General features: G+C 33.9%; 12 protein-coding genes and 2 long non-coding RNA genes across 27 annotated transcripts; 5 read left to right on the forward strand and 9 right to left on the reverse strand.

The window, feature by feature from the left end:
- Positions 1-18,981: 18,981 nt before the first annotated feature.
- On the reverse strand, positions 18,982-19,935 carry LOC123197934. The gene is made up of 2 exons (XR_006497944.1): positions 19,503-19,935; positions 18,982-19,414 (listed from the first exon to the last, which is right to left on the reverse strand). It is a non-coding gene; the product is annotated as an uncharacterized LOC123197934 (long non-coding RNA).
- Positions 19,936-21,694: 1,759 nt separating this feature from the next.
- LOC123197933 (putative pentatricopeptide repeat-containing protein At1g56570) lies at positions 21,695-27,236 on the reverse strand. 5 transcript variants are annotated; one of them, XM_044612462.1, is made up of 5 exons: positions 27,074-27,205; positions 24,061-24,189; positions 23,108-23,953; positions 22,943-23,017; positions 21,695-22,855 (listed from the first exon to the last, which is right to left on the reverse strand). In XM_044612462.1, the coding sequence occupies exons 2-5, from the start codon at positions 24,136-24,138 to the stop codon at positions 21,734-21,736; spliced, it is 2,121 nt and encodes a 706-aa protein (XP_044468397.1). In that variant the 5' UTR covers positions 24,139-24,189; positions 27,074-27,205; the 3' UTR covers positions 21,695-21,733. The 5 variants fall into 5 exon arrangements, with proteins under 5 accessions (XP_044468397.1, XP_044468396.1, XP_044468395.1 ...); XM_044612461.1 differs by having other exon boundaries at positions 21,695-23,017; XM_044612460.1 differs by having other exon boundaries at positions 22,943-23,953.
- Positions 27,237-27,880: 644 nt separating this feature from the next.
- LOC123197935 lies at positions 27,881-33,413 on the reverse strand. Its single transcript, XR_006497945.1, has 3 exons — positions 32,931-33,413; positions 32,684-32,842; positions 27,881-32,599 (listed from the first exon to the last, which is right to left on the reverse strand). It is a non-coding gene; the product is annotated as an uncharacterized LOC123197935 (long non-coding RNA).
- Positions 33,414-33,595: 182 nt separating this feature from the next.
- LOC123198388 (transcription elongation factor TFIIS-like) lies at positions 33,596-35,063 on the reverse strand. Its single transcript, XM_044613089.1, has one exon. The coding sequence runs from the start codon at positions 34,697-34,699 to the stop codon at positions 33,728-33,730; it is 972 nt and encodes a 323-aa protein (XP_044469024.1). The 5' UTR covers positions 34,700-35,063; the 3' UTR covers positions 33,596-33,727.
- A 2,901-nt stretch (positions 35,064-37,964) lies between these two features.
- On the reverse strand, positions 37,965-40,358 carry LOC123198082 (putative pentatricopeptide repeat-containing protein At3g15130). The gene is made up of 5 exons (XM_044612664.1): positions 40,075-40,358; positions 39,660-39,942; positions 39,297-39,572; positions 38,924-39,114; positions 37,965-38,190 (listed from the first exon to the last, which is right to left on the reverse strand). Exons 1-5 carry the CDS (start codon positions 40,356-40,358, stop codon positions 37,965-37,967), a joined length of 1,260 nt encoding a protein of 419 aa, XP_044468599.1.
- A 2,170-nt stretch (positions 40,359-42,528) lies between these two features.
- Positions 42,529-45,947, reverse strand: LOC123197571 (ubiquinol-cytochrome-c reductase complex assembly factor 1-like). The gene is made up of 7 exons (XM_044611892.1): positions 45,524-45,947; positions 45,237-45,450; positions 44,797-44,963; positions 44,064-44,188; positions 43,759-43,819; positions 43,232-43,280; positions 42,529-42,950 (listed from the first exon to the last, which is right to left on the reverse strand). Exons 1-7 carry the CDS (start codon positions 45,671-45,673, stop codon positions 42,874-42,876), a joined length of 843 nt encoding a protein of 280 aa, XP_044467827.1. The 5' UTR covers positions 45,674-45,947; the 3' UTR covers positions 42,529-42,873.
- Positions 45,948-46,842: 895 nt separating this feature from the next.
- LOC123197847 (uncharacterized protein At3g06530-like) lies at positions 46,843-67,913 on the reverse strand. The gene is made up of 39 exons (XM_044612297.1): positions 67,622-67,913; positions 66,955-67,168; positions 66,751-66,846; positions 66,539-66,656; positions 66,284-66,457; positions 65,795-65,965; positions 65,167-65,222; positions 63,999-64,088; positions 63,769-63,911; positions 63,438-63,520; positions 63,235-63,363; positions 63,078-63,152; positions 61,300-61,468; positions 60,633-60,769; positions 60,430-60,522; positions 59,445-59,625; positions 59,142-59,239; positions 58,869-59,021; positions 58,631-58,787; positions 57,310-57,443; positions 57,050-57,131; positions 56,800-56,962; positions 56,216-56,291; positions 55,886-56,059; positions 55,730-55,798; positions 55,526-55,630; positions 54,930-55,019; positions 54,203-54,414; positions 53,889-54,090; positions 53,586-53,768; positions 53,189-53,284; positions 53,030-53,097; positions 52,609-52,954; positions 51,157-51,372; positions 50,202-50,870; positions 49,681-50,090; positions 48,994-49,252; positions 47,840-48,010; positions 46,843-47,364 (listed from the first exon to the last, which is right to left on the reverse strand). The coding sequence occupies exons 1-39, from the start codon at positions 67,779-67,781 to the stop codon at positions 47,134-47,136; spliced, it is 6,453 nt and encodes a 2,150-aa protein (XP_044468232.1). The 5' UTR covers positions 67,782-67,913; the 3' UTR covers positions 46,843-47,133.
- A 5,538-nt stretch (positions 67,914-73,451) lies between these two features.
- Positions 73,452-77,213, forward strand: LOC123197311 (WD repeat-containing protein WRAP73-like). Of its 3 annotated transcripts, none has more exons than XM_044611548.1 (6): positions 73,452-73,733; positions 74,350-74,838; positions 75,390-75,611; positions 75,705-75,777; positions 76,170-76,280; positions 76,522-77,213. In XM_044611548.1, exons 1-6 carry the CDS (start codon positions 73,617-73,619, stop codon positions 76,887-76,889), a joined length of 1,380 nt encoding a protein of 459 aa, XP_044467483.1. In that variant the 5' UTR covers positions 73,452-73,616; the 3' UTR covers positions 76,890-77,213. The 3 variants fall into 3 exon arrangements, with proteins under 3 accessions (XP_044467483.1, XP_044467484.1, XP_044467485.1); XM_044611549.1 differs by having other exon boundaries at positions 76,173-76,280; XM_044611550.1 differs by having other exon boundaries at positions 73,595-73,733; positions 74,439-74,838.
- Positions 77,214-79,519: 2,306 nt separating this feature from the next.
- On the forward strand, positions 79,520-81,283 carry LOC123197599 (berberine bridge enzyme-like 15). The gene has a single exon (XM_044611924.1). It carries the CDS (start codon positions 79,538-79,540, stop codon positions 81,149-81,151), a length of 1,614 nt encoding a protein of 537 aa, XP_044467859.1. The 5' UTR covers positions 79,520-79,537; the 3' UTR covers positions 81,152-81,283.
- Positions 81,284-86,141: 4,858 nt separating this feature from the next.
- On the forward strand, positions 86,142-87,901 carry LOC123198345 (berberine bridge enzyme-like 13). Its single transcript, XM_044613037.1, has one exon. The coding sequence runs from the start codon at positions 86,163-86,165 to the stop codon at positions 87,765-87,767; it is 1,605 nt and encodes a 534-aa protein (XP_044468972.1). The 5' UTR covers positions 86,142-86,162; the 3' UTR covers positions 87,768-87,901.
- A 7,315-nt stretch (positions 87,902-95,216) lies between these two features.
- Positions 95,217-99,233, forward strand: LOC123197422 (lipid droplet phospholipase 1-like). 8 transcript variants are annotated; one of them, XR_006497872.1, is made up of 12 exons: positions 95,217-95,327; positions 95,405-95,659; positions 95,827-95,894; positions 96,300-96,370; positions 96,502-96,744; positions 97,028-97,191; positions 97,273-97,328; positions 97,428-97,480; positions 97,574-97,685; positions 98,397-98,579; positions 98,756-98,883; positions 98,966-99,233. XR_006497872.1 is itself a non-coding variant. In XM_044611729.1 (11 exons), exons 1-10 carry the CDS (start codon positions 95,523-95,525, stop codon positions 98,825-98,827), a joined length of 1,074 nt encoding a protein of 357 aa, XP_044467664.1. In that variant the 5' UTR covers positions 95,334-95,522; the 3' UTR covers positions 98,828-98,873; positions 98,960-99,233. The 8 variants fall into 8 exon arrangements, 3 of the variants coding, with proteins under 3 accessions (XP_044467664.1, XP_044467663.1, XP_044467665.1); XM_044611729.1 differs by lacking the exon at positions 95,217-95,327 and having other exon boundaries at positions 95,334-95,659; positions 98,397-98,494; positions 98,756-98,873; positions 98,960-99,233; XM_044611728.1 differs by lacking the exon at positions 95,217-95,327 and having other exon boundaries at positions 95,334-95,659; positions 98,397-98,494; positions 98,756-98,873.
- Positions 99,234-104,241: 5,008 nt separating this feature from the next.
- Positions 104,242-106,877, forward strand: LOC123198083 (ATP-dependent 6-phosphofructokinase 4, chloroplastic-like). Its single transcript, XM_044612665.1, has 4 exons — positions 104,242-104,347; positions 105,224-105,378; positions 105,554-105,680; positions 106,792-106,877. The coding sequence occupies exons 1-4, from the start codon at positions 104,242-104,244 to the stop codon at positions 106,875-106,877; spliced, it is 474 nt and encodes a 157-aa protein (XP_044468600.1).
- Positions 106,878-108,370: 1,493 nt separating this feature from the next.
- Positions 108,371-109,318, reverse strand: LOC123197691 (ethylene-responsive transcription factor ERF106-like). The gene has a single exon (XM_044612026.1). It carries the CDS (start codon positions 109,224-109,226, stop codon positions 108,663-108,665), a length of 564 nt encoding a protein of 187 aa, XP_044467961.1. The 5' UTR covers positions 109,227-109,318; the 3' UTR covers positions 108,371-108,662.
- A 6,131-nt stretch (positions 109,319-115,449) lies between these two features.
- Positions 115,450-118,339, reverse strand: LOC123198235 (putative laccase-9). The gene is made up of 7 exons (XM_044612904.1): positions 118,212-118,339; positions 117,974-118,125; positions 117,561-117,805; positions 117,331-117,453; positions 116,633-117,239; positions 116,195-116,547; positions 115,450-115,863 (listed from the first exon to the last, which is right to left on the reverse strand). Exons 1-7 carry the CDS (start codon positions 118,302-118,304, stop codon positions 115,730-115,732), a joined length of 1,707 nt encoding a protein of 568 aa, XP_044468839.1. The 5' UTR covers positions 118,305-118,339; the 3' UTR covers positions 115,450-115,729.
- Between the last annotated feature and the right edge of the window lie 9,171 nt (positions 118,340-127,510).

Here is a 127,510-nt window from a genome sequence, read left to right on the forward strand (position 1 = left end):
GAGAACAGGTACCGTCACCATTGCCCCCTTAAGTCTTTCGAATGCCGCCTATGCTTCATCAGTCCATCTGAATGCATTTTTCTTCAGTAAATTGGTTAACGGTTCTGTAATTTTTCCGTATCCCCGAACAAACCTTCGATAATAGCCCGTGAGTCCCAAGAAGCCTCTCAAGTCCCTGATATCGCGGGGTACAAGCCAATTTTGCATAGCTTCCAATTTCTGAGGTCAGCTTCCACCCCTCTCCTTGAAACAAGATGGCCTAAATAGCCTATTTTCGTCCTTCCGAATTGGCACTTCTTTTTGTTGATCACCAGTTGGTTATGTCTCAGCAGCTGCAGTACCATTCGTAGATGTCGTAAATGGTCCTCGGCTCCCCTACTGTAGATCAGAATGTCATCAAAGAAGACTAACACGAACTTCCGCAGAAAGGGGCGGAAAATGTCGTTCATTAGGCTCTGAAAAGTGGCTGGCGCATTCGACAGACCAAACGGCATTACAAGGAACTCGTAGTGTCCGTCGTGCGTTCGGAAGACTGTCTTCTCCACGTCGGCTTCCCGAACTCTAATTTGATGATAACCCGAACGTAAATCTAGTTTGTTGAAAATCTCAGCCCCTTCTAATTCGTCAAGGAGTTCATCGATCGCTGGAATGGGGAATTTGTCGGGTATGGTCGCACGGTTCAGGGCCCTATAGTCGACACAAAACCTCCAGCTCCAATCTTTCTTTCTAACCAGCAGCACTGGACTTGAGTACGGACTCACGCTGGATCGAATAATCCCTGCTATGAGCATTTCTTGAACAATTCTCTCCACTTCAGTTTTCTGAAAATGAGGATGTCGGTACGGCCTTAAATTTGGGGGTTGGATCCCTTCCACTAATCGGATGGCATGGTCTCTCTCCCGTTTTGGTGGCAACCCGTAAGGTTCTACAAATAAATCTTCAAATTCTTCTAGCAACGGTGTGATTTCTGCTGGTATAAATTCGTCATCCCCTCCAGAAGTCCCTCCATCATCACTTACCCTCAGAGTAAAACCCATGCCTCCCTGTGTCATTGACTTCAGCAAGGACTCCACCGTTGTTTCAAGTCTAGTTAATGAGGTGTCCCCCTTTAGCTCCACTTTCTCCCCTTCTCACTTGAAGCGCATGGTTTGCTTTCCCCAGTTCGTCTTCACCATCCCTAGCTGGCGTAACCATTCCATACCCAATATTATGTCTACTCCGCCCAATTTGAAAGGAAGGAAGTCCTAAATAAATTTTACCCCTTGTACCCATATCTCGACCCCCCTGCATTTTTCGTCTCCTCTAACCTTCCTGCTATCTCCCAACAACACAGCGAAGGTGGCTGGCTGGACCGGAATCCGTAGCTCGGTGACTAGCCGATCAGCGATGAAGTTGTGCGTCGCCCCACTATCCAGCAAGATCAATACCTGTTTTCCTCCCAGGAGTCCGACGAACTTCATTGTCCTCGGTGAGTCGATCCCCACCACTGAACTAGAATTGAGATTTGCCTCTATCTCTCCAGCCTCTTCTTCATCTTCCTTTTCTTCCGCTTCATCGTCCTCCACGGCGTCTTGTTCGCAAGAGATCATGATTCGCAGCTGTCGGAATCGACATCTGTGCCCTGGCATATATTTCTCGTCGCATCGGAAGCATAATTTCTTCTCTATTTTTGAGCGGTATTCGTCGTCGGTCAGCCTCCGAAAAGGGGAGTCTTTCCGTTGGCTGGCTGAAGACGCAACAGAGATGTTTGGAGCCCTTGTCGCAGAAGCCGCGTTTGTGTATGGAAACGCACTCTCTGTCTTATTTTGACCAAATGGACGCAGATTCAAGGTGGGTCGGGTGGGTACAGTGGCTTGGGTTGGAGCTGGATTGAAGGTTGGGCGATTGGGCTACGCGTTTGGAGTTGGATGAAGTTGGGTGTTGGGCCGATAATGTATGGGTTGAGGTGGGATGCTTGGTTGTGCGGATGGGCCTGTACTAAGGGAAATTGGGTGCCTGATTTGGGTTGGCTGGATCTTTAGGTAGTTTCTGTTGGGTCGGTTCCCTCCTCTGTTTTCAATCAATGCGTTTTTCTTCTCAATTTCTTGTGCACGCTCCATCGTCTCTTCTAGAGTCGACGGTCGAAATAATCTTACTTCTTCCCTGAGCTCTTTCGGAAGCCCGTTCATGAATATTACTGTCAGAGTACTTTCGGACAGCTCCTCAATCTCCGCTGACAGCAACTCGAATCAGCATCTGTATTCATGAACAGAATCTGTCATCCGAATTGCGAAGAGTTCCTCCTGAGCCATCCGTTCATGGTCCGTTCGGAACCTTTTAAGGGTCACGTTTCGGAAGTCCTCCCAACCTGAGAATGGCTGTCGTCGACTCCTCCACCGGAACCAATGAAAAGCTGCACCCTCCATACACACCCCCACTGCTGTTAATCTTTCTCCTTCTGTTATCCGATTGACGTCGAAGTAGCGCTCCACCTTCTCCAACCACTCTAAGGTCTGTTCTCCCTCAAATAATGGGAGGTCAAGACAACGGAACTGGACGTCGCGCCGAGCTCCACCATGGTAGTCTCCTCCTCTTTGTCCAATTTCTGACGTTTCTTCCCCTCCGATGGCTTCATCTATTCTAGGTGGGGGATGGACGGTGGTAGCACCATTTGGTGGGTTGTGGTTAGGAGTCGGTTCTCTTCCTTTCGGTATGGTGTTACTGTGGCTTGCCATGGGATGGACGGAGGGTCCAGGGTCCGCCGGTGTTTTGTCCTTGTCACTGCTCTCCTTCCCAATCATGACCTCTCTGAGGTCTCGAAGTTACCCCTTCATAACTTCCAAGTCGCTCTCTATTCCTTCCAGCCTTGCTTGCGACTCTCCCAATCTTTCCCTTACTTCCTTGTCCAATTCTTCCAGACGGTTCCCCATCTTGGTTAGCCTTTCATGATCTTCCGTCATTTCTTTCTCGAGCCCTTCTACCCGACTCTCCATCCTGGTCATGCTTTGATACCACGTGATAGGTACCTGAGTAATAAGCAGGGCGGCCAAGTATCTTCCTTCCTACTTTGAGGCTGAATGAAGAGAGATTTCTACCTATCAACCGTGCACCTGGGTTGCTGTTGTGTTCTTTTTCAATGTAACAGTAACAGAAAAACTGAAATGCATGAATAAATGTATTTTTCCACTGTAGTGTATTTGTTACGCAAATAAGATTAATAAAATGATCACATTCCTATAAATTTGGCAATTACAAATCAATAAAGGTTCAAGAGCACATCTGCTCTAACAAAATAACACAACTGCATAATATCCAGAAATCCAACATAAAACCACACAATCAAAACATGAACATAACATTAATACGCCACAAGTTTTCCAGCTACTCAGGGCTGGTCCTCTCCTCCTATTCCTCCTTCTTTTCTCCCTTATCCCCCATTCCCATTCTTGCCCAGCCTTTATCATTTGTCTCCTTACTGTGACTACACCAATCCTCATGCGCCAGCTCAGCTTCTAATATTTTTAAGGTGCCCTTCTTTTCCAACAGATCCCCATACTTTTGCTGTCTGTCTGTTGCTTTTGCTACTCCTGAGTTGCTGCCATCTGGAGTCCCTCCAGACTGCTCACCAAAATCATCAACGATATTGTTCCCCCCTGTTTTGGAATTACAGCATTCTGTTAGCATAGTGGCCTTTCCAGTGATGCCTTCACCGTTACTGTCTGCTAACTCCTCAGCTTGTTTTTTTTTCTCTGCCTTCCTGCCTCCTCTCTTCTTCTTCACGTAGACTCGAGCTCTAACAGAATGTGGAGGGAGCATTTGTGAACCCAAATGGCATAACCAAGAATTCATAATGCCCTTCATGTGTCTTGAAGGTTGTTTGTTTAATTGAAGATGGATGCATACGTATTTGCCAATATCTTGAATGAAGATCCATTTTTGAAAAGATGACAGCCCCACTCAACTCATCAAGAAGCTCCTCTATTAAGGGAATGAGACATCGATCATTGATAGTCACTTGGTTCAATGTTTTATAGTTTATGCACATTCTCCATGTGCCATCTTTCTTCTTTACTAACACTATTGGACTTGCATAAGGACTAAAGCTATCTCTGATCACCCCAGTCTCTAACATCTCCCTAACCATCTTCTTTATAATATCTTTTTGCATTCCTTCATATCTATAAGGCTTGAGATTTATAGGTTGTGCTCCTTCCTGTAAAATGATTTTATGATCCTGAAATTTGGAAGGTCGTAGCCTTTTCTACTCTTCAAATACCCCTCAATATATGTCTAATAATTCTACTAACTCTTCCTAATCTTGTGCTCCTGCAAGTCCTATCACATGGAGATCATACAACTGTCCTATAGCTACTTGATTTTTAGTCTACCATAATTATACTGAAGCCAACTAGTGTTGTTTACAGAGAAGTTTACATAACTAAGGTTCTTCTATAACACTTAACTCTTCCTTTCTTTCTCCTTGCAAAAGATATTGTTGGCCTCCCTCAGCAAACCTCATTGTTAGTGCTTCAAAATTCCATGTGATGTCTCCGAATCTAGCCAACCATTGGGTTTCCAATATCAAGTCATAACTCTCCAAAGGTAATGTATAAGCGGTAATAGAGAGCAACTGCCTTTGCACCCTAACTTGCAACCCTTGACAAAGTCCCCTACATTGAAATTCCTACCCATTAGCCACTGTAATATGCACACCAGTTACCTTTTGAATGAGACAACTGAGCTTTTGTGTAGTATGCTCACTAAGAAAGTTGTGAGTACTATCTAAATCCATCAAAATATATAACCTGTAATGTTGTGCATCCCATTAAGCCTCATAGTTCTAGTTCCCATGGATCCCTGTAATGTTTGCAAGGAGAGCTATATCAAGCCATGCTCTTCCAAGGTCAACTCTTGCGGCCTGACTTCACTCACTACTTCCATATCTTCGTTACCCTTTGTCTCTACATGCAATTATATCACATAGTCTGCTTCCTTCTACATTTATGGCTTTGTGTATACTTTTTATCACACCAAAAACAAAGGCCTTTTGCTCTTTTTCGTCAAAGGTTCTATTGGTAGTTAACCTAGGAGCTGAAAGTTGTGGCAATTTAGGAACATTAGGGGTCAACAGTAAGCCTATAGAATTATAGGGCTTGGTTTATGTCATTTCTACAATAGAATTATAGTTTATATGCTTAAAAGAAGGAGGCATTTGGGGGTTTTAAGTGCAGGCTTAGGTTGGTCACTCATGGCTGCCGAAGTAATTTCCTGAAGCCTTGCTAATGAGCAAGCTTCTGTTAGGGTTTTTGGCCAAACATTCTTACAGGCATAAGAAATCCTTTAAACCTGCCAAGAAAAAACTCAAGGCCTGGTCTTCCCTAATGCCAACCTTATGGTATAATTCTTCAAAAGCATCTTGGTAATGTTGAAGAATGCTCACCTATTTCAGGTTTTTCAAGTCTACAAGTGGGTCATCATATCCATGGCTACCGAACCTGGCCCTCATTGCTACTGTATACTCCTCCCATCTCACTAGTGCCCCACCTTCTGCTTTCATGAAACTCTAATGCCACTAGATTGCCCTCCCATTGAGGTGTAAAACTGCTAATTTCAGTTTGTCGTCATTAAAAGTAGCATCGACCTCAAAATAATGCTCCACCTTCAACATCCATCCATCAAAGTCCTCACCAAAGAATTAAGGGAAACCTATATGCATCTCTCTCTCATTGTTATCTGGGTTCATAACCAAACTGTGATTCCCCTCATTCTCTATGATTAGCCGTAGTCAACACTGCTTCTGTGTGTTGTAAACTAAGGCCAGTAATCAGATTCTTGAGGTCCTCCATTGTGTGTTGCATGCGAGTTGGAACATCTTGCAGTTTATCTTGCAGCCGTGTCTCAGCTTCAATAACCATCTGGAAAATCATTTGCATAATTTTCCTATGAAATTCTCGATTAGGGGTCTTTGCCATTGCCATGATAGTTGCTCTGATACCAATAATACAACTTATTGTGGAAATTACTCAAGAACACACAATGAACACAGAACAAGAAGAGAAGAACACAATAACACAGAGAAGAATGAAAGGAGAAGAGAATTTCATTAACTCCCAAAATTGTTTTTCCCGCCTTTTTCTTATAGCTTATAACTACCCAAACGACAACGTTTTACTAATTACAATTACATGAAACGATGTTGCATGCTTATCACAATTCATAATCTGAACGACGTCGTTTCTTTCTTCTTAAACGACAACGACCTTTGCGTTTTACTTCAACTGCTTCACCTCTTCCCACGCTATTATGCTCTTCCCCATTCTATTTCTCTGCTTCTGCTCCTGTCGTTGTACTGTTCAATTTGTATCATACAAAAAAAGAGCATAGTATCTGGGCAAAACCAAGTTTCAAAATCCTGTGTAAATACAGATTGAATTTGAGAATGTGCACACAACTGAGATTGTGCAATACTTTGTTGGAATCCACACAACTGATTGAATTTGACGAAATCAAGGAAGCTTTAGTTGGAATCTGTAGTAATAGTGGTATATCAAATAAATAGCGGAATCGACTTACTATAGCAGTAGAACTTGTTTCTAATCTATCCATAGTATTCATGGATGGATGCCAGAGCAGCTACAGTCATTATGTGAGCTGTAAAAAATATTGTCCATACAAAGAGGATGGTCTTATGTTCCATTCACCAGCCAAGCATTGACATATTTGAGACATTTGATGAGGTAATTAACTTGTATACTCTTACATATGTGAAGGATGTTAGTTCTTTTTTAAAACATTAAATTTTTATGATGCTTCTTAATTTTTAAGAAAATAATATGAAAATTATATGTTTATGAATAAGAGTTTATTCCCAGGTTGCCAGTAACAAATAGCCAAATTATAATGGACTGCTAATCACAATTTCCTGCAGTTGATTTTGATGAAAAGAGGAGGTAAAATAATATTTTCTGGAAAGCTGGGCCTAATCAAGCGAGCTTATTGAATATTTTGAGGTAAGCCTAAAAACAGGAGCAATGTATAAATTTCCATTTGTCTCTCTCTGTTTGACAAGTTTGCAGTACATAATTTCTTTAATTTGGTAGTTAAATATTTAACAAAAAAACACGGGCAAAATGCAGATTCAGAAGCTGCTCTATCAACTTTAAGCATACGCAATAATAAATTATAACATCTAATACAATGTACATTATGTCAGGGAATTTCTAGGGAGGCGAAAATCAAAGAGATCTACAATCTAGCAACATGGATGTTTGAGGTCACTAGCCCTGCTGCAGAAAGTCAACTGGGTTTGGATTTTGCCCCATCTCTATAAAGAGTCTCTTTTATTCCAGTAAGCTTTCCAATTGTAAAGATACAGTGGTTTGTTTATATGTTAAGATTTTGCTCTTACTGATATTTAATAATCAGTTCTAACACAAATTGACTAAGAAAAAGGCTTTCAGCAGGCAGTGTTTCTTCTCTATATTTTTCTACATGAAACAAAGTGACGTGGGCTCCAATTATTCTTTAGGAAAATATGGAACTAGTCAGAGAATTTAGTCTGCCAGCACAATGTTCAAAGGAACTACATTTTTCTTCATGCTTTCCAGAAAATGAATGGGTGCAATTTAAGGCATGCCTGTGGAATCAGCACCTCACATACTGGAGAAGTCCCAAATAAAACTTGCCACGATTGGCGCTTGTTATCATATCATCTATTTTACCTGGAGCAGTTCTATGCCAGAAAGGGCAGAAGATGTAAGCCATTTACAATATTTTGGTTTTATTATTTTATAGCCAGTACCGAAATGTCATGAATCTCACAGTTTCCTAGTAAAAGAAAGCCTGCATTCACATCAGTATGATTATTTTATCCTACAAGGTTACTTAAAACGTGTCAATCTAAAAACAGGACCTAGGACTTTTTATTGCACAATGCTGGGAATTCTTATAAATCATCTCATCATTGACCCATGTTTTGTAGAGATGGCGAGCAACATCTTCTTACTATATTGGCATCCTTGTTTATTTCGATGCTTGTCATAGGAGGATCCAATTGTTCCTCGGTTTTTCCATTCATAGGTATTGAGAGACCTGTAATCTGTAGAGAAATGCTTGCTGGAATGTACTCCTCATGGATGTATTCATTAGCACAGGTCAAAAAATTCATAGATCACTTATTACTCCCTAACAGTCAATATTTAATTGAGAACCCATGTGTTTTCCTTCAAGCTGTTTTGTTTACTACATTCGCATATCCAGCAATAAATTTCTACTGGTCATTTTACAAAGTTTTTTGGTACTTGTACACTATGTTTCGCACATGACTCTTCTTCAGTTACTTTGGCATGTTGCTTGCCTCAGTGACCCCAACTTACCAAGTGGCTTTGATATTGGCAACTTTCTCCTACGCCATATTCAATTTATTCTCAGGTTACCTCATACCTAGACCAGTAAAGATGATTATTAGCTATAACTCACAATTTGCTATTCTAGCTTTTCTAACAAAAACAATCCTCACTTCACAATACGGAGATATAACAGAGCAAATTGCAGCGTATGGAGAGCACAAAGCAGTCAATGCCTTCTTGGAGAGCTATTATGACTATCAGTACGATGATTTACTTATTGTAGGTATTGTACTAGGTGTATTTCCATTAATTAGTGCCATTGCTTTTGCATGCGCAATGGCAAAACTCAATTTCTGGAAGAGATAGGAGACATGCTTCTTAACAATCCCTCCTAGTTTTAAGGAACATCATTCCTGTTATTGCATGTATTCTTATGAATTTCCACGTCACTGCTTGCAAAGAGTTTTTTCTTTTTTTGGGTAATTCAAAGTGTATGTTGCAAAAAAACCAACAGGACTACCAAGGAGGTGCCCAGAAACAACCAAAGCTCGCTTTTCCCAGTGGAAAAGACAGCAAACTAACAAAGGCCTACACAGTTATGCTGCATAACATCTAAATTTACATTAGTCTTCTCCAAGCTGATATCATCAACGCACTCAACTCCAGCAAAAAATGAAGCTGGGCAGTGTATGGGACAGCAATCTCCTCTGCAGAAATCAAGACTTGTAAGAGCAGAAAGGAGCTGCATAGAGGTTGCAGAAAAATTACTGCAACAGGTCCAGAAAATATCAGCCACCATCTTGCTAAACAGGGCAGAATCCCAGCAGACCCAGGGAGGAGCAGGCGCTGGAGCTGGTTTACTGGAGCAGAAACTATCACTGCAGAAGGTGAGCATCACTGGTCTGGAGTTTGCAGTGAGCTGGAAGCCAGGATTGCAGCGAACAGGTCTGCAGCATCTAGGAGTAGAGCAAATCTGGGCAGATTTTCCATTTGGAGAAGCAACATTTTTTGGTAGCAACCTGCACTTCTTCTTGCCCAAGATGTAGCAGCTAAATGTTACTGTAGTACTGTATGCAGCAAGGAGGATGAAGCCACTGGACCAAGTGGCCTTGGCAGGACCCAATCAGAAACTTTCTTTGACCAGGAGCTGACACAGGAAGAGACAGATTAGAGCTCCAAGCACTAGAGCTGGAAAATGCATCCTTGAATATCTGTAGAAACAGGCCCAGGAGAATAACATGTGACATCCTGGGAGGAGTCAAAGAGAAATTCATCAGGAATTCACACTGAGATTTGGAGAGGCAGAGCAGGCCAGGAGAAACTGGACAGCACATTTCCCTGCAGCAGTTCGCAGAAGGCATCTGAACCAGGACAGAATAGCAGCCTCCTGCAGGTGACCTGAAGCAAGGAACATAGTCTGGACAATGCAATGAGACCCTTGGAGTAAATAAGCAATGCATAAACTCAACAGCAGGAAGTGGAGACCAGAAGGAATATCCAGCAGAAGATAAGCAGACCCAGACCAGTGCAGAAGGCCTGCCCAGAAGGCAAAATCTGAACCCAGAATGGAGTCTGAAACTAATTACCTCATATCAATTGCTTGAACTTCCAAGATCAAAATCCATGGTGTAATCTTGTTCAACGGTTGGAATTTTAGAGGCCACAAATTTCAAGAATAGGAAAAGATACCTACAAAGGGCACAATAAGAAGATAAAACATATAAAAGTAATAACCAAAAGTCGATATAAATCACAAGAAAAATATATTTAATAAAAAAAAAAAAGAGAAAGGATAAAAACAATGCATAAATATGTATACGTAAGTTGAAACTAATGGCCATTGACTTGTGAGAATCTAACTCAAAATAATGTTTAAAGTCACTACTTTTCTATGTTTTCTTGATCCTCAGAATCTTCCTACAAGTCTTTCTGCAGGATCAATCATTGCATAGCGAACACTTCTACAAAATTGACACTTTCACACTATCCCCAGCAGCCTGAGTGCCACAGGCAAGAAATATGTGAAATAATGGGAGTTTGTCCGAAACATGCTTCTATAGTAGTCAGTAGAACAGTTTACATTGGTGCATGATGTATAAATATAAGGGATAATTCAAATGTCAATTTTTAATGTAAATGATGAGCAAAAAAATATATATTACTTGTCAACTTCTGGCTCCGCTACACTAGACAATAAAACATGAATAATCTTCTTCATCACTGTGCCATGTCGACATGGATGCTTCCCTAGCAAGTGAGGATGGTCTTCTATGGTTACCTGTGTGTAAGTAAATTTACAGGGAAAAAATCACATTTGAACAAAAATCTTAGATATATACATATGATTTAATCCAGTCAAAGATAGAAATAAATGTCATCATCAACAAATAGTAGAGGCAGAGAATATAACAAGGGTCCATATTTTGGTAAAGATTTTGAAAAGCCAATATGCCTCCCCTCCCCTCCCCCCCCTCAGCACACAGTTATACCCAACCATATTTCAAATAAACAAACAACCAGATTAAAATTTTCGATTGAATGTTTGACACTCAAGATTTTACTAGTAAATTGATAGACCTCCCATAATTACACAATATCACAGGAAGGGCAAAATGAAGAAAGCACCAATTCCAGTTGTAATTCAATCAGCAAATCAAACCAATTTAATTATCTTTAATAAAGCAGATCATTAGGCAAGAACCAAGGGAGAACAGAAGGCTAAACAAAAGGTTGAAATGATACAGAAACTGAAGGAAGAACAGATGGTTGAAATAGTGCAGAAACTGAAGATTGAGTAGTTTAAAAGAAGAAGAAGAACGAAGGTTCAGGCATCCAATAAAAAAGAGAATGAAGTCTTGGGTGGGAATTAGGTGGCCTTTGGCCTAGGATGGGGAACTTGGTTCTGTATCGAGTTTATGTTTTTTAAGCATTCGACAATAAAATCTCTTGCTGTAAACCCTTGTTTTATTCAGCATTTCAACAATAAACCCTCTGTTGTAATCTCATATTTCATTCAATAAAGCAACATTACTCATTCAAATATAATTGTTCATTATAACTTTCCTTTGCTTACAATTACATTGTCATTACAAATTCATTATACGCAAATAACCATATTCCTAGGTATCCAATAGCTGAAGCAGACGCAAAATCCATTCAACCTTAGTAAATAGCCTCTGATCCTGTGGGTACGCAACATAAATAATGATATGTACTTAACATTATATATGACAATTTTAAAGGTTAAAAAAAAAAGGACACATTTGAGGTTTAACCAATATTTGAAAAAAGTAATGCCCCCAAAACCTGGTACTTGGTGTTACAGCTTAAAAAATTACACTTAAGTGTATGTTTGAGGTGAGACTAACATAGTCCTTACCTGAATGATTTGAAGTATTGGCATATTATGTCCTTTTTAATTGGATAAATCCTAGATTTAATTTTTCAACTATGAAAAGGATATTTATACAGTTAATATATTATGAATAAATCTTTCATAGTTTCTTTTTAAAAAAAGAAAGAGAGAGAAATTCGTACAAAATTATTTCCAAAAATCTTCTCAATGATCCTTCATAAGAACAATGGACCATTAGAATTCTCATAAATATTTCCTAGGAGTCAACAAAAATCAGCCTCCAGTGCTAAGAATAAAAGACTCTTTGCTATTGCTAATTAATGGCAGATTTTTGCATCATTGAATGAAATAACAGAAAAGCCACAATAAGAATATTCCAGTTGAAATTCTCACAGGCCACTGAAAACAGTTAAATACAAAAGCCTGCCATAATTGTTAAACACACAAAAACTTTCAATCCCATTGTTTTGCCTGGGTGGTCTAGACTAACATCTTCAAGTACAAGCTCAGGTTGCAAAAGCACCCTTGACTATGAAAAAAACCAAGAAATGGTCACCTGGGTCAAGTACAATTAGTTCAACAACTGCATTATCTCAATATAAAATTACAGATTAATAGTTTTCATAACCAACTCGATATTGCATTAGGTTCAAATTTGTAGATTTGAAAAAAATAAAAAGAGAAAAAAAGAAGCATCAGGAAGATGTTTTGGGGCAAACCAAGAAGAATATATATCCCCACGGCTAATAAGTTTATTGTGAAGCATTCATGGTAATACAAAATGTGTCCCTGGCTATAAGATGTAGGAACCTTTTTTATTGCAAGATCCAAGTCAAGAAGTAATTTATGCTACAATTGATCAGACTTTACCTATTCGCAAAAGGAAAAGATGAAAATGAAGACAGTTTGAGAATAAAGGCAACTTGTCTCACTAGAATCAGAAAAGAATCCTCATAGTTTAACAAAAACAAAACAGACTAACTGACAAATCTCATCATATCCGGTAAGCCAAACTTGAGGAGTTCAATAATATTTGTCATACCTGAAATAGATCAATAGCAAACACATTTTTCCTGATTTTCCTCACAATTCTCTGCTTCCTCCTCTGCTGTCATTTTTTTCTTTGCATCTGTCATAACAAACTTGCTCTCCATGATATGGCCACCTTTCGTTGTCTCCTCTGTTGACCCTTGCAACTGAGTGATTGACACATGTCCAAGCTTGCTGCTGCCAGGTGCCTTCCTCCTTCCCTATTCTCTCCTCTTACGTGTAATATATATATATATATATGAGTTCTAACAGTGATTCACCACTTTCCAGGTTCTGGTCTTTCTAACTTGGGTGTTCACCACTTTGTAGGCAGAGGCGGTCAGGGTTAGATAGCACAAAAGATAAGACCTACCTAGGCCTGCACAAAAGGAGACAAACCTAACACCCTCACCTCTTGGAAACTTATCTAAGTTCCTACAAAGATAGGATTCAAGAGGGAGCACAACCAACCTGAAAAAAAAAATCTATATTTAACACAAAAAGAGCAGGCCTAGCCAAGGCAGCCAATAAATACAAAAACCATCTGTCCGAATAGTATACATCTTAGAATATTTATCTTTTACACAAGATGAAGGACATCAAACAGCCTCCAAGAAGAAACCAGAAATAATTCCTAGTCAAAACCCCTGCTGCAGAATTGAAAATGGGAGGGTGTAGCAGCAAGACACTAATAGGAGGATAACAAGGCAGAAGGAACACATCAGGATGCTGGATTCTGAAGCATACAGTGAAGGTAGCATGATTAAGATTATTGGCTCTCGGACTACAGATGAAGGATGTTGCATTTAGAAAACTTGATTTAGAACTGCAAAAGGTGAAAGAAAAACCAGACTGAGGGGAAATGCTTCTGCAGATTCTGGAAATCTGCAGCCTGCAGGAGAAAACTAGGAGCGATCTGCCTCCAGCCTGGATGTGCCTGGATAAAGATGAGCACTCGGCAAAATTCTGGTGCAGCCTGAGGCAGAAAACTGGCGAAAGATCTGGGCTGATAGGGTGTTCAGTGGCTTGGTAAGAAGTAGAATTAAGGATGCACCTTGAAGATATAAAAAGAGAGCATAGCACCTGGGCAGAACCAAGTTTCATAATCCTGCATAAATACAGGATTAAAGGCAGCCAAAAAAAAAAAAACACAGTAGCACAAGTCTCCGCCAGCTTGCAAATTCTGGAGATGAATCCTGCCTGAAGCAGGCAGTTTCTGCTTTCTGGAGAAACCAGAAAAATACTGGACATTGTAAGCTTTCAGGAATTGGACTGCTGCACACGGGGAATATCTTCAAAATCTGCAGCAAAATAGACATTCTGCCACCAAGTTCTTTAATCTGTCAGGAGCTGAATTACTGCCCCAAACCTGACCATGGCAGAAATCCAGAATCCAGAAGATCAGCTTAGACAACAGTAAAAGGGGAAACATCAGCCTGTAAAAAGTAGCAGTATCTACAAGATGCTCAGCTAAGCTAGGGAAGCAATCTGACATCCATATCGACAGCAAATTTAACATAGAAAAACACTTGCAGAATTCCGGACCGTAACCTGCAAAATGAGCACCCAAAGAAAAGGACTGCTCATGTTTATCCTGAAATATGCTTCCGTTATTCTAGACACAACAGAATAGCGAACTAGATTACCTTCAAAGAATCCCTCTCAAGGATGCACAAAGAAGCATCCACAGAATAGAAAGATAAAGAGAACTTACCAACTGTCAGCATAAAACTAATCCAATCAAAACCATTTCTCCCACATACTTTAAGATACCAGACAATAAAAAGACTGTTATAACATTCACCACTTTCCAACACATAATTCACGCATGCAGGTAACACATTTCATGAGGCCTTCCCTTTTGATTATATCAAAAGTAGTAAATTCCCTAACTAAAATTCAAAATATGCCCTCTTCACAGAACAATAGAATCTGAGCTAGAATGATTTACAACTTAAAAGAGAAGTGCCACTATTCTCAAGATACCAAAATATAATGTATTTGTTAGACCAACAATCAAGCAAGTTTACAAACAGGGAATTAGATAAGTCGAAGGCAAATTTTCAGGCAATGAATTGCCTATCATAGAAAGTAGTTGGCCATTAATATAGAAACTAAAAATTACAGTGACATCAGAATAAATGTCCTTCAAAAAAAAAAAAAGATTACAAAAATTCTGTTCTTCAACTTCTAAAGATATCATCAATTTCCAGGAACTGTTGAGAGTCATCGTGTTCAAGTTCATACACAAATTGGCTGACAATCGAACAATATTCATCATCTTCAAATTCGGCTGGTTGTTGCACAATGGTGGAACTGTCAAAGCAAACTGTAACTGGAAGTCTTCCTAGTGGTGGTGATTCAGAATCCAATTCTTGAACTTTAGTCCGCTTGTTCTTCTTTTCAGGATCAGCTTCTACAACCTTACGTCTCTTAACTTGTTCACTCTTTCCCTTTTGATTCTTCCGCAGAGCTGATTCATTCTTTCTTAACCGGCAAACCACATAATCATCACATTGATCTGAACCCAGGAAAGACGAATCAAGACTATACTCATGCATTATCCATCCACCGTGTTGATCGGAGTGTTTGTTTTCGTACCGAAATCGCTTTTTCATCCCAATCCTCCGATTTTCATGAATTATTTCTATACCAGCATCTTCACCATGCCAGGTCCCTCTCCCAATCCTACGATTTATTTTTGATCCTTTTGAAGTCCTTTTCTTCAAATGTGTGAAGAAAAATAGATCATTACAACGTTCTGCTTCAAGGTGCTGATTGAAGAAATCCCAAATCTGCCAAGGTTCTTCAAGACCATAGAGGTTACATTCTGGAATGAAATAATCAATATTTGGAATGACTTGCTTCGCAATCTTGTTGTAAAGAAAGTAGCCCAACAATTCTATGTCTGTGGGATCAAAAACACAGCCAACAGGAAGCAAGAACTTGGTTGTTTCCATAGGTTTCTTCCTGCCAACAGAAACAGAAAAGTCAACTCAAATATGAAGAAAAAAGTGTAGAGGTTTACAGATTGCTGAAACAGAGAAGTAAACACAAATATGAAGAAAGTGTAGAGGCTTACAGATTGTAGAAGGAGAGAATTTAACTCAAATGTGAAGAAGAAATTGTATAGGTTTACAGAGCAATCAGTACTCAACAACGCAGAAAGAGCAATCTGTCCTCAAAAACGCAGGAAGAGCAATCGGTACTCAACAACGCAGAAAGAAAAATCTGGACTACTCAACAAGACAGAATACGAGAAAGCAGAAGAAAAGAGATATGTTGGGAATAAGGGGTTGAGCATATATATAAGTGAAGGTACTTTCCTGTTTTGTTTGAATCAGCTAAGAAATAGCCGTTGGATGCCCGGGGGAGGGAAATCAAGAAAGCCGTTAGGACAGTTGGGGGGCTGAATTTGTAATATCTGGAAGTTTTTTCTTGCTTAAAATTTAAAATAATGTGGGGGTTTAGTTCAGATTTCAGAGATGTTATATTCTTGTGATACAGTTTAAATATAAGTGAACAAGGTAGTTTTCATTTTGGTTAAAGAGCCGTTGGAGGGAATTCAAGAAAGACGTTGGGATTCTTGGCTTAGCGGGAAGGTTAGCTGGAGTGAAGCTGGATTATTATTTTTTTTTTTTTTCCCTCTAAGGTAAAATAAAAACTGGAAATATTGGACAACCTTAACTATCTGGCTCTTGATTCAGAAGTGCAAAACCCACCTGTACATACAAAAATTATTAGCACCCTTGCCGACGAAAACCCCAGGTAAACACTCTACCAGTCTGGCGATCTCGAATTCGGAGGCGACGTCAAGGTCGATGAAATACCGGTTTTGCAACTTGTACGAATTTTATTGGACAACGTCGATGAACTCGTAGTTGCTGGCGGTCAGGCCGCCGAGGGAGTTCCATTTGGCTTTGCAGATTGCCGCATTGTGGCCTAGTTCGCGTAGAAAGGTCATAACTTTACACCTAAAAACACTTCTTTGTTGTCTCAAGCGGAAAACGTTTCCATTGCTTTAAAGACATGAGTTTGTAGAAGATTCTCAGATAAACCCACATTGCTGTTTTCCGTCGTTTTAAGAATGTCTTCGATCTTATCTGTGAAGTCAGCGACGGAGTCAACTCAGTCAGAGTCTGAATCCTAACCCTTGGACTCACTCTAGAACTCATCTTCCAAAAAATCGTGAACGAGTTCTGATAAGCACGGAAAGTCATCGTCGGTGCCTGAGTATTCGCTTCCGCTGCTGACATAACTGACTTGATGACCAACGATTTGAGCCCTGAGCTTATGGTTGAGTGGATCAGTGGGTCGTTTATGTGTGGGACAGGGCTGGTTTAAGGAGACGGGGATTTGGTATTTGGATGGAAAGATGGTGAGAGAAATACTGGGAATGGGAAGGGTGAAAGATTTTAGTACCAATTTTGTCATTTCAATTCTATCATCCTGTTCATATTAATAATTAATTGGATTGAATGTTATTCATGCAGACAGACCCCGTATACATATATAAAGCAAACTGAAGTAGTTGGCCATTAACACAGTAGAAACTAAAAATTACAGCGGCATCAGAGTAAATGCCCTTTAAAAAACAATAAAAATTCGTCTCCAACAGAATCAGCAAATTCTAGGGCATTGGGCAACACCAATTAGCTTATCAAGTTCGCGCTCCAATTCAAAAGGATGATTCCACTCCACCGTTTGGACAGTCTTGTCTATTGCTTGTCGAGCAAGTTTCCGTTGTTTCTGCCTTTGCTCTTTCAACTTCTTTTGTGCTTCTCTAATTCCAGCTTCTACCTCAGCCTTGTTCCTTTCCCGCATTTCCTTACTCTGAATCATCTTGTCTTGAGCCCTCAAAATCGTTTCAGCGAACCTATTCTTCAGCATTGCCTTCCGGATACCTGGGTCTAAATCATTTGAATGGGAAAGATTGGCGAAAGAAGAAACCACAGAAGCCATAATTTTGCGCAGGGAAAAGAAATGGAAATAACTGTGTTATCTTCTAACAGAAACAGAAAAGTTGACTAGTATCAAGATGAAAGTGTAAAAGTTTACAGAGCAATTAACGCACAAAGTAAAAAGCAGAAGAAAAGATACAAGTTGGGAATAAGGGGTTGATCATATATAAGTAAGTGAAGAAGATAATTTCTGCTTAAATCAGCTTCCAGTTTCGTTAAAGAATCGTTGGAGGGAATTCAAGAAAGACGTTAGGATTCTTGGCTGGGCGGGAAAGTTAGTTGGTCAGCTGGTTCAAGTTTTTTTTTTTTTTTTTTTTCCGAATGCAACCGCCCAGTGAATAATTCAAGTGTTTGTTGTTTTTTGACTTTGAGATGAGAATATAAATTCTTCTCTGCCCACAGATGATATTTCAAGCCAATCCAACCCAAGCCCCTGCAGCGAAAATTTTCAAGATTGTTATGCCAACATCTGCATTTCTTAGATAGATTTAAGAAAATATATGTTGGAAATTAGCAATTATTTCAGTTCATAGACAAGGTAGATTAGTTTCTGGAGTATTGGTAATTGCAGTGATAACAATGACTTGAGTGTTATTACAAGAATGGTTTTATCTTTCGAGCCCTTAATATTAACATTTGAGAATTTGCATTCTTCAGTTACTTTGGCATATCCAACAACAAATTTCAACTGGTCATTCTACAAAGTATTTTGGTACTTTTACACTGGTCATTTTACAAAGTATTTTGGTACTTCTACACTGTTTTGCACACCACTCTTCTTCAGTTACTTTTTGGCATGTTGCTTGCCTCGGTGACCCCAACTTACCAAGTGGCTTTGATATTGGCAACTTTCTCCTGCACTATGTTTAATTTATTCTCAGGGAACCTCATACCTAGACCAATAAGGAATGCCTATCAACTATAGCTCAAAATTTACTATTCTAGCTTTTCTACAATCCCTACTTCACAATGCGGAGATATAACAGAGAAAATTGCGGTACATGGAGGGCACAAAACAATCAATGCCTTCTTGGAGAGCTATTATGACTGTTAATACGATGATTTACTTATTATAGGTATTGTAATAGGTGCATTTCCATTAATTATTGCAATCGTCATGTGCAAAGGCAGAACTCAACTTTCGAAGAGATTGGAGACATGCTTCTGAACAATTGCTCCTAGTTTTAAGGAACATCATTCCTGTTATTGCATTTATTCTTATGAATTTTCATATCACTGCTTGCATAGAGTTTTTATTTTTGGGTAATTCAAAGTTTATATTGCAGAAAAATCAACAAGGCTACTAAGGTGGTGTCAAGAAACAACCTAAACTCACCTTTTCCGGTGGAAAAGACAACAAACTAACAAAGCTCTTACAAGCTAAGTCTGGTCACGGCCTTCACAAAAAGGAAAAGGGAGAAAACAACATCAACCTCTCTTCAAGGCCTACCAAGATTCCTACTTTGATAGAATTCAAGAGAAGAGACAACACATTCCCAACTATACTTAACATTACATCATAATAGTGGAGCAGGCCTCGCCACCAAGAGTAGACTATACAAAAAGTATATAACCAAAATGATACCAAAATCCCAACAGAACGCGAGCTGCACACTTATGCTGCGTAACATCCAAATTTACATCAGTATTCTCCAAGCTGATATCTTCAATGCACTCAACACTAGCAAAAAATGAAGCTGGGCAGTGTATGGAGCAGCAATCTTCTCTGCAGAAATCAAGACCTGTAAGAGCAGAAAGGAGCTGCATAACCATCTTGCTAACATGTAACAGCCTGGGAGGAGTCAAAGAGAAATTCAGCAGGGAATTCACACTGAGTTTTTGAGAGGCAAAGCAGGCTAGGAGAAACTGGGCAGCACATTCCCCTGCAGCACTTCGCAGAAGGTATCTGAACCAAGACAGAACAGCAGCCTCATGCAGGTGACCTGAAGCTTAAAGGAACATAGTCTGGACAATGCAATGAGACCCTTGGAGCAAATAACCGGGGCACAAACTCAACACCAGGAACTGGAGACCAGAAGGAATATCCAGCAGAAGATAAGCAGACCCACACCAGTGCAGAAGGTCTGCCCAGAAGGCAAAATATGAACCCAGACTACTGCACAAAACTAAAGAGTAGATGTAATACCCTCAAGTGCGTTTCAGGGGCATTTATGTCTTTTGACCCTATTTCGAAATATTTCCAGTTTTAAATATATATATTCACATGCATGTGTGTGTGTGTTTTTATATATATATCTATATAAATATATACATATACATAAAGAAATTAAAAAAAGAAAAGAAAGAAAAGAAAAAAGAAAATGAAAATGAGATAAGAATTATATAAAGAGAGAGAAAAGTCAAAAAGGCAACTTTTACCCTTTTTCCATCATCTGCTCCGCCTCATCCAGCAGCCAGCCTTCTTCATGCTTTTTCTTTGCTTTTTTGAAGAAAAATGAAGAATTTGAAGGAGTTTTGGAAGACAAGTAAGGAAAGAACAAAAAATGAAGCACTTTGGAAGCCTTGGTAACCAAAAGACCTCTTCCTTTTCCCTTTACCTATGTTTATATATTTATTGGATGCATGTTATATGAATATGTTATTATGTTTTAGTGTTGATTTAAGGTGATTTTGATGATAAAAGAAACAAGACAAGGAAAAAGAAGAGATCTTTTGGTTACCAAGGCTTCCAAAGTGCTTCCTTTTCTTTTCTTTCCTTACTTGTCTTCCAAAACTCCTTCAAATCCTTCCTTTTTCTTCAAAAAAACAAAGAAAAAGCATGAAGAAGGCTAGCTGCTGGATGAGGCGGAGAAGATGATGGAAAAAGGGTAAAAGTTGCCGTTTTGACTTTTCTCTCTCTTTATATAATCCTTATCTCATTTTCTTTTTCTTTTCTCTTTTCTTTCTTTTTGTTTTTAATTTCTTTATGTATATCTATATATTTATATAGATATATATATAAAAACACACAAACACACATGCATGTGAACATATATATTTAAAACTAGAAATATCTCGAAATAGGATCAAAAAACATAAATACCTTTGAAACGCACCTGAGGGTATTACAGTAGACTATACCAAAAATATTGTCAAAACCGAGCATGGAAGGCACTTGATTATTATCGACACAAATTAATCTTCCATCTTTTACGTAGGAGCTGTCATCTATAATCCCAAGAAAAGAAGAACCTGAGGCCGGAAACCCAGTATGGCAGCTTTCTGTTCTGCAGATTTTTGAGACTGCTGCGGCACAGAGAGATTGCCTGACAGCTGCAAAAACCTGGTTGTGGCTGGGCCCAGGAAAAAGGCTTTTTCCTAGGAAACCAGCGACAAAAGCCCAGTTGATCCAGTCAGAAGCACAAGCAGGATACAATGGCCTTACAAAACACATGCATCTGCTGACATGGCCAGTGATGGGGCAGAGACTGGAGGTTGCAGTGACAAATCTATTGCAGAAGCTGAGAATACTCCAAAAGAAACAAATGCTGGCTCAGCATTTCACCTGGAGGGAGGACAGATCTGTTCAGGCACACCACAGTATCCCAGCTTTTAGTTACAACATTGAACATGTAGCTAGGATCAAAAGTGGAGGAAAATTCCAAAGTGTGAACCTGCAAAATAACACACACATTAGTAAATGAACTCCTCCTGTGAGGCATTTTCGTAGCCATCTTTCTGCCCACCCAATACCAATTCAGAGCATCAACATTATCAGTTATCATTATCTCTTTTCTCTCTATTTCATTTTTCAAGTTATTGTTTTTTATCTTTATGATACTGTTGAGTTGGAAAGAGATATTGCTTTTCAAAATTACTTACCATTCATTTCTCAATATATAAAGAAATTCCAATAATGCTTAACATTACTGACAGAATTTTTACTAGCAGAGTTGTTAATGAAAATGTTAGTATTTCCCTTGCATACTTTACCTTGAACAAATTACTTCCCTTAAAGCCTTTGATTTGAACTGTCCTTCTAATCATACAGCTAAAATGTAGTGACTGAAGACAACAGAAGGCCTGCTTGAAAAGTATGTATTGTTGAATCTTAAAATTAGTCACAAAGCAATATTCAAGTCTGGTATATAACCCATGGACTTAACGCTGTTCATCAATTCTTCTAACTTGGCATAGATGTCATCCTTCTGCGGGTGTTGATGATCGCCCGAATAGAATTTGTGAACTTTACCTTGTACAGAAATCCAACTATACCCTGGTTCCTTCTTCACACCTCTCTGTCTCATTACTTTTCGTAGGTTAAGACCATCGTCAAAACTCCCACTCTCAATATATGTGTTAGATAATAGAATGTAGGCAGCTGAATCTGGTCTAACAGAAAGGACCTTCTGTGCAGCAATTTCACCCAGCTCAACAATGCCATGAACTCTGCAAGCTCCCAGCAAGGTCTGCCAGATCATTTCGCTAGGTTCAATTGGCATCTTTCCTATAAACTCCATTGCATCATCAAAACGACCCACACGACCAAATAGATCAACAATACAAGCGTAATGTTCCATCTCTGGAACCAGACCATAATTTTGTTCCATTTCTTGAAAATATTTTAATCCTTGCTCTACCAATCCTCCATGGCTGCAAGCAAACAGAACACAGAGTAAAGTAACAGAATTAACCTTCATGCCTAGTTGCTCCATCCTTTTGAAGAGTTTAAGGGCATTCTCCGAGAGACCATGTTGCCCATAACCCGATATCATAGCTGTCCATGAGACAGTATCAGGGTTTAAAATCCTTTCAAAGACCTTCTCTGCCTCTCTTGCACTCCCACATTTTGCATACATGTCCACCAGAGCACTCTCTATGCACTTATCCGTGGCCAACCCAGCCTTGCACAAAAGACCATGAACTTGCCGACCATACTCAAGAAAACAAAGGCTAGAACAAGAAACTAGGACACTGGAAAAGGTAAATTGGTTAGGTCTAAATCCTTCTTCCCTCATCTGAGAAAAAATAGTCAGTGCTTCCTCCCACTCCAAGCTCTGAGAGTGTGCAGTCACCAGGGTTGTCCATGACACTATATCTCTCTCCTCCATCCTGTAAAAAATCTTTTTTACATCTTCAAGAGCTCCACATTTGGCATATGCATCAGCAATTGCATTACAAACACTAATAACCATCATATAACATCCAGATTTCCAAACCATCCCATGAACTTGCTTTCCAAACTGTATATACTTTAAATCAGCAATTGCATTGAATACACTACAATATGAATAAACATCAGATTTTATATCATTTTGACACATTCTTACATATAGTTTCAAAGCTTCTTGGCTACACCCATTTTGTGAATAACCAGAAATCATGGCATTCCATGGCATGTTCACCTGAAAATTAGCAAACTCTGAGTCAAAAACAGCTCTAGCTTCCTGAGGAGATCCACAATTTGAGTACATATCAATGAGAGCTGTCCCCACCTGCACATCAGACTCCATGCCCAACTCAACAGCAACAGACTGAACTTCTTTCCCTTTGTCAATATCACTTAACTGGCCTACGGCTTTTGAAACACTAATTAATGTATATGCATTCACCATGATTCCTTCATTCTTCATTCGTAGGAAATGATCAAATGATTCCAAATGCATTCCACTTAATGTAAAACCCGAAATAATAGCATTCCATGAAACTTCATTATGTTCTGTCATGGTGTTGAAAACCTCATACGAGTCCTCAATACTCCTCAACTTTGCATACATGTTAAGAAGAGATGTAGCAACAAAAGTATGAGAATGAAAGCCTCTTATAACAATCTGGGCATGCACCATTCTACCCAATTCAATACATTCTAAACCAATAGATGTCTGCATAATTGCAGAATACGCAAAAGTATCAGGTAAGACTCCATAACTAAGCATTTGATAAAAATATTTAAACCCATCCAAGAAAAATCCATTCTCTGTTGAACTAGCAATCATGACAGTCCAAGAGAATATATTTCTTTGAGACATTTTATCAAATACCCGAAAAGCAGAACTTAAGTCCGAACATTTCGAGTAGGCATGGGCAACGTGATTCAACAAAATTAACAGTTCTTTGTCTGAAAAACTGGATTTTAACACAAACCCATGAACAGATTTAGCTTGTTTCAAAGACCCTTCATCGGCAGAGTCACGTAGGAGGTAAATTAAGGGTTGGATTTGAAACTTTTTGTCAGGTCCTTTAGCTTCTGTCGAAATGGGAATTTTGGTTTTCAAGGATGCAGTTGATTTCTGGGTATTCTGAGAAGGTAGACTTACGACTGCTGAGGTTCTACTTCTATTCTGGAAGAAAATTTAGCGTTAGAAAGGCAATGTTGCATGGAAATGAATGGAGTTGAAATTAAAAACAGAACACAAGTAGCAATGCAGAGTACTAAAAATTATCTTACTTTAGGATAGGAAAGTGGTATTGGCAGTTCAAATAAGTTAAAAGTTTGAGAAAAATGAAGACTTATGGAGGTGCTCATCGTTGGCTGCTCATTTGAGGGCGGTTACCATGACCTTGTACCATCTGCAGGCTTTTTTCCCAATATCTTTGCGTTAGTATTTAGCAGTGTTTTATAACTTGAAGATTTTTACATTTATCATTCGAAGTTTCTAAATATTTCCCTTTATGGTATGCAGTTTTATACTAGAATAGACTTCCAATAGTAAGTTAAATTTTACAATAGGCCAAACGACTATTTCCCACCCAAGGTTTAGCGTTTTCTCAAAAGTCCCCCCTTTAACTATGGAAACACCAAACACCCACCCATGACCGGTTAGATTTAACCAAACCCTAACGGCTGAAAATTTTATCTCCTTTTGCCCCCCTAAACTTTAAAAACTGAAATTTTCCCCCCGCCTAAGTTTTAAAAAATGACAGTTTCACTCTAGGGTTTGGTTTTGAAATCTCCGGCGACCTCTCCGGCTCCGTTGCCGACGGCCGCTCCCTCCGGAAGCAACCTCTCCTTCCGGCGATCTCTTTCCTCCCATTTGGAGGTCCGATCGACGCCCAGAGACGCCGTGGGAGACGAAGACTTCGTCGGGAAGACGAAGTTCTTCGTCTTCCCAGACGAAGCCGATGTCGTCGTCCTCGTCTGGGAAGACGGTCGTCTTCCCAGAGGTCTTCTTTTGGGAAGACGATCGTCTTCCCAGACGAAGACGACGGCGTCGGCTTCGTCTGGGAAGACGAAGAACTTCGTCTTCCCGACGAAGTCTTCGTCTCCTACGGCGTCTCCGGGCACCGATCGGACCTCCAAATGGGAGGAAAGAGATCGTCGGAAGGAGAGGTTGCTTCCGGAGGGAGCGGCCGTCGGCAACGGAGCCGGAGAGGTCGTCGGAGATTTCAAAACCAAACCCTAGGGTGAAACTGCCATTTTTTAAAACTTAGGCGGGGGGAAAATTTCAGTTTTTAAAGTTTAGGGGGGCAAAATAGATTCTATTTTAGTTTATTTTTAATATTATAGCTAAAATGACGATTTTACCCCTACCACCGTTAGGGTTTGGTTAAATCTAACTGGCCATGGGTGGGTGTTTGGTGTTTCCATAGTTAAAGGGGGGACTTTTGAGAAAACGCTAAACCTTGGGTGGGAAATAGTCGTTTGGCCTTTACAATAAATCAAAATGATGTCACAAATTAAAATCACAATTTCAGTTGGATGATTTTAAAATTTATACAATAAATTCACATCATTATTACTTATACATCACACAACTATTTTTCTAAGTTATTAATTTGATAATTGTATCATATGTCATATCGCATATCGAAAATTTAATTTTTTAAATTATATATTGTAACTTATCATCAAAGTTTTTTTTTAATAAATAAATAATAAAATATTAATAAAATAAATAGAAAATCTAATTATAACATCATTATTATAAAAAATATCACAAACACTCTCTAAAATATACAATTTTTCCAGTACACCACTAACACATTTTCATTTCTCTAAAAAAATGTATCGATCCACATAATGATATTTATCTTATCGTACGATACACCTACTTTAAGATATTAATTTGATCCACCTTAAAATGTGTATCGTTTTCCATTTATATCATATTATACAATACGTATCGTATATCTCAAGATATTAATAACCATAGTTATTATTAGTAAGTAAATAATTTTGTTATATAACAAATATTAAAAAGGCTGAAAACCAGACTCTCTGTTCAATACCCATTTGACTATTAAGATGTGGAATGGTAAAACCAGGCATTCATATTGTAATACATTACACCTAAATTTCATTGGACCATGGAATTGGCATTGCTCACAATTGTAGGGGAAAGAAAAATGACACAAATTGCATCACATTCATATATATTCCAAAGCAAGCACAGTATCCACTCCTACCAATTTTGATCACTGCCAATAAAAAATACTCTGAGAGGAAGCAATGACATTCATAATGTCCTCCAAAAATGGTTAAAAAGAAAATGTAGCAGAGTCTTGTACATTGGTTCTCTTAACTGCTATAAATTAATATAAATAACATTACTAAGTGCACTATTCTTCCACCTTATTATAGTTTTCAAGTGCAGTATATAGCAGGCTGTTCATCCAAAAAAATTGGAACAGCCTGACATTGAAAAGTAATCAACATATATTGTAAATTGTTCTTTTTGAAATCGACAACTATGCACTTACATAAAACAATCACAAGAATCAAGGAATGCACTTACATAAAACAAAGTGAAACATCAAGAATTATTTTTTATGGCCATGAAGGTGCATAACGAAATCATTTAGAACAAAATTACTACAATAATAAGCTTTATATATGGCTATCAAAACTCCAAGTTTCTAACTGATAGTAAATCACATCTACATTTTTCGAAGATTTCAAAGCCTAAATTGAGCTCATTACTGCATATCCAGCATATAAAAGATATTTATAAATAAATAAAGAACCGCTGTAGAACATGACTAAATTCAAGAAATGGTGTTCAAAAAAGAAAAGCACAAACAATTACAATATCGTGAATCTGAAGCAAGCATTAAACTGTTTCACAACGTCCCTCATTCCAAAACAAAATCCCACAAAATAAAACTCATAATAAACCCCAACAAAATGACCCATACACGAGCAGAGTACTAACTAGTTTGAAGAGCCCTCTTTCTGGGCAATCTGAAATTAAAATCTATATCCAATTAGTCCTCATTTGAGGAGTCTCAAAGCTCATATATTCACCCAAAATCTAACAAATTTCTTCTCCTAATCCCATTAACCAAGTGGGGATACATTTTTTCATACGACTAAACATAGCTTAAATCCAGCATTATTTAGCACATATTTTATTTATTTTTTATAAATGATACATTGATCAGTTCATAAGAGCAGAAAAAGAAAACAATACGAAACTTGAGTAATGAATCAAAAGGAGGAAAAGGTGAGAACGAAGAGATACCTTGTCGTTGTTGGAGAGAGTGGGATATGGGGATTGATAGAGATATTGGGAGTGGGAAATGAAGAGAGGCATGAAAGAGAAGTAAGCTTAAGTTTATCTGAAGTATTTGAGCAAGTTTGGGGTAACCAAAACGGAACAAAGAAGGGAGATGAACAAGATATTGTAGACAACATTTTCTCTGCCAAATCCATTGTGGTAGATTTATCACACAATTTTTCTTTCGGCCCAATAAGTTCCAATGGGCTAACCCCTGTAAGTTTCAATGAGTCCGCCCCAACTCTTATTGCAAGTATTTTTTTTTAACTGTAGCCTGCCCGTATTTATTATACGGATAAACCTAAGATATAGAGATTGGATTTCACAAACACAGCAAATACTTGAACACAAATCTTTACGTTAGACGTTTTAATGCATTTTGTTAACTTTTAGGTTGAGGAAATGTATTTTAGCACACATAATTTCCTTTTTATTTTTAACCCCCATTTCCAATTTTAAATGAAGATATAAGTTGAATAAATGAACTTATTCTCCTTCCACTCTACTTTTATTTCAAAGCTTTCTATGGGAAGTTATCAGAGAAATTAAATGAAACTCAGATAAATAAGAATTTGATTGACCCATAATTTTTTTTTAAATATATATAGTAATATACTTGTGTTAAGAGTAATATTATATATATATAAATTTGATTTTTCAAACTTTAGTTTCAATGAAAAAAAACCTATAGAGAAATAAAATATCAATAGGGGCGTTTAGTTCAAACAATCTTACTTTATCAAAAATAAAATATTCTGCAAAGATAGATTATTTCTAAAGAAAATTTGGGTTCAATTATAATACAGTTAAGCAATCAACAACTGTGAACAAATCATCAACAGTGATCAGCTCAAGTTCTAGAATTTTGTTTGTTGCAAATCCAATAATAAGAATTCTGCAGCAAGTTTCAACACAGACAAAGAATGGTCAAACCCCAAAGACCAAGTACATTGTGTGATAAACTTAAACATGTAAAGAACATTCGAGTTTCCAGTTCAAAACCCTGCAAGTTACCGACACTAATAGCCGACACACCAAAATTCTTCATCAATGAGCATCCACACTTGGTGACGGCAATGACTACCTGGGAAACTTCTTATCATCTCAAGGAAACAAGCCCTGACCAACTTGTACACAATAAGGTCAGCACACTATTGTAATAAGTTACAAAATATATAAACTATTATTTCACATTCCAAGGGAAGCCTAAAAACAGACAACAATGGGTAAGTTGTAGAGTTTTAAGAGGAGATTGACTTCATTAATATGGAAAAAGACAACATAGCAATATAAAACTATGACTATGATAAACCAGAACTTGTACTATTTCTGTTTTTGAAACAGCATAGAGATTAGAGAAACCCATATCAGAAAACTTCAGATATAGTCAAACTTGTAAAAACTCAAACAAACATGTGGCTTTTTGATGTCATAAGACCAAAATGGATATTAACAGGTGCAAAAGATTGCAATGCTTTTTTAATATAAGGAAAGATGCCAGCAGAATGAACCTTTTGTGAATTGAGAGAAAGTACAATTAAAATCATCCAAGAATGAGGCAACAGTTTATGTTAAATGAAGCAAAATGATTGAAAAAAAAAATGCAAAGACATAATGAAAGGCCAATCCCAATTGCACGGTAAGAGTAGCAGCCTGGAAAATACACACCTTAACACAATCCAACCAAGTGAATTTATGACAATATAATTTACAAGATGCCTGAAGAATCTAATTACTTCTTTTCTTCTTTAGTTAATATAAAGAATTCTTAGTTTTAAAAAAGACAAGGAGAACCCACTGAAGCATAATAGAAAACAAAGGGGGAACTTGAGAGTAATCAAACATCTTAATGACATCTTTGAAAAGGTAATTTCTACTATCAGATTTAATAAGATTCATTTCCAAAACCAGAAAGCAATTCAGAGTTGATTAATTTTTTAAAGCCAGAAACAGAGCAACACTTAAAGTATACCGTCTCCTCAAGGCTTCAAACGATTCATGTCTCAAAATTGACATGATTAGCTTAAACAAAAGGGAGTGACATGCACCATTTGACAATTGTTTCACCATGATAACATTAAGAAATGTAAAACTATCAGCATTTAAACCACCTGGGCTTTAAGACCTTTCATCTCATAGTTTAGCCATGCATGTAAGGGCAACCTAGCTGCAAGCAGACTTATCAATTTAATCAAGATACATTGCAAAAAAGAGGCAACCACTCCAAAATGGTTAGATAAGTACTACCTGACACAATTTAAATACCGTCCTTAATGAACAGTTTGGAGAAGCAGAAGCACCAAGGGATGAATCAAGAATTCTGTAAATGACCATATTAAACAGTTAGCTGATGCTTCTATTAGAGAACGAAAAATATTAATAATAATGGGGGCTCACTGATATAAGATTTCAAATCTGTTTCCAGGCAAAGATATACGTCTAGATATTAATAATAATGGGCGCCGTGTGGAGGGGTTGGTTTAGGAACAAATGGCATGATAAAGGTTGTTCATATTATGTGTCAAATCTCTCCAAGAAATCAGAAGATTTGTAGAATAAATAAAATAAACTATACGACTGAAAAAATAAATTAACCTCCACAATCTGAGACCACCGTGTTGGCATATGAAGTTAGGCAGCTTGTTCCTCAAAGTTCTTGTTGTACTTCCATCCCCATCTCAACAATTGTTATTTTGTCCTTTTAACATCATTTAGCTCCCCTTCGGTGCCTGAATATTAGAATAACTCAAGAAAAAGACAGAATGGTGGATACTGCCGTCCTAGGTACAAAGAATACCTTGGTCATACTGATGGTCTTGGTTCCGCTAGGATCTGGGAAAGGGGAAGAAATAAAATAAGAAGGCAATGTGCGCGGGAATTCCCAAGGCATCTAGAAAATTCACAGAAGTTTTGGGTACAAATCTAGAATACATGCACCAACGACAGCTTAATGTCCTTAAAGTCTTAGATCCTCATCATTTAATAAAACAGACCATATACACATAATTATGTCCCAATACCAAGAACAATATCACTTCTGATTCCTCTACTTGTATATGCTATGCAAACATGTAAAGACAAAGTTAAATTATCAGCACAACACTGAGTTAGACAATGCAATGTCCAGTTGTCAGTGAAAAAAATATACAACCATGAGAGGCAATCAGTGAAAGCATATACATTTTCCCTCAAGGGAATAAAGATAATTGAGGCATAGACCTTAGAAAGCACAGCAATGGGCTTTGCTTCTGATACGAACCTTAGGAGAACCACACCTCAAAAGCTAGCTATTGAGATGGGAGAGCTCAAAGTCATATAAACCCCACACTAGTTGTCCATACTTTCCAATGTGAGATCCAAGTCTCATACCTTACACTTGAGATCCTAACATTCCACCACGCTCCACAGCCCCGACGCCCACGCAGGCTGGCTGTGCATTAACTCTCTGCTAACCCCAGGCGAACACTGCAATGTCGGCGTCACCACCCGCGCCGCACGATTGCAACTGGGAGACATGGTGATGACTCTGATACCAAATGATACGAACCTTAGGAGAATCACATTTCAAAAGCTAGCTATTGAGATGGGAGAGCTCAAGCTCATATAAACTTCACACCAGTTGCCGATACCTTCCAATGTGGGATCCAAGTCTCATACCTTGCACTTAAGATCCTAACAGCTTTCAACCTAATTTATTGAAAACAATAACCCGACTATCATATTGAATATGCAAAAAATAAGCTATCAGCTTTTATGCCCTAACATATAAGTCATTCTCTGTACATGAGATATAAAATCAGGTTCATACGTGCTCCAAGAAACATTAGGCCCGTAAAAATTATCCCATAATAAGGAAGAGAAAAAGTGAGACATAAACACATAATGCAAACTAGGGGGACAATGTTTTACATGCTTATCCTCTAAACTAAATTCACCATATGAGAGTGGAAAAATAAAATAAAAGAGAGAAGTGAATAAACCAACATATGAAAATCATAAAAGGTAAGAATACCTGCAAATTTTACATTTTGCAACCTGTAATGAAGAGCTCTTGAGCGTTTTCAATACTTTCACATTTTGCAAACTATATAATGGTGCTAACATCAGGCTAAATCCATCAAACGTCACACCTTTATAGAACCTATCCTACTGCAACAGAGGTTCCGGCCTCGGCAATCCTAGAACCTCGAATAGTCCCGGAACAGCTAATATAGCTCTGGAAGCTATACTGAAATTACAGCAATTAAATCAGGCCTCAATCAATCAAACATCATCCATTTATAAAACCTATACTGATGAATCACAAGTCCCTTGTTGAGAATCAGAGGTCTCACAAGCTGCAATCATATACAGAACCTGGAAACTCCACTGGGTTCTACAGCGGATGCCATGGCTTTCTGAACCTATTCATCAAACTCCACTAGATCAAATATCTCGGAGCTATACATTCCCAACAAAACCCATATGAGAAATTAATAAAAATTAACAAAACAAATAAGGATGACAATTAATTTCAATACAGCTCGCAAATCCACTCAACTCAGATAGCATTATTTGTATGAATTAGAATAAGATTATAATACTAAATCACATATTCTACATAATCTGTCTTTTTAATAAATAACTAAACCTGGCGAGAAGAATATTAGATCAGATATGCTTACCAACCAATCAGTTACCCCTGTTAATTACAAATAATAACCACCAAATTAAAATAAAATCCAGAATGCGTCTTAATGGTTCATTTTTAATCAATACTGATTTCAAGCACTCATGATAAAAAACTGAATTCTTTCTTCTTTTTTATCATCCTTCTCTCCTTTATTCATGATGGTATTCATCTTCCTCTTCTTCTCACTGTGAATAACCTGAACTTGCACCACCACTCTTCTCATAAACCTGTCTAATAATAATAGGATTATAAACACCTTCAGCCTCCTCATTCTTCTCAGCATTCTGGTTGTCTTCATGGAGCTTCCAAGCTTCTCTTTATCATGACCATCAATCTTATTCTCTTTTTCCTCACTCATGACGCTTTCCAGTCCATTCCTGGCACCAATTTTCTCTCTTATTTTCTTATGTTCTTCCTCAAATTCCTCAGCCTCGTTCACCATTCTTTCGGTCTCTTCTTGACTCAGACACCTCATGCCAGCGTTTATGGTGAAGGATTCTGACTTTTTTGTTGCCTTGTCCTCAGCTTTTACAGTTTTGATGTCAATGATATCAACCTCAAGTGTTAACTCAATTTTGGCTACTCCGTTGCATTAATGAAAATATTATGAAGTTCAATGCAGGCACAAAATTTAGAATGAATTTTATGCATTTTATATATTATAAATCATGCGTCATGATATTCCTATTTTATCCTAAACTCTCTATATTGAGATGTCTTATGCTTTCAACTTGCCTTGGAGCAGGAGCAATGCCAGAGAAATTAAACTTTCCAAGCTCACAACAATCCTTCGCCAGGCTCCTTTCACCTTCATAAATCTGGGACACATTTTCAAACATTAATTGAGATAGATGAACTAGATCAAAATTGTAAATTTAACATAGCTCATAAATTGTAAATACCTTGATAGAAACAAAAGTTTGCTGATCCTGGTAAGTGGTAAAAACCTGAGACTTCTCGGAAGGCATGTAAGGATACCTGGGAATTAACTTAGTCTTAAGTTAACCCCACCAGCAGTTTCGATACCAAGACTTAGGGGAGCCAGAAGAAGCAAACCTAAACTGCAGAAAACAAAATAAGAATCAGATTACAACAACAAAATTAAAAGAATCCTGGAATCCTGAAAGTTTCTGATCAATTTATGGTTACCGTAGATTCTTTCATCTCTTTCAGTACTAAGAATTTCATCATAAACTCCAGCTCCATAATCCACAGCTTCATCAGGATTCACACCTTTATTCGGCTCCTTCCCATCAAAAAAATCTTTCAATAATTCCTGAACTTTTGGAATCCAAGTACTTCCTCCAACGAGCAGAATCTCATCAATGTCAGATTTCCCCAATTGGGCATCTGCCAGTGCCTTCTTCACTGACCCCATGGTTTTCTTGAACAAGTCCATGTTCAAAATAAATCCATTTCCCATCTTCCTTCCATACTTTCCAGCAACCAAACAGAAAATTGTACACATTTTAATTTTCAAAAAAAATGAAAAAAGGAACTTACCCATAACCATGCTCTTGTTAATAAGGAAGATTGGACAACAAAGAATCATCAATGTTGAAAATCCACACATCTTCACTATCGCCAATCAACTCAACATTTGCGTAATCCAAACATTCCAAGGAATCATACTCCAACCATATGGGTTGGGCCTTACAATAAGCCATATTATATCAATTATAAGTATTTGTATATTTATAGTTAATTTCACAAAATTACTGTTGGTTTGATAATTATTTTAATAGAATTAAAAAATAAAAAAATGAGAACTCACAAAGAAACAGACATAAAAAGCAAACTGAAGAAGTTGGCCATTAACATGGAAACTAAAAATTACAACTGACAGCAGATTAAATGCCCTTAAAAAATATTACAAAAATTATGCTCTTCATCTTCTAAACTATTATAAAGGTAATCCCACTGTATCAGCAGTCAACTTAAGGATTTCAAAGCTTCAAATCAACAAAGGATTCCAACCATCTTCCTTCATCAAAATCAGGTTTCTCTTCAGATTTTTTGTCAGCTGTTTGTTCCCCCAAGGTTGCTTTATCTTTTATCCTTTTAATCTCTCTTTCATCACTTGTCATCTCTTCTGAACTCATTTGTATTAGTCTCTCAGGCTTAACCACCCCAAGAAGAATCTTCCTCCTCAAGTCTGGATTGTTTGGATCATTCATGTTGAACAAAACTGATCTGTATTTGAGTTTCTTAGGCCCGTTGTACGGTCCCATCTGCTTAAGCATCTCAGTTTCGATTAACACTGCAACACCAATTGGATCACAAGCATTTACCCGCTGTTTAGTTTCTCCATCAACTTCACTAGCAACTTTCTGTAACGCCACCAGAAGAATTTCACGAACCTTGACACGTGAAGCATCTTTACACTTGAATAATGCCTCAAATTTACAAGATTCCTTCGATTGTTTCATCTTTATCTTCAAAATGAATTTCTGAGGATTTTTCCCTGCCTCTTCAAATTGTCTGGAATCAATTGAACCTTCAGAAGTTGTTTTACCATGGCCAGTCTCTTCAAGTTTTGTTGAACCAATGGAAGAGTGTTGATGGCAGATCGCTGATGTCGTGGATTTATCAGATTGCTGGGTTTTCTTGGAAGATTCAATATATAAAAATTTACCTTTGGTTTTTGAAGAATAATCCTTGATCTTCTTGCTCCATATCTCCAACAACCACTCAGCCATTAATCGAATCTTTTCTTTTTTATGTTGTTTGAGATGTCGGAGATGTTTATCCATTGCCGTTGAAACAAGAAGCTCCCCAGTAACAGGAAAGTCCTTGAGGCGCTTCAAACAATCAATACAATTGGAAACCTCTGGTCCATTTTCAGAGACATTGTCCATGGCAGCAGCGAGAGCTGCTTTCTTGGCGGCTTCACACAGAGAAAACAGTTCTTCCATCATCTCACAATTTTCACTCACTGACTCACTAACTGGAATTTGAATATGCGTGGGTTTAGAGGTTTACAGAAGTTGAAAGTGAAAAAGCAGAGGTTGACTCAAATATGAAGAAGAAAGTGCAGGGTTTACGGATTGCAGAAACAGAGAATTTAACTCAAATATGAAGAAGAAAGTGTAGAGGGTGGCAGAGCAATATGTCCTTAACGCAGAGAGAGCAATCTGTAGTTAACCCAGAAAGTGAAAACGCAGCAGGAAAGAAATAAGTTGGGAATAAGGGGTTGATCATATATACAAGTGAGGGTGCTTTCCCGTTTTGTTTAAAGCAGCTAAGAAATAGCCGTTGGAGGGCCGGGGGAGAGAAATCAAGAAAGCCGTTAGGACAGTTGGGGGGCCGAATTTGCAATATCAGGAAGTTTTTTCTTCCTTAAAATTTGAAAATAATATGGGGGTTTAGTTCAGACTTCAAAGATGTTATATTCTTGTGATACAGTTTAAGCAGAAGTGAAGAAGGTAGTTTCCAGTTTAAATGAGCTTCCGGTTTCGTTAAAGAGCCGTTGGAGAGAATTCAAGAAAGACGTTGGGATTCTTGGCTTGGCGGGAAAGTTAGCTGGAGTAAGGGTGGCTTAAGTTTTTGTTTTTTTTTTTTAATTTTTAAAAATAAAAAGAACGGAAATATTCGACATGAGCCACTCAGCATCATTTGTTTCATATGACGTTGGAAACAAAAAAAATAAATCTAAAATTCAGTTCTTTTTTTTTTTTTTCCTCAGGAAACAAACAGGGAGAGGTAGAATAAACGTACGCGATCTAAGGCGCCGAGAAGGTTTAGACCGGAGATGGCGAAATGAGCTAGAGTGATGCGGTTGACCTCCTGTGACTGGTAATAATGCGGCAGCATCTGGTACATCATCTCCAGGTATGTCACGTGTCGCCTTCTATCCAAGAATGATAACCAAAGTAATCTTCCTGTTGATGGTTCCATGGAGGGAGCGGAAGAGAGTAGGGATGGCAATGGGGAGGGGCAGGGAGGGGCAGGGACGGGGATCTCAATCCCCGTCCCCATCCTGATAGAGAATATCAATCCTCGTCCCCACTATGGGGATGAAAATGATTCTCCGTCTCCTCTCCGAAAAGAAAAATCTCTTTCTCATCTCCTCCCCGTCCCTGCGAGGAAAAATCTTCTTCCCATACCCGTAAAAAAAATATATTTTTTTTACCTTATAAATACAATATAAATATATTAAATAACAAAATTAAACAAAATTAAAATTAATCTACTATTTCAAATATCATAAATATAAAATATTAACTCATTTAATATGCACAACAAAAACTTAAATAAATTTGAAAAATATAAATAATTTAAAACTATAAAAATATACTAATATTTTAAATAAATATATTAATATAAAGGGGCGGGGATATGGGCGGGAAAGGGACACATGTATCCCCATCCCTGGCCCGTCCCTGATTGCAGAGATTTTTTTCATCCCCTTCCCCATTTCTATCGGAGAATCCCTTCCCCGTTAGGGTCAGATCCAAATTGCCATCCCTAGAAGAGAGCAGAGTTTCTCAGATTTGGTGATAATGAGACTGTCTATTGCCATTGGGTCCTCATCTCTTGAGCTCCTTTTTAGTTACTTAAAGGCCAAAGGAATGTCCCAACCAAGTTTTAGACTATTTTCAAAAACATATTCATAATATTTCAACAACTTAAATATTCCTCAATAAATTAATTTTTATTAAAAATAAAAATAAAATCGTTATTTTACTATTAAATCCTAAAACTCTAAAAATTTATATTATTTTTTTCTTTAGTTTAAAAAATTAATAATTTTCTCAAGATTAAGTTTTAAAAATTCACTTTTATTTTTAATTATTGTGTTTTATACTTTTCAATTTTTTTCTTTTCAGTCACCCCTATAAACTTTTTAAAACATTTTTTCACCCCCCATTTATAAGGTATCATCTCCAGTGATTGGACGATGGTTGAAAAACGAAAAGACGATAGTTGGATGATACTTTGACGAAGGATGGTAAAAGGATGAAGTCTCATCCAAAAGCATAGAGGAAGGACTATATTTCATTGTCCAAAAGCATCGAAGAAGGACAATGTTTCATCCTTACATCATCCTTCGTTATTTCGTTGTCCAATTCGTCATCCAGTCACCATCTTTTCGTTGTCTAACTGCCTTCCATTAAGCTACCAAAGATGACACCCTAGAAATAAGGGGTGAAACAAAGTTTTAAAAAGCTTGTGGGGGCAACTGAAAAGAAAAAATTTGAAAAATATAAAACCCTAAAGTTAAGAGAAAGCGTAAAATTTTCAAAATTAATACTAGAAAAAATTGTTAGCTTCTCAGGAGAAAAATAATACAAATTTTTAAGGTTTAGTGATAAAATGATAATTTTACCTTTATTTTTAATCAAAAAAATTTAATAAAAATTAACTTATAAATAAATATTTAAATTTTAAAAATATCATAGGTGAATTTTTGCAAATACGGTAAAACTTGAATGAAAATTACTTGTACCCCTTAAATTAATTTATATTGAAAGATTGGGTGGGACATTTTGGTCTTGGTCGGTTATATATTGGTAAAAGAGGTTATTTTGAAAAGTACAGTTTTAATTACGTTGAGTCTGATTGTAGTACTTGTTTAGACTGTAAAAGAAAATTGTACTAATTTATCTCTTAAATCAATTTACCGTTGCCACCCCCACCCCAGAGACAATATTGCATCATTATCTCTTTTCTCCCATTCATTTCTTAATATATGAAGAAATTCCAATAATGCTTAAAATTACTAACAGAATTTTCACTAGCAGAGTGGTTAATGAAAATGTTAGTATTTTCCTTGCATAATTCTACCTTGGACAAGTTGCTTCCCGCAGAAGGTTAAGTCATACAGCTAAAATGCAGTGATCGAAGACAACAGAAGGACCACTTGAAGAGTATGTATTGTTGAATCTTAAAATTAGTCACTAAGCAATATTCAAGTCTGGTATATCACCCATGGACTTAACCTTCTTCATCAACTCTTCTAACTTGGCAAAGATGTCATCCTTCTGCGGGTGTTGATGATCGCCCGAATGGAATTTGTGAACTTTACCTTGTACAGAAATCCAACAATACCCCGGTTCCTTTTTTACACCTCTCTCTTTCATTACTTTTCGTAGGTTAAGACCATCGTCAAAACTCCCACTCTCAACATGTGTTAGATAATAGAATACAGGTAGTCGAATCTGGTCTAACAGGAAGAACCTTCTATGCGGCAATTTCACCCAGCTCATGTACTCTGCATGTTCCCAGCAAGGTCTGCCAAACCATTTCGCTGGGTTCAATTGGCATCTTTCTTATAAACTCCATTGCATCATTCAAACGACCAAATAGATCAACAATACAAGCATAATATTCGATCTCTGGAACCACACCATAATTTTGTTCCATTTCTTGAAAATATTTTAATCCTTGCTCAACCAATCCTCCATGGCTGCAAGTAAACAGAACACAGAGTAGAGTAACAGAATTAGCCTTCATACCTAGTTGCTCCATCTTTCTGAAGAGTTTAAGGGCATTCTCTGAGAGAATGTTGCGCATCTGTTAGAGCCCGAGTGTACGTGAAGAAGAGAAGAGGCAGAAGAAAGGCGTCCTCAAAGGAGCAAGCTGCAGAAGTTGACAAACGGCAACAGTGATAATAATATTGGTGAGCAGATTTTTGAAGCTCCAGATGGCAGCACTCCAGAAATGGCAAGGACAGCAGACATGCAGCAAAAGTATTGGGACATGCTGGGAAAAAGAGGAACTATGGAAATATTGAACGCTGAGCTGGCACATCAAGATTGGATGAGCTGCATCAAGGAATTAAGAAATAAGGACCTGGAGAGCAGAGGGAGGGAGGAGGAAAATGGTGGCGGAAGGAAGAAATAGGGGAGAGACCCAGCCTCTCAAAAGCTGGCGAAGAATTGAGTTTGTTTATTTTGTTTGAGTGGCTGTGCAGTTGTTAGTGATCTGGAATCAGGGAAAACTTGCTGGGAATTTAACGTTGTTAAACGTGTAGTGTTTATTTTCTTTATTTTGTGCTCCGCAGTGCTAATGAAAAGTGTAATGCCAATCTGGCTTTATTCCAATAGTAAATTAATACGACTGGGATTATTAACTCATTGCCATACACGACATTGACTGTTTCATTCGTAAAACAAATACAAGCATTACGGCGCACTCACAGGTTTCGGCTCCTGTTGCACTGTGGACAGTGGGAGCCTAATAGTTCGGACGTCTCGCTCTTCAGGTTCCTATCAGCATCACCCAATATCATAGTTGTCCATGACACAGTGTCGGGGTTAAAAATCCTTTTAAAGACCTTCTCTGCCTCACTTACACTACCACATTTTGCAACCATGTCCACTAGTAGACTCTATGACACAGTGTCAGGGTTAAAAATCCTTTCAAAGACCTTCTCTGCCTCACACTACCACATTTTGCATAAATGTCCACTAGAGAACTCTCTATGCATTTATCCGAGGCCAACGCAGCCTTGCACAAAAGAACATGAACTTACCGACCGTACTTAAGAAAACAAAGGCTAGAATAAGAAACCAGGACACTGGAAAAGGTAAATTGGTTAGATCTAAGGCCTTCTTCCGTAATCTGTGAAAAAATAGCCAGGGCTTCCTCCCACTCCGAGCATTGAGAGTGTGCAGTCACCAGGGTGGTCCATGACACCATATCTCTCTCCTCCATCCTGTTAAAAATCTTTTTTAAATGTTCAAGAGCTCCACATTTGGCATATGCATCAGCAATTGCATTACAACTACTAATAACCATCATATCACATCCAGACTTCAAAACCATCCCATGAACTTCCTTTCCAAACTGTAAATACTTTTAATCTGCAATTGCATTGAATAGACTGCAATATGAATAAACATCCGATTTTATATCATTTTGACGCATTCTTACATAGAGTTCTAAAGCCTCTTGGCTACACCCATTTTGTGAATAACCGGAAATCATCACATTCCATGACATGTTCACCTGAAAATTAACAATATTTGAGTTGAAAAAGGCTCTTGCTTCCTGCAGGAATGCACATTTTGAGTACAAATCAATAAGAGTTGTCCCCACTTGCACATCAGACTCCATACCCAACTCGACAGCAACAGACTGAACTTGTTTGCCCTTGTCAATATCACCTAACCGCCCTACACCTTTTGAAAGACTAATGATTGTATACGTATTCGCCCTGATTCCTTAATTCTTCATTCATAGGAAATGATCAAATGATTCCAAATGCATTCCACTTAATGTAAAACCCTAAATAATGGCATTCCAGGAAACTTCATTATGTTCTATCATGGTGTTGAAAACCTTATACGAGTCCTCAATACTCCTCAACTTTGCATACATGTTAAGAAGAGATGTAGCAACAAAAGTAAGAGAGTGAAAACCTCTTATAACAATCTGGGCATGCACCATTCTACCCAATTCAATACATTCTAAACCAATAGATGTCTGTATAATTGCAGAATACGCAAAAGTATCAGGCAAGACTCCATAACTAAGCATTTGATAAAAATACTTAAATCCATTCAAGAAAAATTCATTTTCTGTTGAACCAACAATCATGACAGCCCGAGAGAATATGTTTCTTTGAGACATTTTATCAAATATCTGAAAAGCAGAACTTAAGTCAGAGCATTTTGAGTAGGCATGAGCCACGTGATTCAACAAAATTAACACTTCTTTGTTAGAAAAACAGGATTTTAACGCAAACCCCATGAACAGCTTTAAGCTTTTTTCAAAGACCCTTCATGGGCAGAGTCACGTAGGAGGTGCATTAAAGGCTGAACTTGGGACTTTTTGTCAAGTTCTTCAGCTTCTGTCGAAAGGGGAATTTTGGTTTTCAAGACTGCATTTGTTTTCTGGGTACTCCGAGGTTCTACTTCTACTCTGCAAGAAATGTTAGCATTAGAAAGATAATGTTGCATGGAATTTAATGGAGTTGAAATTAAAACAGAACACAAAAATTGGAGAGTGGAATTGGCAATTCGAATAAGTTAAAAGTTTGAGAAAAATGAAGACTGAATGGAGATGCTCATCGTTGGCTTCTTTCTCACCATCTGTGCTTTGCGTTATTATTTACTGGTGTTTTATAACTAAAACATTTTTCATGTTTATCATTCGAATTTTCTAGATATTTCCTTTTAGGACTAATGGCTTGATCCCAAGGTGTAATGAAATTCCAAAGCAACCTCCTCTAATTTTCAAAAACTTAAATACTCATTTAGAAACAAAATTTTATTTAAAAAACTCAGTTAAAATTAAAAATAAAACTGTCATTTAACAAAAAATTTAAAAAATATAAAATTCATTATATTTCTTCATTAAGTTTTAAAAATTAACAACTTTATTTTTGTCTAAAGTTTTCAAACTTTAAAAACTAACATTGCCCCCCTAAGATGTAGAGTTTTCCTCCTCTCAGCTCTAGCCACCGATGATGATGCCTTCAGCTCTAATCCTTAGAGAAAAATCTGATCATTTCTCCTTAAGCCATGTCGCCTAAAAATCCAAACGAAAATCACCTAAAAATCTAGATGATTTTCGTCTTGATATCGTCATCTAAATGACGTTTAAACGATTCTTCTAGACATCGTCACTAAACAAAAGTCATCTGAATTTCAAGATAATTTTCGTCTATAAATTTAAATTTTGATAGTTAGACAGTGAGAAGACTTCAAAGAAAAATGTTTAATATAGATTCAACAGTCACCGAAGATGAAGATGGTGGCCAAAAAGGGTTTGGGGGGAAATGTAATTTTTTAAAACTGTAAAACTTTTTACAAGAGTGAAATATTAATTTTAAAACTTTGAAAAAAATAAAATTAATTATATATTTTTTTAATAATATTATTAAAAAATTAATTTTTTAAACTTTAATTAAGTTTTTTTGATAAAATTTTACTTATAAATGAATGTTTGAATTTTATAAAATTGGACGAAAGTACTTCACGATTTTACCATGCATCGGATAAAAACAAGTCTTTAGGCCTTCTTTTTACGGTATTGAAGTCTCATACTAAGGCCAGGCTCAAATAGTGCAAGTTAAATTTTATAATAAATCCGAATGATTTTCAAATTAAAATCCGCATTTTTAGTTGGATGATTTTAAAATTTATACAATAAATTCACATCATTATTACCCATACGTCACATAAAGATTGAGCTGTTGTATCATATATCAAAATTTTAATTTTTCGTATTGTATATCATACCCTATTGTAAGAAATGTTTTTTTAAAAAGTGTATCAATCTGTAACAATAATATATATATAGTATAATACATACTTTAAAATACAATAATCTACCATATCATACTAATTAAATAAACCTTAAAATACGTATCATTTTTCACTTGTATCATATCTTCATATTGTATCATATCTTCATATTCGTATCATGTATTATATGGTACCATGGATATTTGTTTGTAAGTCCATATTTTAATCATATAACAAATATAAAAAAGGCTGGAAACCAGATTCTCTTTTCACTACCATTTGACTAATAAGATGTGGAAAATGGTATAACCAGACTCAGTCATATTGTAATATATTATACATTGGACCATAGTATTAGAAATTGCTCAGTAAGAAAGAAAAATGACACAAATTGCATCACTTGCATATATATTTAAATGCAAGCACAGCATCCACTCCTACCAATTTTGCACACTGCCAACCAAAAAGTTTATTCTGGGAGGAAGCAGCGACCATCATAATGTTCTCCAAAAATGGGTAAAAAGAGAATGAAACAGAGTATTAGACATTGGTTCTGTTAACTGCTATAATTTCAAATAAATAACATTGCTAAGTGCACTATTCTTTCACCTTATTATAGATTTCAAGTGCAGAATATGGCAGGCTGTTCATTGAAAAAATTTGGGTTCAACTATAATACAGTTAAGCAATCAGCAACTGTGAAAAAATTTCAACAGTGATCAGCTCAATCGCTTTATGATAAAACCACTTTAATATAAAACCGTTTCAAATGACAATGCACCTACTTTACCATGGTAAATTAACAAGAGAGACTACGATTCCTTTCTCCTTTGTAAGAATGCTTTCAATATAATCTCCATTATGGATTAATGGATTCTCAGTCTGTGCCTTTCATTTTACTTTCTCAATGGACCAGATGCTGTAGTCTCCAAAGGGCTGAACATAAAATTCCCAGAAAACATAGCTTCTTTGTCTGCCCAAAGAACACTCAAATTTGTCAAATAATTATACCAAGGATAACCTTTTCAGCAGATCGGATAGTAGCATTTTAAATATTGCAAATTACTAGTTCCCACCAGAAAACTAAAAGAACCATTCACAGGCTACTGAAATGCAAAAGAGGGTGAATGCATTTTGTCAATCAAATATAGCTAGGAGCTACAGAATTAATTTAACCACACAACAGTTTATCCCAACAGATAATAAGCATGTATGCATCAAATCATATCAGAGAAAAGAGGGATGTTGACTTACCAGTTAGAGACAGACAACTGACTTCCTGACGGACATACCTTGTCATAGCCTGCAGACATGCAAAAGACACAACAATTATATGACTACAACTTAGAAGAAAAGGCTTTTTTAAAATCTTGGAAGATCGCAAAGGTGGAATAATTTGCAGATAGAAGTTGATTGGCACACAGAAAAATAGAAAGATGGCATTTCCAGCTACCACTTTTGTATTAGGGTATGCATACCACAATCACTGACATGATATGTTGAGAATGGAAAGACAACAATTCTATAAGTGATGTGACAGTTCACTACACCTAATTCACATAGCAGTGACCATGAAGAACTTCCCTCCATTGCATGAAAGAAACATTTACCTCTTTGTAATGGAGGATTAGTACATTACATTCCAAAAATGACAGTTATTAAGATCTTAGCCAGAGATTCATTATTTTGTCTGGTATATCTATCAGATGGTAAAATGAATGGAGACCTTGCATCAAGCATGGATGACAAACACAGCAACAAAAGCAAAGTTGAGTACATGCCTGAACTGCCCGTAATGCAGTAGCATCTGGCTTTGAAGTACCATCATCAGAAAATATGTTCCTGCGGCACAAACAACTCTGGTCAATAGTGTTAACAAGGAAAATATCCAAAAAACACTCTGCCCAGGCATAAATGCCTACCTCACCCAAGAATCAAATCAGTTCCTATATTATAAACACCAGACTATAACAAAAAATCTACCAAAGATTGTTCTCCCGTGACACTGAAATAATAAGATACGATCACTGACAGTGCCCTTCATATCAAATGCAATGCCTAGACTGACTTTCACAAAATTCTTTACCTCCATATTACATTTTGTAGCTCATCCTGTTTAGCCTCTGGAAGCATCGCAGCATCATAAGCAACAATATTTCCATAGAATATTTTCTCCAACTCCTTCATCCATTTTGACAACAATAAGTTAACCTGCATTACAAAAATTAATTAGATATAGTTTCAAAAGTAAACACTTACAATGCATTTATAGTCAAACACAAAGCAAATGCTGATGAAGTATCAACCATGCTATTTGATAAAAAACTGTTTCATAGCTACCTATGCCAGTAGTCCAAACATTGCCCACACAGTCATGGATAAGTTGAGAGATGGAGACCTAAATAAGTCTTGGGGTCTAGTTGTAAAATATAACGGCACACAAGTGGGGCACCGATAAGAACTGATTATCTATGGTTTCATCTTTAAGAACTAAACATGTTTCAGCAAACAACATGAGGATTTTGAATAGATCTTAATGAATTTATATAATTTTCAAACATACACTAAAAAAGAAAAATCAAATATGTATTCAAAATGATTTGATTGGCCTTCATTATTCTCCTACGTCAGCTATGAACTCATTAGGGATTTGGGCATCTCTTTAAGACTGATAATTTTTCCAGTTACAAAGGATAGAAAAATGGAAAACATAAAAAATTAAACTGGGAAGAGAAAAGATATCATAGATGCAACAAAGTACATATGAGATAGAATCAAAAAATGAAATTGGGGTTCATATGAGTAAAATGAGCACAGACCCCAGCTTTGGATACTCTCAGCTCGACGTCATGATTGTAGATCTCATACAGATACTGACCAAGCTCAACACCTTCCTTACCCTCTTCTTTTAAGCGACGCAGAACAAACCACATATGAAGTACAAGCAATGAAAATGTCACTCTAAAGGTTTTCTCCATATTAAATACTGCACAAGAGAAAGAATGGTTTGATTTATTACCATTATATGAATCCAGCGACACAATATAATAACTCAAATAGCATGTATCAAACCTCACTACCTAAACTGACAGGGAAATTTGAAAAAGGTTACAACTTTCAGAATCAATGATCATTTATACCGTTATTACCATTCTACAGAAGTTGATGCTATACTATTAATATGATCTCAAGTGAAGTTTAAAGATTGCAGAGTAAAGAATCAATAGAAGCATTAAAACGAAACTGAGAAAGGACTGACCATCATAAATGGTAGGTTTATCAACCTGTGAAACAACTCGCCGATATATAACATTTGCGCCCCGAATAGACTTGCTTTGTTTACTATAAAACAACATGAGCTTGAGAATCAAACGCTTAATGCCCTCATAATGCGGCTCCTCAATTCTGTGGGGGGAATCTGGTGCCAAAGCTAAAGAACAAGGCTTAGACCAGAACAATTTATCCAAATTTACCTGCACAAATAATAAACAAAATCACATATAAATCTAAACCACACAAAAAGGGAGAAGCGGTAATTCGGAATACCATCTGTTTGGCAGGAGTAGGAGCTGGAGCTACGGCAGCAGCAGAAGAAGAAAAAGACATAGCATAGCTTTGGCGAGAAACGCAATGAAAATGGTTTCTCTGTGTTACGTATATTAGTGAGGCGAGTGCTCTGCTACATCTTGGCAACATTGTTTGTGATCTGATCAGATTGAAAACAAAGTCGTTCCGAGAGAGCAAAAAAAAATGAAATTGAATTGAAGGAGGAGAAAACAAGTGAAGTGAATGGAGAAGCAGCTGGGTTTTTGGTTGTTTTCTGTTCCTGATGTTCCGGTTCCGTTTCCGTTTCTAATAAGCCCTAAACCCTTGAGGACAGAGAAGTCAGCAAATCCAACGGCAACCAAATAACCAAGTTGCTAGATATTATATGTCACCTGAAATTAGGGAAAATTATGTCCTTCCTTAAGTTGTGCTTCACCGTATAAACAATAGGGAGAAAATTGTAACATTTTTTTCTCTTTGGAACAACAAAATAAATTCCCATTTCTCTCATTTAAAATGAGAATAAAACTATTTATACTTATTTTAAGTATACAAATTAATACATATTTTATATATATTATTGAGTAATTAATAATTTTAAATTTAATAAAATTATGTATACAAACAATGATATATCATTATGTGATTAAATATCATTTTATCTCTCATATTATTATTTGTACATATCGTATGTATATATAACATTACTCTTTTGAATTAAAGATAAAATAATACTTAATTACTTAATAACACGTATAAAATACATATCTAAAATGAATATACATGACATTACTCCTATTTAAGAGAATTCTCTTTCACAAATTAAATAAATATTAATTTAGGCAAAAGGGGGATTTGGTATTGTGAAGTAAAAGACTAGTTCATATGCGCTTATATAGTAATATATGATTAAATAATTTCTGAAAAAGAAAAAAAATAAATAATTGCCCTATTTAATCACAAATTGTCACTTATGGATACAATTACATTTATAAAATTTATTTATATGTATAATTTTATTCTAAATAGGTATAACATTAGTCCTCAAAAATTAACTATATCGTATCTCCCTACAAAACTAAATTAAAATTTCCATAATATTCACATTTTTAAGACTTCTTTTTCAAAAGAAAATCAATTATTTAATTTGAAGTCATTTACATAAAATTAAGCGTACAAATAAATCTTATTGATATAATTATAAATATTAAGGTAGAAATTTATAATTAAGTGATATAATTGTGAAAGAAAATTATTTTTTTTTTTTATCAAAAGTCAGTAAACATGGCAAGTTAAGTGGCAATATCCCCAGCACATTAAACAAGAACGATGGCTTTGTTGAGAATGATGCACAACATAATGTTCATAATTTACTCGATGGGCAATTTTTACTCGAGGAATTAACTTATCCCAAGCATATAAATACTTAAAAGTCCTATACCTGTTCCACACTGGAACCAACTGAGATTGAACCAATTGGTTTTGCCTAAAACTACAAAACTTATAACCCACTATTAATTTACAGTTTCCCCTCAAAAACTGGAAGCCTAATACATTGGCTCAATTATCGCATTTGGATGACAAAATTGAATGTGTACAGACAAAGTACATCACAGGTATTGTCGAAGGCTTTCGCCGCTCATAGACTCCATTTCCTTTATAATATCTTGAGCTAGAGATTTCACAGGTAACTCTACATCCTCTAGCAATTCACCAAGGAAGGGTATTGTTTCAGCCAGTAAAACCAGATATTCTTCCTTTAAGTTATCAACAAAGTACTTCACAATTCTCAGTCCCAGAATTCGAGACCGCACCTTCTCACTACGAGTTTGCATCAAGACCTGCCGTGATTCAAAATTTCAATTTTAAAACTTATATGAAATAACAATTTTAGAAATAAACAAGAATCAAATCTTAATAACATCCAAGTGAAAAATAGTAGTACTATATATAAAGGTAGAATTTTGGGAAAAAAGCAAGCAGTTGCTCTCCAAGTTATCCAAAAAGTTTGGGAAAAACACTTCAACATGATAATCAAACTGGGTTCCAAATTGAAGTTATGCTAAGCAAGAAACTGATTCCAAAAGTAATGAAGGCAGAGATGACAAGGGAAAACCACCAAAAACTTATGAATGCTTCCAATGACACAGTGACAGCTGGTTATATCTTCTAGTTCCTTAACTTTCAGTATCACCTTTTGATACTTAAAATTAAGGTCCCAAAGTCTTATTGCTGGGTATCAAAGGGCATTTAAATCATGAGGGGATTATCCTTCCTACAATTAGCATAGCGAAATCGGAAAAATCAAAATCTCACCTCATGGTTCAGGGGTTTCCACAGAAGGTCAGTTCCTGCAGTAACAGCCATTTGACCAATACAAACAACCAACAAGTCATCAACTTCATCCACAGATGGTACATTCACATGCTCTTCCAGACTAGCTGGTGGTTCTGCGATGAGCTGTGAGACAATAGGTTTTAATAGAACCTGCAAGAACATGCAAAGCACTTTCAACATTACATAAAAGCAAAAGAAGGAACAAAAGGTGAAAGAATTAAGAAGAGGGACTACACGAAATTTCCACTATGAATAAGAGTTGGCATGAAATCATAACTGTTAATAGTACAATCACTGTTAATCAAGAAACATTCTCCCTCTCCAACTATACCATACTTAAATTGAGAAGGCACACAAAAGGAACATTTGAAATTTTAATTTTTACATAGCATAATTAAAATTTAACTTTCTGGCAGTTCACTAATTAGTATACTCACCAATCAATATATATATTGCAACTAGCAAGGTAACTATAGAATATTACGTTCTACAATATCAAATCAGCTAGCCAAATTTCTATGAAGGATTTAGGAATTTAGTAAAGATTTTCAGTATCAACCGCAGGGTTAACAGCAGATAAACCTCAGCTGTGCAAAACAAATAAAATTAAATAAACATACATCTTAAAACAAAGGAACTAGCCTCCCCACTTTTTTTATGGAAACATCAGTATATCAACGTATAAAAAGAAATACAAAGGTAGACTTGGTGTCGACTGTATAAGCATTAGAGCTTTACAAAAAACTCAAAAATCTTGGGCCTATGAACACCGAAGGAGAGACTAAAGTACCTCAAAACCCACAAAGAAAAAAAAAAACATGTCAACTCAAAACCCCCAGCCTCCCTCAATTAAGATTCACAAAACTAGGCGATTTAAAAATTAAGATTCCAAATGTAAGCATCAAGGGCAATTAACCAAGATATAATTAGTGTATATATATATATCACATAAAGGAATATCTAATATTGAGATAATGCAAAATTTGGCCATAAATCCAACTTCACAGTTAGCTGCTCCACAGACAATGCGAGAGCTGAGATTTTTATTTTTCAGTAAGAGCACCATTCTAACTAGTTTCCATGCACAAAAAATAATGGATTCCATCCAGAAGAAAAGGTAGAGATTGACTAGCCTGAAAATTTGAGGAGTCAAGAAACTTCAGGCTCCCAGTATCATAGAGAAAACATTTATGCAATGATGATATGACCAAAGCCCTGAGGTGCCAGTTAGTAATTGATAATAAACTGTTTTGCTCTTTTACATTGCCTGCTTCCTGAGTCCTGACCTTCTTTTTTTTACGAGTCATATTAGCAGAGTTTACATCTCCAGTGTCAGTAAGATGCCGAACACAACCCTCAAGTAAGTACTTGAAATAAGGGACGAACAAAAACCTGCATTTAAGTGACATGAATCAAGGAGAAAATGTTATGCTCCTACTTAAAAAATTGAAATAAATAAGTAAATTTCTAAAATATAGAAAAAGATACCTACTAACTGGGAAAGATTTATACACACACGTGCACTTACAAAATGTATAACTGTGTAGGAAGATAAATGGTTTTGGCAGATTTTAATCCCAGAGCACCTAGATCATAAAATCCCACCTTCTATCCAATTATAAAATGTGCATATTTTTTGAGAAACATGCACTCAATGACACATCATAAGGTCTAAGTAAATATAATTTAGGCTATAATGATTCAATCAACATAATCTAACCATATCCATGAGGTAAAGCAAGAACAAAAATCAAGATCATATGAAATCTGAAAAGCTAAATATATATCATGACAGAAATACATAAAATTAGTCAACTTACTGATGCTTCTCAGCAAGTTTGTTTACAAGGCCATAGAAAGTTATCGCTCTATCTATACTTTTGCTTCCCATAGAGACAATATCTTCCACTTCTGACTCTGCCCATTCTACACTTTTGATAAAAAGAGGCCTAAACATAGTCTCCGTTAATCTTATTGTAAGAGCAATCATTGTAGTTATGACACTCTTTTCTACAATATCAATGTTCTGAATTGAAAGACGGTGTTGGCGCCGAAGATCAAGAGCAATCAAGCACTGGTCAAAAATCTTTCCATGGAAACCACGAACAGATGATCTATCCATTCTCCCAACAACATTTCCTAGCATTTCAAAAGCAATTACCAAGCTTGCATCACCAGCATCAACGGCACCAATATATATTTTCAGCAAGGGTGGCAGAGCAAGTCGAACCTGGAGAAAAAAAGGCCAATCATTTTATATCAATTGCAAGGAATTCATAAAGGATGTATAAAGAATTTTCATTCCAAAATCAATAAACAACAATCGTGTGAGGAAACCTACAGGAATTTTCTCAGTGAGAAGCCTTCGAACTGCATCAGCTTTCACTTTCAGTTTTGAATCTGATCCCAGCAGATATTCAGGATGAAGCACCAAAATTTTTGTAATATCTCCAAGGTATGGATTTAGAAAACCACCAAGCTTGTCTATAACTGCCTCCAAGGTGATAAGAACAGATGCTGTCAGAGATTCTCTCAGAGCTACATTATCATCAGATTCGTTTTTAAAGTCAATAGTGGTAGAGATTTCATGTGACTTCTTTATCACATTCTCCATTATACAAGGGAGCTCCACCAATGCCTTTGGCCCAAGCACATTGACCAAAGCACCAGTTGTTCGGAGACAGCTAGACGAGATAGCCAGGTTCTGTGAACTAATGCTGTTTGTAACAGATGCTAGGCACACGTTGAAGACAGAATAATATGAAGGAAACTTATTGGCTAAAACCTCTAAAGTTGTAACTGCAGCCAGTTTTAATGAAATGTTTGATTCTCCAGCGGAGTCATCAACTATTTGAACAATTTCCAAGCACATCCTATTAAAAGATTCAAAAGCATTCTCATCCAGATGAAGCCAATGACTACTTGAATTTGGATTAAGTTCTCTTCTCGCCTTGTGCTTTGGTTTAACTGACTCATGGCCCTTCACTGTCTCACATAAAAGCCCAAGACCCTGCTCACAAGTACAACTTTATACATTAAAAATGAATCAAATTTGAAGAATATAGTTACAAATGGAATAGTAACAAAATCACTTCAAGTGTATGCATCCACAGGTAGAGTATACATAAGCATAATCAAAAGCAATAACAGTCAGTGCATGAGAAAGGTAAAAGGAATTGATTTGCAAGACACTCCCCCACCAAAACTTGATGTTTCAAACATTCACCAGTAAAAAAACATAAGCATTTCTTATATACAGAAGTTAGATTAAAAAATGAATTAAGCAAACAACATACCTTCTTTCTCACATTGCCATCCGCATTCCTAAGCAAATTAATGATGCTTTTAAAGTATGCAGAGGGCATCATGACCATTGTAATAGTCCTCAAGACAGCATGCATACACTCCTTCAATTCTTTTCTAATAGCAACATTAACACTTAATTGTTTTCCTCTTCTGTCAACATATTGTAAGAGGAAAACAATCTGCTCCATAAGTTCTTCAAGTGTTCTCTGCATAGCCAAATATCCATAAGATTAAAACTCACAAATGAAGGAAATTATAGTTGACTGAGATATTATAATGAGCATTCCCACTGATCACACGCAGGCAAGTACAATATGTATCTGTAACTTTGATGACTGCACTCCCTATCAAAAAGTCAAACAACATACTCTAAAAGAAAGCAACATAGATTATCTCTCCATTGTTCGCAAGTCAATTAATGCTATGGGTAATATGGAACCAGAAGGTGGAATGCAGTTGTATAGCAAGCTTACAAAGACTCAGTAGATTTCTTTCTCAAAGACTGTACGCAAAATTAATGATATCTCACCAGTTGAATACTTGTGTCAAATGTTGGAAAAAGTCATGAAATCCATTTTGCTAAAAATTATATTTTTACATATATTTGTGTGTCTGTGACTGCGTGTATTTCCTATTAAAAAAATAAGCATTATATTTACAAAATTCAGCGTCTTCTCAGAAAAAAAAAAAAAAATTGTATCCCACCATGCAGGAGATACTTTTGTTACTCCATCAAGGCTTTATTCTTTTTCTTCTAAGAAAAAGAAACAAGAAAAACTATGGTATGAAAAGAATGTTGATTTACAAGGACAGAGTTTTAGGAATAGACAAGCTATCAACAAAAATACCCTTAAAAAAAAAAAAAACCTGGCAATGCCACAAAAACCAGGAACCTCCTTATGTACTCAAAAAACAGCCACAGGAAAAAATACATAACAAACAAATGCTGATCAGGACAATGCAACTTCTCATTAAAATATACTCCACGTTCATTTAAAAATTTATTTTTAAAAAATAGAAATTAAGTTTCATGAGGTTGGTACTACAAAATCAAAATTCTTAGGACTAGTTGTAAAAGCAGTTATGGTCAGCATAAAGTAATACGAAATACTGGAACTAACTAATTTCAGTTATTGCATCATGGTAAGCACAGTGTTCAGCTTTTGCCCTGTGTTAACCAGTAATTCAAATAAAGGAATGCAAGACGAGGATGAAGATGCATAGGAAATGTCAAGGATATAGGGCTCTAACGGCATTGTGGTTCCCAAGATGTTTTTAATCTTATATTTAATATATAAAAGAAGCCCCCAAGCTTTCCCATGACATTTTGCCACCAAATTCCCTCAGTCAAAACAAAAACCTAACCCACGAAGTTCCAGAAATTGAACCAATACCTTCTAACAAATCTAGGTTTAATAATTCAAAAGCAGATGAGTTCTTACCTGAATGCTATCTAAATATTCTGTTGATTTACACTTAAATGCAAATTCTGGATCTTGCATCTTGTGCAAAATGAATTGCATTGCCAGTAGCAACTCCATAGAAATTACTTCCAAATTACCAATCCCTATCTGTTGAAGCATCATAACAAGCGAAGGAAGCCATAGGACACATGAATATTGCTCACATATTTGTACAGCAAAGGCATATGCCCACTCTCTTTGTGCAGAAGATACAAAATTATCTGCACTGTGTGCATCACCAAGGCAAGATAATTCTTTCCTTGAAACCAAGGAGTGGAAAAGGAGGACAAGCAACGAAGCCAAACCATCACATTCTCCCAAAGTCCTGAATATAAGTATATCAACTTTAGTAGAAATTACAGAACCAACAAGAATAATAATATGTAAATCCAAATAATACCTTAATAGATAGACAACAATTGACAGCCTTCTGTGCTCAGCAACATTAGGCAACACATTCACAAAAACCTAAAAATAAAATTACAAAGATTAGAACACAGACAACTATCACAATTGGAGTAAGGTGCTTGGAACAAAAAAAAAAAAATTGATAAATCACCTGAAGCAATTCGTTTTTCTTGTTATATTTTGATAGCCAACAGGGCACAATTGCAGATATGAGATCCTCAAAAACATGTTGTGAATGGCTGTCACTCTGTAAACAGGAACAATGTAGAAAACATTAGACAAACCGGGGTATATAACAAGTTTTAATAATCTGTTTTAGAATCCATATCCAACATATAGTAAATGAGGATAGATTTTAGTTCAAATTAAATCCACAGCCAAACTGATGAGCTCTGTCAAGAAGACTTTTCAGGATTTAATGACATTTTAAAGTGCATTCAGATCATAGGACCAAATATGTTAAATTGAAATAATAAGTGAAAACATCCCTTTTTTTGCACATAAAAAACCAAGATTGCAACTTCATTGAAGCATTGATATCAACTAACCTGAGAAACTGTTGATCCTCCAACAACAGCAAGTATGTCTGATATATGGTCTGATAGTTTGTCTGGAACAACCTTTGCAATTCCCGATAACAGTGAAAATACATGGTTCCGAGTAACCCCATCCTTTGCAGAACAAGCACACTCAACCAACAATCTAATGTCTACTACATTAAGTATGTCATCCTGGCATGTAAGATGTGACAAAAAAATTACAAGAACGAAAACCAAAGGTGAAAACAGCAGATATGAACACATGTTGGATTCCTTAATTAACACTGTCATGGAACAATAAATAGGTCAAACCTTTAAAGGAGTATCATTTATAAATGAAGCAAAAATGTCTTCCAGCACTATTAAAAGAGTCTGCTGAATGTAAATCAGTGTGCTTGAAATGGTCTCAGAAATGCCAGATGAAGCTTCCATCCACTTCTCATCTTTGGTGTGTAGCCAGTTATCCAAAAAGACATTGTGAAGAAGCTTAAATAAGGGCCCTAGAAGCAAAGCCCTAAAAAGATTAAATCCAAAGCAGTTAATCTAATTGGCAAATCATTGATCACTAGGTATAGCTCTAAAGATTGACGTACAGAACCAGATGCAATTTTAAAAAAAAAAAACACCTGTTAGCTATATCTTTCTTAAGTAGCAGTATGTCAAGCAGAGAGCTAAGAAAAGAGAGCGCATTTTCTCCTTTATAAATCATGTCCAGATGCAGGTCAGACTTCTGTTTATCAGCTGCGTTCTTCTTCTTTTTCCCATACACTGATCCCATTACGAGATTTTCCTGTTTCAAAAGAGGATCGAGTATCCGACCTACCGTGGAGCAAGTAATCTGCAAAATATGGTACAGTGCCAATTAATCCATAATGTTTATAATGTATTGCATAAACAGACAAGCAGAACATACTCTCCAAGAGAAACTTTACACTATGCAAATTATTCCATCAAGTTTAAAGCCAAAAACAAAAGAGCCCTGTAAGTTTATCTCAGACTAGTCAACAGTTTTTATTGCAGTCAACAAATCAAGTTTCTTTTCCTTCGAACATTTTACAGAAGTAATCAATCATTTCAAAAACTTTTGAACCACAAACACAACTTAAGGTGGCTTTGTATCATTATTGATTCAATCCATCAAGCTCCAAAAACTACAACAAAATTCCCCACAAAAGGATATAAATTGCAACAATTTAGCACCCTGTAGATTCTATTATTCCATATTATCCAATGGCTTGTGGAAAGTAGTAATAAGTTGCATTTCTATTCAAAACCTTTTTCATAGACAAAATGCTGCCAAGAATAAAAATAAAATAAAATATAACTTAAACAAAGTAGATATAAATAACGAACATTCAACTGAAATAAGGCCTCTCGAGTTGCATCTTGTACATCACCATTAGCATGCCGAAAGAGCAGCACCAGGTGACAAAGCAAACACTCCTGGTTGACAGAAGAATTATAAAATTAGGTTGCAGCCATGAAAGAAAAAACTATTAAACAAATCAAACAATGTTTTCTCTTAAGCTATTGATCATTAATATAACGATAGAAATCAAAGGAAAAAAATCTTGTATGCACATTCATCACATTACATTGAGACTTTGGAGATTATTCTCAGGCAAACACATAGGATTCAGAAAGACACTTTGAACCATGTCAAAGCATTAAAGTAAGAGTTAATGGCATTACATGTACCGTTTACTTCTAAATTAATCTCACAGAATGCTACATAAACAAAAAAAGATGTGGAAATTCAAGTGGTGACCCTTCAATTCAAAAGAACAAATGCTAAAAATGACAAGCTGCCATGACACACCAGAGAATATGTTCAGTCACACCAGAGTATACATACAGTATTATGCCACAAGAAGGCAAATAGCTACCATGAGAAGCTTACAATCAGAAAACATATTCCAAGAAATAACTCCACATATAAATAAAGGTACCTGCATCTCAGTTGTCAATCCACTGTAAAGTTGATTTGTTAGCTTTTTCAGAACAGTAATACAAGGTTCAACAAATGCAGGGTCTTCCAGAGACCTAAAATCCACCTGAATGGATAACAATGCAAAGGGAAATGTCAATAAAAATAAAAGTGAATGCATCAATAATAAAGACCAGAACCTAAAAAATTACAAACACATTCTTACTTGCAAAGCTTTCAACAAATGGCCCTTTAGATCGTGCTCATCAAATGAGGAGAGTGTAGCACAACAGCTCTGTTACAGGCAGCAGACAGGATTCACATCAAACCACATAATATTAAAGTGTAAAAGAATTAAAATGGGAAAACGATATATATTTACCTCCAAAAGAAGGCACAAAATTTTAATTTCAATTTGGGACAATTTCTGAGATGACCTATTAAGCTCAAAACAGTATTGACTGCGCCTTTCCAGAAGTACAGACAAACAAGATCTGGCATCTTTAACATACATAATTGCACTGCCCAGTCCTTTCAGCAATGAAAGAATCATTAGCTGCCAAAAAAAATCCCAATCAACATTTATCCCATCAATCATCATTTATATGTGTAAAAGAATAATGGTCAGAACCTGAAACACAACATCCATTTCACCATGAATAGATACAATCTGATAATTATATTGTAAAGGAACAGATCTAAGCAGGCAAACCTTCCCAAATGCAGAAAGTCTTACAGCAGAACCCAAGATGAAAGCAAGAACCTTTTCTTTTGTAGGTTGATCGAATCTGAAAGTGTTTAAGGTAAAAACAGCCAGGATTATCATGCATGTTCAGTAAAGACAAACAAATGCTAACAGGAAAATGCAGAAACCAAATATGCATAAACAGTTAAAAAAACTAGTACAAGTTTCCATTGAAAAACCACCAAATTAGCAAACAAAACGTTGTTATAAAAATTAAAAGATAAAAAATATGATAATGATGGCAATCAACAATTTAGAGGGCAAGAAGGACCCATTTTCCTCGCGCCTGCTGTCTCCTACAATAAAATGTTTGCTCCTCACAAATGAACATCAAAAAAGTTTTAATAAAAGAACCAACAATTAATAATTAAAAATTATCCAATCACAAGATGAAGAAATACTAATTAAGAATAATGTACAAATTAAACAGTGTTACAATGGGCAAGTCAGACAGCAACAATGTTAGGGAAGCATCAATTAATTTTAAGCACAAATGCATTGAAGAACAATAGTGATGATGGTCAGCAATTTTGTTTGCATTAAAGGTATACCTTTGTTCAATATTTTGTGGGACTAAGAAACCATGTAATGACGAGCCAAGTAGAGATGTCATAAAGGAAGCAAGAAAATTTTTGTCTGATAAGATAAGCCTTTTTTGCTGAACCATCAAGCCCAAAAGTTCATCAAGAAAATGACTCCAAATAGCAACATTTCCTGTCATTGACCCATTCAATAACTATGTTTATAACCAAAAATAAAGGTATTCAGGACATGCAAAATACAATGCCATTGCAAGTATACCATTTTTCTTGCTAGAAAAGTCAACACGACGCCATAGTGCATATAGACCCTCAATGCAGCCCATGGCAGCTAATCTTGTATCCTGGAAAGAAAGACAACACATCATAAAAATTGGACAAACCACTTTACACCTATAACTAAATAAATAAAAAAGAACAAAATTAGCCACTTTCAAATCTGCCAGGCAACTGCATTTGAAAACAGTGTCAAAGAGATTACCAACAAAAAGAAAGGGGTGGTAAAGGATGAATCAGTGGTACCTGGTTATCACTTGCCAGTGGAACAAGAATGGAAGGGAATTCAGCCAGAAGTTCAAATAACAATCTATCATCTGACTGAAAACAAAGGAATGCAAAACAGTGGAGACTCTCCATTTGGACAGCATGAGGAACATCTGCAAAATGAAATGCCCTATCATCAGAAACACTACTGTCAACTAACTGTTCAACATACCAATGAAATTAAAAGTTACCTAACGTTCTAATACATTTTTAAAATATTAATCAAGATATTTAACATCCAAACAACTATTAATCTCTTATGTCTCATACAAACTATTTGTCAGTAAAAAGAAAATCAGTTGATAATAATAAACCCCAAAAACAAAGTAAAAGCCCACATAATAATATGTCATTAAATTGCTTCTAAAACAGTTTTAAATGAAAATGAGAAACTGTATTTTTGTACTTTGAATTAAATTTTAATGTAGGTCCCCTCAAATTCTATCTTGTATTTCTCCTTTTTCTTTCTCTTCTATGGTTTTTCAGTTGTGTTCTCAAATGGAGTATTTGGAAAACAGTATCTAGGAATAAAAACAACAAAAGCATGTTTGGTACTAGCATTTTGCAGAAATAAAAGAAGATTTATCGATTTTCAGAAATTTATTATAATGAGAAACCATTAAGTATCTACGACAAACAGCCTACAAAAGCACATGCAAGGATAAAATTGCCAAGTTCATACAATACAATGCAACAAGCAAACAAACAAGAACTGCAGCGACAAACACTTTGAGACCATTGAATAAGTTATTCACAACAGTTTAAGCTACCAAGAACAAATTCTCACTTCATTCTACCTACATCAATCATGCAATCATTTAGCCACCTCAGGTATTACATTTTCTCTAGTATACCAATTTCAGACGGTGAACCAAAATGACGAAATTAAATTTCTTTTTCATGTCTTAATTTGGCCAATAAACAGAAGGCCAGTAGGCATTAAGGAAAAGATGTAAGAAATGATGTCACTAAGTTAAGAAAGCCAATTTTACAATCTATGAAGAGCCCAGAAAAACTTAATCTTATGAAAACTTTAAAAAGAAAAAATAAAAACAAGGAACTAAAAGTGAACATAAGGAAGCAAATCAATCAAACAGAAAATCCCAATAAGATTAACTTTTTAAACATGTGCTAAAGATCCATCATCAAGATACAAGACAAGAATTATTTTTTTGAAAAGAAAATAAAGCTACATTGACACATTCATAGCCAAAAGAAAATCAGATATGACACTGCTCTTCCAAAAGGATTAGAGAATTATAAGAGAGCATTAAAGATAAAAAAAAACAAAAGTAAGCACCTTCTTCTGTGAAAAGTCTAGTCAGAAAATGAACAGGAGAGACTTTGCATTTTGAAACAAGGAATTGGCGATGTTCCTTGAAAACATGATTCAAATTTGCGCTTGCAAAAAATACAAACAAGTCCTGGAGTCTGCTAAACCATACTTCATCAGCATCCTGAAAGTACAAAGTGTTAGTATAGTTAAACCAAAAATATGGCAGCAATGACTTGCCAACAGAGCAGGGAAGAGGACCAACCAGCAACACATCTGAAGGCATTGTCGAAATAAATGCCTCAAGTAACCTCCAAAATGTGCACACTAGGATTTTCATATTTAAGTCCCCAATATCAGCATCAAACAGCTGATCTAAATATCTTCTGCAATCCCAAGATAACATTTCTGCATTGAACTGTCAATCAGAAAATAAGTCACATCCAATTGACAAAAAATCAATCATTTATATGATTATATATGTAAAATAGGATATATGATGAGAGACTAATTCACCCAATAAATCACATCTCGGTACCTCTTTCATGTAACCATCAGCAGCATGAGCAAAAACTTCCCACTCAGTCCTCAGAACGGAGAAGCAAGTTTGAAAAAATTCTAAAGAAAGACCACTTCCTGGGATCCAAAAGAATATAATACAACCTCTCAGTATTATATAGCAAAATAACTAGAAGACAATGTACACTATATGCAAAAAAAAAGATATTCTGAGATAGACTAAAATCATTTGACAATTTTTCCAAACAAGACATGGATAATAAGATAAACAGAAGGTACAACTATAATATTTAAATTTTAGAGTGAAAAATGCAGCACATACCATTATTCTTCATCAGCAACGACTGCATCAAAACCAAAAAGAACAGTGTCTTTGACAATTTGAAATCTCTACAACTCTCAGCAAGCAAGGACAAATACTCATCAGGATTTTTCGAGAATGTTTTCGCCAAACTGCTTACAATGTCCATATTAGTTGACGATATGGTTCCAGGTTCAGACTTCTGCAATTTTCAACAGATCATAATTTCAGAATTATTTTAACCATTAACTACTGAACAAATGTATTAACTTGCAAGTAATAGCCACATTTAATGCTCTGCAAGAAAGCTTCATAATGGCTGCACTAAAGATTCTCCTATTAACCTATAGCAATGTCCTACATATATTAAGAAGTAGGGAACATCACGATCATATCTACTGGTAAACATGAGGTTAACTTATTGATATCAGCTTGGTTATCAGTTCAGATATCACACTATCCAAAAAGATGAAGAGATAATTTAATAAAACTAGAACTTGATTATTCTCTTCCTTTGGACAAACTAAAGTATGATTGAGAAATACAAGTTATGCAACCACCTTCGCATGAAACATTGACAATGGAGAGCAAAAGAATCTCTATACTTCTAAACCAAAATCTTAAGGTGTACGATAACAAATCGCAAAAACCATCAATTTCTAAAGATATTACAGAGAGCTTAAAGTAAAACAAAGATGAACGTAATGCAAAGTTCAAAATATGAATCATCTGCACAGATGGTGAAAGAATTAGTTCCAAAATTTTGAATCAACTTTGTTTTCTATTATTACTCATGAAAGTCCCAAAAAATAAAAATCAAGATACAAGGAAACCTTAACCAAAAAGAATTTACACTGAGAAATGAAGATTTTCTCACTGACTTGTACGCCACAACTCGAAAAACCTTTAAATGACCATTGAACAAATTCTCAACTTTGTTTCCAAAAAATAAAAAAAGTTAAACCAATTAATCAGCAGGTTATAAAAACACATGCATGACGGCTACCTTTAGGTTGCTTGAAACAACCACAAGATTCTGATAAAATGGCAACTTTTGCTCCTTCACTAACTGCAATACCTTTAAATTTGCTTTCTGTGTCTGCAAAATCACAAATGAAAAAATGATAAACAATAAAACAAAACCCTGTTGCTTAATTGGTTGCAATATGGAAACTTTAGAAACCAAAAATAAACACAAGAGCAAAATACCTTAGGCAGAATAAGCAGAAACGGAAACATCATGGCAGAGAGTTTCCTAGAAAATTCATTTTTATTATGTAAGGTAGAGGCAATCTTCAGGCACAAAACAGCAACATCACCAGCTAGAGTAATTTTATCACAAACACCTGCGAGCAGAACTTAATAATTAGACAAATCTGAGTAGTACAATTTGCAGCAAATATAATTTTTTAACAAACATGTAATAGCCAGGATACGCAAGGCCAAATTACTATGAAATATTCTTATATCTAAAGTAGGTAACCAATTTCATGTTTAAGATTGAGCATGTCTCAAAACTACTTCAAAGAAAACCTGAGTCAAAAAGCTTTCCTTAGAGAGTCACACTAGGCCTTTCTCTAAAATGATAAGGAATATAAACTAAGAAGAGTCTAAGATCTTGACAAGCAAATTACAATTTAAACCAAAAACATTCAAAAACATATCATAATTAGCACATGAAAAAGAATGCAACTCACAAGTGAACAAGAATGCAACTAAAACCAAAGAGAGTTAACACTACAATGGCTCTAAGCCAAGCAGATACAAACACATATATTAACAGAGAACTTCACACCAGCTAAAATAAGTAGATATGATAAGCACTGATAAACCAATAAACAATCAAAGACATAACACATACAAAAATTATACTTACTTGAGATCAGAATATTAACACATCTCTTAAGAATGTCATCCATTGCTGCAAGAAGATCAGAAGAACTTATCAATTCGGACAAACCATCAATAGACAGAGCAGCATGAACAACGGTTAGATCATCGTCATGAAGTTGGCGCAATATGGCATCTTTGATAGTTACAAGCCTCTGACAACAGGAAAGACAATAGTTAAGTTCTTTAATTGGAAAATTAGTATACAACACATGGTATTTCAAGATGTGGACACAATTTTACAGATACAAATGCAAACAGATAACACTTTTTCATACCGATCTCTCACACAGAAATTCTCATTCCAAATCTTAACGCCTCAGTTAAACCAAAGGCTTTTACCACCAAACAAGACCTTGGTGTTGCCTAAGGAAATTTTATAATAATTATTTTAAGGAAAAGATACAAATGTAGATAACAAACCACAACACAGACAAAACCCTAAGAAAGGACATCCAACCTATCCAAAGACAGGCTAAGTACACATGTAAGAACCCTGATATATACTACCCCCTCCCTGATAAAAAATTAAAAATATATATGTAAAAATACCTCAAGACTCCCTTACAATTAACATAGACTAGAGAGAGAAAGGAAGAGAAAATTTGAAGATCCTTCAGAGCCAAAGCCCAAAGTGACACATAAAGGCAAATTTTATTCTAAAAGCTGAAACTATTATGGTCAACTTTCTTGAATTAGCATAGAATTGTTACCCCTTCCTCGGTTTTTCGACTTTTGTGGGCAAGTGATTCACATGTCTATCATGTTCCAACAGGGTAATGTCTTACGTAACAAGTTTATATGCCAACTTTTATATCCAAGTAATGTGAAATAATAAAGCAAAGGGTGTTCTTAAGTTTTTCCCCAATGGCAAAAGTTACAATACAATCCAAAATTTTTATTATACAGATACATCAATGAAAGTTTATTTTGTCTTCTTATAAGTACTGCATGGATATAAACAAATTTAGGTTTTGAAGTGCCCACAATATCTGTCCTTAAGGGAAAAATTTGACAAATCCCTATAAAGATAAGCCAACCTCTTATTGAAGCTACATCACTATGATGCAACAGTTATGACACAAACTTGAAATGTCTCACATTATTCTTTTATTATTATAATACAGAGTGGTTAGTCTACTATTAAAAGAAAAAAGTAAATAAAATGGTAGAAATAACTCAAAACACAGCACTTTACAAGAGCTAGAAAAAGAAAATAAATATCAACTTGAAAACTCAAAAAATATTTCTACACCTAAAAGTAAGGACAATCAAGAAATTTAAACAAAACAATGTCAATGAAAAATATATAAATTAAAAAAAATGACATTTTAAGGAATAGAGTAAGTTCAACTTCTTTTTGGGTCTCTATTTTTAAAATAATTTAGGATTTATTATTATTCTTCATCCATCTATATTTGGAAAGGGTTTTGGATTAATATGGTGAGATTCAAGTTTGTTTTAGTTTGTTTAGAGAGCACATTGTCTTTGTAGTCTTAGTTTTCAAGACTCTTCAACACTAACTGCAAAGCAAATGTCATTTTTGCATCCTTTCAAGGAAGTCTCAAGTTTAAGTGGACAGCATGTTCATTTTTTGTATATCCATCTGATGTAATACAAGTTACTGTAGTTTTGTATCAAAAGATTTAAATTAATAATAACCCAATAAGATAAACATATATAGTTAATACATGGAACATGTTACTATCTCTTCAAAATTACTAACATTGAACAAGATAATATGGTATAGTGAATTGAAAGTACCTGTGTGTCAACAGCTTTTGCTTTCAAAATTCCAACTGAGCTCAAACCAGAGAATGTAGCACGTCGGACCTCAGGCTATTTTCCATTACACCAGTATAAGAAGATTTGAGCACATGTTCACAAATAACAAATTCATAATTCTTACAGAACTCCATACCTTCGGGTGGTGCAATGCAAACCATATTTTTGAATCTGAGATAGCATCCGACAAATCAATATTCCCATCCAACATTTTACACAAAACTTCATATACTGTGTCTTCTTTCTTGGATTGTACCTTGGTGTCCTGTTAAAAAGATACAAAGGATCATAATCTGACATCTAAAACCAAAGCAAGAAACAGACAAGTTGAAGACACACCTCAAGAAATTTGCGAACTGCTCCATGCAATTCAGAAGGATATTTCATGTTAATAACAAGCAAGATTTTCCTGGCCCAGCAACCTAATAACAATCCATATCATGGTAAGAATTAAGATTACCCACCAAAACATATAATAGTAGAGAAACATTTGGCCTAGTAGCTTTTCAATTTTATGCTAAAAAATAATGAATAAACAACCAAAAGTAGGAAAATCTGAATACTCAACAAAGTTGTAAAATTAAAATTCAGTCAATGGAAACACGCTTATGAAAAACTGAAGGATCTGCCAAATGACACAACCACACATAAAGGTCCATATGCAAATTACCTGAGGAAGGTAAATTGTTATCCTTCTGTGATAACCTCAGACAAGATAAAAGAACCTTAGAGGTCACATGATCAACTAAATTCTTTATAGGAACATTCTCTATTATTGATATTAAAGCAGGAAGGCACAGGTCATCAGAGGAACTGCACATCAAATAAAATGAATTTCAAGTGATGAACAGGAAAGATACAAGTTTACAGGATAATCAAAAAAAGTTAACACTTCCACACCTGTAGTCAACCAGAGATTCCAAAAGCAAAGCAAGGAACTTATCAATATTGTACTCCCTAGACAATCCCAAAAGAACACCAGCAATGTCCCTTGAAAATGCACAAAAATAAATAAATAACCTTGGAAAATCCAAATGAAGGAAATAATTGATAGGTACAAACAGTGGTCGGGTACCAGCATGGACCCAGTGACCATGCAATTCTTTTTTGATAAAACACTAAAAATTTATTAAATGGAAAAGCCTACAAATGTGTGGACCAGAAATCCACATCAATGAATCAAAATTAAAATGTTTTATTCCAAGTTCTTGTGATTCACTTGGTCTGGAGAATGTTATTGGATTTGGAGTAAAGAAATCCAAATGCCTTGGAGAATCTGTTATCTCAGATAAAAGTTGAGTGATTTGACTAGAAAAAATAATTGGAGTTTGGTAAGGAAGAGCAGTAGGTTTTAGGGTTAAGTTTGTTTTTCCCTTTCCTTTTGGATTCTATAGCTAAGAAATTTCAAGACTCTTCTTTTAAAAAAAATCTCAATTAAGAGGGGGTTGTGGGATGCTGTTACATAACTGTCGGCTACTTTATTCAAGGGAGGGATCATTACTAAATGTTTTTTTAGTAAAGATTTATTCCCTTTCAGTTTTTTTATTCTTTATGGTCCAAAAATGATCTCCTCATCTTTTTATTTCAATACACAGCCTCTGCTTTCTTTAAAAATAAAAATGAATGGAATTGTATCCTTGAGTGCTTTAAATAATATATTGGATACAATCTAAAGAATTGGTATAAGTCTAAACCAATTTCACCATTTTTTTCCTTGTTTCTTTTTTGGCCAAGATCCCAATTACACCCAGACTCCTAAAATGCATCATAATGTCTGAAAACTAGACACAATCGCAAATCTTTGTTTCTAACAATGTAATACAATAATACAGCTTAAAGCAAACTTAAATAATCTTAACCTTGTTGATTATTTACCTGCTTCACAAATTACTATGGGATGATGGAACCTTAAATTATGTAATCAATCCAATTTATTTATTATCCTCCAATTAAAAATTACTCTTTCATCTCCTATGCCCAAGTGCATTATTACCACCTTTGAATGAAGTATCTAGCTCCACCACTGGACAATGGATGCAAAAAATGTCAAAGAACGTTTGGGGCTTACCTGATTTCCTTCAAACTGTCTATGGCCTTCTTTGGAAACACATCCACAGGTTGCAACTGACAGAGGAAAAAATTTATGGAAACCAAAGTGAAGGACAAAACCACAAAACTAATTGCAAACAAACAGAATAAAAATAACCATATTTTCCTAAACATTACAAATTAACAAAAATCAATGCTAAACCTGTTTGTTTTCACCTTTGTGTGTGTGTGCCGATTTTGGCGTCAAAATTACGAGTCAGCAAAATTATAAACAAAATAAAACAAGAAATGGCTTAGAGACAAAAGTTGAGACAAATTCTTTGAGCACAACAACTTTTTCTTCTATCTTCTAATACAGAATTAAAATAATTATAACAATTGATCATTGGTTCCAGTTTTTTTCTTTTTTATTTTAAAGAAACTCAAAAAATTTATATATAATTAAGTAGTACAAAGAAGAGAACAAGTTGTCCATGGTGTACTTATAGATGTATGAAACAGCCCAAAATTGAAAAGTAACATAGAAACAGGACATCGTGTGATTGCGTGTGTTCATTAGTGTAAATATATTTCATACAAAACTTAGCTATGCGGTGGAATCTAAAGATAATTATACATAAATTGAATCATCTTATGGATATAAGTACCTGTACAAGGTTAATTAAAGCCATCATTGACAATCGAAACCACTGCAGGTCAGTCGACTCTCTTGCATCTTCTCGAGCTGTCTCAGATATTGAGCGAATTAAACTTTTGATGAGTTTTGGAGACAATGCAACTTTGCTTGATAGTAAAGCAACAATCATCAAAGCACTGGCCTACAAAAGATACAGAGGTTCCATTAGAAATTAAAAGTAATAGTAGAATGCAACTCACAAAATGAATATTCAGAACATTCTAATAGAAACTTAAAAGCAATAACAAAAATCTAGATAAGATTAGCACAAATATACACCTTTATTCTTATAATAAATAAAAAGAAATAAAATTTTCATGGCTCAAATTTCATATGCAGTTCAATATGTCTCTCCTTTGATTATATACAAGTATGTCCTATCTATTAACAATCATTGTGCTATAAAGAGTTGATAACAGGTATCCAACCCTATCCAATAACAGTTTGTTTCACATGTCACCTTGTGATCTGAACCTCCTATTGTACCAGGCTGAAGTCCCGAGGTCACAAATGGAAGGATCCTCTTTACAGCATCACTATCAATAGTCATAACAGAACCCAAAGCTTCAACAACAACTGCTGTACAAAAGCTGACCACAGGCCTCAAAGGCATAAACTTCTTTGTAGGAGTTGCCTGTAGCAGAACAGTCAATCATATTAAACCTATAGCATGGTATTGACCAAACTACCAGTTGGTAATGCAGCAGAAGCTTACATAGTTACATAAGACCTCCAACACCCCCATATCACGAATGCACTGCTGCACTATGACTGCCCTAGGTGGTGGTGCACCCGAAACTTTAACACCTTCGAGAAATTTCCATTTATTATTTCTACATAACAAGGAAAGAGCGATCAAAATACAGCAAATTGCATCAAACCTACTGCATCAATTCTAACAATGTGAAAGAGTAACATGCTCCTCACCCTAGGTTAAGTAACTGCACTATTCGAACAAACACGTGGGTATCATGGTATGGCAGAGAACATAGAATCAACTCCTCAGTATTGTATACATGAATCCTGAAACTCAAATCATTACTTCTAAACACAGAACAGGAAAGAAAAATAGCATCTAATAATAAAAAGTTACAGTCAAACTGAACAAGTACTGTTAAGCATAGTACTTACTTGTGTCTGCGAATTAAGTACTCAAGGGTCTTGAGTGATGCAGGTTGTTGAAGATGTCCCGAAAGTAACCGTAAATAAGAACTTATTGATGTGTCAATCCTATTGTTCTCCTCTATACCCATCAATTCTCTATCTAAATCTTTACTTTTATAACTGAATAGATCATTCTTATAGTTTCTGAATCGCTCATTGACACTTATAAGAACATCTAGCCCTGAAAATCAAACAGCAAACAACCAGAAAACTTACTTTTGGAAACTCCTAACCAAAATTATAGAAGTCAAATTACTCCTTTCAAATATCCAACATTTATAACATTAAACGATCACCAATCTCCAATGTTCAACTGTTATCAATAAAAACTGAATTCCATCAATTAAAAATGAAACAAAATAATTAGCAATTCTTTCACGTGTTAGAAGAGAAAGAACGACCCTGATTATTTAATACAACAACTAATCTAAGTTGTAAATATAAGAACATCAATTTTAATACTGTAGAATATCCACGAAAAGTATCTCTATCGTTTCCCCGTAATTTTCACAGTTAAATATTCCTCATAACATTACTGAACTAGATTAACGCAAAAATTAATTTCAAAGAAAAATCACAGTATTTTCTCGGGGAAACATAAATCAAAAAAACAAGCGACGAAAATAAAATAAACCTGAAAGTGCTATGTTTAGAATAGTTTCAATATCTACATCAGCAGCTTCTTTAGGATTAAATAAGACAGAAGGGCGCGTGAAAGGCCTCTTGAGCGGTTCTTCATTGGCTTGCACCAATGTCTTGACAGCTTGTAACTGCGAAGCTATGGAGGTTGCCATGGCAAATCAAAACTGATAAAAGTTGTTTCCTCGGTGGCTTTGCCCGTTACCGTCTCAGTCTCAGGGTTTATGTATCAAGGGTTTATGACGTACCGCTACCACCAGAAAGAAAGAAGGGGTTTTGTTGAATGCTGCAAGGATTAGGGTTTTATTATGTGTCTGGGAGAAACAGCTCCGGCTGTGGGGTTTTTTGTCTTTTAAAAGAATTGTTTATTGAATAATTTTATTTCAACCAACTTCTATTTACGAATTTACCACTAACGCAACTATTTTATTGTAATATGCAACTATTTTTATTTTTAAATATATAATTAGGAGTAAAAAAGATTTGTCATATTGGAGTCAGGTGATTTTCAATTTAAAAAAAATTAGAATCAATCACATAACATGTTATTTATAGGGCTAAAAGATTTATTCCTACCTAATGTTTACTAAAATGACAGTTTTATTTGTTAAGTTTAAAAAACTTAAATATCTATCTTTTTGTTAAAATTCATTATTAAGATTAAAGGTAAAAATGTTATTTAGTTAAAAATATTTAAAAAACTAAAAATTTATCATATTTTCTCCTCTTAGTTTAAAAATATAATAATTTTCTCTTACTTAAGATTTGAAAAATTATCATTTTCCCTTAAAATATTTTTCACCACCTCTCTAATGATCATCTCTTTTCTAGTCGTTAACATTCTTTCTCCCTCTCAGTCTTTCTCATTGCTCTCATCAAAGATGAAAATAGCTAGGGAAGAGATTGGAAGGAAAATACCAACTAAAAGGGAGAGAGCGCACTCATAGATAACAAGTTTCGTGTCTCCAATGAGGGAAAAAAAACTTTTAAAAAATGATCACTTTTTAAATTTTAAATGAAAAAAAATTATTAAATTTTTAGATTAAAAGGGTAAAATATGATAAAATTTTAATTTTTAAAATTTTTTAATTATATTTTTACTCTTAACTCAAACAATAAATTTTAATAAAGGAATGAGATTTGAGGTTTTTAAACTTAACCATGGAACCTTGACAATTAAACAAACCTTGGGTGGGAACAAATCTTTTAGCCTTATTTTTATACAATAAAATATGTACATATTTTATTGCTCAAAATTATATATACAATTTGGGATATTAATTAAAATATGCAAAATTTTATCCGCTTAAACCTTTTTATGCAAATCTACAGGCATTTTACCTTTATAAGCAAATTTATTTGTAATTCCAAAATACCCTCCCAGCCTTGTAGGTGTCATACAGGGCAGGCGCAGGAAGGAATGCTTGAGTGCATGCGGAATGCGTGAGTACGTGCGAAGTGCGCGGTGCGTACGAATGCGCGCACCCTCATATATATATAAACAGAGTGCGAGGGTGCGTGCACTCTGCACGCACTCTCGCGCTCTTTCTTATATATATATATATATATATATATATATAATATATATATATATATATATATATATATATATATATATATATATATATATATAACAGTGTGAGGGTGTGCGCACCCTCGCACTGTGTCTTATATATATATATAAAATATTATAATATAATATATATTTAAAAATTATTATTATTATTATATATTATATTAAATATTATAATATTTAATATATATATATTTATGATATTTTTTAAATAATATTATTTAAATATATATATATATAAAAGAAAGAGTGCGCGCACCCTCGCACTCTGTTTATATATATATATGAGGGTGCACGCACTTGTATGCACTATGCACTTCGCACGCAACCAAACATTCATTCTCGCGCCTACGCACCCTGTATGACACTTACAAAGCTAGGAGAGTATTTTTAGAATTACAAATAAATTTGCTTATAAAAGTAAAATGATTGTAGGTTTGCCTAAAAAGATTTAAGTGGATAAAATTTTGACTATTTTAATTAATATCATAGAGAAAATTGCCTAAAAAGGTTTGATATAAAAACATTTTTTTCACCTTTTAATTATATATAAAAAATATTTACCCATCTAAAATTAAACTATATTAATTTAAAAACATGGGCACATTTTTAAAATATTAAATTACCATTTTATTTTTAATATTTTATTTCTTAAAATTATCATATATCCCTAAATTAAAATTTAAATAGGGGTGTCAGTAATGTATAATGATATGTTTAGAGTAAACTATTGTTTTTTAAAATTGTTAAGGTGTTAATAAAAAAATTTTAAAAGTTTTTAGAAATTTTAAAAAATGTAAAGGTGTTTTGAAAGATTTTATAATTTAATATGTTCATTTGTTAGTCTCAAAAGTGACAATTATATATTTAAATAATTTAAATAAATACAACTAATTAGAGATATAAGTGTCATATTATAATATATTTGATCTATAAAAGTACTTCAAACTTCCAAGTATGTAAGGTAAATATGATCATTTTTTGAATAAGAATGGAAAATTATCTATTTGTCCCTTAAAAGTTTTAAAAATTAACATTTGCATCCTAAAAATTTGTTTGCAGTATATAGATGTCAACTGATTAGGTCGAGTTGAGTCGTGCTAGGCTAGCCTTAGCTCAACTCGTCGTGCTAGCGAGCTGGATTGGTCCATTAACTTATGAGGGTTTGCGACATAACCCACAATATATCAGGTCGTATAATATCAAGCCCTAATCAGGTTAACCCATTGGCTTTTGTGGATCGATTCAATTTTTAATAATAAATTATTTTTTATTAATTATAAAAAATGACTAATTTATATTCATTTTCAAATTAATACAATCAAAAATAGTATTTCGTAAATAGTAGGCTAACCTTACAAATTATATTTTGTATTTATATTCAAATAATGTAAAATTATTTATATTCATATTTTAATTAAATGAAACTTTTTATTTTGTTTTTATAGTTTTATTAGTATTTTAACTATGTTTATCAACCATTATCTCACATGTGTGTACTCATTTTATAAATCATTCTCACACTATCCCTCATGCACCAACTCTCCTCATCGCTTCAAATCCACCAAACTCTTAAAACTTCATTTCACAAATTCACTTGTAGGAGCGATTGTTATAAGGGCAGTGTCTCTACTTTCTTTGAACATGGAGATTCCAAGGTATTATGTGGACAAAATATTGAGTTACAACTTCATAAACAAGCGGCTTCTACCAGAAGCTTAGATGTACTTTTCGTACCTTGATGTGACGTCATATCCGCTCCTCCAACATAAACACTAAAAAACTTGCATGTGTAGGCATCAAATAGTGTCATTTCTCATTTTTGTTTTATCTGTTACTCTATCTTTTATTTAATGTCTAACAACAAAAATTTCATTTTGTTAATTATTTTTTTCTTTAGAATACTTTGATAATGAAAAAACTTAATATGTTCAAAACAAAAAACGTGTTCAAATAATTGAGATAAATTCACTTTTGTACACTCAAATAGAGAAAAATTGATGTAATATAAATACTGTAAAAGAAACCATATGAGAACAAGTAAGAATGAAATCATATATTTCACTATCATACTTCATTTTAAAGATCCTCTAATTTGAAAAATCTAAATGGAGTAGCAGATGATGCAAAAGTCAGAAGTGTCACTCCAAATAATTTAAAGAATCACTTCTTGTTTTTGCTTTATCCACTACTTCACTTAGATTTTTTAAACCATAATATCTTTATAATGATGTATAAAAATTAGAAATCTAATTTCACTTGTTCCTATAAGCTCTTTCTTATAGTATTAAACAAATTAAAATTTGATTAAGAGAGTTTCAGATAGAAGAAAATGTAAAGAGATATTGGAAAATTATGGAGAATGAGGGGAAGAGGGTTCATATTAAAAAAAAAAAAAGAAAAAAATTTCTTTTTGCCTGTTGCCTAATTGTTTATATATTTTTTAATTCTTTTAATAGCCCAAAGTTTGATTTCCAGTTTTAGACACCGCCACTACAGTAGTGAGATGATTATGGTGGCGAAGAAGTAACACCAATATTAGGGTTTTAAAATAAGGCCAAACGACTATTTCCCACCCAAGGTATGCTGTAATGACAAGTTTCCCCCCTTTAACTATGGAAATATCAAACACCCACCCATGGCCAGTTAAAAGTAACGGGTTAAGGGTAAAATTGTCATTTTCTCTATAATATTAAAAAATAAACTAAAATATAATTTCCTTTTGCCCCCAAAGTTTGAAAACAAAAATTTCCCCCCAGCCTAAGTTTAAGAAAATGGCAGTTTCACCCTAGGGTTTGGTTTTGAAATCTCCGGCGACCTCTCCGGCTCCGTTGCCGACGGCTTCTCCCTCCCGAAGAATCCTCTCCTTCTGGTGATCGGTTTCCTCCCATTTGGAGGCCCGATCGTCGCCGGAAAAGCGGTGGGAGACGAAGAACTTCGTCGGGGAAGACGAAGTTCTTCGTCTTCCCAGACGAAGACGACGACTTCGTCTTCGTCTGGGAAGACGAAGAACTTCGTCTTCCCCGACGAAGTTCTTCGTCTCCCACCGCTTTTCCGGCGACGATCGGGCCTCCAAATGGGAGGAAACCGATCACCGGAAGGAGAGGATTCTTCGGGAGGGAGAAGCCGTCGGCAACGGAGCCGGAGAGGTCGCCGGAGATTTCAAAACCAAACCCTAGGGTGAAACTGCCATTTTCTTAAACTTAGGCTGGGGGAAATTTTGTTTTCAAACTTTAGGGGGCAAAAAGAGATAAAATTTTCAGGCGTTAGGGTTCTGTTAAATTTAACTGGCCATGGGTGGGTGTTTGGTATTTCCATAGTTAAAGGGGGGAAACTTGTCATTACAGCATACCTTGGGTGGGAAATAGTCGTTTGGCCCTTTAAAATAATTGCAGGGACCGATTTATAAATTATTAAACATTTTTATAAGTTAAATGTTGTGCTTAAAATATTTGAGTTTAATTGTTAAACTATTATTCTAAAATTTTTCAAATTTTATGAATGGTGAAATTACTATTTTGTCTTTGTATGATTAATTTATTATAAAAAATGTTTAATTTTATGTTATGAAAAATGTTTTTAAACTAAATCACGGGTGTAAAATTAATTTACTCTTAAGGGCCGTTTGATTTCAGTTTTTGAAGATTACTTCGGTAATATGTCTTTTATTCCCTTATTTGGTTAGTCAATAATAAAAAATTACAGTAATCTTCTATTACTAATACTGACGTAATAGATAATATAGATAGTAATTTGATTATCACATTTACCTTAGATATTTAAAGATTATCAATGTAATATTGATTTTATTATAATTATATTATTATTTAATAATTTTTTGTGAAAAAAATAATTTTTTAATTAATGTTACAAATAATATAAAAAATTTTAAAAATAACTACATTCAAAGACATTTAAGTAAAATAATTTATTAGTAATTTTTTATTACTTTTAACCAAACATAATAATTATTTATACCTATCAAATTTTATCAAATATAGTAATCATTTATACCCAGTAATCTTTTAAGTATTCTATCTTTAAAGTAATCTTTTTATTTTGATGATAAAATATTACTCAAACCAAACGTCATTTTAAATAAAATATTTTCCACTTGGGGCTAATTTGGGCCTATTAGTATATCCAATTAGTCACAACCTCAAAACCCGAACCGGCCCACACACTATATATCCGTTCGAGGCGCAGACGGAACGCCGTTAACCATTTTTATATTTTTAGTTTTCTGTTAGTTTCTTTCTCGAGTTTCGATCTTCACTGTCCCCTTCGAAAAATTTGAAAATCTCTCCAGTTGCAAACGCACTTACCTTCAACAAGATCTAAGCATTCACTGCCTCTGCCGACATGAATTTGCAAATCTTGTGACTGTTTTCGGTTTATTATTTCTGTCGTGACTGTAATGGAGTTCACTGAAGCTTATAAACAGACCGGGCCGTGTTGTTTTTCGCCTAACTCGCGTTACGTAGCTGTGGCCGTCGATTATCGTCTCGTCATCCGGGATACTCACTCGTTTAAGGTAATTCTTTTTCTTTTTTACCTTTTAGCTGGCTTGTAATTTGTAAATGTATCTCGTAATCTAAGATTTAAAATTGGTCGAGATCTCGCTCTGGTGATTGTTGCAACTTGATCCCGGGCTTATTTCAGAATTATATATAATACCGGCTCATTTCTTAACTATTTTTTGTAACATTATGATAAGATCAGGTACAATATGTAAAATCCTGACTTTTGGGAACCATTTAGATGTATAATCAAGTTCCTAGATTGAATTAAAATGGTTTCTGAGATTAAAATAATTTGCAATTAAAATTGTTGCTTCTGATTTGTACTTAATCAATTAGCTTTTAATTATCGGGAAAATTTTATTGACATAGCCTTTTTTTTGGTTGAAATATAAGCATGCATAAAGCCCGTTTCTTTGACACAATTTTTTTCTAAAATTTATCTTTAATCTTTATGCGAGGAAGGTTTGTCAATATATGTAGTTTTAATTAGGCTAAGATGAATAGAATTTTAAACTAATTTATATACAAGGCTATTACCTAGTGCTGGTCAAGGATGCATGGTCCTCAGATGCTTTGGGACTGCCGAGTAGTATAGACCTTTGAATGTATTTTATGTTTATGATGCAGGTTGTGCAGTTGTTTTCATGCTTGGATAAGATAAGCTATATCGAATGGGCACTTGATTCTGAATATATTCTTTGCGGTCTTTATAAAAGACCAATGATACAGGCATGGTCACTGACCCAACCTGAATGGACATGCAAGATAGATGAAGGTCCTGCAGGCATTGCCTATGCTCGATGGAGTCCAGATAGCCGTCACATACTTACCACATCAGATTTTCAGCTGCGATTAACAGTTTGGTCACTACTGAACACAGCATGTGTTCATGTGCAATGGCCCAAGCATGCTTCCAAGGGGGTCTCTTTTACCCAAGATGGGAAATTTGCTGCCATTTGTACCAGACGTGATTGCAAGGACTATATAAATCTGCTCTCCTGCCATTCTTGGGAGATAATGGGTGTCTTTGCTGTTGATACATTGGATTTGGCTGATATTCAATGGTCACCTGATGATAGCTCTATAGTGATTTGGGATTCACCTTTGGAATATAAGGTAGTTAATGTTTTCCTTTTTGTTGCTTTAAAACTAGTTACTGCTACATTTTCCATTGATAATAATATACAAATATGTGAAATAATTCTGATTGCCCCTTTTGTACAGGTAAACTTCTAGTTTCCAACCTATACACTTTGAATTTCTTGTTAAATGAAATCTTCTATTTATGTACTGAGAGGGCATCATGTTTTCTGGCATTTTTATTCATATATAAAGACGATGAACATTTATGAGACCTTGAATGTGTGAATTGGGTTTTTTTCATTTGAGACTATTGATTATGTGATCATGGTATACTTGATTGTTGCATGAAACAATGACCGTGGAAATGAATGTCTTGAAATTTTATATGAACATAATAAGCCTGAAAAAGAGTCTGGCATAAATGTTACTGACTAACTGCATATTTATTAGACCACTACCAACCCCCCTCATTATCTTAGTTTTGGTTTTTATGTTAAAGGATTTGGATCTGTTAACTTTCTTGTGTAGTGATTTTTCGTCAATTTACACTTTTCTGAACCATGAAAAGGTTGTTTTATGTACAGGTTCTAATTTACTCTCCAGATGGAAGGTGTCTATTCAAGTATCAAGCGTATGAAAGTGGACTTGGAGTAAAAAGTGTTTCATGGTCTCCATGTGGCCAGTTTCTAGCTGTGGGTAGTTATGACCAGATGTTGCGAGTATTGAGTCACCTGACTTGGAAAACATTTGCTGAATTTATTCATCTATCAACTGTACGTGCTCCTTGTTTTGCTGCTGTTTTCAAGGTAACTGATTTTCGTTTACTAAGTTCACAGAATGGAGAAAGATGATATAATCTATTAGAAGTGAATTTTGCCTCTTCTTTCTTAAAATGGCAGGAGGTAGATGAACCATTGCAGATTGATATGTCTGATTTATGTTTGAGTGATGATTTTATGCAAGGCAGTTCTGGTGAGCACAATTTCCAAATGTTTCTTTAACAAGTAACAATCACATTATTATTGAGTTCCATAAGCAAGCAAGGTATCTAATGGATGTAATTTTGAAATGTGTGAGGTTGACACTGCCTCTTTAATCTTGTTTTGGCAAATAAAGAAACCAGAAGTCAGTTCCTGATTTCATGTAACATATTTATAATTCTTCTTAGGTAATTGCTCACATAGTTTATCAGACCAAAAAAAAAAAGAGAGAAAGAAAGAAGTTTATAATCGTGCAGTGTGATTATTTTGCCTGTTGCTGATGCTGGCATAGTATGATCTTTCACAGTAAAGTCCCTTTATCTCTGTTTTTATATGCAAATTTTGGTTTTTCAATCATTTGATTGGTGTTCTTTTTCCTCAAAGAAGATGCATCAGATGGACACTTCAGAGTTAGATACGACGTTGTGGAAGTGCCAATTACTTTGCCTTTTCAGAAGCCTCCTGCCGACAAACCCAACCCTAAACAAGGAATTGGTGAGCCCTTTTTCCTTGTTTACAAAATATTTTGAATAAATACCCTGTTTGTTTTCTATGAAGGCAATAGCATCAGCTTGTAAATTTAGAATGTGAGGCTGGTGTACTGTGTTTAGTACTCAGAACTCAGCTTGGAGACTTTATTACTTGCATAACAAACTGATAAATATAGTGTCTATCAGTTTCAAAGTTTTTGAATTCCTTTCATATGATGAACTGAATAAATTAATTTTAATTTCAGGCCTTATGTCATGGAGCAGTGATAGTCAATATATTTGCACTCGTAATGATAGCATGCCAACTGCTCTTTGGATATGGGACATTCGTCGTCTTGAACTTGCTGCCATTCTGATACAGAAGGACCCTATCCGATCAGCAGCATGGGACCCAACATGTGCACGTCTTGTTCTATGCACTGGAAGTTCTCACTTGTATATGTGGACCCCTTCCGGTGCCTACTGTGTGAGTAATCCACTACCACAGTTCAACATAATTGATCTGAAATGGAATCCAAATGGAAGCTGTCTTCTCCTCAAAGACAAAGAGTCATTCTGCTGTGCTGCTGTGGATGTGCTGCCGGAATCCAGTGACTATAGCTCAGATGATTAAAGCAATGTTTCATGTCATAATCTGGATGGCATGCAACTATTTGAAAGAATGTGAGCAATTGTGATTCCCCCTTTCCAATTACCTCATTGTAGTCCAGGCTATGCAATCGTTGCTGTTGTGTTGTAACATTACCTTGTCTAGGGACACTTTTCTTTCCATTTAGTTTCTATGTATAGTTGGGAAAGGAAAGTGGAAAGGTAGGATTACATTTCTGTGGGTTATGGGGAGACAGTATCCTACATTTTGCTAAATGTCTCCTTTATGCAGGACAATCTCAAAGATTTGCTACATGGGATTCTGATTCCATGAGTCATTTGTTTTTCATTCTTTCTGCTTCTGGCCTCCACTGAACATGTGATTTGAAATAGGTAGTTTGACGGTAAGAAAGATGAAATTCAACAATTTTGATAAACCTGGAAAATAATTGTAGCTTCTCTGCATTTTCTATTGAATTTCTTTAGTGCTTGTTGGACCGTGTGGAGCTTAAGCTCAAGCTTGAGTTTGCTACAAAGGTGTTTGAGCTTGACTCGTTTGAGAGGATTTAAACTCGAGCTTGAGTTTGAACTGAACTTTGAGTTTAATTCGGTTATTGTAATGAGTTGAAATAAGTAAAATGATGTCATTTTGATACGTATTGATTAAAAATATGTATAAAAATAATATTGTTTTAGTTGATTCATATCAAAATTTTTCAAGTTAGCGAGTTTGATGAACTGAACACCTATAAAACTCTAGTTCAAAAATATTTAATTTTTATGTTTGAGTTTGAGTTTAAATTTATTTAAATTGAACTTGTTTTGGACTTATTTGAGTTGAGCTCAATTTAACTAAAATCCAACCCTACTGCCAACAGACAAGGAAACTAATTGTAGCTTCTCTGCATTTATTTAATATTGTGTTGGAAGTAAAATTAGAAAAAAAATTGCCGACCTTGAAGAATTGAAGCCTCGTGGTCAAGCTTTTCCCACCCATCTCAAGATTTGTGTAAATTTTGTTTCGGTTACACCAAGTTTGAAAATGGTAGCCACTATCTTATTCTTTATGGTTACATCCCTAACGATTCAAGTTTATCGTTACATCAATTTAAATTTATGATATTAAATTACACTCGTTTAAACCATTTGTGTTATTTTAACCCTCCAAATTCTCACATATATGAATAGTATTATGTATACATTTTTTATTACGTATTTAAATAAATAAATTACGTGTTATCATTTAATTAGGTGTTGCTTATTTTTAATTTATTATTGATTTAGGAATATATATTTATTGCATGGTAAATTACAATTCAAAATCGTCAAATCAATAGTTCTCTTGTTACAACATGACAAATAGCACCCGGGACTATATGATAAACTACAATTCAAATTTGTCAAATCAACAACTCTTGTGTGGTATATTGTGATGTTAAGTTACAATCTAAGAATTCAGTTCAATTGGTTCTCTGACATATAATCGTCAATCAACTTTTCTTTTTTAAAGTAATTTAAATCAAGATTTCATAAGTATGGTAGAGACTTGAATCTAAGTTTTTTTATTTTAAATTCTAATGTTTTATCAATTTTGTTAATCTCTCATGTTAAATCAACAGTTCTTTTGTTGCACCAAGCAATCTGGGAGAGCTTGTTGATATTGAGAAACTAAGAGCTTTTCTTTTGGTTTGGGAAACTTTAGCAGTTTGTTTGTGTTGTAGAGGGAACTGGGAGCACCTACCAAGCCCAGGCTGCTATCAACTTTGCAATCATTGTCTATTTCTTATACTAATAATTATAGATTGGACTGTAACTTTCGGTGTAGTTTATAAGTCCAAGTGGGTTTTGTTGTTTCTCTTAGCCGGCAACCAAGACCAAGGAATGGACAATCCTGGAAGGTTTAATTTGAGTGCACACAATCTTTGCTTTCCCAAATTAGTCCACAGATTTGTTTGAGCACTTAACGTTATTATTTTTCACTTGTTAAACATCGTTATCCGAAGCCCCTCAATAATTATTGGGATTGCATTCTAAGCCAAGGATGGATCACTTTCCCTTGGGCGTGTACTCTTTCCAAGCCCAGGAAACATATCATCATGCACTTTTTTTGACCAAGTGAACTTAGCTTGGCTTGAATTGAGTGCAACCAAGCTCAAACCCATTTTAAAGATATTTAAATTTGGTTTATTTAAGAGCTTGAGTTTAAGTTTAAACCAAATTTTAAGTTTGATGTAATACTGTTGTTAAATAAAAATGATTAAAATAATATCATTTTAATTCATATTAGGTAAAACGATGTCGTTTTAATCAATTCGCATTGAATTTGTTTAGAGTCGCAAGTTCAACAAATCAAATACTCATAAAGTTTAAGCTATTAAGTTTGAAAATATTTAACTTCAAAGCTTGAACTTAAGTTTGGTTTATTTCAGATTCGTTTGAACCAAATTCATTGCGAGTTCAACTCAAATATGTTTGACTCGAATCTAACTCTAATAATATAAAATAAAATAAAATAAAATAAAAATAATAAAGCCAAACCAGAAAAGGTGGGGACTCCCTAACTTGAAGTTAGGATAATCTATGAATTTGATGCACGTTTCATCAAACCCATAACACTTATATATTTCATTTCACCTTTTGTTCTTGTACTAACACATAAGCAGAACTTGAACCATGGTGATTTCAAGAACTTACTTTGTTTCAACAGTTACAGTTCTTTTGTTATCTGCTTCATGGGCCACTTCAACTTCCATTTTAGATGACTATATGCAATGCATCTCTGCACATTCTTTGATATTTTCTCCTTCCACTTTCTACACCCCTGACAACTCTTCATTTTCCTCAATCCTGCAATCTTCTGCTCAAAACCTCAGGTACCTTGTGCCTTCTGCGCCCAAGCCTGAGTTCATCTTCACGCCTTTGTGTGAATCCAATGTTCAAGCAGCTGTTATTTGCTCCAAAGAAACTGGAATTCATCTCCGAGTCCGAAGTGGAGGCCATGACTATGAGGGCCTCTCTTATGTGTCTCAAATTGAAAAACCTTTCTTTTTACTGGACCTTTCAAAACTCCGCAATGTCAGTGTTAATATCGACGATAACAGCACTTGGGTTCAGGCGGGCGCCACCATTGGTGAAACATACTACAGAATTGCAGAGAAAAGCAAAGTTCATGGCTTCCCAGCTGGTCTTTGTACAAGTTTAGGGATCGGCGGGCACATTACAGGAGGGGCTTATGGTTCCATGATGAGGAAATATGGCCTCGGTGCTGACAATGTTGTCGATGCCCGAATTGTGGATGCTAGTGGCAGAGTTCTTGATCGGCAAGCCATGGGCGAAGACCTTTTTTGGGCGATAAGAGGCGGAGGAGGAGCAAGCTTTGGAATTATTCTAGCCTGGAAGCTGAAACTGGTTCCTGTGCCGTCAACTGTCACAGTTTTTACCGTCACTAAGACCCTGGAAGAAGGTGCCACAAAGCTCCTCTATAGATGGCAACAAGTTGTAGATAAACTGGATGAGGATCTCTTCATTAGAGTTATCATTTCGCCTGAAGCAAGCACAGAGCAACAAGGGAAGAGAACTATAACAACCTCATACAACGCCTTGTTTCTCGGCGGCGCCACCAGGCTCCTCCAGGTGATGGAAGAGAGCTTCCCTGAACTGGGTTTAACAAGAAAAGACTGTATTGAAACAAGCTGGATCAAATCAGTGCTTTACATTGCTGGATACCCAATTACCACACCTCCTGAAGTTCTACTTCAAGGGAAGTCTTTGTTCAAGAACTTTTTCAAAGCCAAATCAGACTTTGTCAAAGAGCCAATTCCTGAAACTGCACTTGAGGGGCTATGGAAAAGGATCCTGGAAGAAGAGGGTCCACTGTCAATATGGACCCCTTATGGAGGAATGATGAGCAAGATTTCAGAATCTGAAATTCCTTTCCCTCACAGAAAGGGAACCATATTCAAAATCCAGTACTTGAGTACATGGCAAGATGATGAAAAGAATGTGACGCAGCATTTCGACTGGGTAAGGAGGTTGTACGATTACATGGGGCCTTATGTTTCAAAGCTTCCCAGAACTGCATATGTGAATTACAGAGATCTTGATTTGGGAGAGAACAAGGATAAAAACACAAGCTTCATTCAGGCAAGTAGTTGGGGAGCTAAGTATTTCAAGGATAATTTCATCAGATTGGTGAAAGTGAAGACACAAGTTGATCCTGACAACTTCTTTAGGCATGAACAAAGCATTCCACCTCTTCCACGCATTAGGGAGGTGGACATTGAATAGAGCTAAATTTGAATTGAGTTTGTTCGAGTTTTCTAAGGTTTGATTGGACTAGTATATGCATAGTTAAATCATAATTTTGATTGTGTTGCTTGGTTTGATTATAATGAATAAAACTGTCTATCAAGTTTGCGATATTCCTCTCACCACAACAAAAGAAAATTCTTGTTCATTAGAGTGGGAACGAAAATTAATGTGGGGATGAAAAATCATCTCCATTCCTGAGAATTGATCCGAAATTTCGGTATATATCCATGACCCGAAGGGGGCGGGGCCCCGTTTCTCAGAAATTTTGCCATCCCCGGGCAATAAACTAATGGTTTATATTGAAATGTACTTAATTAATGTTACTCCCCATGTTTTATTGTTATTTAAAATGCTAATCTTATTAATGAGAGTTGATAGTTAAAAGGCTAAATTTTAACTTTATATGTGATAAAAAAATCTTCCTTAATAGAATTCTTGAATATGACATCTACAAAAACGATTAACGATTTACAAACATGTGTTATACCAACTTGCAACTCAAGAAGAAACCTTGAGCAAGACAAAATATCTTCTAAAAGTCATGAATAGGAAACAAGGGTCTAAACCAACATGACTCCTACAATCTACTTACGGGGTATTTGGTTAGGGATATTAAAGATTACTCTAGTAATAAATCTGTTATTACTTATATTATTTTGTTTGGTTTATAAGTAATAAAATATTCCGATAATCTTCTATTATCAATGGTAATTTGACAAGTAATATAAGAGGTGATTTGATTACTACCTCTGCTTTAGGTATTAAAAGATTACTAAGATAATTTTTATTTTATTATGATTATATTCTTATTTATTAATTTTTTAGGGTAAAAATAATCTTATTTTCAATTAATATAATAAATAACACAAAAAATAATTTAAAATAATTATACCCAAAGGTATTTAAATAAAATAATATACTAGTATTCTTTTATTACATCTAATCAAATACAATAATTATTTATATTTATCTAGTTTTATCAAATTTTATCAAATATAGTAATAATTTATATTCAGTAATCCTGAAGGTAATCTATCTTAAATGTAATAATATTTCAATTTTGGTAATAAAATATTTCTTAAACCAAATGCTCCCTTAGTGTTAAATATGAATTCCCTATTATCACAAAATTATTTTCCTCAGTTATGACGATCACACTTAATGTACAATTATGCTCATACTATATCAAGATCACAAAAACCCCTATCAACTAACAAACTTTGATACTTTTTTTTTCTTTTGTAAGTAACTTGGATACTTTATAAGACAAATGTATATGCAACTCTAACCACAAGTGGTATAAATTCCTAATAGTAGAAAGATTAATGGGAAGACATGATTTCAATTCCATTACTATCTAATTTTATCTTAACTTTTATTATTATATCAATTATTTCCTAATTCTATCAAAAATACTTTTTACCATTCGATTGCCGCTTTAGATTTGTTATACCACTCCATGTTTACATTAATCATATTATAAAATTACCGTAAATGTAGATTTTTGATATTTTAGACTGAATCACATTAAAAACTTACGGATTTACAAATAGAAACAACAGAAAATTAGATTACTAAAATAAAATAAAAAAATCTAGAATAACACATTAAAAATATTTAAACCTCAAAATTCGGGGAAAAATAGGTCTTGGTATAAAACCAAAATTTTAACAATTATTCTCATTTTAAAGGATATAATTACATTAGTGGGTAGATATTATACTGATAATAAGTAACTTTTAGAAAATATTAAATATCTTTTGAAATGATTAAAAATCCCCTATAAAATATGAAAAATTCAAAGTATAATTTCAATAAAAAAATCTTTAAATATTTTTCAAAAAAATTGGACCCCCGAAACTTAAGTATCTCTCCGACAAAAGAAATTAAGCTCATTTATTTGGACATGATACTTTCATAAAACAAAGGCCAAAAGACTTTTTTCCACCCAAAGTTTTGGTAAAATCTCAAACTCATACTAGTTAACATTTAAAAATTTAACTATCAACTATTTTATTAAAATTTATTATCAAGGTTAAGGGTAAAAATATCATTTAATTTAAATATCAAGGTTAAGGGTAAAAATCTAATAATCTCCCCTCACCCAAAGTTTGAAAAGTAGTCATTTTCTCTCTAAGGTTTTCATTTTTTCTAGTTTCTTCTCTAACGACCAGAACCAGCTTTCCCACCATCTTTTATCAATTGCTGAAGAAGAAGAAAGGGCAATAGATTGAATGCTTGGATGACAAAAAGGAAGGACACTTGACAAGAAGGAAGTGCGACAAGAAGCAATAGATGTCATGACCCCTCAACAAAAGGAAGAAGGAAGGGAGACGCTTGAACGATGAGAAGGAAGGATGCTCAATGAGAAGCAAGTGCGATGAGAAGCGACAAATCTCACTACGCTCGATAAAAAGGAAAGGAGATGCTCATACGACAAATTTATGCTCGAAGATGGGACTACAAATCACGCTTTAACTTATCCGATCTTTGACGAAAACAATTAGGATTGGAAGGAGAGAGAATGTGACCAAAGATAATGATGGCCGCCAGAAGTAGTGACGAAAAAAATCTTACGGAAAATAACTACCTTTCAAACTTTGGATAAATAAAGATTATTAATTTTTAAATCTCGGAGGTGAGATGTGATAAATTTTTAGTTTTTTTAATATTTTTATCTAAATAATATTTTTATTTTTAATTATAATAATAAATTTTAAAACTTAATATATAAGTTTGAGATTTTATTGAATCTCGATGGAAATAAGGTCTTTTGGCCTAAAACAAACGGACAGCCATGGCCTTTTGTAGTCGACGGTAGCTGGCCAACATCTCAGTTGGCTGTGACCCAAAACAAGAAGGCTTTAACTGATGAAGAGAAAAATTATGGTATATTTATGAATAAGCTGCATTATTTTTTCATTATAATAAGCTAAATCTTTTAGTTTAAATTATTTTGTGACATAATTGTCTTCAACTAAAACCAACTATTTTCCTAACCAATTAAAAAATCAGAGAAGAAAGCTCAAGGATGAACAACCCTCTTTTGTTAAAATGAAATGTGAAGCCGCTGGGGTATATGTACTTCGCTGACTTTCTTAAATTATTTTTTATTTCGGCCTCTTCACTATTTTCCATGGAGGTTTGATCAAACAGCAGACTCATATCCTTTACTTTTCAAAAAATTCATTTCTTCATCCCATTGTCAAAGGTTAGAATCGAGCTTGAATTTAATTTAATTGAGCCTATAACAAGCTCAATTCAAGTAAGTTCAAGTTTAAACTTGAGTATAAGAGTTAAATATTTTTAATTCAAATTCTAGTTAGAGTTTTGAAAATATTTGATTTGTCAAACTCGTGAACATAAAAAAGTTTGATACAAATTAATTAAAATATTATCGTTTTAGTATCGAGTCTAACCCAAAGTTCTATTCGAGTTTAATTTTTCTCAAATGAGTTAAATTTGAATACTCTTAAAGCAAATTTAACTCGATTTAAAACTATCTACATGATTATTAAAGGGATTCATTAATTTTATCAATAAAAAAACATTTATGATACTTTATTTATTCCAATGTAATAATATAGGGTTAGTATCATTCGCACACCTAATGGGATAAACAAATTACACTTAGAACCCTAAATACTTTACTCTAGCTTTTTCCTTCCCATTTTCACTGGCAACTTCTTCTCTGGTCGAGAATCATACCAATTTGGTGTGATTTCAATTGACATCACACTAATTAGTGTAATTTTGAACATCACCAATGATTGTTAAATTTTAATTGAAAAAAATATAAATTAGAGGAAATTTAATTCATAAAATTTTAGGGATGAAGTGTTATTTAACTCTCGGGTTTGGAAGTGATGAATTCTTTATTGGTTCACTATAACTTTTGTACATATTTTGATATGATCAATTACCATCTTTATAGGAAAAGGGCAGATTCAGAGGGGGTTTTGACATCAAATTCAGAAATAATAGTGCAGTCATGTACCTTGATGCATGAGGGGTGGATGGTGCAAATCAAAACCCAAAAAGAGTCGGTCCATGCTTATGGATATGTATAGTTGTACATGACTAATAAATTAAGATAGACCCTAATGGTTTCAGAAGAAAAAGATAAATAGTAACCCTAAGGTACCCTTTTCCTTCAACTCTTGTAATTCAATTAGGGTTATCCTATATGATGCCTTAGATAAGTGTATTGTACTCGACGCTAATTCAATACTAAATTCAACTTTCCACTCAAACCTTTTTCTAGGTCCCGTTAAATCATTCACAAGGTTTGAGAAGCTTTTATATATGACAACAAAGTCATCTTGGGTCCTAACACCTATGTTAAGGCACCTCTCACCGATTTAATTCCAATTTAAAAGTGATCAATGCTTTATCAATTTTTTTTTTTTTTTGGTTTTATCAACAATTTTATTAAAGAAAAATTAACAGGTTTTCTAACAAATTTAATAGACAAGTAACAAAATAACTTATTTCAAACTTAAAGAATGAGAATATGATGCATCATCATCAATGAAACATGGAGTGGGAAATAGTCATTTGACTTATATTTTATATTAAAATATTATTGTTGACTATATATCTTTTAAAAATATTATTATATATTCAAGAGTTGTTACTTGTTTCCTAAGGATCCGGCTGGAAGAAATGTTCAAATTAAACAATATGAGCTTGTATATTACTCATTTTCATTCATTTCCTTTGAATACGGCTCAATTTCAGGCATTTTCCTGCTACAGAGCCTAGCTTCATAAAAAAGTAAACAAAATTTGACAGACCGGGAAGTAGATCAATTCACATTTTCCAAGTAACTAAAATTCACATTTCAGTTCTTTGCAACTCAAAATAAAAAATACACCCAGTTTTGAATATCTAATTTATCAACAATTTATTATAAAAGGGATCATCCAAATCATAGCCTATATATGCCACGAGTATGAAATCTAAACTCCTCACTTGATAGAAAATCATGGGGATTTCAAGCAATTTCGTTGTACTCGTTTTAGTTTTTTTGTTTTCAGTTTCATGGGCAACTTCAAATCCAGCTGCAACTCTGCAAAGTTTCAAGAAGTGCCTCTCTTTCAATTCTATTGTATCTATTTCTTCCTCAAGTTTTTACACCCCAGATAATTCTTCATCATTTTCTTCAATCCTGAATTCCACTGCACAAAACCTGAGGTATTTGGAGCCTTCAAAGCCTAAGCCTGAGTTTATTTTCATGCCTTTGGCTGAATCCCAAGTCCAGGCAGCTGTTATCTGCTGCAAAAAGCTCGGAATTCATCTCAGAGTCCGAAGTGGAGGCCATGACTATGAGGGTCTCTCTTATGTCTCCGAAATCGAAACGCCTTTTGTAATGGTTGACCTTTCCAAGCTTCGATCCATTAACGTTGATATTCAGCAGAACATTGCCTGGGTTCAGGCAGGCGCCACCATTGGTGAAGTGTACTACAGGATTGCTCAGAAAAGCAAAGTTCACGGCTTTCCTGCCGGCCTCTGCACAAGTTTAGGCATTGGTGGACACATTACAGGCGGAGCTTACGGTTCCATGATGAGAAAATACGGCCTGGGAGTTGACAATGTTCTTGACGCCCGAATTGTAGATGCCCATGGTAGAATTCTTGACCGAGCTTCCATGGGAGAAGACCTCTTTTGGGCCATCAGAGGTGGCGCCGGAGCAAGCTTCGGAATCATTCTCTCCTGGAAGATAAAACTGGTTCCGGTACCGGAAACTGTTACAGTTTTTACAGTCCCCAAGACCCTGGAACAAGGCGCCACAAAGCTCCTCCATAGATGGCAACAAATTGCAGATAAACTTGATGAGAATCTCTTCATCAGAGTCATTATTCAAACAACTGCAGGCCAAAACGACAGCAGAACTGTAACAACTTCATACAATTGCCTGTTTCTCGGCACTGCCAATGAACTTCTCAAGGTAATGAAGAAGAGCTTCCCGGAATTGGGATTATTGCCAAAAGATTGCATCGAAACAAGCTGGATTAATTCTGTGCTTTACATCGCCGGGTATCCAAGCAACATAACAGCAGAATTTCTTCTCCAGGGGAAGCCATTTTTACCCAAGGTGTATTTCAAAGCCAAATCAGACTATGTTAAAGAGCCCATTCCTGAAGAGGCACTTGAGGGGCTATGGAAAAGGTTTTTACAGGAAGATTCTCCGTATTCAATATGGACCCCGTATGGTGGAATGATGAGCAGGATTTCCGAATCTGCAATTCCTTTTCCTCACAGAAAGGGAAATTTATTCAAAATCCAGTACTTGACGGCTTGGGTAGATGGAGAAAAGAGCGATGAACGACATATGAATTGGTTAAGGGAGCTTTATAGTTACATGGGGCCTTATGTTTCTCAGTCTCCAAGAGAAGCGTATGTGAATTACAGGGATCTTGACTTGGGGATGAACAAGAAGCGAGACACGAGTTACAAGGAGGCGAAGGTCTGGGGGGAGAAGTATTTCAAGCATAATTTCTACAGATTAGTGAAAGTAAAAACCAAATATGATCCTGGAAATGTCTTCAGGCATGAGCAGAGTATTCCACCTCTGTCATTCAAATCCTAACGAATAAAAATACGTGTATCTGTATCAATTGAAATAAGAATTTGTAATTGAGTGACGTGATTATTAAATTTTATTATTACTTTAAAATCACTCAATCTGAACCAGGTCCTCCATGGACAGATAAGTTTGAGCATTTTGTGGCTTTTCTTTCTGCTGTATTACTACCAAATAGAATAAAAATGTTAGTCGTGTTCGGAATTCACATTCAATTGGCTTTTAACGGTTGCACATTAGCAGTGTGTTCGACTAGTAAGTTCATGAAATAAAAAGTAGGATTGCGTAACAACTAACAAATCCAATTGAGTCTCACATCGTGGAAATTGGATTTGTATATTCATCAGCATTTTTTTAGGAGGTGAGTTTTTCCAATGAGTAATAAGGCCAAAAGACTTATTCCCAATCTTACCCAAGGCTGGGTCAAATCTCAAACTCACATCCATAAGATTTAAAAAACTCAAATATTTATTTACCTTGTTAAAATTCTTTGTTAAAGTTAAAAATAAAACTGTTATTTGATAAAAAATTAAAAAGAAATATAAAATTTTGTTTCATTTTTTTATTTTAGTTTAAAAAACTAACAATTTTTTTTTACACAAAAATTTGAAAAATTCACTTTTTTTTCCTAAGTTTTTTCTTCTTTCTTTGGTGATTGGAATCTGTTTCTGCCGTTGACTAGCTTTTTCACCATCTTTTTCTCTCATTGGTAGCCTTTCCACCGTAACATTTCCGCCAGCATTTAAAATAATGATTAATGAGAGAATCTGCCTAAACCTTACCCATTTGATAAATCCAGTGTTGGCAAAGAAGCAGGTTTAAACTTCTAATAATTAAACTTTAAATATTTATGGAATCATAACTGTGAGCAGAAGCAACCAAAACGAACAAGCCTATCACTAAAATTCTTGCTGAAAATGTGAACATGTTTCTGTTTTTAAGTAGTAAATTAATTGAGTCATTAGAGAAATATTAAAATATCAGGTTCTGTGTCACCTAGTACCATAGTGGACAAACAAAGAAAGACATGTTGGGTTGCTGGCTCAGTAGGTTAACTTTCTTTTCTGGTTAAAAAGAGTAAAAAAGAAAGACAATGTTTCCGATTTGGAAAAATCTAATCTTTGATTTGAATGGTTGCAAAGTGAGTGATAATGCTGTTGGTTCTCATTGTGGACCCAAAATATCACCCATGCACCAAAAGAGTAAAATTAAAATCTTAAATAGGGAAAAGGACTATTTTCTATACGAGTTTTAATTGAAATTCAAAATCATATCTACAATAATTAAAAAACCCAAACTCCTAGTCATAACTCAACTTCTGTTAACTATTTTTGTTAAAAGTAAGGATAAAATAGTTATTTTATTGTTTATATTAAAAAGATATAAAATGTTTTACTCTCCTGATTTTATAAACCACTGTACAATGAAGAGATGTCTCTTCGTCGTAGCACTGTGCTACAGTAAAGAGAAATGTTGGTTTTTAAAATCTGGGTTGGGCTGGGGTGGGGTAGGGTGGGGTAGGGGGGAGTAACAAATTTTATATTTTTTTAATATAAACAGTAAAATAATTATTTTACTTTTACTTGTAACCGAAAAAGTTAATAGAAGTTAGACCATAGGTGAGAGTTTGAGTTTTTTAACTATCGCAGATATAATTTTGAATTTCAACTAAAACTTAGGTGGGAAATAATCCTCTTCCCTTTTAAATATGATATTTATTCATAATTTATCGAGATCAAATTACGGGGTAAAAATGTGCACAATGTAAACAAGGTGTGTTAGTATGTACATTTTCCTACTTTAATTTAACGAGTATATTGGTTTTCCTACTCATGTATAAATTCACACATGTATTAATACACAAAATATACAAAATTTATTCTATTTGATTTTTCACATGACATTAGAGATTAAATCACCCTTTTGCACCCTATCAGTTTAAAAACAATCTTTCCTTTTTTCAATATTTTTTCTAATTGCAACCGTTAGTCACTACTTTTAAGAACTTTCAACTTCACCCTCTCGCCCAATCAATCTTTTCCGACAATGCTCTCTCCATTTTTCAGCCATTAATGATTGTCTTTGTGGGTTCAATCTCACCGGTTCTCTTTTTTCCAACACTATTTTTGTTTTCCTGATTATTGGTTATTATTCCTTTCCAGTTGATCTCTCATTTTTTTTTTTACCATCAACGGTCATCTTCAATTACTCCTTTTCAGATGCTCTCTCAACTTTCTAGTGACAATGCCACTAAGATTTGTTATTTCCAGCAACGCCATAGACCAACCGATATTTATTCTTTCTAGTTACGACATAGACAAGTTTCTCTTTCTCTCTCATAGAGCTCCTCTCCAGCGAGCAACAAACCTTTTCGATGTGATTCAGCTTTCCAGTAGTTGTGGATTCTCTCTCCGGCAGATTTGAATCCCATCGGTACTGTGCGTTCGATACTCCCAGCTGGTACTTTTCCTTAGACTACAAATTGATTTTGGATTTACTATTTGGGTGTTGTATACATATATTGGATAGGCCTAATGAGTATTTCCCACTAGGTTTGATGCAAACCTAATTTTTTACTTGTTAATTATTAAAAATTTAAATACAAACACGTCTGTTAAGTTTTGTTATTATTGTCAAGGAGAAAATTGTTATTTATCAAAATATTTAAAAAAACTAAAGATTTATTATATTCTCCCCTCTAAGTTTAAAAATATAACAAATTTTTTCTCACCAAAGTTTTAAAAATCTAAATACACACCCATTGGCGGCTAGGAATGATGGCTAGAAAAACTTTAAGGAAAAATATTAATTTTTCAAACTTTTGAGTAGGAAAAATTTGTTAGATTTTTAAATTTAGGGGAAATATGACAAATTTATAATTTTTTAATATTTTGATAAATAAAAATTTTATTTATGATAATAAAAATAAAATTTAATAGATATGTGAGTATTTAAATTTTCGATAACGAATTCATAAAACGTTAGGTTTGTGTCAAACCTTGGGTGGGAAATAGTCATTCGGCCTGTTGGATTTTGCATGTTGGCTTGGTTGTGTTGGGCTTTTGAGTTTAATATTTGGGTACTGTTTGAACATACTGGATATAACATAGTGCCATTGCTATTGGATTGTGTTTGGATCATGGAAATTAATCTTAGATTGCGATTGGGCTTGAAATCCCAAATTGGTATAAGATTTTGGGCTTGGATTACTATTGCCGTTGATTGTGTTGGACCAAGTCTACCAAATTGAATTGGATATTAGTTACACTTATTTATTCCATGGATAAGGTGGGTATCTCACACTTCATTAATACAACCCTTAACGATGCCAACAATGTGTAACACCTAAAGATGAGTCTAAGGGTGTTTCGGTTTTTTTTTTTTCTATGTTTTTGTGTAATTTAATTTGCAAAGAAGTGAACGGACGTTCATAATAAGGGTGGACATTTGTTCCTGCATAGCGAAGGGTAGAATAATCTTTTCACATCAGACACGTGAAAATAGTTAAATGTGAAGGGATGACTCTTGTACATACACGTCCTTTTATCTGACACATCAATTTTGAATTTGGATGAGATATGTATCCAGGTGATTTTGAGACATGCCTTAATAGAACAGTAAGATGAATGACCATCCATAGAGGAGGGATAGCCTTTTGTGCAGTTAAAAACACAAAATAAAAGAGGGCGTTGGGCTGTTTGGTTTATTTTTATGTTTTGTAATTTTAGAGAACCAAACAACCAACCAAAGGATATTTGAGAGTGCCAAGAGGAGGATTCAATTGCCGAAAACTTCATAGCCACGTGAAGACCTTATTGTCTATAGAGGATAGGTAAGTAGCGCGGTCTTCTCTTTTTCCTTTTGTTGGTTTTGTAAATAGGGTATGAAAAGGCCATGCTAAGTTGATGTGTATCTCTACTGTGGTTGTTTGTTAATGCACAAGAGATTGATGTATATTGATTATCTCATATTGTGTATGAATTAAATATAAAAATTTGTGTATGCAAGATGACATATAGCGAATCTTGATGTTTAGAGTATCAGATTGATGAATGACCATGATCTATTTAAATTCTAGTACTAAGATGATTAATGATGATGACATGTTTGCTAGAGACTTGTGGTGGTTGATTGTAGTTGATTATTTTGTGAAAATAGACTAGAAAATGTAAAATCCAATAGGGTGCACGATTTTCAAATTGCAATAAATGTTCATTCATCTGTTATGTAAAAAAAAAGTTGGTTGTTCACATGAAGTATGTTCGTTCTAGAGTTAAGGTATGAACGGTCATTTGGTATGGTACAAATGCCCATTCATGGCACTGTAGGATAAATGTTATGAATAATAGAGGAATGAGTGTTAGAGACTTAACGATGTTAGTCAAACATTCTTAGGTTGTTAGCTAAAAAAGGGTAAACGCTCCTTCATAGCAAGTTGTATGCCCGTTCTTTAGCTTAAAAATGAACAAGGATCAATGGGCATAATGACACCTATTCACGAAATGCAAAAATATTATTTTACCTTTATATTATGTGTAAAAAAGGGAAAAACATGGAAATGCCTTAGTAAAGACAAATTAAGATGGTTAGCTATAGAAAGAGTGTCTGACTATGTGGAAAATGATATAAACTTTGACTGAATTGAATATGGATAAAAAATAAAAAAAAGTTTTTGATTGAATCGAATATGGATAAAAAATAAAAAAATTAAAAAAATTAATGTATACCTAGATAACCACCAATTGTGTGCGTAAGTAACGTTGTATGTGAAAACAATAGGGTTATATGACAAATGATACATATGAGATGCATCATACACTAAGTGCTAAAGTGCATTAGCCACTTATTTTCAATTCAAGTGTGCATGGTAAGGGAGAATGACATATTAATTAGTTTCTTATTCCTCTGCCATAATTATACTAAATAAAACCTAAATTAGAGAAAAAGACCAAAATATCTTCGGGTTTATCTATGAGTGTTATAGGCTGTGGGTTATATGGTCAGTTAAAGGGTGAGCATAAGGGCATATTGGTCATTTCATTATATTTGTTTGACTTATTTATTTATAAGATTTTATGAGACAATGTATCACTATGATTTGTTATATTATGCAAGCCATCTTTTCATATTTTCATTTTTATGAAAGTTTATCTACGTAGAATTTTGGTAATTTTACATAATATTTTAATTTTGCACAAAATTTGGCGAGTGTATCATGCATGTTAAGTCAAGTGAATGTTGCACTTCTCTCTAGAGGGTAACACTTTTAGAGAGGGGTATTACAACTACGTTAGTGAAAATTAGAATTTAAGAAAACTCGAATAAGTTTGCTTTAAGTGTGTGAGACTGTTTAAAAAGATGAATCACAAAAAGGAAAATAACTAAAGTTTTTATGTGATTCAACCCAATGATCGAAACGCCTATGTTCATGGAGTTCTCACTGGTTTGAACGTATTATAAGAGTATGTTTAGAGGGAAAAGTAAATTTGAAATTCCTCTAATTTGTGGCCTTAACCCATGATTTGAATTTAAATAGATGAAATTATACCTATATTAACAACATTTTTTTTATGAGGAAGTTAACATCTTGTTGTATGACCGTTATAAAAATATTGTGTCATAGAATCCTGTTAAACATTTTCTTTGATTATCCCAAAAAACCATTAGCTTCATAAAACTATATATTTATTATCGTTTGGTCATTAATCGTTTATCATGATGTTTGAATCTCAAATCTATTATAAACTTTGAGTTGAAAAGTTACTTAGTCATTGTTTACTAGCTGGTATATCTAACTATACTTATAAGGTTAACCTTGGAACACCCAATTTAATTGTATAACAAATGTTTTAATATAGTAGCGATATTAGGTATAATATACATAAATGCAATGGTTCTTTTTTTAAATTGAGTTTGATTTGAAATTTTTGGAGACCTACCAAGAGGTACGGTTCCGAAGGCATCCGAACCTGTAGTGTGTTTGCCATCCTTATCTATGTAAAAAGACTAGACAGATTTGAAAGAATACGTTATAGTGGGCAATTAAGAGAGAAGTTGGGGGTTGGTGGTTGGCTGAAGTTGGACTTACCCTTCAACGTCTTGTGAGGATGTTAAGTGACGGGCTAAACCCCAACCCATCAATGAGTCCTTCCATCATCAATGGTAGGGCCTCAATTCATTTGGATAACGCCAGTAGCTGATTCCAATAATATTTGGTATAAATAATTCACAACTTTGCCTGTTTTTAGCCCTACTTATTTGCCTCTCTTCTTGTCCTTTTCCCGACATAAGATTATAAGAATATATAGCTAATCATAGTTATCAATATTTTTCATTCATATTTGTTAAATGGATATATACGAAATATAATGATCGAATTTATAATTTTATATTAAATAAATTAAAATTTTATAAATATGATACATAACAAGAAATTGAATATAATTATATCTGATCCGAAGTGAATTGTTTTACTTTATTTATTCTATTAGCTAAAATAATATATAAGTATAATATAATTTTAAATCTCATATAATATAAAGGCCAAAGGATTATTTTCCACCCAGGAAATCCCAAACTTTCACACTAACTTTTAAAAATACAATCAAATTTCTACTAAAAATTTTAGTTAAGGTTAAGGGTAAAATCTTATATATTAAAAAATTAAAGTTTTATCACATTTTTCTTTCCTATAATTAAAAACTTATATTTTCCCTTCAATCCAAAGTCTGCAAAGTGAAAAAAACCTGCCTAGGGTTTGTTCCTCTTCTTCGAACGCCAATTTCTTTTACCTCGATCGTTGATCGTCTTCTCTTCTCTCTTTATCTCTCCTCTAGTCTCTCTCCCTTGCCTCTCTGACCCTTTTCGACATGATAAGAAGACGAACAGTCTTCGTCTACGACGAAGATGCGTCGTCTTTGTCTCTTTAACGAAGACTCCGTTTGTCTTCACTTGAGACAAAGATGATTTTATCTTTGTCTTTAGTCGAAGATGACTGGAGAGGTAAGGGAGAGAGACCGGAGGAGAGATAAAGGGGAAAGGGAGGATGACCGATGGTCAGGGAAGGAAAAATCGATATTGGAAGAAGAGAAACAAAACCTATGGGGTATTTATCACTTTTTAAACTTTAGGTTAGGAGAAAATATAAATTTTTAAATATAGACAAGGAAAATGTGATAAAACTTTAATTTTTTAGTAAATGATTATTTCACCCTAAACCTTAATTGAAAATTTTAACGGAAATTTGGTTATGGGTAGATGTTTGAGTTTTTAAAAATTGAAGAGTCGGAAAGGATTTCACTATACCTTGGGTTGGACATAGTTTTTTGGCCTAATATAAATTATCTTTCTTTTACTTCTTAATTAATTAATAAAGTCGGTCAAATAAAAATGAAAAACATTTTATTCTACACCAGTGACGATTTTCTCTACGTGGCGACATTTCAGCGATCACCACTGCACTGTGGCTAATTTTTTCACTAATCGTACCCTGGCCCTCGCTTAGTTTATTTTTTTTTTTTTCGCTTTTTTATTGGTTCCCCTTTTCATGGCTTCGTTCGCTCTAAGGTTTCTCTTTCTTATTGTCTCTTAAGCAACTCTCTTGCTCCAATTGTCTGTTACTATTGTCTTTCATTTCCTTGCAGATTCCTTCCCCATTTTCCCGAGATTCTTGACCAAGCCCAAACGCCTTTGATTCGATCTTCATTTGTCGGTTATTTTTAATCTAATGCGTCATTCAATAGCGATAAAACTAGAGTAACTATGAAAAACGGAACGGTACAGAACGGAGTTTGCTCAAAGGAATCGGTGGACGGAAGCCGCGATGTGTGGAGTTGTAAAGACTCTGATTCTTCTTCTGCCGATCATCTTGTTGTTATGGTCCATGGTATTCTCGGGAGGTTCGACTTTTTCTTATTATTAATTTCAATTTTCCGTCTCTATTGGTAGATTATGATTCATTTTAAATTTGATTATTTTACTCAAATTTCTTGTTTTTGGAATTGTATGTTTCAATTAAATGCTAGTATTTCCCTTTTTGAATGGTGAATTTTTGTTGATTGTGCAGTGCTACTGATTGGAAATTTGGAGCAGAGCAGTTTGTTAAAAGGCTACCTGATAAAGTGTTTGTTCACTGTAAGGAGGATTCCTCATTGTATTATTTTTTTCTAAACTTCTTTCACATTTTTGCTTATGTAATACATTTGCAGGTATTGTTATTGCTGGTGTCAATTATCATTCTCGTAATAAAACACAAAGAAAAGATTTTGGGTTGATTAGAATTGGCATGATTTGCTCTTAAATATGATTAACATTGTTTCCACGAAATTATTGTTTTTGTTACTTGTCCATTATTTTACTTGGGAAGTGGGTGTAAAATCAGTGGGTGAATTCAAGTTGATTTTCAACTACGAAATGTTTCCATTTCTTCTGTCCTTTGTCAATTAATGTCTATGCTGTTTCATGCCAGAGTGGGCATGTGTAAACTAGTGCAAAATGGGTATTTGAGCTTTAATTATATTTGGTGGACTTGTTCTGCAGGCAGTGAACGAAATATGTCTAAACTAACTTTAGATGGTGTGGATGTAATGGGTCAGCGTTTAGCACAGGAGGTCGGTATCTTGCTAATGTTATGGATGGACATAGATTAATGATGCTATTGATGTGCTAAAATCTCTCAGATCTGTTCAATTTCCACCAATTACATATTCTGTTTGTAGTTAAATGATTGCTTGGATAACAGGTCCTTGAAGTAATACAAAGAAAGCCAAATTTGTGTAAAATCTCCTTTGTTGCTCATTCTGTTGGAGGTTTAGTAGCCAGATATGCAATTGGTAGACTATATAAACCTCCTAGGATTGAAAATGTTGGTAATCCATCTGCTGATACACGTGAAAAGAATTCATGTGGTACAATAGGTGGTCTGGAGGCTATGAACTTCATCACTGTTGCTACCCCACATCTTGGTTCTAGGGGTAAAAAGCAGGTATTTTTTTAATTTACTCTTTCCAGATTTCTTTTTATTAAGAAATTGTGAATTTCATGAGCATCCATCCTCCATTTATAGAACAAACAGGCTATGCATGTGGAATTTATTGTTAAATAGTTGCTCCTTGGCCTAACTATAGAGACTTTCCCTATCCATCAATTGTTCTTTGCCATTCCAAATTCTTCTTTAAGTTATTTATAAATTATCTTTTGTTGGGCATATCTTTATAAAATCAAATTGCCTTGTTAGTTGATGTGAAAAACTTGGTATCTTATTCCAGGTACCTTTTCTCTTTGGTGTAACTGCCTTTGAGAAAGTTGCAAATGCTGTTATTCATTTGATATTTAGGAGAACAGGTCGGCATCTTTTTCTCAATGATACTGATGAGGGAAAACCTCCATTGCTGAGAATCATGATAGAAGATCATGGTGAAAATTATTTCATGTATGATACACTTCTGTAACTTTTGGATGCATTGCTTTATATATACAGCATTTTTTTAATAATAAACCTCTTTTTATGCAGGTCTGCACTGCATGCTTTCAAAAGACGGGTGGCTTATTCAAATGTGGGCTATGACCGTATCCTTTTTTTTTATGATTTATGTAGCTCTATAGTTGTTTACTCCAATTTTTTGTTAAACTTTGTCATTTGGTTCTCCATTACAAATTTCAATATAGATATTGTCGGATGGAGAACATCATCGATAAGACGTAATAGTGAATTGCCAAAGGTATCATTATCGATTTTAATTTGTTAGTTTAGTTCCATTTCTTCTTAACTTTTTGTTTAGAGTATAACAAGCAAAATGCGTTTTGGTGAATAGTGGGAAGATTCGCTTGATGAGAAATATCCGCATATTGTACATGAAGAATATTGCAAGGCATGCGATGCAGAGCCTAACTCTGTGGAAGATGCTGGTCCTGATAAGCTGGAGGGTTTGTAACTTACAAACTTTTGAGCTACAGTTTTAGCACTTTAGTTTGATTTTGTTAATGACTTTGTCATTTGAAGTCACCTGCTTGCTTAATGATTCTTAACATGTACATACGTTCTGCTTGCTTAATGAATAAGAGCATATACATACAATTTGAGGTCAGTTTTTGCATGCCTTTTACAAGTTGTGAATCAGTAGACAAACTACTTTGAATGACAAAATTACGTCATATTTGACATTTTCACGGTGCATTAATGTTGCATGACAGAGTTAATCTCAAATATGGAAAAACTGAATTGATACCATGGTCTACAACGAGTGTGTTATAATTGTGTAAAAAATGTGGCATCATTCATCGGGGCCTTGTTTATTTACATGTAGTATTTTTATTCCACGTGGCATTACCATTCTGTTTCATTTAGTTGACCATTATCAATGTCATAATTTTTTGCTTGCTATGTTAGAATAGGGGGACATTTGTCTGTACCATATAGGTTCGGTTTTATTATATAAAGGGGTAGTTGGGAGGGGAAGAAGAATTAACAATAATGTTATGGGATCCTAGCACTTTATCCTTCATGGATGATGTTGAGATGTTACTCTGTTATTTGAGCCATCGAATTATTGAATTATTTCAGAACAATTGTGTTATATGTTTTGATTTAGTGTATCTTTCATTTAATAAGGATATTTGTTGGACCATATTGTGCAGAGGAACTGGTAACAGGCCTATCCGGTGTTTCATGGGAAAAAGTAGATGTTAGCTTTCACAGCAGCAGGCAGAGGTTTGCTGCTCACAGTCTTATACAGGTATTTCTCATTCATACATGCATGGTGCAGACATGTGGGGACACACGTGCTCTGAGACGCTCAACGGATATATGTTGTATGCAATGTGGGTTTCGTGATTTATTATTTCTAGTTCAATATGCAGAATTTGCTCTTTTTTATGTTTTGAGTGCTGATCTAAAGGAATACCTTAGTAGGTGATAAAGAATTAAAAAAAAAAAAATCAGAAAGCTTAAATTTTCTATTTTGAAGGGGCAAATTCCAACACTGATTATTTTACAGGTCAAAGACGAAGTCTTACATATTGAAGGCGCAGATGTGATACATCATATGATTGATCATTTTCTTACTTAGAAGTCATTTACTCTTAGAACTGACACATATAAGCCACTGGTATAAGGTTCGCATTGGTAAGCACAATGAATATTGCTAGAGAAATGCATTTTCCGAACTAAAACTGTTAGATTGTTTCTGAAATTTTTGTAGTTTCAGGTGAATGTGTCCCGGATCAAAGAAAGGACCAATTGCATGGTATGCAACTAAATTCAGTCACAGGAAATTTTGTTAATTCCTGATCTATTGTTCTGTATATCTGTACAATATTTGTTCATAAATGCAGACAATCCAAGTAGTATTTGTATCACTTATTCCATTAATACATGTGATGATTTATTTATATATATGTATGACATAACATATACTCGTATACATTGATGTTGCCGTGTCTGATTAATTTTAGGAGGAGCTGGTTATTGAGTCAGTTACAAGTTCTACACCCTTAATTTACAGAGCTCAGGAGTGTCTGATTATAATTCAATGTACATTCGAACTCATTATATTTTAGGCCGGATGAGTAGTTTGCACTTGAACTTTGATGAAATGATATTTCTTGTTTTTAAGTTTGAAAAATCTATTTATCAACTTGGTTATTGGAAGGATAGAAAAATCATTTTGGCCGAAGCTCTTTAATTTCTTTTTAAAACCATTGTCTGACCACTTTTGTCTTTGACATTGTCATCGTATCCAACACCACCATTGTTTCACCATGGAAGCTCTTTCTTTGAGCACAGCCCGCCTTTACCATCTCTGCCGCTGCCACTCTCACTGGTTACTGTTAATCAAGATTTAAAATTTTCTTATCACATGCGGTACTTTACATGGTTTTCAAATTTTTTTACCATTTATTTGTAATTTTTTAACTTTTGATCAATTCTTCAATTTTCTTAAAGATTGAAATGTAATTTTGTTAATGTGTTTTTCAATATAATCTATATGTTTTTATGTTTATTTTATATTTAGTGCATATTTGACCTATTTTATGATGGTTGGATTAAAATACAATGAGATTTCTTAAAAATATATTGTATTATTATATTTTACAATAATAACTTGCACGTTTCCATACATACAAAGACTTCATACATATATATAAATTAAAAAAAAAAAAAAGGTTATTGAACAACATTTATATGTTTAATACAATATATATATATATATATATATATATATATATATATATATGAAAAACGGATTACAGTTTGATATAATTTAAAAATCGTATTCTAAACTAACTATTTTTGAAAAAAAATAATTGTTTTTTAATTTGAATTAAACCAATCTAAATTACAAATTTCAAACAATTCAATTTAGTTTTATAGTTTTGACCATAAAACTAATTGTTGGTAGTTTCATGATGGCCTAATTAATAAATATGGAAATGGTTAAAAAAGAGTATTGAAATTATATAGATATAATACAGTAAATGATGAAAAATATGTTTATAAAAAAAATAATAAAATTTGGAAAAAAAATACGAAATGTGTATATATAGGTTTAATATGATACATCACTAATATTATGTTTTTAAAAATACGACAATACTAAAATAATTTTAATATTTTTTATAAATTTTCTTGTTAATAATTCAAATGTAAAGTATTTCATTAACTATTAAAAATAATATAATATAGTATATAATTAAGATTTAATCATCATAAAAAATTGTTGGTAGAGATTAGCGATTTGGATGATAAAAAATTAGATTTTTTGTTTTATATAGTTATGATATTATGATAATTAATTGAAAATATAAAAAATATTTTTACATTTTAAAAAATTTATTAAAAACAGAAAATGTAAAAAAGGATAAAAATATATATTTAATACGAGAAATATAAAAAAAAACATATTTAATATGTTTTGAGTTAAAAAATCCAAAATGACATGGGTAATCACCCCTAAACATTCATGTAGACATGTCAATTGGGCCGGGTTGAATGGAGGCGCGACACGAAGCACGGAAAAAAAAGCACGATACGAGAAAGCCCGACCCGATACTGTAGCGTGTCGGGCTAGGCCCATAAGCCTATTGGGCCGGGCCTCGGGCTTTAATATTAAACCGGTGGGCTGGCCCGACCCAGTCCGATACTGTTTAGATTTTTTTTTTTAATTTTAGCTGGCAAAATTTCTGCCTTCTGCCTTGTGTTTCTGCTTGGCCTTTATTTTTTTTAAAATTTTAAAATTAATTTATTTTTTTTATATAAACCTATTTAATTTTTCTTCATTTTCACATTCATTTACAAATCTCTAATCTTAATTATTTTATTATATTTTTAATCTCATTTTCTTTTATTAATTATCTTTTAGAAGATATCTAAATTCATAAATAATAATTCTTTGTGTTTATAATTTTATTTTAATTTTAATTTTATCATTACAAAATATTACAAATAGATCAAGTATCAAATGAATTCAATCTATTTGAATATTATTATAATATATATTTATTTATGTTTTATAATTTGAAAAATAATTTGTTTAAAAATTTTAAATAATTTTTAAAAAAATATTCAAAGCCCGGCCCGACCCATTTATATATGGGCCGGGCCTTCATATATTAATAGGCCGGCCCGGCCCGAAAACCCATCACTGTTTGAGCTTTAGACCCGGTAGCCCGATGGGCCAAGCCTGAGCCTGCCTGACCCGGCCCATCGACACCTCTACATTCATGTATATTTTTACAATACTAAAATCTGAATAGTAGAAAATGTTTGTTTTTAAATTATAGGTTAGGGAAATTATTCTATTAACTCTAAATTTAGGGGGGAACTTGAAATTCTGGAAGGTACCGTTGCATGTCAAAATTTAAAGCGACAGCGCAGCTGCGTAGTCCTCCTCTTCGGCAGGATCCCACCGAGCCGGACCGCCCTTTTAGGGGTGTAACGTAAGTCAAATTTTTGATTCAGTGACGTGATCGATCCCACCGCCATATTGTCTTGCCGCCGAGGAGCTCTCCTACTTTGATGCCCACCTCTTTACGACCAACCCACCCCTTGGGGGCGGCAGGAAAGTTGAAAGTCTATAGCTTGTTTGTTTCTTTTGACATGAAATCGCAATTGCATTTGCATTTGCCGATGATCAATCTCATTTTTTCACTTCATTTCTCTAGTTCTGTTTACAATTCTATCTTTCCAACTTTATCTTAAACGTTTTGTATTATCTTCTTCTTTTTTCATATCTTTCGAATTTGAATTTATTATTCTTGGCTTTCCGTCTCTCCGTCTCCATTTCAATTCGACTCCAACAACAACAACTCCTATTTCGATTCAATTAACTTCCAAATTAAGCCGTTGCCTTCGCGCCAAATCGTCCAATCAGATGTCAGCTTTTCGATCAAACGGCCATTAATGTTCGTTCTCGAGGATCTTCCTCACTTGACTAATTTTCTCTCCGACTTACCCGTAATTCCTCTTCTTTTTTATTTTTTTAATTGTTCATTTTTCAGGTTTAATTATTTAGTCAGATAGTTTTTGTTGCGGAAATGCGCATATAATTAGTGTAATTGCATTTTACAATAATGAGCAGTGATTTTCAATTGCAAACTGAGGAGTCATAGTTTGAAGTAAATTTTGAGGAAATGGGTTCGAACTAGACCTGAAATTGGGATGCCTGATTCTGTCAAATTCAAAAACAGTTAATAAAAAGCAGTTTTGTTTTTAGAAGCAGGATTTGAAAGACACAGCTTCTCTCTCTCTCTCTCTATATATATACACACACACACACACACACACATATATATGGTAATATTTAGCTGAAGGATTTTTACAACTTCTGTTATCAGAAAATGATTGCTATACCGGAATTGTTCTTAGATTTTAAAAGATAAAAATTTGAATTCTCATTTTTTAAAACTTGAACAAGATAGTTCGGTTGTATGCAGTGCATCCTGTGTATTGTTGCAGTTTAAGTTGAAAGAGTGAATGGGAGGATTAGAATTTAAGGCCATGGAATGGTGAGAAAAAATTCACAAGCTCATCCGTTGCATTGAGTTATGACTTACATTTGGTCTAGAAATCCTCCTTTGAAAAATTATTAGTGAGCAAGCTCTTACTCTCTTGTTGGGGTTTGATATTTAGGTGGTTCTTTTGTCTTTTGAACTACTTGATTATTATGTAACACAGCCATGTTTGCCCCTTTCTTTCAGTCATACCCTAACCCACTGCAACAGAGCCAAGCATATGCTATTGTCAAGTACGGCATTTCAATTTTTCCTGAAGTTCTATTTTGAGCTTGTGAATACCGATTAAGCCAAGTATTTGTGGACTTATCTTCCTAGTTTCCTCCCGCTTTCGAGAATCATAGTTCTGGTCATTGATTCATTGTGGATATATTCTTGTGTTTTTGTAGGAAACGTTTGTTAGCCTTGAATATGTGGCCGCCCAAAGAGGAAGTAGAAATTGACCTTTTTTTCCTTTCTGATTATCAAGGGATGAAAATTTAGATAGATATCATGTTAACATTAGAAAGTAGAATGGGATATGGGATAGTTCCATTTCTGTGATCCTAATCCATTTGCTTCATTTTTAGTCAATTTGATGTTTGGACTACTTAATATGTGGTGGTAATAAGTTTAATTAGTTCCTGAGAGAGCTTGTGTTTAGCATTTAATTATCGTTATTATAGTAAGAACCTTTTATAATTCATTGTGTTGTTTGTATTTGATTCCGAAAATTTCTTTCTGAAAGTAAATTGAGATTTTCTTGGAAAATAAATAATTTATAAATTGGGGCTCTTGAGGAGTCATAATCTTTGCTAGTGTTCTTTCTGTATCAGTCATTTTCGGAAGATGGGAAAATTTGGGTTGTAATTATAGTGCAAAAATTCATGTTGTGATGTGGTAAGACTTTGTATGAGCTAGTGTGCTTTGTATGCAACTTTGGCTGGTCAAGCTGTGGTAATACTTTTACTTCCATGCCTTAAAAAACGTGATCACCTTCTTATGACCTTAAATATTCCTGGATCAAATTTGGGGTGTAATTATAGTGCCAAAATTCATGTTGTGATGAAATGTAAGCTCTTGCTTTCTATGAAATCTATCTCAAAATATGCTCCACTTCTATATATTCTACTTTAGAAAGTCATGCCAAACAAGACCTAAGTAGAAATATCGAAGATGATAAAATGAATTTAATCTTTGTATTGACTATTATAGTGTTTAAGGTTGATGGCTTATTTTTCCTCTATGACATTTTGTGTGTAATAGTTTGTTGTTTGTGCAAATAAAAGAGTAAACATGAGATTAAAATACATTTGTATGGTGTAATAATATTTCATGTATCAGTATGATAATAATGCTTTTACTTTTTGATAATAAATTTGTACTTGATTGTTACATGATTGTTGCTTGATCCCAGAATCTCTATTTTATCTGGAAGGCCAGGATGGACTTTTTGAATTTGTTGTAACAGCAGCTGAGAGAAAATGCGCATATGGTGATTGTGGTAGCAGAAGGAGCAGGACAAGAGTCTGTTGCCCTAGGCAAACTTGCAGCTGATGAGAATGATGCATCAGGAAACAGATTACTCCTGGACATTGGTCTCTGATTGTCTCAAAAGTTTAAGGTGAGAATCTTTTCCTAGGCTCTTAATGAGATCATATCATTGGATAGAGTCTGATTAATTGAACAATAATTTACCATTTATGATTTTTGCAAAAGGAATTTTGGCCATGAAATGGGAGTTGCAAATGCCAGATTTGACTAGACTATCCTAAGATTCTTTGTGTAAGCATTTTTCTAGATTTGATTCTAGTAGAGATTTACTAGCATTATATCATTACTGTTCCAAAAGGAAAGCATAAATGGATACAAACTACAATAAAAATAGTCAAGGAAAACTGGATTGATTCTGTGATATGAAATGTTTACTAGACCAACAACCTTATGATGAATCATCACTAAGAGAGTTAAATTTAAGCAATATTTATTGGTTTATACTTATTTTAGCCTATGTATTGCTTTTTTTTTTCCTTTTCTCTGAGTGAGGACATCTTTCTTGTTTAATCTGAAGAATTTTTTTCTAGCAGTTTCATTTGGGCTTTTTTTTTTTTTTTTAAAAGATCTTTGTAGCATAATTATGCTTCATGTCACAGGCTCAATTCACTAATATTCAGAAGATGACAATAAATATGAAATACATAGGTATATTTTTGAGATGTTTTTTATTATTTTATAGTTTCTATTTTCTGACGCACTTGAGTTTTCTTATACTAGCATTCAATATATCAAGTTAGTAATGACATGGAAATGTCAAATATTGCTTTTGTTAACTTTAAGGATTCTGTTTTATGGAAGCTCTGGGAGAAACATGAATGATGTGGATAAAGAAAAAGTTGTGAACAATTTCCCAGCTTTGGCAGAAACGTTCTCTTCTGTTGAAAGTCTGCATCTCTTTTATAAACCATTTTTCGCAGATCCAACATACATGTTACAAGCTATTCCCAGTAATGCGGCAGACAACATCTACTGCAGCCACCTTGCCCATGGTGCTGTGCATGGGGCCATGGCTGGGTTTACAGTCTTCACAGTTGGACCTGTAAACAACAGACATGCTTATATTCCAATTTCCGTAAGAACCGCTTCTCTTTTGTCAGTGTTTATGGATAATATAAAATTTTGTGTATTGTAACTCAATGATTTACCTGCTTGCGGTACTTAATTGTGTGTATCAAATTTTCACTTTTGTGATACATTGCTACAGTCAAATTTCTCAGTAATTTTGAATGGCATGATGCTTTTTGCAGCGTGTTACCCAGGCACAAAACACAGTTAAGTTGACAGATAGTATGTGGGTTAGGCTTCTTGCATCACCGAATCAACTTACTTTCTTGCATAGCAGTGATAACTCACAAGACAGAATTGATAATGAGGGTGATAAAGCGATTGAAAACCTAGTTAGTAAATACGTGTATTATTCACATTTTTATATTATTCGTATATTAAACATATTTAAAAGAATTTTTAAACTTAAAACGTATTAAATAGATATTTTATATTATTCTTATATTTTACGTTTGTGTGTTTTTTTTTTTAATTTTTAGTTAAACTTAAAATATAAAATTATCCTTTCTATTTTCAATTATTTACGAAAATGTTACTGTCGTTTAAAAAAACTCAACAATATTTTTTCTTAATTCTTAACCCTAATTTTAGGTTTTTCTCTCTTGTGGCTTATACAAAGATTCACTCTGATTTGAAGTCTAAAATTCAAGCTGATTTATTTATTTGTCTTTCCTAACTAAGTGGTATGTTACTTATTGTATAAAAAATTTTAATTATGTATTATATTATATTAGGTTTAATAGTTAATTAAATACTTTATATTTGAATTGTTATATTGATTTTCAATAAGAGATTTGTGAAAAGTACTAAAATTATTATGATATTATTGTATTTTTAAAAATATCTTATTGATGATGTACAATATTAAATTTATATATATACATTCTACGTTTTTCCTATATGCATAAGAGCATTTTTTTTCAAACATATTTTTTATTATTTGTTGTTTTTTTTCTTTTTTTAAATTTACTAACTAGGATTGGAAATATGACGATTACTTCTGTTTAGATTTCATCCAAGTTTGGATCCAAGTAGTTCATTGACAATATGAAGATGATAATTTACCCAAAAAAACAACAGAGACGATATGAAGATGATACCCACATGGTTTCATGTCGGCTCGTATCCAAGTGGGTGGGTGAAATATTTTGCTGGTGAAGTCCCTTATTTAGAAGGTATGTCGTTTTCAAAATTGTTATTTATTAATTTAATTAAATAAATTGATATGTATTTATGTGATTAGATTTTATTTTATTTTATATATATATATATATATATATATTATAGGAATAAATTAGTAAAAAAGATTAACGTTTAGTTTTTATTATAATTCATAAAAAATACACTGTACTGGATTGTATTGGTGTTTTCTTTGTTTTGTTTTTTTGGTAAGATGTTTTATTTGTTTTTAATATGACAGGAAATGGGCTCCCTAATCTTAACCTAGAAACAGAAGAACCAACCAATCAGATTATGAATCCAATGAATATGGCTTCATCTTGTTGAGAGCTTGTGAAGAGCTTTAATGCAAGAAATGTTGTTAGTTCTCCTCACACCTATAAAGTTAGCAAGTTGCCCCCAATATCTCTCATATACAAGTGGGTATGGACCAGTTGAGGATATTGACACATTGCACATAGCAATGTAGGGAAACTAGGTGACAAAAAACTTCTGCAACTGGATCGAACAGCGGTCCCTCAATCATCCAACTTGTTCATCAAAAAATCTATCTCTTTCTATTTGATGCCTTTAGCCATAGGACAAATTTGTAAGGTCTCCATCCTCAATTGGCCTAACCATGCATGCACCTACATACTTCTATTTTTTGTGGGGTTTAGTTTGAGTGACAAAGGGGGGAAATTTTATATATAAGAACAATGATTTAAATCTCTTCTAATAATATTTCAAAATTAAATTTTTGACTCATCTGATAAGATGATTGTGAGATTGGTCATTATACTTTTTATCAATTTGATATGATCGATTTAATTTTAAAATGATAGTTTGACTCAAATAAGAGCAATGATTTAAAATATTTTTGTTATCAACCTGTAAGAGTTCATGTGAAAATTGGTGGTGTATGAAGGTCATGGGTTTCTCCAGAATCATAGAAAAATGCCCCAGTTTTAACCGCCTTTTCTTCTTGAAATTCAATGTGAAAGGCCCAGTTCCTACTGAAGTTTCCTTGAGCAAGTCTCTGCTCATATGATTGAATTCCACTATATAAAATATCTTAGCTTAGTTTTTCTACTGTTCTCAGGAACAGTTGTGAACATAAGAATTATGGACATTACATATTTAGCAAGTCAAGTCTTAACATACTAATGTCAACCCATCATAATTCACGAGTCTCCTCCGTACATTTTATCTAATTACATCGTGTTTATATTATATTAATTTAGATTTTATATTAAAAGTTTTTAATTTTAATTTGATTTAAATTAAAATTATATCAAAATTTTTTAATTTTAATTTAACTCTTTAATATGCATATTGTGTCAAAAAACTTACCTCTTTTTTTTTTTTTAAATTTTAACTTAACTTTTTATATCAAAAAACTCAATTCTAACCTTAATTTTTCTGCATCATATTGTGTTAGATTAATGGGTTATATTGAAAATTGTCAGTGTTACAATAATATAACTTACCTTTTCTTCTCAACATAGTTATCAGTGTTTTATAATACACGATACGTATTCTATTTTATGATACGATATAAATAAAAAACGATATGAATCATAAGGTGTATTGTAATTAATACGATATAGTGAATGTATCATATGATACGATATATATTACTGATATGAATTGACACACTTTTTAGAAAAAATGATAATATATTAAGAGTCTATGTGAAAAATTTTAAATTATTAAATATACTTATAATATTTTTCAAAATGATGACATGTCAATTATATTTTTTTATTATTTTATTAATATTTTATTATTTTATTTCTTAAAAGTTATATCATATGATATTCAACATATAATACATAAAATTAAATTTTTGATACATGATACCATATATTATTCCATTACCATGTCTCTCCGTACAATATTACTGGACTTTTCCCTTCTTTCATTGGATTTTCACCTTTCGCCTATGTATCCTTAAGTATTTCGTTAATTTGATGTAAGACAGTTTAGTAAATGTTCATGTTTGAAGATCACAAGGTTTTTTAATAATCTTTTAACATAAAAATATATTTACTGACACCGCAACTCTGCAAATATAAAAGAAAATATTTATAGATGGTGGGTTTATTTAGTTGTTCTTGAGAATATCCCAAGTTAATCCTTAACTTTCTTGGATATGACTTGGGAATCCTGTAACTCCGTTTCCTTGTCTCTTTTCCTTTTCCTGCAGGTAGTTGTTGCTGGAGGGCCACCCTCTCCGGCCTCCAATGGAAAATTCAGGATTGCTTTGCGACCCCTCATTTTGAAAGCAGCACAATCATAAGCTTTTGCAGCATCAATATCAGTATCAAAAGTTCCTAGCCATACCCGGCTTCCCTTTCGAGCTGGATCCCGGATCTCCGCCGCAAATTTGCCCCATGGCCTTCTTCGGACCCCCCTGTAGTGCTTCCTCTCTTCAAGTTCTGCCATTTTTGGTCTGTACGAATCAGTTGAATCCAAACTAAGTTCCTTTGGAGACTCCAACTCCTCTATCTCAGGTTTTATCAGTAAAACAGGAGGAGATTGAGGTTCGGATTTGGGTATTGGGTATTCGGTTTCGATGGGTTGGAGAAAAGAAGTACAAGAAACACTGAAATTAGGTTCATCAATGGAGATGAGGTCTCCAAGAAGAAATTGATGAATAAATTCTAGAGAAAAGATATCTTCTGAAGTTGCCATACATTTGGTAGGAGAAAAAGGAGGTTATAAAAGGAGGGAATTGAAGGCTGCATATGCCAAGGGGGACCTCTTGAAAGTCCATTGATTAATTCCCAGAAAGCAACTCCGTATGCTAAAATCATTCATCCAATTGAAGCAATGAAACAATCCAAACTGACGATGGCCATGAAGGGGCCAACTGACGCAGTGCGTGACAAGTTGAGCATTGACTTCTGATGTATCAGGAAACAAATTGTTTCGGTTAACTACATAATTTTATGTGGTTTTAATCTTAACAAAATTATAAAAATATATAATTAAAAGCCAGATTGATTGATTTTAAATTAAAAATAAATTAATATTTAATTACGTGATAATATATTATTAATATATTAATTATATAATTGTATAATAAAAAATATGTATTTATAAGCATAAGTTTCGCTTTTACATTTTAAAACTACAAATTTTCTCAAAAGGGTAAATTATCTTATTATTTTTAATTATTTTGTATTTCTTAAATTGTAATATTACCCTAAAAGCGTATTTCAAGTAGTGTTATATCTGAACTGAGTTAGTCAAATTTGAAAGTTGCTCGACTCTACTGAATCTTTGAATCGAGTTATAGTTAAAAGGTTTGATTTGTTTTAAAACTGAATTGAACTGGAGTTAGAGAAAGTTTGATATGATTTAACTCATGAGTTGGATAGATTATTTGATTTGATTCGAATTTGATTTATGGCTCAATTCGAATTATATTACAAAATTACTAAATAATGTCGTTTTGTCAATGAATCACTAATTTGAATAATGAATCTAAACCACATATTTAAACTATAGATTTGAACTATAAATTTAAATTAAACTCGAATTGAATCTTTTTTTTTTGAATTGAACTGAATTACCTTTAATGTCGGTTTGATAAATTTGAGTCAAATTTAAACTGAATTATTTTTTATTCAAATTAAATTTAAATTAAGAGATATTTGAACTTGATTGAGTTCGAATTTACCGCCAATTTCAAGTGTCATCTGTCAACTAGAATTGCACCTCTGCTCTGCTTATGGAAGGTTTAATTTATTATATATGTAAAAATATCATATAAGTTTTATTTTTTTTTAGAAGAAAAGACAAAATATTAAGATTTTGGGTCTACATTTAACTTTTCACAAATTATCATATTTCATTCTTAACTTACTTCTCTCGCTAAAACTCAGAGGTGTCCAGAATAGCTGTCTCCTCCATGTGGCTGCAACCTTTAAATTATGTAATGGTTTTAATTTAAAGTTGTCGTTATATTACTCAGATAATATATAATATTATATATTAAAATTTTTATTTTTTATATTATTTATTAAATATTATATTATATTATTTTTAAAAATAAAATAATAAAAAATATAATTTATACATTATTTAAAAAAAATATTATAAATACTATCAAAAAATTTAAAATTATATATATATATATATATATCTATAAATTTATCATTTTCTGTAAAAAATATATCGATCTGCATCAATAATATATCAATAAAATTATTTATACCCATTTTGGATATACAAATATGTATATATTTTTATATATGATTTTAAATATAGATAAAATAATACTCAATTATATGATAACATATATAAGTGTGTATATGTTTATGTATTCAAAATAGATATATATATAGTATTACTTATAATATATATCATATCATACGATACGTCTACTATATTATATTAATTTGATTTTCTTTGCAATCATGGTTGCCCTATTTGGAGCATCCATCGTAACTATTTATCTTATTGGTAACTCTTCTGGTTGGACTACAACCAACTTGATTACAAAAAATGGGCCCATGGAAGGAGTATCACGTCAGGGGATACTCTTAGTAAGTTTAATTATTTAAGTTTATAAAAATGGATGTTTAGGTGAAAAATACAATTATATCTCTGAAGTTTGGCTTCATTATTACTTGGTCTTGTCAAAATTTTTTAATAATTATCATTATTTATTGGTAAACCCTCAATAAAAAATTCAATAAGACTAAACTATTAAATAAAAATAATAATATATACATAAATAATAAATATAAATTTGAGTACAAATATATCACAATGACCTTATCATGTAGTGATATTATATTATTATTTATACTTAAGTTTTTTTTAAAACAAAAAACCCCATTTGAATTGAATCGCCATATTAGGCGAAACTAATCCTACTGAGAAGGATAAATCTTGAATCTAGTAATTAATCCTACAATCATTGAACATTTGATTATGATATGTTAGAGAAAACTTAAATTGATATGCTCTTATATATTGAAATTTCTTTTTTTATCACTTAAACTACTCCTTAAAGGTGTATTTAAGTTTATGCTTATTGTTTGTAGACATAATTTTATTGATTAAATAAATCAAATCTTAAGGGATGAAATTGTAATAATCTCCAAGCTTGCATTGGTTTTCAAGATACTTAGGGTGTCAATTATTGGGTTTTGTGGCAGTTCTCAATTACAATCCTCGTAGGCATGATGTGCAGGAAGCAACGGAGGTAGATTTTGCATCGTGCAATTCAAAATCTGTGATTGGTGCATAGGATTCAGGCTCTGACAAAATCACTCTCAAGGAGCGCGGCCATTTTTAATTTATTTTTTCATTTCCGGGCACCGTCCAGGCGGCCAGAAAGTTGAAATTCTGATGAGAGGAGGCTCCCCAAGGCCAACTTAAAGCTCAAATTTCATATTGGACTTACCTGCTCTATCTGTAAAAAGCCCACGAACTAATAGCAGCCCATCTGTTTAATTATTTTTGATTGGCTTCGTTTATATACACAAAATAAATATACATAATTTTATTGTATTGTATTTACTTGTAATTTCCTAGAGATGTGTTTAAACTTATTCAAAAATTGAACTAAACCAGTATCCTAATTGTAAATCGATTTGAAAATATAAGGCAACTAAAGTAGATGGTTGGATTATTGGGTTAAAATATCATGAAATCCAAAATTCTGATTCGATTTTTGGTTTATTTAAATCTCAAAATTGATGTTTTCAAATTAAATAAATAATAAAAAATTATTTTATGTTAAAGATTTACTAAATCATAATACAAAGGTCAAAAAGCATTAAATGAAAAACGCTGCTATCATGGGTGTGGCATTAAAGGATCCCAGATTCACAATCACTGTGTGTGTGTGGCTTTCTCTATTCTCTTGTAGGCTTGCAGCAGGGTCGTTCTCTATTCTTTGTCTCTTGCCCACTTTCCCTTGTTCATTTTCATTATCCAACTATTCCATCCCACAAACTAAAGTCTATCACTTCTTGCATACTCAAAATCTTCCAATGAGGACTCTCTTGCCTCTTTCATGGCATTGATGACGATTTCAATATTCCGATTCTTGTTTTCCTTAAAATGAATTAGACTTAAACTCTTTTAATTCCATTTTTCCTCTTCAACTCTTTAGTCGACATCCAGTTATAGCTGATGATCTCTTTTAGTCATAATTTTCGCTGATGTTGTAATTTTTGATTCCATTTTAAAAATAAATTTTTATATAGAATTCAAAATCCAAGTAGCTGAAACATGGTTTTCATCCAATTTGATAGCCAAGAAAGTTTTTGAAGTCCTCCACACACTTCAAAAAATAGGCAAAAATTGTCATATGATAGTTCCCTACGTGTAAAGCATCTACTCGAGAAGCAACCATCTATAAATTTGACAAATCATGTCTCAACTAGCTTATATGCAATCCTTGCCCCAAGAATGTAATATGTTAGTTGACATTCTTTTTGTGTCAACAACTGATAGGAATGTAACCACCCTTTTTCATTCTTTAAAAGAAATTATTACTACCAGAAGTGAGGTAGAGAGAGAGGATAAAAAATTAGCATAAGAAAGCTTACACTCAATGCTTGGATTAAATAAGTTTCATCCTAAATTCCATAAGAGGGTACCCATAAAATCTAACAATTCTCTTTAGGACTCTCGTCTTTCTTAAAACACTTTCTTATAATCTCTATACACATACTTTGTCAAAACATTCTCTTTGAGTTACTAATGCTATAAATGTGGACATTAGCTCATGAACAGTTGCAAAACCACATTAAAAAACCACTGTGTTTAATTCCTTACTTGCATTTGTATTACACTCGCATAGTGGATATCGAATCAATAATGAATCCTCAATGTTGTTATCATACTTTATCTTGCACAAAACTTTATTTTGCATATATTAGTTGGCAATGAGAAATATAATCAATAATTTCCTTTCACAATTGATTAAAAGAAATTGTTATATAGATTGACTTGTTGATATTTAACTTGTTGAAACATTGATCTAGTGTTCTTTACTTGCTAAACTCTTTACGTGGTTAGTGAAGATTTGTGCATCATTTATGTCACTTTTACTTGGAAGAACTGGGAAGAAAAGAGATAAAGACAAAATAATTGTCTTCATACTAAACTAGACACGACAGTGAACTGTACTGAACCAAGGCCTACACAATAGAAAGCCTTGTAGGCTAGGCCAGCCTTTAGACCTTGTAGCGATCCGACTCAATAATTTATATTAAAAAGTACTTATTAAACTTTACTAACTTATATTTTCTTTCAAACTAGTATAACTAAGAATTGTAAGTTGTAGATTGATTCTCTAAATCACATTTTGTATATATTTTTGAATGATATAGAATCATTTTCTATTATTTGTTGATGTATTCTAATTAAATGAAACTTTTCGTTTTATCAGTAATGTTGCATTGAGACTTGCTTTCTCCATCTGTATTTTCTTGACTTATTTGATGCTTAAACTATGACCACTGTTGTTCATATGTTTTGCCAACAAGAAGAATCGAGCAACTCACATGCGTGGTTATCAAATAGTGTCCCTTATCATATTTTTGTTTTATCTACTACTTCCACCATTTCTTTAATGTCTAATAATTTAGTTTTCATTTTGCTTTTTCAATTTTGTTAATTATTATTTTTCTTTAAAATTCTTTAATAGTGAAACAAATAAAATATGTTTTAAATGAAAAAAAAAAGTTCAAATAATTGATATGACTTCACTTTTGTATACTTAATTGACCAGAAATTAGTGCAATGTAAACACTGTAAAAGAGACCTTACATTGCACCTATTCTTGGTCAATCGAGTTTACAAAGTGTAGCCATTTTCATTGTTTGCACACCTTTTCCATTTATAATATATTATGTTTTTTTATTATCAAAATATTATAAAGAAAAATAATAATTTACAAAATTGAAAAAACAAAATAAAAACTAAGTTGTTAGATGTTAAAGAAATGGTGAAAATAACAAGTAAAGCAAAAAAAAAAAAAAAATTTGAGTGACATTGTCTAAAGACTATGCATGTGAGTTGGTTTTTCTTATTGGTAGAGTATATGGACAATAATTATTCCAGATCTCAAGCATTAAGTAAACCAAAAATATGTAGTTAGAGAAAACAAGTCTAAATTAATGTAGCATCGTCGACAAATACAATTTTTTCTTTAGTTAGAATATGACAATTAGAAATATAAAATGATTTTATATCATTTGAAAATATAAATAAAATGTGATTTGAAGGATCAACCTGTCATTTACGATTTTTGGTTGTATTAATTTGAAAGAAAATATAAATTAGTAAAATTTAATAATTATTTTTAAAATTTTTTTTAATAAAACACCTCACACAAGAAAAAGGAAAAAATATAAAATTTTTAAACAAACAGAATCTAAGCTGCTAGAGCTAAATAAAATTAAAATTTGATTGAGATTTAAGAGAGTTTGCAGTTGAAATGGAATGAATAAATGTATAGAGAGATTGAATAAAGAAAATGTTGAGAGAGATTGTGAAATAGGTTTTAAATGTGTGTGGATGGACGGAGAGTGGGAGCGGGACTTTATATAAAATAAAAATTAAAAATTAAAAAGCCCGACGACAAAGTCTGACCTACAACATGGCTTGGATGACCTATGGGTTTGACACAGCGAGCTATAGTAAGTTGTGCCTGCTCATGTGGGGCTAAAACGAAGGGGAGTTGGCTTGACCCTTTGCCATGTCTATATTGGATGACTGCTTCTACAACCAATAAAATTTTATGGATTACATATTTGATCACACGATTGCATAATGAAATAAAGTATTTCTTGACAATTTTCAACTATATAACAAGGAAATCAAACGCTTTTAACTTATTTTCTATAGTAAGTTATTAAAGTGATAAATTCCATCAAGGGAAAGGAAATCTGCAAAATGATTGAAAGCCTTTTATTTTTCACCACAAACATGTATGCGACGTCACTTTTGCCATCACGATAACATCTCATCATAATATGTGTAATGTTCCGATGCCTAGCAGCATCGACGCCAAGGGTGTAACATGTCCCAGCGATCATTGTGCCGCCAAGCAGCCTTTTACATATTACTTTGATTATTTAAGTCATCAAACAACAAATGAATGATTTCCTAAGAATTGAAAGATGAATGAGAAAAAAACAAATAGACATTCTAAGAATACAAATGGTTTAAGAACAAGATGGCATGCTGGCAGGAGGTGGCCGAATTTTCTGATCTTCCGACTGCCCGTTCCTTACAATGAGAACTGTATCCATTCCCCAGGTTGCGTGCCTTTCCAAATGGCAATGCATAAACCACACTCCTGAAAAAGTTAAAAATCATTCAAGTTAGGATAAATTTAGCATAAAATCCTTTAGCAAAACCATTTATTTTAGAAGAAATATATGGTTAAATAAAATTTGGTTAAGACGAAGCATTGTCTTGATTGGCGATTAAATTTTTTTCCTGAATGTCTTGAAAGGAAAAAAAAAAAACAATATTTTTAACGATTTGGATGGTGGGCTAAGTTTTCCATAGAATAATTCAACTCTTATAATATTCCACTTTATATATGATCTAATTGATGTGACAATCATTTTATTTGTATTATTATTTTTCATATTACCTAACCAACGTGATACACGGAGACTTACCAGGATTGTAGGCAAAAAATCGAATGGCAGTCCATCCATTCCTTGGAACGTTCACGGTGTTGAGTTCTGGTGGGTCAATCAAATTATAAGATAAAGGATCTGTCTCATTGTTGAAATTCCCAAAACCTGTTCCCACTACAAAGAAGCTGTAACCATGTAAATGCAAAGGATGGGTTTCTGGGATCTGGATATTAGTTCCTTGGAACACAATTTCAACCGCTTCACCATAATTTATAAACCTCGTCTTTGTCCCGCTGGTAGTGAATTGTGATACATCCGAAACATCACCAGTAAAGTTAAAAAAATTGGAAGGCTGACTTGGGAAATCTCCAACGAAAACGTTGCTCAACCCACTGCATTTCGAAATATTTCATAATAATGAGTAATAGGGGGACAGAGAATATCAAATAAGAAAACAACGAAAAAAATTCACCATACCTGTAGTATGCATCAAGTATACTAACTTGTGGGGTCGCAAAACTAACATTGTTTAAGCTTGCAGCTTCCTTATTGTCAATAAATGCATCACCAGTTGGGGAAAGACACGAGTTGTTGGGGCACAAAATACGATTTAAAGCAATTGTAATAAACAATTGTGTTGTGATATTTTTGGGAACATTGGCCGGATATGCGTCAGTTGCTAAGCTCCTTACGCGGCTGGTAAAGTTTGTTGCAGCATTTATATCACTGTAAAAAGGAAGGTTTGGGAAGAAAGGAGTAAGGGGAGGAGTATATTTGCCGTCATAGTACTCAACAATCGCGGTGGTGGTGGTGTTGTCAAAAGCGACACTACTATCAACGTATGGACTAGCAGCCATGTAATAGTGGCTAAGATTTTGGTTTGCTGTGAATAAAACGTCCATTGTTTGTCCAGGAGTTATCAAAATGTAGTCGGTTGTTATAGGTTTTACGTATGCTCCATCATGCCCAACAACTGTGAGGCTGTGGTTCGCAATTCCGAAAAAGGTTTCTTCATTCATCCCAGCGTTGACTATGCGAAGAAGATAAGTCTTGCCAAATTTAACTTTCAGGCGATATGTTGAATCTGCAATATAAAATGAGGATAGTCGTTACTAAATTTTATAAATGAGATACTAAATACAAATTAACATGAAATATTTTCATCGTATATATACCTCTGGAGCAATTGTATAAGTCCCCTGGTTGACCGTTGATGGTATAAGCATCTGAAACATTTGGAATTACGCCCTTCAGGACATTAGCAAGCATTTTTGGCACGTCTAGCTTGTACCAGGATCCTGTCATTTGAATGCATTAAAAAAAAAAGTATTAAATTAGTAGCTGAGAATGGTTGCCACATCTCCAGCAATTATGTTATCCTGGTTAAATACATTCATATTATTACCAAGTATGATTGTTTGTTGCTTATAAGGCTTAGGAAATGGATAAGTTTTTCCAGCAGCTGGTAAAATAACAATAGCCCCATGAACTGATACACGAGTCCAGTCACTGTGCGCATGCCACCAGAGGGTTCCTTCTTCAGTGGACAGTATCACCTCATAAGTGAAGTTGGTTCCCGGTCGAATTGGGCATTGTGTTACGTTTTCAGGACCATCTGACCATGGATTCCTTGGTTGGTTCACTCCATGCCTGCAGAATTTAAAAGAACATCCTTCAGATTTGATTAAGTAAATAGATAGGGACTTAACATTACATTTCTAGAATGTAGGAATTCGAACTCTGGACCTTTGAATCTAATATCATGTTATTTTATCATCCTATGATTTAAAAAGAGACTGTGAAATTGGAAGTCATTACCAGTGAATGGTGACACCATAATTTCCTTGATTGTGCACATTAACAAACACAGTATCGCCTTTACGAGCCTTTATGGTTGGTCCAGGGAAACTGCCATTCACAGTCAACATGCTTTTGGAGCTACATAGCCTTGTGAAATTTTTTTCTTGAAGCTGCAGTTAAACATCAATCAGGTCTTCATTTGTTCATTAGCAAATATAATCATAAACTGTTAATGTTAAAAAGCAGAGGCACTTACAACAAAATCATAATAATGCTTGAGAGCCATGCAATGGAGCAGCCCATCCAGAAACAGGAACCCTAAAATGAAAAAGAAGTTTTTTCTATCCATTCTTCCCTTGATTCTGTGTTCCCAGGTTGCCAATTAACTGTCTTTTCTGACATCTTCAGGTGCACCTATCAAGCTATTTATACAACGTGGTGGTCAACATGTTGAGTAATGTACACAACCAGAAACATAATTCTCAACTAACGTAAGTGTTGTCAAATGATTGTATGAAATTTTATAATGCAAATTTCTATAGATGATGTCGACAAATATATCAATATATTAATGCCTCTTCTGCAAGTTTGTAATTTTTATTTTTTATTGAGAACTTTAGTAGATGATGTTGGAATTTTATTGATTGTCATCCATAAACAGTAAAAACAATTAAAAGATCAAATTTTGCCAGGTTATAAATTATAAAGATTTGTTATATAATGTTAATTGGTATCATTTAATTATGGAAGTATAAATTTGTCAACACCACTGATAGAATTTTCTTAGAAACAAATATATTAAATATAAAATTATATTAAATACAAAATATATAAAGGTTTTGCTGTATAGATGTTACATCTACTGAAATGTTCAAATATATAATTTATTTTTAAGCGACAAATGAAAATTATAATAAAGAGAACAACTGTATTCGACAATTGACTCATGGTTGTCAGCTTATACTGCCTGTGTCTGTCTGCACATAATTCATTTGTTTATTGCACTTTCTTCCCACTTTATGATATTTTCTGGTAATAAGTTCCTTAAATCACAATGGGTAGGTCATGATCTGATGGCTACCGACTTTCTATAATCATTTTAACAATAATTCTGCTTGAATTCTACAATTCTTATTCTATGGATGAGATTAGTCCAAGTAATTTTTTATTCTTTTCGACGTGCAGGCTTACGCGGAATCAGACATTCTTTCCCCCGTTCCCTTTTTTTTTTTTTTCTCTCCTGTGAATAAAATGTTAGGTTCAATGGGCACGTTTACGAGCAAAGAGTGGTTCCATGAAATAGAACAGCTTTTAAAAAGGGACTATTTTCCACCCAAGGTTGGTGGAAACCCCAATTATAATTCACTAATTATTGAAAATTTAAATGTTCATTAATTTATTAAATTTAATTATTATTATCAGAGATAAAATTGTTATTTAGATATTTTATTTAAAAAAAATCATTTTCTCATCTTAGTTTTAAAAACTAATAATTTTCCTTTTAATCTCAAAATTCCTAGGTTTAAAAACTGACCTCCTCCCCCCACCCCCACCCAAGTCTAGGGTTTGACAACCTCCATATTTTTTTATGCAAAAAAGTAGATTGAAATTGAGTGAGATCTCTCGCTTAATTGGCCAGCTTTTGTGTCGGATGACAATGGTATGACATGAAGATAGACGTTAGTGGCTTGTTCTCAACGGTGTAGATGTCAGTTTTTAAACCTTGAAAATTTGAGGCTAGAGATGAAATTATTAGTTTTTTAAACTAAGGTGAGAATAAGATTTTTTTTATAATAATTTTTTTAAAAAATAAAATTTCAAAATGATAATTTTATCCCTAACAATAGCTGTCAAAATTTATAAATAGATGAATATTTAGATTTTTGAAAGTTAATGAGTGGGAGGTGGGTTTGCATCAAACGCTGGGTGGGAAATAGTCATTTGGCCCTTAAAAAAATTAAAAAGGAATCAAAACATTGCTTAATCATGATAATGGTGTAAAGTCAGCGAGATTATTTATAATTTTAAGCTTAATTTGTCAACGACTAAATAATATATCCTTTGTAACGTGCACGTTAGACGCTGTTTTTCAGAAACGTTCTCAGGTCAATCTGTTCGTATATACGTTGGATAACAATATATATATTGAGGTGGCTTTTATCATGTTTATTCATCTCAATTGGATGATAGATCTAGGAGACTTACATGGGATGATATTCCCGAATTCCCAATGAGGGTTTTAGCTTTATAAAAAGAATATATAGCTATTTAATTGCTCCAACTTGTTTACCACAAATAATTCAATATAATATTCTATTAGCTAGTCATTAATTTGGGCTAAATGTGCGAAACTTTCTATCAAATCCGTGTCAAATCAAACATAGCACCTTAATTATTCCAACTTGCTTATCACAAAGATTTCTGTTGTTTACTTTAGTTTCTCACAATTCGTTGCGAGGGTAAATTTCGTCTAAGACATGATCAAAACAGAAACACGGAGGTTGAAAAGATATTTGGTGCAAACATTGCAATGAATTTGGATATGTGCAGCCCCATTGTTGGGAGCGTAATTATGTAACTATTGCAAGAAACCGGGACACATTATTTTGGATTACAAAATTATGAAAAACAAATCCATGGGCTATGATCAAGGAAAAAAGCAAGTGCCAAAGAGACCCCACTCACACCATAAGGAATTCAGAAGATGATTCAAGAACCAATGCAATCAATTCTTCTAAGTGCTATTTCCTCTCCTTTTTCTGTTGTCAGGTTATCAAGTAAAGGAATTAAATCTACCCTTTGGTACCTTGATTCTTCTGAATTAAATCGCCAACTTGATCTCTATTGGACAATTGACTGATCAAAATTATTTGATTAAATTTTCTTCTCTTGGTTGTTATGTGCAAGACCTTCAAACGGGGCAAGTGATCATGAAGGGGCATAAACACGGGCTTTTGTTTCATCTTGATTTGGATCATGCAAAGAAAGCTCCATTGTGTCTTATTGTCTCTCCATATGATCTTCTTGCCAATAATAACTAGGATCTATGGCATCATCCACATGCTAATAGATTAGAGTATATGTTCAAGTCCAATTTTTTGCCAGAAAAATTGAATGTTAAGTCTGTTCATTTTAAAGATTGTCAAAGTTGTGCTCTGAGGCAATTTGTTATCTTTCACTTCCACTAATATAATGCACCTTTTGATTTAATACATTGTGATTTGTGGGTCCCTCACCTATTTTGTCTAGGCTTGGTTATAAATATTTTGTCTTGCTTATTGATCAATTTACATGTTTTACGCATATATATTTCTTTTGGGTTAAGTCTGAACTAGCAAACATAGCAAAAATGTTCATTACTATGACTGAGACATAGTTCGGAAAAACAATCAAAATTTTTTGTTCAGATTTTGGAGGAGAATTTTATGCTTCAAATCTCATGCAATTCTTCCATGAAAAAAGAATTTTAACTCAACAATCATGTCCCAATACACTAAAACAGAACAAGGTAGTAGAACAAAAAAATCGTCATGTTTTGGAGATTGCTTAAACTCTTCTACTTGAATCTCGTATTCCCACAATTTTGGGTACAAGCAGTTCATACAGTTGTCTATCTAATTAATTGACAAACTACTCTTATACTTGGTAATCAATCTCCATATTTTTCTCTTTATAATAAGTCACCAAATTATTTGCAGGTTTGTGTTTTTGGTTGTGTTTGTTTTGTCATGCTTCGTTCACATGATCGAAATAAATTAACTACAAAGGCTGCCAAATGTCTTTTAGTTGGTTATAGTGATAAACAAAAAGGCTATGTTTACTATGATCCCCAACATAAACGAATACGTGTATCTCGTCATGTCACTTTCTTTGAGAATGTATATTTTTATGTTTCATCCCCGAAATCAACAAATTCTAGTTCCTCCATTTCTTTTTTGCATGATTTTTCTTATTCTCAAATCAAATATGATGTAGTGACATCTATCATGCCTCTTCCTAATTATTGTTTTGAAGGTCACATCTCCACTTTTCATTGATTAATGAGTTGATGCCAAATTAGTCACCTTTAAGAAGATCCATCTATGTTAACTTTGAAAAACCACCTGAAAGATACTTCCTCTTTACTAACAAGAATTCTATCTAGATTCCTTTTGCCTATAAGTAGACAATGGAACACTCATATTGGCAAAAAGCCATGGAAGAAGAACTTAAGACATTAAAGGAGAATCAAACTTGGGATTTAGTGCCCCGACCATGTGACACTACTGTGATAGGGAGTAAATGGGTCTACATTATTGAGGTTAAACCTGATGACACTTTAGATTGATATAAAACTCGTTTGGTAACACAATAATATAAGTAAGAGTATGAGATTGACTACAATGAAACATTTGCTCCAATGGTCAAAATGACCACTGTTCATACTCTTATTGTTCTAGCATCATACAGGCAATGGCCCCTATACCAATTAGATGTGAAAAATGCTTTCTTGTATGGAAACTTAAAAGAAACAGTTTAGATGGGTGCCTTTTTGGTTATCCACTTGCTAATCCTAATATGATCTATAAACTTTTCAAATCCTTTTATAGCGTTAAACAGTGCCTCAATCATGGTTTTAGAAGCTTCAATCCACCATTCTTTCAGTGGGCTATCAATAGAGTTTTAATGATCACTCACTCTTCATTTGTTCTTCTCATGTTAGCAGTGTTATCTTGGTTTTGTATGTTGATGATATGATCATCATAGGTAATAATCATAAAGGTATTATAGAGTTTAAGAAGTTTCTTTAAGATTCTTTTCATATGAAAGGTCTTGGCACTCGTACTTACTTTATTGAATTAGAGGTATCCTATTCTTCTAGTGGTATACTCCTTACTCAACGCAAGTACATTAAAGACTTACTCAAACTAGCCAATCTCAATAATAAAATTTGTTCTACTTCATGGAACAAAATATGAAATTAAAGCGAGATGATGGTGCACCTATCTCATATCCTACTTTGTGCATTACAACAAGAAGGGTATTTAGTGGCTTCTTTTTTTTTTTTTTGTGTTATTTGATGAAATGCTATTGAAAATCATGAGAAGTCAAAAAATTAATGACGTATTGTGATATTTTAAATAATTGATATTATAAGAATATTTAGTGGTATTTCTTTTATAGTATTTAATTAAAAGCCACTAAAAGTAACATGTAATCAAACAATTAGTAACCTATTGTATAGGTTTATAATAAGGCCAAAGGACTATTTTTTACTTAAGTTTTAATGTGTTTCTAAAATCATATCTATGGGGTTTGAAAAACTCAAAATCTTATTTATGGGCTAATTGCCATTAGAATTTTCTATTAAAGATAAGATAAAATAGTTATTTTATCATTAATATTAAAAAAAATATAAAATTTATTATATTTTCCTCCAACGTTTTAAAAACTAACAATTTCACTCCTCCCTAAAGTTTTCTAGCATTCAAAACTAACATTTTTTTTAGGTGCCCTCTGGCCACTGATGACAACGCTTAAACTACCATCTTTAACCACCAGATCTTCACTTTCCGCTGTAAGAAGATGCGTTTTTGTTGATTTCATATGAATCGGCAAAGTCGACGAAGATGCATCTTCATCGTATCTTTTGGAATTGTTAGAGAGATGAAGGGTGGTTGGAGATTTATGAGTTGAAGTGTCATCTTCGATAGTCGGAGAGTGTCTAAAAAATAAACCCTAGTTTTGGAGAGGGAAAGGGGGGGGGGGGGAAATGTTACTTTTCAAAGTTAGAAAAGTTTAGGCAAAAGTTAAGATGTTAGTTATTAAAACTTTGAGGGGGGGGGGGGGGAATGAATTTTACATATTTTTAGTATTATTAGTAATATAACGATTTTATCCTTGTCTCTAACAGAAAATTTTAATAGTAGTTAACCTATGGGTGGGGTCTTGGGGTTTTCAAACCTAATGGGTGCAATTTTGGAAATGTATCAAAACTTGGGTGAGAAATAATCCTTTGGCCTTATAATAATTGACACTAAAAAAATATTTAATGGCATTGATATTAAAAGCCACTAAAAAATAGGGAAAGTAAAAAAGTTTAATATATTCTACGAAATTTATTATAATTGACACTATAGTATTACTTGGCTATATTTTTATTATGACATTTATATTAAAAGCCACTACAAATCATAAGAAGTTAAAAAAAATTAAAAATTTATAGTGGCATTTATAATAATTGACGCAATAAATATTTTAAGGACATGTTTGTTACAGTATTTATGGTGAAAGCCACTAAAAATTATGAAAAGTAAAATAAATTTAAAATAGTTTGTGACAATAATTGTCACTATAAGAAATGTTATAGGTGATCATTTTCTAACTTTCATTAGGCCAAATAGTTCTTGTCATTGGGTCTTGTCTGTATTGTATCAATTCAGGTTTTAAGTTATAAACCTTTAATCCTCACCTAACTCAAAATAGAATTATATCGAAATTTTCTAACCTTAGTCTAATATGAACTATATTTGAGTTGACTTGATACAATTTAATATGACATGAAATTTTCTAATGTTTTCACTCTTATAAGGGGTGAGTTCTTCCATTTGAAGTAAACATGAAATTGATAAAAGGGGATATAGCCATGAGATATGATATTGATATGATTGTATTCATTGATTAATTGTTTAATTCGTCTTTCGGTTTGCCAAGTGTAGTGTTTTGTTTGGCATTCATTATAGGGGTAAGCGGGTCTAGGTATCCTATGAAAATTTACGAAACTGGAATCCCTTACCTATACATCTCTTGACTTGATTTTGATGCTAATGAAAAATAGTCTGACTCAAATTTATTGAGCCAAAATTAAATGTAGCTCAAGTTTGTGACTCGATACGTTTCAAATTTAATATCCTAATTGATGGTTCAAACTCATGGTTTGAGTTTGTCCCTCATACAAAACAATATTCTTTTACTCAAATAATATACAAAATTATTGATTCAAATTGAACCGAACTATGACTTTAAACTATAAATTTAAGCTAATTCAAAACACAAATTTAAACCAAATCAAACAATGAATTCAAATTATTTGTTTGAGCTATAAATTCAAACTGAATTAAGTCAAACACCTTTTAAGTCAAATTTTGCTTGGATTAAAAAATGAACTATATCTTTTAGCTTGAATTTAAATCAAATAAATTCGAACACAATTAAACCGAGTTGAGCAAGATTCTAAGATTAATCTGTTTGGTTTAGATTCAACCCTATACGTAACGCAATTTTTTGAGTTGTATTTGGTTAGTAAATCGTATTAAAAATTATCAACTATATATTACACCATTGATATTATTTTCCTTTCTACGAAATTTTTTGTGGGAAAATTTCAATTTAGTTAAAAAAATGGTTTTAATGAACTTTATTTTGAAAGACTTTTTTAAAATTTTCCTAAAAATTTTGCATATTCCTTAATTAAAATTTCCTAAAATAAATCTTATTAATTAATTGATAAATCCAATCTTATCTACATTACTTTTTTTCCTTTTTATGCCTAATATTTCTCTTTGCGGCCTATCTTCTTTTTGCCGCCTGATCTTTCTTCTGTGCTTTTTTTTTCTTTGTCACACTCGTCTCTACTGATTGCTGTGAATTTTTCACTCTCATTTTCTTCGCAATTTTCATATGGGGGTAAACTTGTAAGTTTCCTATATATCTTTCATTATGCAATCTAAAACTCTGCTTAAGTTTCCATCTGTTCATTTGTAGAGGTATAATTGTTTTAGGAAGTCCGGTCATTCTTTTTCACTTAGTTGGATCTTTTTGCTTTTGATATGCTCAATAGATTTATGTCTATAACCACCTTTTATGTTTAAGTTTTTACCTCTCTGGAAGTGGGACAAGAATCTCAGTTTTCAATTATAATTAAGTGAATACAACATGTACTGGATAGAATTTAAAGGTGTATTGGATTTGTTTAGAGATTTTTGCTGTTGAAACACAAAGCCATACTCAAATTACTACATTTCATTTGGTTTTGCAGTTTAATTTGTCTCAGAAATTTTGGCTCAAAATTGATTGCAATTACCAGTTTTTTTCACTTAGTGTGATCTTTGGATGTTCATAGCCGTGCTGATGTTCGTATATTAACCTATCTGGAATAAGAAGAAGAAGCTCAGTTTTAAAATACAAATACATAGATAGGCAGAATGTAAAGCCAGGTGAAACTGTAATAATGTAATTCCATCGAGAAAGGTGTAGTAGAGTTTTCTCAGATTATTGCTGTTGAAACACAATGCGTTTAGCATTTCACACAAGTAGGTTTATAGGGAAACATCATATCTTACCTAAACTATACAATGGAAGGATTCACCAATATTCTAGTCTCCTTATATAAACTTTTAAGTGATATCTGTTAATATGTTTATAATTGATATAGTGCTTGTAAGTGAACACCGTTGAATGACTAAAGATTAATCGCACAATTTATAGTCATTGAAGATATTTATTCTGATCAATTGCACAATTTGACCGTCAACCTGAGTTTTTAGAACGATGATATTTTTCCTCTCCATGATGCTAGAATATAGATTATTAGTCAAATAACAATTTGATGTTGCCGCATAGTATATTTATGGATCTACCTTTCAGTGAATGACAGGCCTGAAATTTGGTTTACGAATTCTTGTGTTTTTGACTAATCCAGTATTAAACTGCACTAAGAAAAAGCAAATAACTGCATGATTTGTCCATGTTTAATTTTGTTTGTATGTGCCTGAACTACCAAGCTGTGCAATTGTAACAGTAATGTGTTATGGTTCTTTAGTTCCTGCTCCATATGATTGTGTTTTGGATACGATTCGGTGTTCAAAACTTGCAACTATTTATACATGTTATGAGCTTCTGTTGCTTTGGATCATCTAGGCTTTAATTACTCTTGTGATGAATCCAATCTGAACTGCAGGGAGGTTCAGGGTCTCAAGAAAGCCTTTTACACGTCCTCAAGAGGTTCATGTTCAAGTCACCCACTCGATGCCTCCCCAAAAGAGTTTTGATATATAACCAAATAAATTTAAAAAAATTATAATTTTAATTAATTTTGACCTATAAAATTATATAAAAATATGAATGTAAGATGAGACTATGTCTGACTGGTTACATTTATATCTGCTTTGACATATATTGTGTTGAACTTACAATCCTATCGTGAATTTGAGTTTTAATTTTGATAGTTTGAGTTATGTTATAGTTATAATTGAAATTGACTTGTTTGATCTTGCTTGCTTTGAGATTATTTTATATGTATTTTTCTTGTAGTTACTAGTTTTGCAATCAAATTTTTTATCTTTGAAAAGTGTATTATAGGTAACAATGACAAGAATAAGAGGTTTGCGCAAAATTATCGGTGGTGATCAATCACAAGAACAAATGCTATTAGTCTAACATTCTCCACTAGATCATCAAAACTTATCACAAGGTTAGGTGCTCCCTATTAAACCTAATATTGTTTATGAGAGTGGTCCTAATAGTGTGGAAGAGACTCTAAGCAACTTGCCAGGTATATTATCATGGTAGATTCAC

This window comes from Mangifera indica, chromosome 15 (genome assembly GCF_011075055.1).
Source record: "Mangifera indica cultivar Alphonso chromosome 15, CATAS_Mindica_2.1, whole genome shotgun sequence".
NCBI lineage: Eukaryota > Viridiplantae > Streptophyta > Magnoliopsida > Sapindales > Anacardiaceae > Mangifera > Mangifera indica.

Coding starts and splice junctions, on each gene's coding strand:
- LOC123197933 (XM_044612457.1), bottom strand. CDS start 24,138: ATGAGCACCTCCATAAGTCTTCATTTTTCTCAAACTTTTAACTTATTT. Junction 23,954..24,060: donor TACCACTTTCCTATCCTAAA/GTAAGATAATTT, acceptor ATTTTCTTCCAG/AATAGAAGTAGAACCTCAGC.
- LOC123198388 (XM_044613089.1), bottom strand. CDS start 34,699: ATGATGGAAGAACTGTTTTCTCTGTGTGAAGCCGCCAAGAAAGCAGCT.
- LOC123198082 (XM_044612664.1), bottom strand. CDS start 40,358: ATGTCTCAAAGAAACATATTCTCTCGGGCTGTCATGATTGTTGGTTCA. Junction 39,943..40,074: donor TTGAGGAGTATTGAGGACTC/GTATAAGGTTTT, acceptor TTAAGGAATCAG/GGCGAATACGTATACAATCA. Junction 39,573..39,659: donor AAGAGGCTTTAGAACTCTAT/GTAAGAATGCGT, acceptor AAGTATTTACAG/TTTGGAAAGGAAGTTCATGG.
- LOC123197571 (XM_044611892.1), bottom strand. CDS start 45,673: ATGTTGCCAAGATGTAGCAGAGCACTCGCCTCACTAATATACGTAACA. Junction 44,964..45,236: donor TAAACCTACCATTTATGATG/GTCAGTCCTTTC, acceptor TCTCTTGTGCAG/TATTTAATATGGAGAAAACC. Junction 43,281..43,758: donor CTGCATTACGGGCAGTTCAG/GCATGTACTCAA, acceptor GCATGTCTGCAG/GCTATGACAAGGTATGTCCG.
- LOC123197847 (XM_044612297.1), bottom strand. CDS start 67,781: ATGGCAACCTCCATAGCTTCGCAGTTACAAGCTGTCAAGACATTGGTG. Junction 65,966..66,283: donor TAGGAGGTTCAGATCACAAG/GTGACATGTGAA, acceptor TATCTTTTGTAG/GCCAGTGCTTTGATGATTGT. Junction 59,240..59,444: donor GTTGCTGATGAAGAATAATG/GTATGTGCTGCA, acceptor TTTGGATCCCAG/GAAGTGGTCTTTCTTTAGAA.
- LOC123197311 (XM_044611548.1), top strand. CDS start 73,617: ATGGAGTTCACTGAAGCTTATAAACAGACCGGGCCGTGTTGTTTTTCG. Junction 73,734..74,349: donor GGGATACTCACTCGTTTAAG/GTAATTCTTTTT, acceptor TTTATGATGCAG/GTTGTGCAGTTGTTTTCATG. Junction 76,281..76,521: donor CAACCCTAAACAAGGAATTG/GTGAGCCCTTTT, acceptor TTTTAATTTCAG/GCCTTATGTCATGGAGCAGT.
- LOC123197599 (XM_044611924.1), top strand. CDS start 79,538: ATGGTGATTTCAAGAACTTACTTTGTTTCAACAGTTACAGTTCTTTTG.
- LOC123198345 (XM_044613037.1), top strand. CDS start 86,163: ATGGGGATTTCAAGCAATTTCGTTGTACTCGTTTTAGTTTTTTTGTTT.
- LOC123197422 (XM_044611729.1), top strand. CDS start 95,523: ATGAAAAACGGAACGGTACAGAACGGAGTTTGCTCAAAGGAATCGGTG. Junction 97,192..97,272: donor CATGGTGAAAATTATTTCAT/GTATGATACACT, acceptor CTTTTTATGCAG/GTCTGCACTGCATGCTTTCA. Junction 97,329..97,427: donor TTCAAATGTGGGCTATGACC/GTATCCTTTTTT, acceptor ATTTCAATATAG/ATATTGTCGGATGGAGAACA.
- LOC123198083 (XM_044612665.1), top strand. CDS start 104,242: ATGGTGATTGTGGTAGCAGAAGGAGCAGGACAAGAGTCTGTTGCCCTA. Junction 105,379..105,553: donor ATGCTTATATTCCAATTTCC/GTAAGAACCGCT, acceptor TGCTTTTTGCAG/CGTGTTACCCAGGCACAAAA. Junction 105,681..106,791: donor AGACAGAATTGATAATGAGG/GTGATAAAGCGA, acceptor TTAATATGACAG/GAAATGGGCTCCCTAATCTT.
- LOC123197691 (XM_044612026.1), bottom strand. CDS start 109,226: ATGGCAACTTCAGAAGATATCTTTTCTCTAGAATTTATTCATCAATTT.
- LOC123198235 (XM_044612904.1), bottom strand. CDS start 118,304: ATGGATAGAAAAAACTTCTTTTTCATTTTAGGGTTCCTGTTTCTGGAT. Junction 117,454..117,560: donor GCAACAAACAATCATACTTG/GTAATAATATGA, acceptor TTCAAATGACAG/GATCCTGGTACAAGCTAGAC. Junction 115,864..116,194: donor ATTTTTTGCCTACAATCCTG/GTAAGTCTCCGT, acceptor TAACTTTTTCAG/GAGTGTGGTTTATGCATTGC.